General features: G+C 37.7%; 7 protein-coding genes and 1 long non-coding RNA gene across 20 annotated transcripts in view; 4 read left to right on the plus strand and 4 right to left on the minus strand.

The window, feature by feature from the left end:
• Positions 1-35695: 35695 nt before the first annotated feature.
• Positions 35696-37798, plus strand: LOC148978335 (uncharacterized). The gene is made up of 2 exons (XR_016169287.1): positions 35696-37503; positions 37645-37798. It is a non-coding gene; the product is annotated as an uncharacterized LOC148978335 (long non-coding RNA).
• Positions 37799-39942: 2144 nt separating this feature from the next.
• Positions 39943-59708, minus strand: mcf2lb (mcf.2 cell line derived transforming sequence-like b). Of its 9 annotated transcripts, none has more exons than XM_089133212.1 (30): positions 59466-59708; positions 55020-55103; positions 52163-52277; positions 51996-52086; positions 51717-51830; positions 51489-51605; positions 50694-50843; positions 50467-50591; positions 49656-49770; positions 49426-49545; positions 49094-49285; positions 48640-48831; positions 48289-48433; positions 48148-48212; positions 46644-46723; positions 46467-46533; positions 46074-46189; positions 45838-45907; positions 45607-45699; positions 44217-44309; positions 43832-43957; positions 43501-43722; positions 42743-42835; positions 42571-42649; positions 42412-42469; positions 42217-42338; positions 42035-42100; positions 41671-41766; positions 40993-41114; positions 39943-40921 (listed from the first exon to the last, which is right to left on the minus strand). In XM_089133212.1, the coding sequence occupies exons 1-30, from the start codon at positions 59545-59547 to the stop codon at positions 40844-40846; spliced, it is 3288 nt and encodes a 1095-aa protein (XP_088989338.1). In that variant the 5' UTR covers positions 59548-59708; the 3' UTR covers positions 39943-40843. The 9 variants fall into 9 exon arrangements, with proteins under 9 accessions (XP_088989338.1, XP_088989339.1, XP_088989336.1 ...); XM_089133213.1 differs by lacking the exon at positions 59466-59708 and adding an exon at positions 56066-56196 and having other exon boundaries at positions 42217-42317; XM_089133210.1 differs by lacking the exon at positions 59466-59708 and adding an exon at positions 56066-56195 and having other exon boundaries at positions 41671-41760.
• Positions 59709-61310: 1602 nt separating this feature from the next.
• cpap (centrosome assembly and centriole elongation protein) lies at positions 61311-69460 on the plus strand. Of its 2 annotated transcripts, none has more exons than XM_089133214.1 (15): positions 61311-61435; positions 62605-62994; positions 63311-63425; positions 63651-63798; positions 63873-63954; positions 64264-65584; positions 65957-66080; positions 66245-66410; positions 66524-66778; positions 66971-67046; positions 68006-68187; positions 68385-68525; positions 68754-68838; positions 68928-69048; positions 69142-69460. In XM_089133214.1, exons 2-15 carry the CDS (start codon positions 62629-62631, stop codon positions 69332-69334), a joined length of 3375 nt encoding a protein of 1124 aa, XP_088989340.1. In that variant the 5' UTR covers positions 61311-61435; positions 62605-62628; the 3' UTR covers positions 69335-69460. The 2 variants fall into 2 exon arrangements, with proteins under 2 accessions (XP_088989340.1, XP_039537992.2); XM_039682058.2 differs by having other exon boundaries at positions 64264-65578.
• A 990-nt stretch (positions 69461-70450) lies between these two features.
• Positions 70451-94903, minus strand: rnf17 (ring finger protein 17). Of its 2 annotated transcripts, none has more exons than XM_039682951.2 (37): positions 94686-94903; positions 94350-94465; positions 92703-92800; positions 92496-92580; positions 92302-92382; positions 91907-92010; positions 91624-91792; positions 91025-91101; positions 90799-90873; positions 88750-88925; positions 88559-88663; positions 88291-88446; positions 87354-87525; positions 81187-81313; positions 80763-80929; positions 79032-79164; positions 78789-78942; positions 78531-78646; positions 77878-77992; positions 77298-77409; positions 76938-77162; positions 76712-76856; positions 76521-76633; positions 76014-76104; positions 75808-75920; positions 75474-75721; positions 74425-74588; positions 74163-74282; positions 73919-73999; positions 73659-73781; positions 73530-73586; positions 73296-73403; positions 72755-72878; positions 72403-72541; positions 71243-71429; positions 70833-70930; positions 70451-70746 (listed from the first exon to the last, which is right to left on the minus strand). In XM_039682951.2, exons 1-36 carry the CDS (start codon positions 94738-94740, stop codon positions 70835-70837), a joined length of 4527 nt encoding a protein of 1508 aa, XP_039538885.2. In that variant the 5' UTR covers positions 94741-94903; the 3' UTR covers positions 70451-70746; positions 70833-70834. The 2 variants fall into 2 exon arrangements, with proteins under 2 accessions (XP_039538885.2, XP_039538884.2); XM_039682950.2 differs by having other exon boundaries at positions 92496-92583; positions 94686-94834.
• Positions 94904-97261: 2358 nt separating this feature from the next.
• Positions 97262-106041, plus strand: arhgap20 (Rho GTPase activating protein 20). The gene is made up of 15 exons (XM_039682952.2): positions 97262-97468; positions 98452-98528; positions 99091-99258; positions 100712-100861; positions 100958-100999; positions 101140-101224; positions 101311-101388; positions 101482-101548; positions 101670-101828; positions 102461-102642; positions 102881-103045; positions 103273-103403; positions 103604-103784; positions 103913-104024; positions 104804-106041. The coding sequence occupies exons 1-15, from the start codon at positions 97394-97396 to the stop codon at positions 105907-105909; spliced, it is 2778 nt and encodes a 925-aa protein (XP_039538886.2). The 5' UTR covers positions 97262-97393; the 3' UTR covers positions 105910-106041.
• Positions 106042-107335: 1294 nt separating this feature from the next.
• On the minus strand, positions 107336-111707 carry fdx1 (ferredoxin 1). Its single transcript, XM_039682994.2, has 4 exons — positions 111432-111707; positions 108799-108923; positions 108383-108512; positions 107336-107493 (listed from the first exon to the last, which is right to left on the minus strand). The coding sequence occupies exons 1-4, from the start codon at positions 111584-111586 to the stop codon at positions 107364-107366; spliced, it is 540 nt and encodes a 179-aa protein (XP_039538928.1). The 5' UTR covers positions 111587-111707; the 3' UTR covers positions 107336-107363.
• Positions 111708-124798: 13091 nt separating this feature from the next.
• On the plus strand, positions 124799-130664 carry dnajc3a (DnaJ heat shock protein family (Hsp40) member C3a). Its single transcript, XM_039682323.2, has 12 exons — positions 124799-125013; positions 125635-125745; positions 125888-126012; positions 126121-126195; positions 127013-127165; positions 127667-127848; positions 128080-128199; positions 128458-128563; positions 128669-128789; positions 129211-129343; positions 129454-129602; positions 129688-130664. Exons 1-12 carry the CDS (start codon positions 124932-124934, stop codon positions 129846-129848), a joined length of 1518 nt encoding a protein of 505 aa, XP_039538257.2. The 5' UTR covers positions 124799-124931; the 3' UTR covers positions 129849-130664.
• uggt2 (UDP-glucose glycoprotein glucosyltransferase 2) overlaps positions 130642-141756 on the minus strand; it is a 31367-nt gene continuing 20252 nt past the window's right edge. For 2 of the 3 annotated variants that reach the window (XM_039682319.2, XM_039682320.2), the window contains exons 28-41: positions 141461-141650; positions 141014-141172; positions 140710-140795; positions 138045-138129; positions 137841-137923; positions 136748-136771; positions 135457-135555; positions 135284-135368; positions 134403-134585; positions 133318-133478; positions 133049-133163; positions 132836-132952; positions 131111-131264; positions 130642-131028 (exon numbers count right to left, since the gene is read on the minus strand). In XM_039682319.2, coding sequence (XP_039538253.2) covers positions 131006-131028; positions 131111-131264; positions 132836-132952; positions 133049-133163; positions 133318-133478; positions 134403-134585; positions 135284-135368; positions 135457-135555; positions 136748-136771; positions 137841-137923; positions 138045-138129; positions 140710-140795; positions 141014-141172; positions 141461-141650 — 1564 coding nt within the window. In that variant the 3' untranslated portion in view covers positions 130642-131005. The remainder of the gene's footprint in view (positions 131029-131110; positions 131265-132835; positions 132953-133048; positions 133164-133317; positions 133479-134402; positions 134586-135283; positions 135369-135456; positions 135556-136747; positions 136772-137840; positions 137924-138044; positions 138130-140709; positions 140796-141013; positions 141173-141460; positions 141651-141756) is intronic. The other variant, XM_039682321.2, reaches the window with a different exon arrangement.

Raw genomic sequence — 141756 nt, forward strand, 5'->3', positions numbered from 1 at the left:
GATGCGTTACCACTTCCTTTTAACAGGGGTCGCCCACAGATATAACTGCTATTTAAAGTGATAGTGCCACAACCCTACACAGATAAATCCCCGTCACAGGCCATACACCGTCCTATCGTTCGGCCTATCCTTAGCACCCCGTAACGTTCACCAAGTGCATGGATGTGGCGCTCGCCTCTGAAGACTTTTAAGAAGGCACTGGGTTACATGGCCTCAGCCTCCGTCCGCAGTGCTCCAGCTGGGTCTACATGCGCCCGCTTCAGCTCTGGTTGAAGAGCCGTGTGTCTCACCGTGTGTGGACCACAGGCCGCCAGCTAATCAAAGTAACACAGACCTGTATCTCAGCTCTGCATCCATGGACAGAGGCAGAATGGTTTCAGCGGGGCATTACCTTAGGGATTTTTTTCTCGCCGAAAAGTCATCTCGCCAGACGCATCCAACACGGGTTAGGCGCGGTCTGCGAGGGCTCACCGGCCTTTGGCCCCTGGTCAGCTCAAGAGAGCTCCCTCCACATAAACTGTCTGGAAATGTCGAGAACGTGCTCGCGCCTTTTCCTTCCGCGCATTCAGGGCCACCACGTATTGATCCGCTCAGCCAATATATCCGTGGTCTCCTACCTTAACCGTCAGGGCGGAGTCAGATCTCTTCCTGCTGACACAACGCATTTTAGTTTGGTCCCCATAGTCACCTGCTCTCGCGAGCGACGCGTGCGAGAAGCCTCTCGCTGCATCCTGCGGTGGAGATCCAACCCGGCCCCATCCAAGTGTGACGTCAGAAGCTACCACGCCCATGCCCAAATTGGACACATTCTCGTTAACATTTCAAAACAGGAAGAACTACCGAGAAGAGACTAGAAGACGAAGGTAACTGCGAAACAAAATGCACAAAACACACTTGCGGTTTTAGTATAAACACTGTTTAACATAGCCTAATACGAATGAGCTGTATGAGAATGAGATGTTACCTGTTGTAAGCTGCTCTTATCACTTTATTAGTAGTTTGTAATGTGTGCAGCTGATCACTTGACTAGCATGCCTGCTCCGCAATTAGCGCGAAAGCCCGCGATATGTAATAATTTATTACAGGTAGCTAAACTTAACATTTCATATTTGACATAATTTTTTAGGTCATAAATGTTAAACGAATGACAAAAAATAATCAGGCAAACTAATAGCCATTTTGAACTGAAAATTAGTTTAAAAAATAGTAACGTGTAATGTAATAATTAGTTTACTGTCATTGTTGTGAGGGGACAAGAAACATTAACAAAGCCGTTTTCATCATTTTAGGCACATGAGTAATAATGAATGTATACATATTGAGAATATAATACAAATTGTAGCCTTTAGTACAAAGCTAAGTCTTCAGAGGGGAAGAGAAAGTGATGAAGAGACTGAGGAAAAAAGAAAGAGTGAGATGAGAGGTGAGGCTCTCCTCTCCTTTGACAAATAATCTACTGCCCACTGACATGGTTTTAAAGCAATTTCATATCCTTTTTTTAGGTCTTCAAACGTCTTGAAAATGCAAATATCAGATAACTAAAAAATGTGAAGCCCCTACCAACCTCAAATTTAGGACCTCTTTGATTATAAAGCCCTGTATTAGGCATACAAACAATAATAAATGTGTAGCCTATACATATTGTGAATGCATTTGATAAACTTAATTACCAAGCTTTAGCTTTCAGTAAATAAACGCGTCTGAAAAAAAAAATTATTCATAGGCAAAATCAACCTATATCAGTTGACCCTATGTTTACTTTCTTCACTGACAGAAAAATGAAAAGCCTATATCAGTCAAAGCTCAGTTAGGAGTTAAATTTAAACTTAAATTTAGCTTATCCTTACATTTTTTGTTTGTTTTTGGGGGCGTGTTAGAGTGGGATTTTGTTAGGTGGTCCTTGGGCTGAAAAAGTTTGAGAAACACTGGTCTAGAGCCTCCATTTTTGCACTCAGGTTTAAGTCTCATGGCCCTCTATCAGAATCCAGAGTTTTGAGAGGATTGGAGAAACTTCACTTTTCGCCTGAAAAAAAAAAACGAAAGGGGTACCACTGTCGTTTTTTTTTTCGGGTCGAAATTTTGAGTTTCGATATCTCAGCTCTGGAAGGGTCTAGAGCCTCCATTTTTGCACTCAGGTTTAAGTCTCATGGCCCTCTATTAGAATCCAGAGTTTTGAGAAGATTGGAGAAACTTTATTTTTCGCCCCCCCAAAAAAACGAAAGGGGTACCACTGTCGTTTTTTTTTTTTGGGTCGAAATTTTGAGTTTCGATATCTCAGCTCTGGAAGGGTCTAGAGCCCCCATTTTTGCACTCAGGTTTAAGTCTCATGGCCCTCTATTAGAATCCAGAGTTTTGAGAAGATTGGAGAAACTTTATTTTTCACCCGAAAAAAAAAAACAAAAGGGGTACCACTGTCGTTTTTTTTTTTTTCGGGTCGAAATTTTGAGTTTCAATATCTTAGCTCTGGAAGGGTCTAGAGCCTCCAGTTTCGCACTCAGGTTTAAGTCTCATGGCCCTCTATCAGAATCCAGAGTTTTGAGAGGATGGGAGAAACTTCATTTTTCGCCTGAAAAAAAAACCGAAAGGGGTACCACTGTCGTTTTTTTTTTCGGGTCGAAATTTTGAGTTTCGATATCTCAGCTCTGGAAGGGTCTAGAGCCTCCATTTTTGCACTCAGGTTTAAGTCTCATGGCCCTCTATTAGAATCTAGAGTTTTGAGAAGATTGGAGAAACTTTATTTTTCGCCCGAAAAAAAAAAAAACGAAAGGGGTACCACTGTCGTTTTTTTTTCGGGTCGAAATTTTGAGTTTCGATATCTTAGCTCTGGAAGGGTCTAGAGCCTCCATTTTTGCACTCAGGTTTAAGTCTCATGGCCCTCTATCAGAATCCAGAGTTTTGAGAGGATTGGAGAAACTTCATTTTTCGCCTGAAAAAACAAACAAAAGGGGTACCACTGTCGTTTTTTTTTCGGGTCGAAATTTTGAGTTTCGATATCTTAGCTCTGGAAGGGTCTAGAGCCTCCATTTTTGCACTCAGGTTTAAGTCTCATGGCCCTCTATCAGAATCCAGAGTTTTGAGAGGATTGGAGAAACTTCATTTTTCGCCTGAAAAAACAAACAAAAGGGGTACCACTGTCGTTTTTTTTTCGGGTCGAAATTTTGAGTTTCGATATCTCAACTCTGGAAGGGTCTAGAGCCTCCATTTTTGCACTCAGGTTTAAGTCTCATGGCCCTCTATTAGAATCCAGAGTTTTGAGAAGATTGGAGAAACTTCATTTTTCGCCTGAAAAAAAAAAAACGAAAGGGGTACCACTGTCGTTTTTTTTTTTTCGGGTCGAAATTTTGAGTTTCGATATCTCAGCTCTGGAAGGGTCTAGAGCCTCAATTTTTGCAGTCAGGTTTAAGTCTCATGGCCCTCTATCAGAATCCAGAGTTTTGAGAGGATTGGAGAAACTTCATTTTTCGCCTGAAAAAAAAAACGAAAGGGGTACCACTGTCGTTTTTTTTTTTTCGGGTCGAAATTTTGAGTTTCGATATCTCAGCTCTGGAAGGGTCTAGAGCCTCAATTTTTGCAGTCAGGTTTAAGTCTCATGGCCCTCTATTAGAATCCAGAGTTTTGAGAAGATTGGAGAAACATCATTTTTCGCCCGAAAAAAAAAAACGAAAGGGGTACCACTGTCGTTTTTTTTGGGGGGCGAAATTTTGAGTTTCAATATCTCAGGTCTGGAAGGGTCTAGAGCCTCCATTTTTGCACTCAGGTTTAAGTCTCATGGCCCTCTATCAGAATCCAGAGTTTTGAGAGGATTGGAGAAACTTCATTTTTCGCCTGAAAAAAAAACGAAAGGGGTACCACTGTCGTTTTTTTTTTTCGGGTCGAAATTTTGAGTTTCGATATCTCAGCTCTGGAAGGGTCTAGAGCCTCAATTTTTGCAGTCAGGTTTAAGTCTCATGGCCCTCTATTAGAATCCAGAGTTTTGAGAAGATTGGAGAAACATCATTTTTCGCCTGAAAAAAAAAATGAAAGGGGTACCACTGTCGGTTTTTTTTTCGGGTCGAAATTTTGAGTTTCAATATCTTAGCTCTGGAAGGGTCTAGAGCCTCCAGTTTCGCACTCAGGTTTAAGTCTCATGGCCCTCTATCAGAATCCAGAGTTTTGAGAGGATGGGAGAAACTTCATTTTTCGCCTGAAAAAAAAACCGAAAGGGGTACCACTGTCGTTTTTTTTTTTTCGGGTCGAAATTTTGAGTTTCGATATATCAGCTCTGGAAGGGTCTAGCGCCTCCATTTTTGCACTCAGGTTTAAGTCTCATGGCCCTCTATTAGAATCTAGAGTTTTGAGAAGATTGGAGAAACTTTATTTTTCGCCCGAAAAAAAAAAAACGAAAGGGGTACCACTGTCGTTTTTTTTTCGGGTCGAAATTTTGAGTTTCGAAATCTTAGCTCTGGAAGGGTCTAGAGCCTCCATTTTTGCAGTCAGGTTTAAGTCTCATGGCCCTCTATCAGAATCCAGAGTTTTGAGAGGATTGGAGAAACTTCATTTTTCGCCTGAAAAAAAAAACGAAAGGGGTACCACTGTCAATTTTTTTTTTTTCGGGTCGAAATTTTGAGTTTCGATATCTCAGCTCTGGAAGGGTCTAGAGCCTCAATTTTTGCAGTCAGGTTTAAGTCTCATGGCCCTCTATTAGAATCCAGAGTTTTGAGAAGATTGGAGAAACATCATTTTTCGCCCGAAAAAAAAAAACCAAAGGGGTACCACTGTCGTTTTTTTTGGGGGGCGAAATTTTGAGTTTCAATATCTCAGCTCTGGAAGGGTCTAGAGCCTCCATTTTTGCACTCAGGTTTAAGTCTCATGGCCCTCTATCAGAATCCAGAGTTTTGAGAGGATTGGAGAAACTTCATTTTTCGCCTGAAAAAAAAAACGAAAGGGGTACCACTGTCGTTTTTTTTTTTCGGGTCGAAATTTTGAGTTTCGATATCTCAGCTCTGGAAGGGTCTAGAGCCTCAATTTTTGCAGTCAGGTTTAAGTCTCATGGCCCTCTATTAGAATCCAGAGTTTTGAGAAGATTGGAGAAACATCATTTTTCGCCCGAAAAAAAAAAATGAAAGGGGTACCACTGTGGTTTTTTTTTTTCGGGTCGAAATTTTGAGTTTCAATATCTTATCTCTGGAAGGGTCTAGAGCCTCCATTTTTGCACTCAGGTTTAAGTCTCATAACCCTCTATTAGAATCCAGAGTTTTGAGAAGATTGGAGAAACTTTATTTTTCGCCCGAAAAAAAAAAAACGAAAGGCCTACCACTGTCGTTTTTTTTTTCGGGTTGAAATTTTGAGTTTCGATATCTCAGCTCTGGAAGGGTCTAGAGCCTCCATTTTTGCACTCAGGTTTAAGTCTCATGGCCCTCTATTAGAATCCAGAGTTTTGAGAAGATTGGAGAAACTTTATTTTTCGCCCGAAAACTTAAAAAAACGAAAGGGGTACCACTGTCGTTTTTTTTTTGGGTCAAAATTTTGAGTTTCGATATCTCAGCTCTGGAAGGGTCTAGAGCCCCCATTTTTGCACTCAGGTTTAAGTCTCATGGCCCTCTATTAGAATCCAGAGTTTTGAGAAGATTGGAGAAACTTTATTTTTCGCCCCCCAAAAAAAAACGAAAGGGGTACCACTGTCGTTTTTTTTTTTTGGGTCGAAATTTTGAGTTTCGATATCTTAGCTCTGGAAGGGTCTAGAGCCTCCATTTTTGCACTCAGGTTTAAGTCTCATGGCCCTCTATCAGAATCCAGAGTTTCGAGAGGATTGGAGAAACTTCATTTTTCGCCTGAAAAAAAAAACGAAAGGGGTACCACTGTCGTTTTTTTTTTCGGGTCGAAATTTTGAGTTTCGATATCTCAGCTCTGGAAGGGTCTAGAGCCTCAATTTTTGCAGTCAGGTTTAAGTCTCATGGCCCTCTATCAGAATCCAGAGTTTTGAGAAGATTGGAGAAACATCATTTTTCGCCCGAAAAAAAAAAAATGAAAGGGGTACCACTGTCGGTTTTTTTTGGGGGTCTAAATTTTGAGTTTCGATATCTCAGCTCTGGAAGGGTCTAGAGCCTCCATTTTTGCACTCAGGTTTAAGTCTCATGGCCCTCTATTAGAATCCAGAGCTTTGAGAAGATTGGAGAAACTTTATTTTTCGCCCCCAAAAAAAAACGAAAGGGGTACCACTGTCGTTTTTTTTTTTTGGGTCGAAATTTTGAGTTTCGATATCTCAGCTCTGGAAGGGTCTAGAGCCCCCATTTTTGCACTCAGGTTTAAGTCTCATGGCCCTCTATTAGAATCCAGAGTTTTGAGAAGATTGGAGAAACTTTTTTTTTTCGCCCCAAAAAAAAAACGAAAGGGGTACCACTGTCGTTTTTTTTTAGGGGTCGAAATTTTGAGTTTCGATATCTCAGCTCTGGAAGGGTCTAGAGCCTCCATTTTTGCACTCAGGTTTAAGTCTCATGGCCCTCTATTAGAATCCAGAGTTTTGAGAAGATTGGAGAAACTTTATTTTTCGCCCGAAAAAAAAAACGAAAGGGGTACCACTGTGGTTTTTTTTTTTCGGGTCGAAATTTTGAGTTTCAATATCTTATCTCTGGAAGGGTCTAGAGCCTCCATTTTTGCACTCAGGTTTAAGTCTCATGGCCCTCTATTAGAATCCAGAGTTTTGAGAAGATTGGAGAAACTTTATTTTTCGCCCGAAAAAAAAAAATGAAAGGCGTACCACTGTCGGTTTTTTTTTCGGGTTGAAATTTTGAGTTTCGATATCTCAGCTCTGGAAGGGTCTAGAGCCTCCATTTTTGCACTCAGGTTTAAGTCTCATGGCCCTCTATTAGAATCCAGAGTTTTGAGAAGATTGGAGAAACTTAATTTTTCGCCCGAAAAAAAAAAATGAAAGGGGTACCACTGTCGTTTTTTTTTTTGGGTCGAAATTTTGAGTTTCGATATCTCAGCTCTGGAAGGGTCTAGAGCCTACATTTTTGCACTCAGGTTTAAGTCTCATGGCCCTCTATCATAATATAGAGTTTTGAGAAGATTGGAAAAAAGTGATTTTTCGCCCGAAAACTGAAAAAAACGTAAGGGGTAACACTGTCGTTTTTTTTTCGGGTCGAAATTTTGAGTTTCGATATCTCAGCTCTGGAAGGGTCTAGAGCCTCCATTTTTGCGCTCAGGTCAAAGTTTTGCAGCCCTCTATCATAATCCAGAGTTTTGAGAAGATTGGAGAAACTTGATTTTTCGCTCGAAAACTGAAAAAAAAAAAACGTAAGTGGTAACACTGTCGTTTTTTTTTCGGGTTGAAATTTTGAGTTTCGATATCTCAGCTCTGGAAGGGTCTAGAGCCTCCATTTTTGCGCTCAGGTCAAAGTCTCGCGGCCCTCTATCATAATCCAGAGTTTTGAGAAGATTGGAGAAACTTGATTTTTCGCCCGAAAACTGAAAAAAACGTAAGGGGTAACACTGTCGGTTTTTTTTCGGGTCGAAATTTTGAGTTTCGATATCTCAGCTCTGGAAGGGTCTAGAGCCTCCATTTTTGCGCTCAGGTCAAAGTCTCGCGGCCCTCTATCATAATCCAGAGTTTTGAGAAGATTGGAGAAACTTGATTTTTCGCCCGAAAAACTGAAAAAAACGTAAGGGGTAACACTGTCGTTTTTTTTTCGGGTCGAAATTTTGAGTTTCGATATCTCAGCTCTGGAAGGGTCTAGAGCCTCAATTTTTGCGCTCAGGTCAAAGTCTCGCGGCCCTCTATCATAATCCAAAATTCTGAGAAGATTGGAGAAACTTGATTTTTCGCCCGAAAACTGAAAAAAACGTAAGGGGTAACACTGTCGTTTTTTTTTTCGGGTCGAAATTTTGAGTTTCGATATCTCAGCTCTGGAAGGGTCTAGAGCCTCAATTTTTGCGCTCAGGTCAAAGTCTCGCGGCCCTCTATCAGAATCCAGAGTTTTGAGAAGATTGGAGAAACTTGATTTTTCGCCCGAAAACTGAAAAAAACGTAAGGGGTAACACTGTCGTTTTTTTTCGGGTCGAAATTTTGAGTTTCGATATCTCAGCTCTGGAAGGGTCTAGAGCCTCCATTTTTGCTCTCAGGTCAAAGTCTCGCGGCCCTCTATCATAATCCAGAGTTTTGAGAAGATTGGAGAAACTTGATTTTTCGCCCGAAAACTGAAAAAAACGTAAGGGGTAACACTGTCGTTTTTTTTTTTTCGGGTCGAAATTTTGAGTTTCGATATCTCAGCTCTGGAAGGGTCTAGAGCCTCCATTTTTGCGCTCAGGTCAAAGTCTCGCGGCCCTCTATCATAATCCAGAGTTTTGAGAAGATTGGAGAAACTTGATTTTTCGCCCGAAAACTGAAAAAAACGTAAGGGGTAACACTGTCGTTTTTTTTTCGGGTTGAAATTTTGAGTTTCGATATCTCAGCTCTGGAAGGGTCTAGAGCCCCCATTTTTGCACTCAGGTTTAAGTCTCATGGCCCTCTATTAGAATCCAGAGTTTTGAGAAGATTGGAGAAACTTTATTTTTCGCCCCAAAAAAAAAACGAAAGGGGTACCACTGTCGTTTTTTTTTGGGGGTCGAAATTTTGAGTTTCGATATCTCAGCTCTGGAAGGGTCTAGAGCCTCCATTTTTGCACTCAGGTTTAAGTCTCATGGCCCTCTATTAGAATCCAGAGTTTTGAGAAGATTGGAGAAACTTTATTTTTCGCCCGAAAAAAAAAACGAAAGGGGTTCCACTGTCGTTTTTTTTTCGGGTCGAAATTTTGAGTTTCAATATCTCAGCTCTGGAAAGGTCTAGAGCCTCCATTTTTGCACTCAGGTTTAAGTCTCATGGCCCTCTATCAGAATCCAGAGTTTTGAGAGGATTGGAGAAACTTCATTTTTCGCCTGAAAAAAAAACGAAAGGGGTACCACTGTCGTTTTTTTTTCGGGTCGAAATTTTGAGTTTCGATATCTCAGCTCTGGAAGGGTCTAGAGCCTCAATTTTTTGCAGTCAGGTTTAAGTCTCATGGCCCTCTATCAGAATCCAGAGTTTTGAGAAGATTGGAGAAACATCATTTTTCGCCCGAAAAAAAAAAACGAAAGGGGTACCACTGTCGTTTTTTTTTGGGGGTCGAAATTTTGAGTTTCGATATCTCAGCTCTGGAAGGGTCTAGAGCCTCCATTTTTGCACTCAGGTTTAAGTCTCATGGCCCTCTATTAGAATCCAGAGTTTTGAGAAGATTGGAGAAACTTTATTTTTCGCCCCCCAAAAAAAACGAAAGGGGTACCACTGTCGTTTTTTTTTTTTTGGGTCGAAATTTTGAGTTTCGATATCTCAGCTCTGGAAGGGTCTAGAGCCTCCATTTTTGCACTCAGGTTTAAGTCTCATGGCCCTCTATTAGAATCCAGAGTTTTGAGAAGATTGGAGAAACTTTATTTTTCGCCCGAAAAAAAAAAAACGAAAGGGGTTCCACTGTCGTTTTTTTTTTTTCGGGTCGAAATTTTGAGTTTCGATATCTCAACTCTGGAAGGGTCTAGAGCCTCCATTTTTGCACTCAGGTTTAAGTCTCATGGCCCTCTATTAGAATCCAGAGTTTTGAGAAGATTGGAGAAACTTCATTTTTCGCCCGAAAAAAAAAATGAAAGGGGTACCACTGTCGTTTTTTTTTCGGGTCGAAATTTTGAGTTTCAATATCTCAGCTCTGGAAGGGTCTAGAGCCTCCATTTTTGCACTCAGGTTTAAGTCTCATGGCCGTCTATCAGAATCCAGAGTTTTGAGAAGATTGGAGAAACATCATTTTTCGCCCGAAAAAAAAAATGAAAGGGGTACCACTGTCGGGTTTTTTTTGGGGTCTAAATTTTGAGTTTCGATATCTCAGCTCTGGAAGGGTCTAGAGCCTCCATTTTTGCACTCAGGTTTAAGTCTCATGGCCCTCTATTAGAATCCAGAGCTTTGAGAAGATTGGAGAAACTTTATTTTTCGCCCCCAAAAAAAAAACGAAAGGGGTACCACTGTCGTTTTTTTTTTTTGGGTCGAAATTTTGAGTTTCGATATCTCAGCTCTGGAAGGGTCTAGAGCCCCCATTTTTGCACTCAGGTTTAAGTCTCATGGCCCTCTATTAGAATCCAGAGTTTTGAGAAGATTGGAGAAACTTTTTTTTTTTCGCCCCCAAAAAAAAACGAAAGGGGTACCACTGTCGTTTTTTTTTAGGGGTCGAAATTTTGAGTTTCGATATCTCAGCTCTGGAAGGGTCTAGAGCCTCCATTTTTGCACTCAGGTTTAAGTCTCATGGCCCTCTATTAGAATCCAGAGTTTTGAGAAGATTGGAGAAACTTTATTTTTCGCCCGAAAAAAAAAACGAAAGGGGTACCACTGTGGTTTTTTTTTTCGGGTCGAAATTTTGAGTTTCAATATCTTATCTCTGGAAGGGTCTAGAGCCTCCATTTTTGCACTCAGGTTTAAGTCTCATGGCCCTCTATTAGAATCCAGAGTTTTGAGAAGATTGGAGAAACTTTATTTTTCGCCCGAAAAAAAAAAATGAAAGGCGTACCACTGTCGGTTTTTTTTTCGGGTTGAAATTTTGAGTTTCGATATCTCAGCTCTGGAAGGGTCTAGAGCCTCCATTTTTGCACTCAGGTTTAAGTCTCATGGCCCTCTATTAGAATCCAGAGTTTTGAGAAGATTGGAGAAACTTAATTTTTCGCCCGAAAAAAAAAAATGAAAGGGGTACCACTGTCGTTTTTTTTTTTGGGTCGAAATTTTGAGTTTCGATATCTCAGCTCTGGAAGGGTCTAGAGCCTACATTTTTGCACTCAGGTTTAAGTCTCGCGGCCCTCTATCATAATCCAGAGTTTTGAGAAGATTGGAGAAACTTGATTTTTCGCCCGAAAACTGAAAAAAACGTAAGGGGTAACACTGTCGTTTTTTTTTTTTCGGGTCGAAATTTTGAGTTTCGATATCTCAGCTCTGGAAGGGTCTAGAGCCTCCATTTTTGCGCTCAGGTCAAAGTCTCGCGGCCCTCTATCATAATCCAGAGTTTTGAGAAGATTGGAGAAACTTGATTTTTCGCCCGAAAACTGAAAAAAACGTAAGGGGTAACACTGTCGTTTTTTTTTCGGGTTGAAATTTTGAGTTTCGATATCTCAGCTCTGGAAGGGTCTAGAGCCCCCATTTTTGCACTCAGGTTTAAGTCTCATGGCCCTCTATTAGAATCCAGAGTTTTGAGAAGATTGGAGAAACTTTATTTTTCGCCCCAAAAAAAAAACGAAAGGGGTACCACTGTCGTTTTTTTTTTGGGGTCGAAATTTTGAGTTTCGATATCTCAGCTCTGGAAGGGTCTAGAGCCTCCATTTTTGCACTCAGGTTTAAGTCTCATGGCCCTCTATTAGAATCCAGAGTTTTGAGAAGATTGGAGAAACTTTATTTTTCACCCGAAAAAAAAAACGAAAGGGGTTCCACTGTCGTTTTTTTTTCGGGTCGAAATTTTGAGTTTCAATATCTCAGCTCTGGAAAGGTCTAGAGCCTCCATTTTTGCACTCAGGTTTAAGTCTCATGGCCCTCTATCAGAATCCAGAGTTTTGAGAGGATTGGAGAAACTTCATTTTTCGCCTGAAAAAAAAACGAAAGGGGTACCACTGTCGTTTTTTTTTCGGGTCGAAATTTTGAGTTTCGATATCTCAGCTCTGGAAGGGTCTAGAGCCTCAATTTTTGCAGTCAGGTTTAAGTCTCATGGCCCTCTATCAGAATCCAGAGTTTTGAGAAGATTGGAGAAACATCATTTTTCGCCCGAAAAAAAAAAACGAAAGGGGTACCACTGTCGTTTTTTTTGGGGGGTCGAAATTTTGAGTTTCGATATCTCAGCTCTGGAAGGGTCTAGAGCCTCCATTTTTGCACTCAGGTTTAAGTCTCATGGCCCTCTATTAGAATCCAGAGTTTTGAGAAGATTGGAGAAACTTAATTTTTCGCCCGAAAAAAAAAATGAAAGGGGTACCACTGTCGGGTTTTTTTTTCGGGTCGGAATTTTGAGTTTCGATATCTCAGCTCTGGAAGGGTCTAGAGCCTACATTTTTGCACTCAGGTTTAAGTCTCATGGCCCTCTATCATAATATAGAGTTTTGAGAAGATTGGAGAAACTTGATTTTTCGCCCGAAAACTGAAAAAAACGTGAGGGGTAACACTGTCGTTTTTTTTCGGGTCGAAATTTTGAGTTTCGATATCTCAGCTCTGGAAGGGTCTAGAGCCTCCATTTTTGCGCTCAGGTCAAAGTTTTGCAGCCCTCTATCATAATCCAGAGTTTTTAAAAGATTGGAGAAACTTGATTTTTCGCCCGAAAACTGAAAAAAAAAAACGTACGTGGTAACACTGTCGTTTTTTTTTCGGGTCGAAATTTTGAGTTTCGATATCTCAGCTCTGGAAGGGTCTAGAGCCTCCATTTTTGCGCTCAGGTCAAAGTCTCGTGGCCCTCTATCATAATCCAGAGTTCTGAGAAGATGGGAGAAACTTGATTTTTCGCCCGAAAACTGAAAAAAACGTAAGGGGTAACACTGTCGTTTTTTTTTTTTCGGGTCGAAATTTTGAGTTTCGATATCTCACCTCTGGAAGGGTCTAGAGCCTCCATTTTTGCGCTCAGGTCAAAGTCTCGCGGCCCTCTATCATAATCCAGAGTTTTGAGAAGATTGGAGAAACTTGATTTTTCGCCCGAAAACTGAAAAAAACGTAAGGGGTAACACTGTCGTTTTTTTTTCGGGTTGAAATTTTGAGTTTCAATATCTCAGCTCTGGAAGGGTCTAGAGCCTCCATTTTTGCACTCAGGTTTAAGTCTCATGGCCCTCTATTAGAATCCAGAGTTTTGAGAAGATTGGAGAAACTTAATTTTTCGCCCGAAAAAAAAAATGAAAGGGGTACCACTGTCGGGTTTTTTTTGGGTCAAAATTTTGAGTTTCGATATCTCAGCTCTGGAAGGGTCTAGAGCCTCCATTTTTGCTCTCAGGTTTAAGTCTCATGGCCCTCTATTAGAATCCAGAGTTTTGAGAAGATTGGAGAAACTTTATTTTTCGCCCCCCAAAAAAAACGAAAGGTGTACCACTGTCGTTTTTTTTTTTGGGTCGAAATTTTTTGTTTCGATATCTCAGCTCTGGAAGGGTCTAGAGCCCCCATTTTTGCACTCAGGTTTAAGTCTCATGGCCCTCTATTAGAATCCAGAGTTTTGAGAAGATTGGAGAAACTTTATTTTTCACCCGAAAAAAAAAAACAAAAGGGGTACCACTGTCGTTTTTTTTTTTTTTTTCGGGTCGAAATTTTGAGTTTCAATATCTTAGCTCTGGAAGGGTCTAGAGCCTCCATTTTCGCACTCAGGTTTAAGTCTCATGGCCCTCTATCAGAATCCAGAGTTTTGAGAGGATTGGAGAAACTTCATTTTTCGCCTGAAAAAAAAAACGAAAGGGGTACCACTGTCGTTTTTTTTTCGGGTCGAAATTTTGAGTTTCGATATCTTAGCTCTGGAAGGGTCTAGAGCCTCCATTTTTGCACTCAGGTTTAAGTCTCATGGCCCTCTATCAGAATCCAGAGTTTTGAGAGGATTGGAGAAACTTCATTTTTCGCCTGAAAAAAAAAAACGAAAGGGGTACCACTGTCGTTTTTTTTTTTCGGGTCGAAATTTTGAGTTTCGATATCTCAGCTCAGGAAGGGTCTAGAGCCTCAATTTTTGCAGTCAGGTTTAAGTCTCATGGCCCTCTATCAGAATCCAGAGTTTTGAGAGGATTGGAGAAACTTCATTTTTCGCCTGAAAAAAAAAAACGAAAGGGGTACCACTGTCGTTTTTTTTTTTCGGGTCGAAATTTTGAGTTTCGATATCTCAGCTCTGGAAGGGTCTAGAGCCTCCATTTTTGCACTCAGGTTTAAGTCTCATGGCCCTCTATTAGAATCCATAGTTTTGAGAAGATTGGAGAAACTTCATTTTTCGCCCGAAAAAAAAAAAAATGAAAGGGGTACCACTGTCGTTTTTTTTTCGGGTCGAAATTTTGAGTTTCAATATCTCAACTCTGGAAGGGTCTAGAGCCTCCATTTTTGCACTCAGGTTTAAGTCTCATGGCCCTCTATCAGAATCCAGAGTTTTAAAAGGATTGGAGAAACTTCATTTTTCGCCTGAAAAAAAAAACTAAAGGGGTACCACTGTCGTTTTTTTTTTTTTCGGGTCGAAATTTTGAGTTTCGATATCTCAGCTCTGGAAGGGTCTAGAGCCTCCATTTTTGCACTCAGGTTTAAGTCTCATGGCCCTCTATTAGAATCCAGAGTTTTGAGAAGATTGGAGAAACTTTATTTTTCGCCCGAAAAAAAAAAAACGAAAGGGGTTCCACTGTCGTTTTTTTTTTTTCGGGTCGAAATTTTGAGTTTCGATATCTCAACTCTGGAAGGGTCTAGAGCCTCCATTTTTGCACTCAGGTTTAAGTCTCATGGCCCTCTATTAGAATCCAGAGTTTTGAGAAGATTGGAGAAACTTCATTTTTCGCCCGAAAAAAAAAAAATGAAAGGGGTACCACTGTCGTTTTTTTTTCGGGTCGAAATTTTGAGTTTCAATATCTCAACTCTGGAAGGGTCTAGAGCCTCCATTTTTGCACTCAGGTTTAAGTCTCATGGCCCTCTATCAGAATCCAGAGTTTTAAAAGGATTGGAGAAACTTCATTTTTCGCCTGAAAAAAAAAACTAAAGGGGTACCACTGTCGTTTTTTTTTTTTCGGGTCGAAATTTTGAGTTTCGATATCTCAGCTCTGGAAGGGTCTAGAGCCTCCATTTTTGCACTCAGGTTTAAGTCTCATGGCCCTCTATCAGAATCCAGAGTTTTGAGAAGATTGGAGAAACATCATTTTTCGCCCGAAAAAAAAAAAATGAAAGGGGTACCACTGTCGGTTTTTTTTGGGGGTCTAAATTTTGAGTTTCGATATCTCAGCTCTGGAAGGGTCTAGAGCCTCCATTTTTGCACTCAGGTTTAAGTCTCATGGCCCTCTATTAGAATCCAGAGCTTTGAGAAGATTGGAGAAACTTTATTTTTCGCCCCAAAAAAAAAACGAAAGGGGTACCACTGTCGTTTTTTTTTTTGGGTCGAAATTTTGAGTTTCGATATCTCAGCTCTGGAAGGGTCTAGAGCCCCCATTTTTGCACTCAGGTTTAAGTCTCATGGCCCTCTATTAGAATCCAGAGTTTTGAGAAGATTGGAGAAACTTTATTTTTCGCCCCAAAAAAAAAACGAAAGGGGTTCCACTGTCGTTTTTTTTTTGGGTCGAAATTTTGAGTTTCGATATCTCAGCTCTGGAAGGGTCTAGAGCCTCCATTTTTGCACTCAGGTTTAAGTCTCATGGCCCTCTATTAGAATCCAGAGTTTTGAGAAGATTGGAGAAACTTTATTTTTCGCCCGAAAAAAAAAAACGAAAGGGGTTCCACTGTCGTTTTTTTTTTCGGGTCGAAATTTTGAGTTTCGATATCTCAACTCTGGAAGGGTCTAGAGCCTCCATTTTTGCACTCAGGTTTAAGTCTCATGGCCCTCTATTAGAATCCAGAGTTTTGAGAAGATTGGAGAAACTTTATTTTTCGCCCCAAAAAAAAAAACGAAAGGGGTACCACTGTCGTTTTTTTTTTTGGGTCGAAATTTTGAGTTTCGATATCTCAGCTCTGGAAGGGTCTAGAGCCTCCATTTTTGCACTCAGGTTTAAGTCTCATGGCCCTCTATTAGAATCCAGAGTTTTGAGAAGATTGGAGAAACTTTATTTTTCGCCCGAAAAAAAAAAAACGAAAGGGGTTCCACTGTCGTTTTTTTTTTCGGGTCGAAATTTTGAGTTTCGATATCTCAACTCTGGAAGGGTCTAGAGCCTCCATTTTTGCACTCAGGTTTAAGTCTCATGGCCCTCTATTAGAATCCAGAGTTTTGAAAAGATTGGAGAAACTTCATTTTTCGCCCGAAAAAAAAAAAAATGAAAGGGGTACCACTGTCGTTTTTTTTTTCGGGTCGAAATTTTGAGTTTCAATATCTCAACTCTGGAAGGGTCTAGAGCCTCCATTTTTGCACTCAGGTTTAAGTCTCATGGCCCTCTATCAGAATCCAGAGTTTTAAAAGGATTGGAGAAACTTCATTTTTCGCCTGAAAAAAAAAAACGAAAGGGGTACCACTGTCGTTTTTTTTTTTTCGGGTCGAAATTTTGAGTTTCGATATCTCAGCTCTGGAAGGGTCTAGAGCCTCAATTTTTGCAGTCAGGTTTAAGTCTCATGGCCCTCTATCAGAATCCAGAGTTTTGAGAGGATTGGAGAAACTTCATTTTTCGCCTGAAAAAAAAAAACGAAAGGGGTACCACTGTCGTTTTTTTTTTCGGGTCGAAATTTTGAGTTTCGATATCTCAGCTCAGGAAGGGTCTAGAGCCTCAATTTTTGCAGTCAGGTTTAAGTCTCATGGCCCTCTATCAGAATCCAGAGTTTTGAGAGGATTGGAGAAACTTCATTTTTCGCCTGAAAAAAAAAAACGAAAGGGGTACCACTGTCGTTTTTTTTTTTCGGGTCGAAATTTTGAGTTTCGATATCTCAGCTCTGGAAGGGTCTAGAGCCTCCATTTTTGCACTCAGGTTTAAGTCTCATGGCCCTCTATTAGAATCCAGAGTTTTGAGAAGATTGGAGAAACTTCATTTTTCGCCCGAAAAAAAAAAAAATGAAAGGGGTACCACTGTCGTTTTTTTTTCGGGTCGAAATTTTGAGTTTCAATATCTCAACTCTGGAAGGGTCTAGAGCCTCCATTTTTGCACTCAGGTTTAAGTCTCATGGCCCTCTATCAGAATCCAGAGTTTTAAAAGGATTGGAGAAACTTCATTTTTCGCCTGAAAAAAAAAACTAAAGGGGTACCACTGTCGTTTTTTTTTTTTCGGGTCGAAATTTTGAGTTTCGATATCTCAGCTCTGGAAGGGTCTAGAGCCTCCATTTTTGCACTCAGGTTTAAGTCTCATGGCCCTCTATTAGAATCCAGAGTTTTGAGAAGATTGGAGAAACTTCATTTTTCGCCCGAAAAAAAAAATGAAAGGGGTACCACTGTCGTTTTTTTTTCGGGTCGAAATTTTGAGTTTCAATATCTCAGCTCTGGAAGGGTCTAGAGCCTCCATTTTTGCACTCAGGTTTAAGTCTCATGGCCGTCTATCAGAATCCAGAGTTTTGAGAAGATTGGAGAAACATCATTTTTCGCCCGAAAAAAAAAATGAAAGGGGTACCACTGTCGGGTTTTTTTTGGGGTCTAAATTTTGAGTTTCGATATCTCAGCTCTGGAAGGGTCTAGAGCCTCCATTTTTGCACTCAGGTTTAAGTCTCATGGCCCTCTATTAGAATCCAGAGCTTTGAGAAGATTGGAGAAACTTTATTTTTCGCCCCCAAAAAAAAACGAAAGGGGTACCACTGTCGTTTTTTTTTTTTTGGGTCGAAATTTTGAGTTTCGATATCTCAGCTCTGGAAGGGTCTAGAGCCCCCATTTTTGCACTCAGGTTTAAGTCTCATGGCCCTCTATTAGAATCCAGAGTTTTGAGAAGATTGGAGAAACTTTTTTTTTTCGCCCCCAAAAAAAAACGAAAGGGGTACCACTGTCGTTTTTTTTTAGGGGTCGAAATTTTGAGTTTCGATATCTCAGCTCTGGAAGGGTCTAGAGCCTCCATTTTTGCACTCAGGTTTAAGTCTCATGGCCCTCTATTAGAATCCAGAGTTTTGAGAAGATTGGAGAAACTTTATTTTTCGCCCGAAAAAAAAAACGAAAGGGGTACCACTGTGGTTTTTTTTTTCGGGTCGAAATTTTGAGTTTCAATATCTTATCTCTGGAAGGGTCTAGAGCCTCCATTTTTGCACTCAGGTTTAAGTCTCATGGCCCTCTATTAGAATCCAGAGTTTTGAGAAGATTGGAGAAACTTTATTTTTCGCCCGAAAAAAAAAAATGAAAGGCGTACCACTGTCGGTTTTTTTTTTCGGGTTGAAATTTTGAGTTTCGATATCTCAGCTCTGGAAGGGTCTAGAGCCTCCATTTTTGCACTCAGGTTTAAGTCTCATGGCCCTCTATTAGAATCCAGAGTTTTGAGAAGATTGGAGAAACTTAATTTTTCGCCCGAAAAAAAAAAATGAAAGGGGTACCACTGTCGTTTTTTTTTTTGGGTCGAAATTTTGAGTTTCGATATCTCAGCTCTGGAAGGGTCTAGAGCCTACATTTTTGCACTCAGGTTTAAGTCTCGCGGCCCTCTATCATAATCCAGAGTTTTGAGAAGATTGGAGAAACTTGATTTTTCGCCCGAAAACTGAAAAAAACGTAAGGGGTAACACTGTCGTTTTTTTTTTTCGGGTCGAAATTTTGAGTTTCGATATCTCAGCTCTGGAAGGGTCTAGAGCCTCCATTTTTGCGCTCAGGTCAAAGTCTCGCGGCCCTCTATCATAATCCAGAGTTTTGAGAAGATTGGAGAAACTTGATTTTTCGCCCGAAAACTGAAAAAAACGTAAGGGGTAACACTGTCGTTTTTTTTTCGGGTTGAAATTTTGAGTTTCGATATCTCAGCTCTGGAAGGGTCTAGAGCCCCCATTTTTGCACTCAGGTTTAAGTCTCATGGCCCTCTATTAGAATCCAGAGTTTTGAGAAGATTGGAGAAACTTTATTTTTCGCCCCAAAAAAAAAACGAAAGGGGTACCACTGTCGTTTTTTTTTTGGGGTCGAAATTTTGAGTTTCGATATCTCAGCTCTGGAAGGGTCTAGAGCCTCCATTTTTGCACTCAGGTTTAAGTCTCATGGCCCTCTATTAGAATCCAGAGTTTTGAGAAGATTGGAGAAACTTTATTTTTCACCCGAAAAAAAAAACGAAAGGGGTTCCACTGTCGTTTTTTTTTCGGGTCGAAATTTTGAGTTTCAATATCTCAGCTCTGGAAAGGTCTAGAGCCTCCATTTTTGCACTCAGGTTTAAGTCTCATGGCCCTCTATCAGAATCCAGAGTTTTGAGAGGATTGGAGAAACTTCATTTTTCGCCTGAAAAAAAAAACGAAAGGGGTACCACTGTCGTTTTTTTTTCGGGTCGAAATTTTGAGTTTCGATATCTCAGCTCTGGAAGGGTCTAGAGCCTCAATTTTTGCAGTCAGGTTTAAGTCTCATGGCCCTCTATCAGAATCCAGAGTTTTGAGAAGATTGGAGAAACATCATTTTTCGCCCGAAAAAAAAAAACGAAAGGGGTACCACTGTCGTTTTTTTTGGGGGGTCGAAATTTTGAGTTTCGATATCTCAGCTCTGGAAGGGTCTAGAGCCTCCATTTTTGCACTCAGGTTTAAGTCTCATGGCCCTCTATTAGAATCCAGAGTTTTGAGAAGATTGGAGAAACTTAATTTTTCGCCCGAAAAAAAAAATGAAAGGGGTACCACTGTCGGGTTTTTTTTTCGGGTCGGAATTTTGAGTTTCGATATCTCAGCTCTGGAAGGGTCTAGAGCCTACATTTTTGCACTCAGGTTTAAGTCTCATGGCCCTCTATCATAATATAGAGTTTTGAGAAGATTGGAGAAACTTGATTTTTCGCCCGAAAACTGAAAAAAACGTAAGGGGTAACACTGTCGTTTTTTTTTCGGGTCGAAATTTTGAGTTTCGATATCTCAGCTCTGGAAGGGTCTAGAGCCTACATTTTTGCACTCAGGTTTAAGTCTCATGGCCCTCTATCATAATATAGAGTTTTCTGAAGATTGGAGAAACTTGATTTTTCGCCCGAAAACTGAAAAAAACGTGAGGGGTAACACTGTCGTTTTTTTTTCGGGTCGAAATTTTGAGTTTCGATATCTCAGCTCTGGAAGGGTCTAGAGCCTCCATTTTTGCGCTCAGGTCAAAGTTTTGCAGCCCTCTATCATAATCCAGAGTTTTTAAAAGATTGGAGAAACTTGATTTTTCGCCCGAAAACTGAAAAAAAAAAACGTACGTGGTAACACTGTCGTTTTTTTTTCGGGTCGAAATTTTGAGTTTCGATATCTCAGCTCTGGAAGGGTCTAGAGCCTCCATTTTTGCGCTCAGGTCAAAGTCTCGTGGCCCTCTATCATAATCCAGAGTTCTGAGAAGATGGGAGAAACTTGATTTTTCGCCCGAAAACTGAAAAAAACGTAAGGGGTAACACTGTCGTTTTTTTTTTTTCGGGTCGAAATTTTGAGTTTCGATATCTCACCTCTGGAAGGGTCTAGAGCCTCCATTTTTGCGCTCAGGTCAAAGTCTCGCGGCCCTCTATCATAATCCAGAGTTTTGAGAAGATTGGAGAAACTTGATTTTTCGCCCGAAAACTGAAAAAAACGTAAGGGGTAACACTGTCGTTTTTTTTTCGGGTTGAAATTTTGAGTTTCAATATCTCAGCTCTGGAAGGGTCTAGAGCCTCCATTTTTGCACTCAGGTTTAAGTCTCATGGCCCTCTATTAGAATCCAGAGTTTTGAGAAGATTGGAGAAACTTAATTTTTCGCCCGAAAAAAAAAATGAAAGGGGTACCACTGTCGGGTTTTTTTTGGGTCAAAATTTTGAGTTTCGATATCTCAGCTCTGGAAGGGTCTAGAGCCTCCATTTTTGCTCTCAGGTTTAAGTCTCATGGCCCTCTATTAGAATCCAGAGTTTTGAGAAGATTGGAGAAACTTTATTTTTCGCCCCCCAAAAAAAACGAAAGGTGTACCACTGTCGTTTTTTTTTTTGGGTCGAAATTTTTTGTTTCGATATCTCAGCTCTGGAAGGGTCTAGAGCCCCCATTTTTGCACTCAGGTTTAAGTCTCATGGCCCTCTATTAGAATCCAGAGTTTTGAGAAGATTGGAGAAACTTTATTTTTCACCCGAAAAAAAAAAACAAAAGGGGTACCACTGTCGTTTTTTTTTTTTTTTTCGGGTCGAAATTTTGAGTTTCAATATCTTAGCTCTGGAAGGGTCTAGAGCCTCCATTTTCGCACTCAGGTTTAAGTCTCATGGCCCTCTATCAGAATCCAGAGTTTTGAGAGGATTGGAGAAACTTCATTTTTCGCCTGAAAAAAAAAACGAAAGGGGTACCACTGTCGTTTTTTTTTCGGGTCGAAATTTTGAGTTTCGATATCTTAGCTCTGGAAGGGTCTAGAGCCTCCATTTTTGCACTCAGGTTTAAGTCTCATGGCCCTCTATCAGAATCCAGAGTTTTGAGAGGATTGGAGAAACTTCATTTTTCGCCTGAAAAAAAAAAACGAAAGGGGTACCACTGTCGTTTTTTTTTTTCGGGTCGAAATTTTGAGTTTCGATATCTCAGCTCAGGAAGGGTCTAGAGCCTCAATTTTTGCAGTCAGGTTTAAGTCTCATGGCCCTCTATCAGAATCCAGAGTTTTGAGAGGATTGGAGAAACTTCATTTTTCGCCTGAAAAAAAAAAACGAAAGGGGTACCACTGTCGTTTTTTTTTTTCGGGTCGAAATTTTGAGTTTCGATATCTCAGCTCTGGAAGGGTCTAGAGCCTCCATTTTTGCACTCAGGTTTAAGTCTCATGGCCCTCTATTAGAATCCAGAGTTTTGAGAAGATTGGAGAAACTTCATTTTTCGCCCGAAAAAAAAAAAATGAAAGGGGTACCACTGTCGTTTTTTTTTCGGGTCGAAATTTTGAGTTTCAATATCTCAACTCTGGAAGGGTCTAGAGCCTCCATTTTTGCACTCGGGTTTAAGTCTCATGGCCCTCTATCAGAATCCAGAGTTTTAAAAGGATTGGAGAAACTTCATTTTTCGCCTGAAAAAAAAAACTAAAGGGGTACCACTGTCGTTTTTTTTTTTTCGGGTCGAAATTTTGAGTTTCGATATCTCAGCTCTGGAAGGGTCTAGAGCCTCCATTTTTGCACTCAGGTTTAAGTCTCATGGCCCTCTATTAGAATCCAGAGTTTTGAGAAGATTGGAGAAACTTTATTTTTCGCCCGAAAAAAAAAAAACGAAAGGGGTTCCACTGTCGTTTTTTTTTTTTCGGGTCGAAATTTTGAGTTTCGATATCTCAACTCTGGAAGGGTCTAGAGCCTCCATTTTTGCACTCAGGTTTAAGTCTCATGGCCCTCTATTAGAATCCAGAGTTTTGAGAAGATTGGAGAAACTTCATTTTTCGCCCGAAAAAAAAAAAATGAAAGGGGTACCACTGTCGTTTTTTTTTCGGGTCGAAATTTTGAGTTTCAATATCTCAACTCTGGAAGGGTCTAGAGCCTCCATTTTTGCACTCAGGTTTAAGTCTCATGGCCCTCTATCAGAATCCAGAGTTTTAAAAGGATTGGAGAAACTTCATTTTTCGCCTGAAAAAAAAAAACTAAAGGGGTACCACTGTCGTTTTTTTTTTTCGGGTCGAAATTTTGAGTTTCGATATCTCAGCTCTGGAAGGGTCTAGAGCCTCCATTTTTGCACTCAGGTTTAAGTCTCATGGCCCTCTATCAGAATCCAGAGTTTTGAGAAGATTGGAGAAACATCATTTTTCGCCCGAAAAAAAAAAATGAAAGGGGTACCACTGTCGGTTTTTTTTGGGGGTCTAAATTTTGAGTTTCGATATCTCAGCTCTGGAAGGGTCTAGAGCCTCCATTTTTGCACTCAGGTTTAAGTCTCATGGCCCTCTATTAGAATCCAGAGCTTTGAGAAGATTGGAGAAACTTTATTTTTCGCCCCAAAAAAAAAACGAAAGGGGTACCACTGTCGTTTTTTTTTTTGGGTCGAAATTTTGAGTTTCGATATCTCAGCTCTGGAAGGGTCTAGAGCCCCCATTTTTGCACTCAGGTTTAAGTCTCATGGCCCTCTATTAGAATCCAGAGTTTTGAGAAGATTGGAGAAACTTTATTTTTCGCCCCAAAAAAAAAACGAAAGGGGTTCCACTGTCGTTTTTTTTTTGGGTCGAAATTTTGAGTTTCGATATCTCAGCTCTGGAAGGGTCTAGAGCCTCCATTTTTGCACTCAGGTTTAAGTCTCATGGCCCTCTATTAGAATCCAGAGTTTTGAGAAGATTGGAGAAACTTTATTTTTCGCCCGAAAAAAAAAAAACGAAAGGGGTTCCACTGTCGTTTTTTTTTTCGGGTCGAAATTTTGAGTTTCGATATCTCAACTCTGGAAGGGTCTAGAGCCTCCATTTTTGCACTCAGGTTTAAGTCTCATGGCCCTCTATTAGAATCCAGAGTTTTGAGAAGATTGGAGAAACTTTATTTTTCGCCCCAAAAAAAAAAACGAAAGGGGTACCACTGTCGTTTTTTTTTTTGGGTCGAAATTTTGAGTTTCGATATCTCAGCTCTGGAAGGGTCTAGAGCCTCCATTTTTGCACTCAGGTTTAAGTCTCATGGCCCTCTATTAGAATCCAGAGTTTTGAGAAGATTGGAGAAACTTTATTTTTCGCCCGAAAAAAAAAAAACGAAAGGGGTTCCACTGTCGTTTTTTTTTTCGGGTCGAAATTTTGAGTTTCGATATCTCAACTCTGGAAGGGTCTAGAGCCTCCATTTTTGCACTCAGGTTTAAGTCTCATGGCCCTCTATTAGAATCCAGAGTTTTGAAAAGATTGGAGAAACTTCATTTTTCGCCCGAAAAAAAAAAAAATGAAAGGGGTACCACTGTCGTTTTTTTTTCGGGTCGAAATTTTGAGTTTCAATATCTCAACTCTGGAAGGGTCTAGAGCCTCCATTTTTGCACTCAGGTTTAAGTCTCATGGCCCTCTATCAGAATCCAGAGTTTTAAAAGGATTGGAGAAACTTCATTTTTCGCCTGAAAAAAAAAACGAAAGGGGTACCACTGTCGTTTTTTTTTTTTCGGGTCGAAATTTTGAGTTTCGATATCTCAGCTCTGGAAGGGTCTAGAGCTTCAATTTTTGCAGTCAGGTTTAAGTCTCATGGCCCTCTATCAGAATCCAGAGTTTTGAGAGGATTGGAGAAACTTCATTTTTCGCCTGAAAAAAAAAAACGAAAGGGGTACCACTGTCGTTTTTTTTTTCGGGTCGAAATTTTGAGTTTCGATATCTCAGCTCAGGAAGGGTCTAGAGCCTCAATTTTTGCAGTCAGGTTTAAGTCTCATGGCCCTCTATCAGAATCCAGAGTTTTGAGAGGATTGGAGAAACTTCATTTTTCGCCTGAAAAAAAAAAACGAAAGGGGTACCACTGTCGTTTTTTTTTTCGGGTCGAAATTTTGAGTTTCGATATCTCAGCTCTGGAAGGGTCTAGAGCCTCCATTTTTGCACTCAGGTTTAAGTCTCATGGCCCTCTATTAGAATCCAGAGTTTTGAGAAGATTGGAGAAACTTCATTTTTCGCCCGAAAAAAAAAAAATGAAAGGGGTACCACTGTCGTTTTTTTTTCGGGTCGAAATTTTGAGTTTCAATATCTCAACTCTGGAAGGGTCTAGAGCCTCCATTTTTGCACTCAGGTTTAAGTCTCATGGCCCTCTATCAGAATCCAGAGTTTTAAAAGGATTGGAGAAACTTCATTTTTCGCCTGAAAAAAAAAACTAAAGGGGTACCACTGTCGTTTTTTTTTTTTCGGGTCGAAATTTTGAGTTTCGATATCTCAGCTCTGGAAGGGTCTAGAGCCTCCATTTTTGCACTCAGGTTTAAGTCTCATGGCCCTCTATTAGAATCCAGAGTTTTGAGAAGATTGGAGAAACTTTATTTTTCGCCCGAAAAAAAAAAAACGAAAGGGGTTCCACTGTCGTTTTTTTTTTTCGGGTCGAAATTTTGAGTTTCGATATCTCAACTCTGGAAGGGTCTAGAGCCTCCATTTTTGCACTCAGGTTTAAGTCTCATGGCCCTCTATTAGAATCCAGAGTTTTGAGAAGATTGGAGAAACTTCATTTTTCGCCCGAAAAAAAAAAAATGAAAGGGGTACCACTGTCGTTTTTTTTTTCGGGTCGAAATTTTGAGTTTCAATATCTCAACTCTGGAAGGGTCTAGAGCCTCCATTTTTGCACTCAGGTTTAAGTCTCATGGCCCTCTATCAGAATCCAGAGTTTTAAAAGGATTGGAGAAACTTCATTTTTCGCCTGAAAAAAAAAACGAAAGGGGTACCACTGTCGTTTTTTTTTTTTTTTCGGGTCGAAATTTTGAGTTTCGATATCTCAGCTCTGGAAGGGTCTAGAGCCTCAATTTTTGCAGTCAGGTTTAAGTCTCATGGCCCTCTATCAGAATCCAGAGTTTTGAGAGGATTGGAGAAACTTCATTTTTCGCCTGAAAAAAAAAAAAAACGAAAGGGGTACCACTGTCGTTTTTTTTTTTCGGGTCGAAATTTTGAGTTTCGATATCTCAGCTCTGGAAGGGTCTAGAGCCTCCATTTTTGCAGTCAGGTTTAAGTCTCATGGCCCTCTATCAGAATCCAGAGTTTTGAGAAGATTGGAGAAACATCATTTTTCGCCCGAAAAAAAAAAAACGAAAGGGGTACCACTGTCGTTTTTTTTTTCGGGTCGAAATTTTGAGTTTCGATATCTCAGCTCTGGAAGGGTCTAGAGCCTCCATTTTTGCACTCAGGTTTAAGTCTCATGGCCCTCTATTAGAATCCAGAGTTTTGAGAAGATTGGAGAAACTTTATTTTTCGCCCGAAAAAAAAAAACGAAAGGGGTACCACTGTGGTTTTTTTTTTTCGGGTCGAAATTTTGAGTTTCAATATCTTATCTCTGGAAGGGTCTAGAGCCTCCATTTTTGCACTCAGGTTTAAGTCTCATGGCCCTCTATTAGAATCCAGAGTTTTGAGAAGATTGGAGAAACTTTATTTTTCGCCCGAAAAAAAAAAACGAAAGGCGTACCACTGTCGGTTTTTTTTTCGGGTTGAAATTTTGAGTTTCGATATCTCAGCTCTGGAAGGGTCTAGAGCCTCCATTTTTGCAATCAGGTTTAAGTCTCATGGCCCTCTATTAGAATCCAGAGTTTTGAGAAGATTGGAGAAACTTAATTTTTCGCCCGAAAAAAAAAAATGAAAGGGGTACCACTGTCGTTTTTTTTTTCGGGTCGAAATTTTGAGTTTCGATATCTCAGCTCTGGAAGGGTCTAGAGCCTACATTTTTGCACTCAGGTTTAAGTCTCATGGCCCTCTATCATAATATAGAGTTTTGAGAAGATTGGAGAAACTTGATTTTTCGCCCGAAAACTGAAAAAAACGTAAGGGGTAACACTGTCGTTTTTTTTTCGGGTCGAAATTTTGAGTTTCGATATCTCAGCTCTGGAAGGGTCTAGAGCCTCCATTTTTGCGCTCAGGTCAAAGTTTTGCAGCCCTCTATCATAATCCAGAGTTTTGAGAAGATTGGAGAAACTTGATTTTTCGCCCGAAAACTGAAAAAAAAAAAACGTAAGTGGTAACACTGTCGTTTTTTTTTCGGGTCGAAATTTTGAGTTTCGATATCTCAGCTCTGGAAGGGTCTAGAGCCTCCATTTTTGCGCTCAGGTCAAAGTCTCGCGGCCCTCTATCATAATCCAGAGTTTTGAGAAGATTGGAGAAACTTGATTTTTCGCCCGAAAACTGAAAAAAACGTAAGGGGTAACACTGTCGTTTTTTTTTCGGGTCGAAATTTTGAGTTTCGATATCTCAGCTCTGGAAGGGTCTAGAGCCTCCATTTTTGCGCTCAGGTCAAAGTCTCGCGGCCCTCTATCATAATCCAGAGTTTTGAGAAGATTGGAGAAACTTGATTTTTCGCCCGAAAAACTGAAAAAAACGTAAGGGGTAACACTGTCGTTTTTTTTTCGGGTCGAAATTTAGAGTTTCGATATCTCAGCTCTGGAAGGGTCTAGAGCCTCCATTTTTTGCGCTCAGGTCAAAGTCTCGCGGCCCTCTATCATAATCCAGAGTTCTGAGAAGATTGGAGAAACTTGATTTTTCGCCCGAAAACTGAAAAAAACGTAAGGGGTAACACTGTCGTTTTTTTTTCGGGTCGAAATTTTGAGTTTCGATATCTCAGCTCTGGAAGGGTCTAGAGCCTCAATTTTTGCGCTCAGGTCAAAGTCTCGCGGCCCTCTATCAGAATCCAGAGTTTTGAGAAGATTGGAGAAACTTGATTTTTCGCCCGAAAACTGAAAAAAAACGTAAGGGGTAACACTGTCGTTTTTTTTTCGGGTCGAAATTTTGAGTTTCGATATCTCAGCTCTGGAAGGGTCTAGAGCCTCCATTTTTGCTCTCAGGTCAAAGTCTCGCGGCCCTCTATCATAATCCAGAGTTTTGAGAAGATTGGAGAAACTTGATTTTTCGCCCGAAAACTGAAAAAAACGTAAGGGGTAACACTGTCGTTTTTTTTTTTTCGGGTCGAAATTTTGAGTTTCGATATCTCAGCTCTGGAAGGGTCTAGAGCCTCCATTTTTGCGCTCAGGTCAAAGTCTCGCGGCCCTCTATCATAATCCAGAGTTTTGAGAAGATTGGAGAAACTTGATTTTTCGCCCGAAAACTGAAAAAAACGTAAGGGGTAACACTGTCGTTTTTTTTTCGGGTTGAAATTTTGAGTTTCGATATCTCAGCTCTGGAAGGGTCTAGAGCCTCCATTTTTGCACTCAGGTTTAAGTCTCATGGCCCTCTATTAGAATCCAGAGTTTTGAGAAGATTGGAGAAACTTAATTTTTCGCCCGAAAAAAAAAATGAAAGGGGTACCACTGTCGGGTTTTTTTTGGGTCAAAATTTTGAGTTTCGATATCTCAGCTCTGGAAGGGTCTAGAGCCTCCATTTTTGCACTCAGGTTTAAGTCTCATGGCCCTCTATTAGAATCCAGAGTTTTGAGAAGATTGGAGAAACTTGATTTTTCGCCCGAAAACTGAAAAAAACGTAAGGGGTAACACTGTCGTTTTTTTTTTCGGGTCGAAATTTTGAGTTTCGATATCTCAGCTCTGGAAGGGTCTAGAGCCTACATTTTTGCACTCAGGTTTAAGTCTCATGGCCCTCTATCATAATATAGAGTTTTGAGAAGATTCGAGAAACTTGATTTTTCGCCCGAAAACTGAAAAAAACGTAAGGGGTAACACTGTCGTTTTTTTTTCAGGTCGAAATTTTGAGTTTCGATATCTCAGCTCTGGAAGGGTCTAGAGCCTCCATTTTTGCACTCGGGTTTAAGTCTCATGGCCCTCTATTAGAATCCAGAGTTTTGAGAAGATTGGAGAAACTTTATTTTTCGCCTGAAAAAACAAAACAAAAGGGGTACCACTGTCGGTTTTTTTTCGGGTCGAAATTTTGAGTTTCGATATCTCAGCTCTGGAAGGGTCTAGAGCCTCAATTTTTGCAGTCAGGTTTAAGTCTCATGGCCCTCTATCAGAATCCAGAGTTTTGAGAGGATTGGAGAAACTTCATTTTTCGCCTGAAAAAAAAAACGAAAGGGGTACCACTGTCGGTTTTTTTGGGGGGTCTAAATTTTGCGTTTCGATATCTCAGCTCTGGAAGGGTCTAGAGCCTCCATTTTTGCACTCAGGTTTAAGTCTCATGGCCCTCTATTAGAATCCAGAGCTTTGAGAAGATTGGAGAAACTTTATTTTTCGCCCCAAAAAAAAAACGAAAGGGGTACCACTGTCGTTTTTTTTTTTGGGTCGAAATTTTGAGTTTCGATATCTCAGCTCTGGAAGGGTCTAGAGCCCCCATTTTTGCACTCAGGTTTAAGTCTCATGGCCCTCTATTAGAATCCAGAGTTTTGAGAAGATTGGAGAAACTTTATTTTTCGCCCCAAAAAAAAAAAACGAAAGGGGTTCCACTGTCGTTTTTTTTTGGGGTCGAAATTTTGAGTTTCGATGTCTCAGCTCTGGAAGGGTCTAGAGCCTCCATTTTTGCACTCAGGTTTAAGTCTCATGGCCCTCTATTAGAATCCAGAGTTTTGAGAAGATTGGAGAAACTTTATTTTTCGCCCGAAAAAAAAAAACGAAAGGGGTTCCACTGTCGTCTTTTTTTTCGGGTCGAAATTTTGAGTTTCGATATCTCAACTCTGGAAGGGTCTAGAGCCTCCATTTTTGCACTCAGGTTTAAGTCTCATGGCCCTCTATTAGAATCCAGAGTTTTGAGAAGATTGGAGAAACTTTATTTTTCGCCCCAAAAAAAAAAACGAAAGGGGTACCACTGTCGTTTTTTTTTTTTGGGTCGAAATTTTGAGTTTCGATATCTCAGCTCTGGAAGGGTCTAGAGCCTCCATTTTTGCACTCAGGTTTAAGTCTCATGGCTCTCTATTAGAATCCAGAGTTTTGAGAAGATTGGAGAAACTTTATTTTTCGCCCGAAAAAAAAAAACGAAAGGGGTTCCACTGTCGTTTTTTTTTCGGGTCGAAATTTTGAGTTTCAATATCTCAACTCTGGAAGGGTCTAGAGCCTCCATTTTTGCACTCAGGTTTAAGTCTCATGGCCCTCTATCAGAATCCAGAGTTTTAAAAGGATTGGAGAAACTTCATTTTTCGCCTGAAAAAAAAAACGAAAGGGGTACCACTGTCGTTTTTTTTTTTTCGGGTCGAAATTTTGAGTTTCAATATCTCAACTCTGGAAGGGTCTAGAGCCTCCATTTTTGCACTCAGGTTTAAGTCTCATGGCCCTCTATCAGAATCCAGAGTTTTGAGAGGATTGGAGAAACTTCATTTTTCGCCTGAAAAAAAAAAACGAAAGGGGTACCACTGTCGTTTTTTTTTTTCGGGTCGAAATTTTGAGTTTCGATATCTCAGCTCTGGAAGGGTCTAGAGCCTCAATTTTTGCAGTCAGGTTTAAGTCTCATGGCCCTCTATCAGAATCCAGAGTTTTGAGAGGATTGGAGAAACTTCATTTTTCGCCTGAAAAAAAAAAACGAAAGGGGTACCACTGTCGTTTTTTTTTTCGGGTCGAAATTTTGAGTTTCGATATCTTAGCTCTGGAAGGGTCTAGAGCCTCCATTTTTGCACTCAGGTTTAAGTCTCATGGCCCTCTATTAGAATCCAGAGTTTTGAGAAGATTGGAGAAACTTTATTTTTCGCCCGAAAAAAAAAAACGAAAGGGGTTCCACTGTCGTTTTTTTTTTCGGGTCGAAATTTTGAGTTTCGATATCTCAACTCTGGAAGGGTCTAGAGCCTCCATTTTTGCACTCAGGTTTAAGTCTCATGGCCCTCTATTAGAATCCAGAGTTTTGAGAAGATTGGAGAAACTTTATTTTTCGCCCCAAAAAAAAAAACGAAAGGGGTACCACTGTCGTTTTTTTTTTTTGGGTCGAAATTTTGAGTTTCGATATCTCAGCTCTGGAAGGGTCTAGAGCCTCCATTTTTGCACTCAGGTTTAAGTCTCATGGCCCTCTATTAGAATCCAGAGTTTTGAGAAGATTGGAGAAACTTTATTTTTCGCCCGAAAAAAAAAAAACGAAAGGGGTTCCACTGTCGTTTTTTTTTTCGGGTCGAAATTTTGAGTTTCGATATCTCAATTCTGGAAGGGTCTAGAGCCTCCATTTTTGCACTCAGGTTTAAGTCTCATGGCCCTCTATTAGAATCCAGAGTTTTGAGAAGATTGGAGAAACTTTATTTTTCGCCCGAAAAAAAAAAACGAAAGGGGTTCCACTGTCGTTTTTTTTTTCGGGTCGAAATTTTGAGTTTCGATATCTCAACTCTGGAAGGGTCTAGAGCCTCCATTTTTGCACTCAGGTTTAAGTCTCATGGCCCTCTATTAGAATCCAGAGTTTTGAGAAGATTGGAGAAACTTTATTTTTCGCCCCAAAAAAAAAAACGAAAGGGGTACCACTGTCGTTTTTTTTTTTTGGGTCGAAATTTTGAGTTTCGATATCTCAGCTCTGGAAGGGTCTAGAGCCTCCATTTTTGCACTCAGGTTTAAGTCTCATGGCCCTCTATTAGAATCCAGAGTTTTGAGAAGATTGGAGAAACTTTATTTTTCGCCCGAAAAAAAAAAACGAAAGGGGTTCCACTGTCGTTTTTTTTTTTCGGGTCGAAATTTTGAGTTTCGATATCTCAATTCTGGAAGGGTCTAGAGCCTCCATTTTTGCACTCAGGTTTAAGTCTCATGGCCCTCTATTAGAATCCAGAGTTTTGAGAAGATTGGAGAAACTTCATTTTTCGCCCGAAAAAAAAAAAAATGAAAGGGGTACCACTGTCGTTTTTTTTTCGGGTCGAAATTTTGAGTTTCAATATCTCAACTCTGGAAGGGTCTAGAGCCTCCATTTTTGCACTCAGGTTTAAGTCTCATGGCCCTCTATCAGAATCCAGAGTTTTAAAAGGATTGGAGAAACTTCATTTTTCGCCTGAAAAAAAAAACGAAAGGGGTACCACTGTCGTTTTTTTTTTTCGGGTCGAAATTTTGAGTTTCGATATCTCAGCTCTGGAAGGGTCTAGAGCCTCAATTTTTGCAGTCAGGTTTAAGTCTCATGGCCCTCTATCAGAATCCAGAGTTTTGAGAGGATTGGAGAAACTTCATTTTTCGCCTGAAAAAAAAAAACGAAAGGGGTACCACTGTCGTTTTTTTTTCGGGTCGAAATTTTGAGTTTCGATATCTCAGCTCTGGAAGGGTCTAGAGCCTCAATTTTTGCAGTCAGGTTTAAGTCTCATGGCCCTCTATCAGAATCCAGAGTTTTGAGAAGATTGGAGAAACTTCATTTTTCGCCCGAAAAAAAAAAACGAAAGGGGTACCACTGTCGTTTTTTTTTCGGGTCGAAATTTTGAGTTTCGATATCTCAGCTCTGGAAGGGTCTAGAGCCTCCATTTTTGCACTCAGGTTTAAGTCTCATGGCCCTCTATTAGAATCCAGAGTTTTAAAAGGATTGGAGAAACTTCATTTTTCGCCTGAAAAAAAAAACGAAAGGGGTACCACTGTCGTTTTTTTTTTTTCGGGTCGAAATTTTGAGTTTCGATATCTCAGCTCTGGAAGGGTCTAGAGCCTCAATTTTTGCAGTCAGGTTTAAGTCTCATGGCCCTCTATCAGAATCCAGAGTTTTGAGAGGATTGGAGAAACTTCATTTTTCGCCTGAAAAAAAAAAAAAACGAAAGGGGTACCACTGTCGTTTTTTTTTTTTCGGGTCGAAATTTTGAGTTTCGATATCTCAGCTCTGGAAGGGTCTAGAGCCTCCATTTTTGCAGTCAGGTTTAAGTCTCATGGCCCTCTATCAGAATCCAGAGTTTTGAGAAGATTGGAGAAACATCATTTTTCGCCCGAAAAAAAAAAAACGAAAGGGGTACCACTGTCGTTTTTTTTTCGGGTCGAAATTTTGAGTTTCGATATCTCAGCTCTGGAAGGGTCTAGAGCCTCCATTTTTGCACTCAGGTTTAAGTCTCATGGCCCTCTATTAGAATCCAGAGTTTTGAGAAGATTGGAGAAACTTTATTTTTCGCCCGAAAAAAAAAAACGAAAGGGGTACCACTGTGGTTTTTTTTTTTCGGGTCGAAATTTTGAGTTTCAATATCTTATCTCTGGAAGGGTCTAGAGCCTCCATTTTTGCACTCAGGTTTAAGTCTCATGGCCCTCTATTAGAATCCAGAGTTTTGAGAAGATTGGAGAAACTTTATTTTTCGCCCGAAAAAAAAAAACGAAAGGCGTACCACTGTCGGTTTTTTTTTCGGGTTGAAATTTTGAGTTTCGATATCTCAGCTCTGGAAGGGTCTAGAGCCTCCATTTTTGCAATCAGGTTTAAGTCTCATGGCCCTCTATTAGAATCCAGAGTTTTGAGAAGATTGGAGAAACTTAATTTTTCGCCCGAAAAAAAAAAATGAAAGGGGTACCACTGTCGTTTTTTTTTTCGGGTCGAAATTTTGAGTTTCGATATCTCAGCTCTGGAAGGGTCTAGAGCCTACATTTTTGCACTCAGGTTTAAGTCTCATGGCCCTCTATCATAATATAGAGTTTTGAGAAGATTGGAGAAACTTGATTTTTCGCCCGAAAACTGAAAAAAACGTAAGGGGTAACACTGTCGTTTTTTTTTCGGGTCGAAATTTTGAGTTTCGATATCTCAGCTCTGGAAGGGTCTAGAGCCTCCATTTTTGCGCTCAGGTCAAAGTTTTGCAGCCCTCTATCATAATCCAGAGTTTTGAGAAGATTGGAGAAACTTGATTTTTCGCCCGAAAACTGAAAAAAAAAAAACGTAAGTGGTAACACTGTCGTTTTTTTTTCGGGTCGAAATTTTGAGTTTCGATATCTCAGCTCTGGAAGGGTCTAGAGCCTCCATTTTTGCGCTCAGGTCAAAGTCTTGCGGCCCTCTATCATAATCCAGAGTTTTGAGAAGATTGGAGAAACTTGATTTTTCGCCCGAAAAAAAAAACGAAAGGGGTACCACTGTGGTTTTTTTTTTTCGGGTCGAAATTTTGAGTTTCAATATCTTATCTCTGGAAGGGTCTAGAGCCTCCATTTTTGCACTCAGGTTTAAGTCTCATGGCCCTCTATTAGAATCCAGAGTTTTGAGAAGATTGGAGAAACTTTATTTTTCGCCCGAAAAAAAAAACGAAAGGGGTACCACTGTGGTTTTTTTTTTTCGGGTCGAAATTTTGAGTTTCAATATCTTATCTCTGGAAGGGTCTAGAGCCTCCATTTTTGCACTCAGGTTTAAGTCTCATGGCCCTCTATTAGAATCCAGAGTTTTGAGAAGATTGGAGAAACTTTATTTTTCGCCCGAAAAAAAAAAAACGAAAGGCGTACCACTGTCGGTTTTTTTTTCGGGTTGAAATTTTGAGTTTCGATATCTCAGCTCTGGAAGGGTCTAGAGCCTCCATTTTTGCAATCAGGTTTAAGTCTCATGGCCCTCTATTAGAATCCAGAGTTTTGAGAAGATTGGAGAAACTTAATTTTTCGCCCGAAAAAAAAAAATGAAAGGGGTACCACTGTCGTTTTTTTTTTCGGGTCGAAATTTTGAGTTTCGATATCTCAGCTCTGGAAGGGTCTAGAGCCTACATTTTTGCACTCAGGTTTAAGTCTCATGGCCCTCTATCATAATATAGAGTTTTGAGAAGATTGGAGAAACTTGATTTTTCGCCCGAAAACTGAAAAAAACGTAAGGGGTAACACTGTCGTTTTTTTTTCGGGTCGAAATTTTGAGTTTCGATATCTCAGCTCTGGAAGGGTCTAGAGCCTCCATTTTTGCGCTCAGGTCAAAGTTTTGCAGCCCTCTATCATAATCCAGAGTTTTGAGAAGATTGGAGAAACTTGATTTTTCGCCCGAAAACTGAAAAAAAAAAAACGTAAGTGGTAACACTGTCGTTTTTTTTTCGGGTCGAAATTTTGAGTTTCGATATCTCAGCTCTGGAAGGGTCTAGAGCCTCCATTTTTGCGCTCAGGTCAAAGTCTTGCGGCCCTCTATCATAATCCAGAGTTTTGAGAAGATTGGAGAAACTTGATTTTTCGCCCGAAAACTGAAAAAAACGTAAGGGGTAACACTGTCGTTTTTTTTTCGGGTCGAAATTTTGAGTTTCGATATCTCAGCTCTGGAAGGGTCTAGAGCCTCCATTTTTGCGCTCAGGTCAAAGTCTCGCGGCCCTCTATCATAATCCAGAGTTTTGAGAAGATTGGAGAAACTTGATTTTTCGCCCGAAAAACTGAAAAAAACGTAAGGGGTAACACTGTCGTTTTTTTTTCGGGTCGAAATTTAGAGTTTCGATATCTCAGCTCTGGAAGGGTCTAGAGCCTCAATTTTTGCGCTCAGGTCAAAGTCTCGCGGCCCTCTATCAGAATCCAGAGTTTTGAGAAGATTGGAGAAACTTGATTTTTCGCCCGAAAACTGAAAAAAACGTAAGGGGTAACACTGTCGTTTTTTTTTCGGGTCGAAATTTTGAGTTTCGATATCTCAGCTCTGGAAGGGTCTAGAGCCTCCATTTTTGCTCTCAGGTCAAAGTCTCGCGGCCCTCTATCATAATCCAGAGTTTTGAGAAGATTGGAGAAACTTGATTTTTCGCCCGAAAACTGAAAAAAACGTAAGGGGTAACACTGTCGTTTTTTTTTTTTCGGGTCGAAATTTTGAGTTTCGATATCTCAGCTCTGGAAGGGTCTAGAGCCTCCATTTTTGCGCTCAGGTCAAAGTCTCGCGGCCCTCTATCATAATCCAGAGTTTTGAGAAGATTGGAGAAACTTGATTTTTCGCCCGAAAACTGAAAAAAACGTAAGGGGTAACACTGTCGTTTTTTTTTCGGGTCGAAATTTTGAGTTTCGATATTTCAGCTTTGGAAGGGTCTAGAGCCTCAATTTTTGCGCTCAGGTCAAAGTCTCGCGGCCCTCTATCATAATCCAGAGTTTTGAGAAGATTGGAGAAACTTGATTTTTCGCCCGAAAACTGAAAAAAACGTAAGGGGTAACACTGTCTTTTTTTTTTCGGGTCGAAATTTTGAGTTTCGATATCTCAGCTCTGGAAGGGTCTAGAGCCTCCATTTTTGCGCTCAGGTGAAAGTCTCGCGGCCCTCTATCATAATCCAGAGTTTTGAGAAGATTGGAGAAACTTGATTTTTCGCCCGAAAACTGAAAAAAACGTAAGGGGTAACACTGTCGTTTTTTTTTCGGGTCGAAATTTTGAGTTTCGATATCTCAGCTCTGGAAGGGTCTAGAGCCTCCATTTTTGCGCTCAGGTCAAAGTCTCGCGGCCCTCTATCATAATCCAGAGTTTTGAGAAGATTGGAGAAACTTGATTTTTCGCCCAAAAACTTAAAAAAACGTAAGGGGTAACACTGTCGTTTTTTTTTTCGGGTCGAAATTTTGAGTTTCAATATCTCAGCTCTGGAAGGGTCTAGAGCCTCCATTTTTGCACTCAGGTTTAAGTCTCATGGCCCTCTATCAGAATCCAGAGTTTTAAGAAGATTGGAGAAAGTTTATTTTTCGCCCAAAAATAAAACGAAAGGGGTACCCAGAGTGCTCCCTCCCACAGGTGGAGAAATTTTTGAATTAACAAATAAGAAAAAAATTGACTTTTCCTCTATTATTATAGAACACATACAAACTACTTAGGCAAGGCGCTATTGCCTTACACATCTCTCTCCATGACGGTGAGAGACACATTTATACATTAGGCAGTAAATGAACCAAGAACATCTGATCTAACATTAACACACATAACTATCACAAAAACTTAAAGATCTTACTGCAATAACACAACTCTCAATAAAAAAATACCCATAAAATTACACATAACCTGCAGCAGTCTTGTCTGTCTTCTCATTAGCAACAGTATTTTTGTCTACTTATATTCTATACTTGAGTTTACATTTTTTTAAATGAATTTGACTAATAAAAAGTGTGGATTGGTGCTTTATCCTGCCTTTTTAAAATAGTTGAATGAATGATCGCGAGATGCGATCGTAGATCAGAACGCCCGCAGCATAGAGGAGAATGAGTCAACTCTGAAAATTAATTAAGCATTTTGGTCATGTTAAAGGGTGTATTGGATGGGCTTTTATTCCGGGTTTGGTTTTATTTGTTGGAAAAATAAATATAGAAATATAATTTGACACAAGAGGGCAGTAAAGCCCTATTTATGGTTGTGAGTTTAAACTAACCGTGACATCTACACGTTTTCCAAAGTGGACCAACGTGATTATTTCACGTCTTGTCGTGATACGGGTTGGGCACTGAAGTTACAGGAGTTTCTTCTCATTGCTAAGCAATGGAGCTAGGTCGAGTATTTAAAAGGTTATGGTTAACACGGTTAACGTGGTTTAACATCGATGTAATACGTTGTTTTTAGCGTACCTTTTGCTTAAACGAGGAGCTGGGGGGACGCCGGAAAAATAGACATTTTACTCATTAGCCTGCTTCATTAAAAACGTGACATTTAGACATTTTCTTCGGCGTGGATCCATGCAAATGAATCATTTTCACCTTGAAAATAATAAAAGTTTTGTTGTTTTTTTTTGTGTTTTTTTTTTTGTTTTTTGCATTTTAAATAATAGAACATTTCTCAGTGATCGTAAATAAAACAAAATTCCATTTTCTCGGTTTAATGAAAACCAATAGGTCGTTATGGCAGAGGCGAATAACGCAAACGACTAAATAAATAGTCTAGAAATAAATTGTCAAAATATCGACGTCATTCGAATCAATAAGGTTTGATGTTGTTTTAGAGCTATGAATTATCTTCAACTTGCATATTGGTCATTTAACTCCCCTGTGATGTCTCTTGGTGTATTTAGTATCAGTACTCTCAACTGAAACTTTTGTTATGTCTACTATACTATTATTATTATTTCACCAATTTCATGTTTTTATTTGGATTAAGGGTAAATATAAAAATATATTATTTTAGTGTTTATGTGTGACGTTACATCCTGTAAATCTTATTCTACTTGAAAAAGAATATGAGATATATTATTGTACATTTATATTTACTTTTTCCATAGGCAATCATAAATGCCCTGTCTGTCTCCTGGCTGGGATATCTCCTCACAGGAGGCTGAGCAGGTCTTCCTTTCTGGATTATCATTGCAGGTCAGAGTAGATTATTCATTATTTTTGCACAATGCCCCGTGCACCCTTTTGTTACTGATAATTCTGTTACAGTAACACAACTGTGACTGTTCTCTGATAACTATTTCAGTGAAGTGGAAGATTTTAACTGACAAATTGACAAACAATTGAGGAAAGAAAGGAGACCATTCAATTGTTGGCTGTTACTTTTACATTTACACATTTGGACTCTGGAATTAGATGTCAGTAACATGAATATTCAATTTGACTTTCTCTCTCTCTACAACTCCAACATTTCATAACTGTTTAGTGTTAAATCTGAAATATATATTTGAACATGTTAAACTCATTTGTATCTCTCTCTCTGTCTCTCTCTCTCTCAGAGTTGAAGCCATTCCTGCAGCAACTGGTGGAAAACGGGGGATCTTTTTGGTGCTTTTATAATTTATCTATTTATCTAACATAAATAATTTTGTTCTTTCGTATAATATAAATAAATACATATGTATATATAAATAAATTCATGCTTGAATCATTCTCGAGTTTTGCCTTCTGATATTCTGGCCATATCATTTAGTGACTGCATGTGCTGATTCCATCGTTATTTTATCTGATAATGAGCAAATTAGTTAAACTTGAGTAGGTTAATCAATATACAGCATAATTCAAGAAACTAGGGCTCACACCACTTTTCAGTTGAATAAGATTGATATACATTTTTAATTTGTTTTGTATAAATTTACATTTTTGTAAATGTCTCTGATGCATTTTGAATAAAAAAACACATTTTATAAAAATACTCCTGAGATTAAATGTCTTTCGAAATGTACGTACAAACTAGAACAATTGGGTCCTGTAACCGGGGTCCTAAAGCTGCAGCCTCCGATTTTGCAGGGATTTGCTCTGAACAACTGACATTGGTTATTTTAACAAAAAGTTATCACACTTGCATAAATGGGTCATTTTTTAACCATATGTGTAAACTTGATGTATTAACACAAAATATTACATTAAAAAAATCATTTGTGACCAAGATATTTTGAACTATGATGATATTTTGATATGTTAAACTCATAAAACCTGTACAGAAGAGGAAGCGAGAGATTAACTGTTTTTTTATGTATTATAATATTGTGCAAAAGTTCATTTATTTCGGTAATTCAACATAGCTATATGCCGTAATCATCAAATTTATAACACATAAAGGCATGAAATATCTCACTTTGCTTATAATGACTAATGAGTAGATTATATATTAGTATATGATTTAAGGTTTACATAAATTCCATTCTGCCATTTCAAAGTAATTTGCTATAACAGGCATTAACAGGTGAATTCTTAATTTGTAAAAATGCAATATTTCTATAACCACATAGAAAGAAATGTTTAAAAAAGTTTTTTTTAATTATTTTTTAGAAGGGATAACTATAAGTGCAGTTTGGATCCCATATAATTAAGAAAGAGATAAAAACTCATTTTAGTTTAAGTATAGATGCTCCCTTATATGTTTATTATAGCAAAACCATGATTATTGATTACCATTTGTAACAGAAATACAAGAGAAATACAAAAATATCGTTTTAAGGTACATTGTTTACTTGTCATTAACTTACAAAACCAGTGAGCAATGCAAACGTATTGTCTAATACAGCTGTTAAGGGAGTGCTTGTGATTTAGACGATTCCAAGCCTGCCAAAGCGTCACAATTTAACTGCACCAATAATCTGTAGTGCCACATCTCTACACAAATAACCTCATCTTTATTATAAATCTACTATGATAACAACCATAAACATATTCCGACAGGAAGCAGCGGCATTTTGAGCATGTGTACACGTCACGAATCACATCAAATTGAGTCACGTGCCGTCTTTGGACATGGGCGAGGCTTCCGACGTCACACATGGATGGGCGTGGCTTCTGACGTCACACGTGGATGGGCGTGGCTTCTGACGTCACACTTGGATGTGGGCCGGGTTGGATATCCACCGCAGGAAAAAAATAAAAATAAAAATAAAAATACCCACCGCAGGATGCAGCGAGCTAGTTGACGCGTGCCGGGCCATCTGAACACGGCTCAGACAGACTTTCCAGGAACCTCATCCTCCCGGGGGGGAATGGTCCATGCACGCTCAAACAGTCCAGAAGCTGTGGCGAATATTCGGCAGAGCAGAGGTAGATCTCTTCGCGTCGGAAGAGAACGCTCACTGCCCAATATTGTTCTCAAAGAGCGAGGACGCGCTAGTTTATATAGTTTATATTATATATTTGAGCAGCAGTCCGTATATTTTTTTGTGTGTGTGTTCAAAAATTATATAATACGTGAGAATATCATGAATTTATTTCAAACTGTGTTTTTGCATTATCCCAAATCACTACGGTACACCCATAATAAGTTTATTCGGACTATTCAGACTGGTTTGAGTCGGCACTGCTAAGGAGTAGTCCAGTAGGCTACCTGATTCGTCATTTACATAAACAGAGAGTAGTAGCTCAGAGTCTACCATTTTCTTCCTCAAAACGCATGCAGTTCTGTTAATTAACCGCTAGAGTGCCAAAAGTTACAAATATTACAAGTTACAGTAGAAACATATATTACAAATATTAATGATTGTTACATATTATTATAGAATGTTAGCTAAATTCATAATCGTGATAATTTCGATCAAAATAGGCAAAAGTCATTAGTCAACTATGATTTTATTTTTAAATGTATATACAAAACAATTTTGATTTTTAAACATTTTACATACAAATGGCACAGGGTGATCACAGTCACTTTGAGAAACAACATCTGCATATATGATATGCTTGTTTTACATGTACAGAAGGTCCTAGTTTCCTAGACACAATGATATAACAGCTGTCACATGGATTCACATTAGAGATTACAGGACTTGACAACAGACATGTCATATCCCATTATAGACACAATTACTGTGGCACAAATTACTACTAAGTTTTAAGGGATATGAAACATGTATCACAACATACTATAAGACTATAAGGTGTCTGCGAAATGCATTATTTTGGTGAATTCAAAGACTACACTCTTAAAAATAAAGCTTCTTCAATGGGTCTTTGCAAATAACTCTGAGTAAAGAGAACAAGAGTTAATTTTCAATGTATACATTTCTTTGCAATGTTACATTATAGGTATTTATATTATGGTTTAAAGATGGTTTCTTATAATTAAATAATAAAAAAAGGTCCATGTGGAGGCTGATAACCTATTTTTGGGACTAACCTTTTGGTTTTTGGCTGGTTACTATCACCCCTGCTGGTAGATGTATGGTTCTAAAAAGCATTTTCCTCCATTGACAACTATTTAAAATTAGCTGTGTATTCTCATAAAAAGCACTTGTCATCACAATGACATTTAAATGACTGGGAATGCTAATAGACAGCTTCCTCTGGATAATCTAAACCACGTGGTTCACCCATGAACCTTTATTTTTAAGAGTATTTAAAACATCCAAGTTAATGTTTTATATGTCTCATTTACCTCTTTTCCAGAGTTATGCATGACACAGTGTATATGCTGTACATTGATGGCATAACGGACATATTCCCATTCAACTCTCATTCCTCAGGGTCCTTAGTCTCTTCAGAAAACGGAATCTCTTCCTCTATCCTCATAGACTGCAGCTCATCTTCACACTGAAATAAAGATGAGGAAATGCATAAAACATGACACCCTTTTGCTTTAAGTCTAACAATAAAAAACAGACATGGTCATGCACCGGTTTTTCTTCCTTCTCCTCCTCGGGGTCAGAGGTCATGTGCTCCTCTGCACTAAAGTATCCATCATGCTCCACAGAGGCATCCAGCGAAAGAGATCCTTTAGACCAACCTGAGACAATCAGAAGAAAGTGGGAGGAAATAAATAAATTTTAAAAGGATGGGGAACAGAGTTTGTGTTGCAAGTGAGCACATAAATGAGGGCCATGTAGAGATGACAGCAAAGTCCCATTATAGTCTCATCGTGACGTGATAGACGGGAGAGACCAGTGAACATTTTCAAAACCACTCAGAGCATGCGTGAGTGTGAGTCAGTGGTATGTTCTGGGTTCAATACATGTTAATGTCTATCAACAGCATAAAAAAAGGACAATTTGTCCACAAATAACACATTTGTAATACAGAACAATTCACAAAAGCGCTTTGACAAAACCATGTGCTGCACATTTCTGCTTTGAAATCCTATGCAATGTGAATCCTATGTAACCGAGGGACTAATTTGTTTGTGTAACCGATGCTGTCGATAGAGCTTAACCCCGAAATAATCTTGTATAGACGAAGACGTGGTCAGAACCACTCAGAAAGCATCAGATGAGACACACATACAACCTACAAGAACATGCTACCCTAGTAAGACCTCAGTGGAGTATGCATGAGTGTGCACATACATGTGTACTCAGTATGTGTACCTCTCCTACGATTCTGAAACAGGCTTGATGTACTGAACCACCTGACTCCGCCCAAGTTAGGGTGTGGCCCTGTTTCTGGGAGGAAAATAACCGATCAGATGGCATCCCTGTATCTTCGTAGATACAGTACAGATGGCACATTGCCTGAACTGAAGTACACTCGATAGAGTTATGAGCTGGAATGAACTGCTCATTTTCTGTCTTTAATCTTTAGAGAGCTTGGTGGCAATGAATTAGCTGGTTTTAGCATCAGCCATTTCTATTTTTATTTTTAAAATCCCCTGAAGAGAAGATTTCGAGAACATGTGGACTTTCATGTTTTCAGTCTGCTAAAATAGGTCACCTAGAGGTGTAGGGTCACTTCGGATATCCTGTCGTTTTGGTTTTGTCTCAAAGCTGAATGACGACCCTGTAAACCAGCAAAAGAAACAGAAAGAAGTTTAAAAAGTAGTTCAAACAAGAATGAAAAGTCTCTAATGACATGATGTATGTATGCATGTGATAGAGTTAAATTTTTTCACTCACCTTTGACTCTCTGTGTTGTTCCAGGTTCTAAAATGTTCTCAAATTCTTTGCCTCTTTCCTCTTCTGTCTTCTGTTTCTCCACTCCTCCACTCCTGAGGTTACTGCATTCATTTTTCACCAGTCTTAAAATGTAATTTCATGTTTTAAAATTAGCTCCAATAAAAAATGTGTAAATGTGATCGTGTGTAGTTGTACCTGTTAGTTGAGCTGGTATCTGAGGTGAACTGATCAGGTCCCCTCTGTTGACTTGCCTCTACATAACAAGAGCATGCATTTAATGCATCTTTGTGTTAAATCGGTCATCTGAACGCATCACATATTTCTTTCCAAACAAACATAAAACCAGACCAATACCTTTGCAGGCCTCCAACTGTCCTGTTAGAAGTTTCCGGATTTCTGTCACCCAGATAGTCTTAACCTCCTCAGACACGGCCTAAGGATAACATATACCAGACAATAACAACACGCCTGATGACTAATCTTTTTAATAGGAATATGAACTAAGACACAACACTCTTGTGCTCACCTGTACTGTGTAGACCTCATCCCTTGAACTGGACCAGATCTCAAACTTCTTGCTGTCCCCTTTAGCATGTTCTGTTATTCCAATAGCAGCCATCTAATGAAAACAGAGACCATCAGGTTAAATAGGCTATTGAAGTATGAAAAAAAAATGTGACAAAACTAATTTAAACATGCATATTAGGTATATTCATATTAACAAATTGAATTATATAAAAAGCACTAGGCTCCAAAAAAATTAACAAAAAATTAACAAAAATGTTTAAATATTTGAGTTTGTGCATGTTATAAAAAATGCTTCTTGCATTTATAAAAAAATAAATAAATAAAAGCAATTTAGTATGGCCAATACAATTCTAATGATCAATAAAATATATCTGAAGAGTTCAGATGCAAAAGCCTCTAAGTGCCATTTGAAATTTTCTTCTAAAATGATCATTTTTATCAAGCTTATATATTTAAGTTCAGTAATTTCACTTAAATGACAATGAAGATTACCTATGAATTGCCATTTAAGTGAAATTACTGAACTTAAATATACAAGTTTGATAAAAATGATCATTCTAGAAGAAAATTTCAAATGGCATTTAGAGGCTTTTGCATCTGAACTCTTCATCTGCTATTTTAGAAAAAAAGTCAGATCTTTCAAATGCTATGGTTAATTGAACATAACAGAAGATATCTGACTAACCAATATGAGCTCATCATCATTTTATAACGCCCGTAGCTAAGCATTATTACACTCTATGTTATTATACTCACACTAAGCTCCTGTTTGAAGCTATATGAGGGGGCTTTCTCGTATCCCTCTCCGCTCTCCTCTCGTTTCTTGCAGAAGAGCAGGGCTTTCTCGTGCAGGAACAGGTGTCTCTGCATGGGCTTAAACCTAGCCAACTCTATCACCTTCACATGACCTTTCTTATGCTCCGCCCACACACTGAACGACCCCTGCATCAGCAGGCGACCCAGGTCTCCAAGGTTACCCTGCATGGAATCAATAAATATTGCTTGCAGATGTGAAATAAATAGGAGTGACAGAAAACATTAAAGAATATTAACGGAGAGTAAGAGAATGCACGTGCATGGCTTTTACCTCATATCCTGTGATGGCAATGAGATGCATTGAGTCATTTACAGCCTTCAGGATCCCTAGTATGGAGGAAAGAGCTGTCTGCAGCTCCACTGAGCCCTCGCAGCCTTTGCTGTACTTAATCATCTCCTAAAACACATTTCAAAGAGAAATTCTGGTTTCTATGACTCCTGAAATGGAATTATTGACAGTTCTTTTCTTTTTTCTTTTTTTTAAAAATTAAATCAAGGAGGAATCGTTCAGAATAAGATCAACAACATGCATTTAGGATATAGAGTGAATTTTTAATTCACGCTGACTTTAAGATGCAGTTCTTACTATTTAACAAACCCTTCAGTTATTACATCTACACACACACACACACACACACACACACATGTATACATACCTTCAGCAGGAGCTGGTATTTAGTGATCCTCTGCACAGGCTTTAGTAAGTATGAGTCCAGCCCCAGCTTGTGTTCTAGTTTCTTCTGACACTCCTGATGCACAAACACAATGTGGTAAACGGCTTTCTTTCTCAGAGAGGGCCTGATATCATCAATATAATGTGTTAAGTGAGTATGTGTGTCTGAGAGTGTGTGTTAATTTGGGAAAGAATACTAGAGTACTGCATACTGGGTTATGTTACCTACTAATAAAAAATAATATAAAATGGAAAACAATCTTCAGTATTCACAGATACATTTTTAAACTGTGTCAATTTTGTGTTTTAATAAATTTTTGTAAAAATCTATTTTGGTAAAGCAATCAAATAACGAATAAGATGATATTAAAAATCATTGTTACTCCCAGGTTATTTGTCACCCTGAATATGGAAGGTCAAGTGTAGAACATTGGTTTGTGGTATATAGTAAACCTTTAGGCAAATGTAGTAGTAGGTCATCCAAATATTACATGCAAACAGAACATTTTATATGTATATAAACACTACATACCAAATATAGTATGTAGTAGAAGAAGTAGTATGCAGTTTTAAATATGTATGTGTACTGTTACATCCTGAGGATGTATTATGTAAAAAGTGTTTTTTTTTTTTTAAATGTATTTTAGTTAATTAAATACTGTTGTTATTGTTATATGATCTGTCAGTCTCTCACTCTGATTGCCTTGCAGTTAATTAGCCACACCTGAGGCTCGTAAGGAAAGTCACAGAGTTAGGAGAGCAGAGCAAACAGTGCTTGGGGAAGTTCACTTCTCCCCTGCACCAGACTTGTGTGTTGCTGTAACAGAGTGTGAAACTGGTGCATTGCCCTGGTGTAGTGCAGTTGATCTTGTTTTTGGTGTGCTTGTGTGTTAAAGCAATCTCTCTTTTTTTCCACACATTTTTTTTTGTTGTTTTTTCCCATCTTTTTAAATCTTTTTTATGGTAATTAAATTAAATTAGGTATGTATCTGTATTATATATCAACTTCTTTGTTGGAAAACAAAAAGGAGATTGAGTCTTTTTTTTAAAAAATGAAACATTAACTCCTGTTTTTGGTTATTCGGGGAGTGGGAAGACCATTTTGTTTATTTACTTTTACCTGGTTAGGTTATATAGTTCTCCTGCTAGTAAGTTTCCTTTTTTGTGTGTTGTTTTGCTCTGACCTTCTCCTGAAGATTGAAAACTTCCATTTTCTTTGTTTAAATACATTAAATCATTTTACTTTTTGCAACTGTTGACTCAAGTTTGAGAGGGCTGAAGGGAACCCTCCACGTTTACGTTTTTTTTTTTTTTTAATTGAAGTTTGTTACCCTTTCCCAACCCTAGACCGGGAGAAGATCGTAACAACATACCTGGAAGAAGGCACAGTCTGAGCACTGCCTCCAGAGGCTCTCAGAACGAGGCTTGTTGTGACAGTATTTCTCATAAATCTGCAGCTCCCTCATCTAAACAACCACATTGACCAAACATCTGAGCATCACTGAGAAAAATAAACTCCTAAAAGTTCTTCATTTTTAAGTTCCTCCTTTTACTTCATACTTCAAAAAATGCTTTTTTTTCTTGCTAGTTATAAAAAAACTCACCCAGTCTAAAAAGCAGCTGCCCACAAGCTCAGGACAGTCAGTGTAAGTCTCCAGCTCTTTGAGGAATATTCTGAAAGGAATTTAAAATTAATTGTGAAACCTTTATTTGAGCTGTGATTTATTCATTTAATCAGTGATATCCACAAACAAATAATTCGCTAAAATTAATAAGACTATTCTCCAAATAATCCTTTACATTTGAACGCTGTTTATCCACTCCACTAGATGGTGCTCACCTTTTGTGGAAATTATAAATCTCCTGCATGTTCCCAAATAACACATCCTTCTTGTTCTGCAGGGCTGCAGGGATGAGAGGAGCCATGGAGGGGTTGTCCATCTCAGAAGCATATCCCTACAGCACACACACACGACACATTTAATGGGGACATATCACAGAAAACAGGATTTTCATGGCACTATAATAAAGCATTTGCTGTAGACCTGCTTCAACTTTCACAACGATAATCTACCTCCCAGATCCAAGAGGACTTCATGGGGCTAAAACGGCTAAAACAGGATAAGGCCACTTTACCAACATTTCAGGAATATATCCTCCCACATAATATACGTCATAGTTCCTTGATGAGAAGATTAATTTTATTTATGAAAGCACTGACAGATTCACTCACCTGCAAAACACACAAAAGCTCTTCCACATATGCTCTCTCTGTTTCCAGTAACTCATTCATAACATGCCTGTGAACAAACACAGAACACACAGACAATGAGGATTAGACTGTAGAGGGGTGCTGATGGTCTAGTAAGGGATATGTGTTTCCCTCTTTCCCCTTTGACCCTGGACTGACCTGCGCAGCACAGCCAGCGTTTCCTCCTCCTCAGATACAGAAGCATTGCGACTGCTCCTGTCAACCTGATCAAAGCTTACCTACATAGAGAGGATTATCACTGAGTAAAAGTCAAAGCACTTAACTTACATAGAAAGAGAGGTTTATAGCATTTGCTAAGAGAGTTATTTACAGTTTTTCTCAATCGCTTTGGCTCAATTCTAGAATGAGAACTTTTGTTCTCTCAAAACAATAAATTCAGATCTTTGAACAATTCGTTTCTTGTTCACATTAGATTTGAATTTCTTATTGATTTAAATTTGGCAAATTAATGCAAGTAAAAATGTACAATAGTCTACAATTTGCGCAATGATTAAATGCACATGGCTTGTTTACCAAAACTGTTGAGTTGTGGTAAAATTCTCAGTGAAATTGTCAAACTCTTCACAACTTCTAAACATTATTTCATCATGTGAGCCATCACATGCAAAATTATGCATTTGGTTATCGAAATCAATAAATGAAGAGTTCAGATGCAAAAGCCTCTAAATGCCATTTGAAATTTTCTTCTAAAATGACCATTTTTATCAAGCTTGTATATTTAAGTTCAGTAATTTCACTTAAATGACAATTAATAGGTAATCTTCATTGCCATTTAAGTGAAATTACTGAACTTAAATATACAAGCTTGATAAAAAATAATCATTTTAGAAGAAATTTTCAAATGACACTTAGAGGCTTTTGTATCTGAACTCTTCATATCTATATATCATACATCTACAGTATATGTATATTCCATAAATATCTGACATGGAATGTTTGTATTGTCTGTTAAACTAGAAAATAGCCTGACATATTGTAATGACAATCTTACTAAACAACCAATCAAATTTGGAAGCATATATATGAAGTTTGCCAAGCAAAATCACTTCTATTTTTGAACATATAAGAACATCACAAGTCACAATCCTAAACAGCAGCAGCTAAAACAGTACTGCATAAATACATTTGTATTCACACAGTACATTTATTTTTCTATTTATACACGTGTATATAAATGTGTTCCACATAAACTGAAAATTCACAGTTGCTTGCCATGGAAGAGCAATATGAAGCTATAAACTCAACTGACAATCTTGTATGGTAGTCTGTAGAAAATCAACAAATTATCAACAAATTGTCAACACAAAAGTAGAAAAAACAAACACAATTTGTATATAACAAATATTTCCATGGCGAATAAGCATCTAAACATTTTGACCCATGTGATGACAAAAACATATTTTTATTTTGGTGGGATTGGCCAATTTACTGACACAATACCTACATTTTGAAGCATGTATTAAACGCATTGGGCGAGTTACTATGTTCTGATGTTCCAGCAAACAGTTGTGAAAATTGAACTAACAGTTTAGAGAATGTTAAGACTGTTTCGAAAAATATGCCAAAGCGATTGAGAAAAACTGTAAAATGATTGAAAAGGGAGGAAAATACACTATGGGCATTGTAGATTAATTATACATACTTGCTTATAGGACACACTGCTGTCTGAGTCCTCGCTAATACAGATGTTCTCGTGATCTCTGTGAGCTGAAAGAGAGAAAATACATCAATTGCCTCCATTTTGCACTTAAAAAAAGTTACAGACAGACAGACAGATAGATACCAGGAGATGAGAGTGACTCTGGTCGAGGGGCCACAGGCTGGACAGGGCGTGTTTGTTTGGCTGCTAGTTTTTTCAAGCTAACCCTCCTCCTCTCAAACATCTCCAGTAGAGAGGCTCTCTTCTCAAATGCACGCTTCACCTGCTCCTGTATCATTGCACATTATGTAATACAGTATCACAATATAAAAAAGATGTCTTTATTTTCTTTACTTCTTATATTTTTATTTCTAAACAAAAACTAACAATGATTTTTTTTCCATTTCATTTTGTGCTATTGACTGCAAATTAAACTGAATCGAATTTTAATTATAAGTGAGTTGCATGTATAGTTATGAATTCATATTGCCTCACCCTGAGCTCATTGTTCAATATGCTCTCATATTCCAGCCAAACTGTGCTGATCTCCCACTGCTGTTTCTCATTGGCTGTCTCCAGGTAATACTCCAGCTCTGACAGTGCTGACTCCGCCCCCTCCTGTGACTGGCACTTGTCAAGTGGCTGTGATGCTAGCATGTAAATCCCATCATCACACCATTTACACACCTGCAAGAGAAAAAGTACAGAAGAGAACGTGGTGGAAACAGATTTGCATATACAGTTTGAAAGTGTGGTTACATGTATGTGCGTGTGTGTAGAGAATCTGCATGTAGCTGAGTGAAGGTAAAGACTTTATGCACCATCACTCCAGGTCTCTAAACTAGTTCTGTCTTAAAAGCTTTATGGCTGGTGTAAGGTAATGGTTAAACCAAGCTGGTGACTGAAAAATGTATATTATATATATATTAAAATTATCCGTCAAAATCACCGTGTCAAGTCTTTTGTGTAGCTCTATAGCCTGTGTCAGCATGGTCTTCTTCTCTTTTAGCTCTTGGATGAGATTCTCTGTCGCTTTCTGTAGCTCACTGCATTTTACTGCAACACTGTCATCAACATTCTGAGAGCTGTCAATCAACCCTTGGCCCTCGGCAACCAGAGATCTTACGCTGTCCAGCACTTCCTGCAGAAATTGGTTAAAGAGGAGTTATTCATCACAAGGGTTATTGAAAGCTTTCATATCAATTAGACTGACACATTCATGCATATATGTCTGTGGATGCATGATAACACAATAAGATTATTCAGATGGCGGAGACTCACACAGACTTTCCTTTCGTGATTGGTCAATTCTTGAAGGAGGTGTTCTGTTTGGGCCAGGCTTATTCCAATATCTGAGAAGGCATTCATCATTTCTGTTGCCTTCTCCAGCTCTGTTTGCAACTACAAGACCATAGCAAATAAAACAGAGTACAAATATTATTAGTAAATGCTAATGTTATTCAGTGATAATAATACACTGTAAAATATGAGTGTATTTTAAAAAGCAAGACCTGTTGAAAGCTGTGCTCAAACTGGCAAAGTTTAAAACATAGCTCCAGTTTATTTTGATGCTGAATCCAGAACTCATCAAATGCAGTAGAACTCTCATTCAACTGGGATAATAGCCTGCAAGTTAGCAGGGAACAAGAGAGAGAGAGAGAGAAAGATAGGGGGATATATGAATGATGAAATTTGAATGAGTAAGTAATTGAAAGTGCATCCTGTACATTAAACAAAACAAATATCACATGTACTATTGTAAATGCTAACTAAAACAATTAAAAATTGTCGTCGGTATTTGAACTAAAACTGAAATTAAATTAAATATAAATATTTAATGAAAAATGTTGCTGAAAATGCCTAAATATGTTTAAGTTAAAATAGTGATATAACTCAAACTAAAATAATAATTTATTAAATCTATATAATTTATTTTTAAACTAATAAAAAAATACTGAAAATATTTAAGAAAACATTAAAGTCAGTTCAAAATAAATTCGTTTTGTTTAATGTTTTGACCCATTCATAAAATTAATGGATGGATATCACATTGGCAGAGTGATTCACATGACTTCGCGCTTGTATCTCATTGTTATCTCATGCTTTAGGACCTCAATAGATAGTTGGACAGCATAAATGACATTACAGTGTTATTTTAGAATTGTCATATAGTATGTATAATAAATTAAATTAAATGCATGTAGTATATATATATATATATATATATATATATATATATATATATATATATATATATATATTTCTTAGGATTTTATATTTCTTAGGATCTTAGGATCTACCAAGAAAGAGTCTGAGATTAACCTGTGCACGGTAGCAAGATTCTCAAGCTGATCAGGGTTTAGACTGCTGTCCGGATCTCTGCGGACCGGTTCCCTGATGTTCTCCAAGAGTTTACGTCCTTGGCTGAGAGCTTCTGCCATCTCTTCCTAAAGAGAAAAAAGTGAAGCAAAGAATAATTTTGTAAAAACCAAATGAATGTGTGAGGTGGCACATACTGAACATACTGAATGCTTTTTTTGTATATATACTTTCAAACTGTCTTTTCTGCTGGTGTGTGCATTGAGCAGATTGCCGGCTGTTAGGTGGTTGTTAGGCAGCTCTGTTTCTGCCAGCTCTCTGCCGAACATTTGCAGTCTCTGAGCCATCCTCTTCAGTAATGCAGCGAAGCCTTCAAGATCCTACCGGCACAAAGAATTCATAATTTCACGTATGATGTATATCACTAGTGTAGCCTGATTTCGTTTATGCACGCATAGGTTTTTAATGTGCATTTAATGATTTTCTCCAATTGCAAACATTACACATAATGACTTTTATATATGTTTCAATCATATTAAAGTTTTATCAATAGCCCAATGAAAGATGTTTTAAGATTGTTCAGCATAAAAATCCAGTCATTTCAAAAGGAATCCACTTTTTCCCAACACAGACTTCACAACAGCTTTAAATCCATGTCCATGTGAATTCACCATGTTGACCAACTTTCTGTTTGGTTTGAAAGTGTCTTGTGTGTGAGTTATTTTTTTCTACAATATTTTTGCTGTAATTACATTAAAGCTAGCGCATCTTTACACTAGATAAAGCAGGTCGTCTCGTTAAGGCCGCAATGTTGCCATCACGTGAAAAGCCGTGAATTATTAATATTATGAATAAAAAAAGATTATTGGGCAATGTCACTTATGAAATAAATTAATCATGGCTGACCGCAAATTATGCACTTCTACAAGTGAATTGATAAACAATTTGAATTCACATGATGCTGTATCCACACTGTCAGTATAAAAAATATAAAGTACAACTTCAAGAAGTGCATTTGTTCTTACAGTACGATGAGAAATCCAGGTCTTGTGGCAGTAGTATTGAGAGCCACCCAGGTCTTGTGTCAATTGATTCCGCTCAATATAAGAGTGCAGATCAGCCACTGAGCTTAGCATGATGACCTTCAATACACACAGGCTTCATTATTTACAAAGACATGACACACACAAACACACAAACAGATGTGGCCTGTATAAAACATAACAACAACAACACACATTCAGGTTGCATACCGGTACTTTAAAGTCATCTCTGTGGAGTTTGAAGAACATATCAGATAACGTTCGCTGCAGGATAGCACTGGGTCTCAGCACCAGAACAAGCCGAAGATTAGCGGGAAACCAGCCCTACACACAAACACACAAGAAAGCACTCAAATTCATATTATACATAATAAATTATACATAAAACAAAGATATTTTAAAATATATTATAATAAATATTATTAAAGACAATATTTATGTGTGTTTATATAGGAGCGATTCAGAAGCCACAAGTACTGTTAGACTTACTGAGATCCGCAGTAATGTTGCCCTTAAACACGCCCATCGATCTCGACGCCTATCGATCACTACGATAAAGCCCACACCTGCTGCACTCAGACTGATGGAGACACATGCACATGTGTTACTGCGTCAGTATGTATCATGTTCAAATGTGTGTTAATGTGTCAATTTACCTGGGAATACTTGTCAAGTAGGTAAGAACATTACGAAACTCTTGGTCTCCAATTTCACTAAACGAAGGGAATTCTGGGAAGATAATGATAGGGCTTCCATCCTGTCCTCTCCCCCCTAAAATAGACAGATAGACAGAAGTATGAAGAATCAAAGAGAAAAGTCTTGCTCCTATAATCTTTTACACAGGCAAACAGCAGGGGGAAATAAAATCCTTAACCGTGCTGTCCATTTGTCTGTGTTGGCATGCAGCAAAGATCTTAAATTAGCACACAGACAAACCAATGAAAAACCTGCTCAACACCACCTGTATGCTCTGTCACAGTTTTCATATTGTGTGCTGCTGCTTTTGAGCAACAGCCAAACTGTGACATAATACCAGATCGGCCTGTTAGTGTTCTTATAATCTGTTTGGCAGTTAGCGTCAAGCATTTTGGTTTTAAAAACACATTTTAACCCGACCGCACTGACTGACAAGACTGTGCCACAAAACCAATCAAAATTGTACAAGAAAAAGAAAGAATAGAATAGTGTACCATCCCTGAACCTTAACTATACAAACCAAACCACTTGCATGTGCAAAACCATAATGATGCTAGCTTGTTATCGGAGGTAACTAGGCTGTTGCTATGTAGTTACTAAGGTGTTATGAGTGGTATTTTGCATGTACACTTCTGTTCAAAAGTTTGGGGTCGGAAATATATATTTTTCTATGTTACTGAATGCTCACCAAGGATTTGGTTGATTATATTATATTATATTTTATTATTCAGTGTCACATGATCCTTTAGAAATTATTAGAATTATGCTGATTTGCTGCTCAAGAAACATTTCTTATTATTACCAATGCTATTTTTCTGGAAACCATGATACATTTTTTTAGGATTTTTTTTTTTTTAAATAAAAGAATGAATACAGTATATTATTACTAAATTGTCATATTGTTTGTCATAATCTATTTGTTAATATATTGTCAAAAGAGGCCGAGTCTCATTAAAATCATAGTTCCCGTTCCCACAAGGGATTGTTTTGCCCATTTTACAGTGATTCAAAAGATTGAAAAATGATTGAAAAGTAATTGGTCTAATATATTGACTCATCCTCTACTCACCAAATATCATTAATAAATATAATCATAAAAAAAAATATATATATGAAGAGATACAAGACACAGAAGTGTTGTCAGTATTCCCTCAGGATATAAACTATGCATAAAGCGAAATTCAAAAATGTCAACATCGGTGGTAAGACAGAGAGAAGACATTGGTGATGGAATGGAAAAAGTGAGAGAGAGAAAGAGAGAGACTGGGTAAAGTTCCCAATGTGACAAAAATATAAATTTGGCAAGTCATGCCTTCTTCTCCCTGTCTCCATGACAACAGGACAGAGATTGTGCAAGCATCACTTACTCAGTTCAGTTTAACGGTAACAACCTGTCAGCAAAAGCAACACATATTCAGATTACATCAGTGTATGTACATGCCTGCAGTTCACAGAAGTGTTTCTAAAGACCAAAGTATATATTTTCCTCTACATTGTTTTTTTACATGCTTTATAGAGAAACACATTCAGTTTAAAGAGATACTCCACCGTTTTTTCCATATTAAATTGTGTTATTCCCTATGTTATTCCCTTAACTAAGATCAATCGCTCTGGCGCGAGAGACACTTTGATAGCACTTAACTAGCCCAGTTCATTCAATATGGGCCAAGCAGAGAAGCGACCAAACACCTCCACGTTTTCCCTGTTTAAATACAGTTACACAAGTAGTGTAACTCGACCTAGGATGGTGACACAAAATAAAACGTTGCGCTTTTCTAAGCGTGTAAAATGGATAACTATATTATATGGCGGAATACCACAACAAGTGCTTGGGAGCACTTCGACTCGGCGCAGTATTGTCATTACTCGTGAGAAGTCCTCTCCCCCCTCTCACTCTCAATCCAGAGTGATGATATTATTGCGCCGAGTCCATAGATAAAAATGCGCCAAGTCGAAGTGCTCCCGAGCACTTGCTGTGGTATTCCGCACTACATTATAGTTATCCATTTTACACGCTTAAAAAAGCGCAACGTTTTATTTTGTGTCACCATCCTAGGTCAAGTTACATTACTCATGTAACTGTATTTAAATAGGGAAAATGTGGAGGTGTTTGGTCACTTCTCTGCTTGGCCCATATTGAATGAACTGGGCTAGTTAAGTGCTATCAAAGTGTCTCGCGCGCCACAGCGATTGAGTGCACACACTGAGACAATAGGAGGTATGTACAGTATCAGCTCGTCTTAGTTAAGGGAATAACATAGTTTAATATGAAAAGACGGTGGAGTATCCCTTTAAAGAAATTATCCAACCACCCATTACAGAGAGAAGCAGGAAATTATGGGAAGTGAATTTTGACTAACAAATCTATGCATACGCACATGTGCCCTAACGTAATGTTACGCATTCAAATACAGTTTTGTGTGCTCTAATTAAAGAATTCTTTAATACTGCAATACATTTTATGTAATAAAAAAAAATGATTACCCTCATTGAGATAAAGGAAAGTGTTTCTATTGCAATATACTAGAAATGTGTTATATGAGTAAAATTCCTCCTAAAATAAAAACGTGGATGGCGTAACTTCTTGGAGTAATTTGATAAGAAATGTTTTATTGAAATCTCAGACTCCAGATTTTAGTATGTTGGCAATCGTTGAGACCTTGTTGAGATCTGATTTGAAACTCTTAAAATATGACTTTTTTTTAGTGAGAGATCCAAATAGATTTCATTTGTTTTTCTATTTCCCTAACAGTTGGTCCCGGATAATGTTTCAGTTCCATGGATAAAGAAAGAAATGCAAATATAAAGAGTATTTACCTGGCAGGAATGAAAACTGTCTCTTGAGCTCAGTTACGATGTCAGCAGCGAAGAGAGGGCTGGACTCCTTCTGCATGATCTCATCTGTAACAAACACACAGAGACACACTAACATTCACTTCTACAGTCGACGCTGACAGCACTGTTCATTATAACAGGAGCGTTCCAGTTCTCCCTGTAACCAGGGCAAGACAATCCTGCAGTATTACCCTTTAAATCAAATTTGCAGTGTCTTATTTGCACAATAGCACATAACAGAATAAAAAAAACAAAACACTTATCTTGTTGTTTTTGATGATAAGATGAACTTAACCACAGGTGTCTTGAATGTATTGTGTCTGGTGTATATTACCATCTGAGGGATGTGAATCTTGCCCAAAGCAATTCCCATGCTCTGGTCAATGGCAGCTCAGAGACATGTTTAGAAATAAAAGAGTAGGTGATTTCCTATCTATCTCAACCAAAACCACCTCTGGATATAGTCCCTCAAAGTATGTACAACTAATAAGCTGAATGTCCACACCATCTCATGAATGTCACACCATCTTATATCATGGCTTCAATGTTTTTCTTTTTCTTTTTTTTTTCTTTTTTTTTTTTTTTGACTGCAGGATTAAGAAATACATTTTTTAAACCTACATGGCAATCAAATATTATAAGCGGTACTAAAAAAGAAAAGGACAGAAGAGGACTGAAAAGAGGGAGAATATATCCGTTGCATTCTTTTGTTCTTCTAAAATAAGAGTGTGTTGTCCCATTGGAGTCAGATTTACCCCCTTAGGATATTCACACACATTCACATTTCAAATGAGCTTTTATGGTAGTACTCGCCTGTTCTCCCTCTTCTCTCAGTTCTAATCAACTATATTTAGTGAGCTTTATTTGTATGACAAAAACTGCATTGCCAAATTTGTAATTTATAATAAAGTAAAATAACAATAGTGCAAATAGAGTAAATAACAAATTAACAAATCAAATAATTGTATGAAATATGTTTAAATAACTTTACATTTTAAATAAGATCAAATAAAATGATAAGGCCTTACTTTGTAGCCAGTGGCAACATCTGGAAAAATGGTAATATTTCTCAACCTCGGCTAGAGGAATGCACACAGATTTCCCTCTGTTCTGTAGATCCATCCCTGTTTCTCTATGTCTCACCAAATCCTCGGCCGTCTTGTAACCATAAGCAGCTCTCTCAGAATGAGCTACCTGAGACAGGTGCACCAGCTAATGACTTCCTGTCTCTCTCTCTCTCTCTCTCTCTCTCTCTCTCTCTCTCTCTCTCTCTCTCTCTCTCTCTCTCTCTCTCTCTCTCTCTCTCTCTCTCTCTCTCTCTCTCTCTCTCTCTCTCTCTCATTTCCAGACTTCCTGGAATTAACTGGTCTCCTGACACACATACACAAGTTCCTTTCACCTGCAACATTTTTAAAACTGATAACAGTGATGGATCACTGAGTGTAAAGCACTGTACGTCCATTGTTTACACTCTCTCTATGTCAGTTTATGTCGGCACAATCACCCCCCAAAAAATCTCCTGCCCCACCCCAGGAGCCCCTTCCCCCATCAGATTGGTGGATGAATGAGACCCTGTGTGTGTCTGTGTTTGGTTGGTTTCTCAACAGAATAAGAGGAATCTCAGAGTGCCATCTGATCTTGCTGAGGAGGGAAAGATAAAAAACTGAATTCAAACCAAGTTATTCAGTACAAACCAACAGATAACATTTAAAAGTAGAAAACAGTCTTTTAAGTTTGGTAAATCAATCTAGCACTGGTAAACCTCTCTCTTTCAGACACATACAACTGTAAATACACACTTTCCTTAGGAGTCTCTTAGGGCAAAAATGTTGCTCCAATACAGACCTCACTCGTATGAATAAGTATGTTTTTGCTAAATCGTACATATTTTACGAATTGGCCAATTCGTATGAATTCGTACGAATGACCTACCCCTGACCCCGCCCCTAAATCTACCCATCACGTGGGTTTGGTCAAATCGTACGAATTCATACGAGTGAGGTCGTATGAATTAGAACGAATTAGCCACTTTTTAATCACTCGTACGAATTCGTACGAATTGGTCGTGAGATAGTGTAGTGGAACCAGGGAACCAGGGAACCCAATGAGCAGCACCAAACATACATCTGTGTAAGTCAAGTCTCGACAAGGAACACAAGAAACACAGGGGTTTAAATACTAGAGGGTTAATAGGCAAACAGGGCACACCTGGATATGATCACAGAACTAATCAACAAGAAAAAAAGGACTACAAAAATGGAACACAGGAAACAGGAACAGAAACAGGGTAAAATGCAAACTAAAAGTCCAATTAACAAAACACGAAACATAGCCAGGGAGTACATACCAAATGGGGTCCAAAAATCAGAGGCTGTTTTGAAATATTTTAAATCTTAATTGAAACCTGTACATAAACAAAGTTGTAGAATTATGAAAAATGTAAAAGAAAAAAAAAAGGCTAAAGTCTAAGATTTGGCACTATTTCTATAGATTACTTTCAAATTGGCAAATTTTTGACACTGATTAAGTGAACTCTTTGTCCAGATAGTTAGATAATCTTGAAGCTCAAGATGCTCTTCTCAAATCATACTGGAGAACATGATCATAAGGTTTTACACAAACTCATTTTTTAATATCATTTGTAATAAATAAAACTACAATAATTCAATAAATTTGACTTTTTTGACCCCAAAAAGTTTCAAGTGAAAAATGTTCAAAAGTTTAGGTTCAGTTAGATTTTCTTTTTAAAGAAAGGATTACTTTTATGATAAATATTATTAAAAATATATTAAAATAGAAAACAGATATTGTTGATCAATTAAATACAGCATTGGCAAGCAATATTTTTAAACATTTAATATTCTGAAAGGTAATGTTCTGTACAATCATCTAAAGACATTTTGAACATATAAAAAGTGATGAATTTTTGCCAATGTTAGCATGCTTTCACTCACTCTGCCCTTGTGCCAGCGGGACCATAGGAAGCTCTTCACAACCACTGCCTTGTTTGGGATCCCTTTTCCTGGATTTCCTCAGCATAACTTTCCCTTATTGCTGTCTGATACCAGACCTCACAGTGTTCTTTTAGCTATGTTGTATGATACTACAGTACATAGTAAACTCAAACAGTTGACTGCAATTGTTAAAGCCTCAGCTGAACTCATATTCAGAACACCAAAATTAAACAACATACATACCTAAAGCCTGTGTAGTGTACTAACTACTGCAGCAAGCCGTGCTGTTACTGTGGAAAACTGTTTTTATGGTATCTGTTTTTGTACTCAGCAGTAACTCTGCCAAACACACACACACACACACACACACACACGCACACACACACACACACACACACACACACACACACACACACACACACACACACACACACACACACACACACACACACACACTTTGGTCAAGTCACCCCCAGCAAGAATCTCACAGAACAGTTTTTGGAATTCTCTTCCAGCATTGGGCTTCTGAATATGTTCTGAATCACTACTCTTTCATATTTGATACATTGATTTCTATGGCCTCTAAAATGATCAAAACTTTGCTGAAAAACCTGTTGAATACAATTTTTCTATGTGCCCTCTGCCCTCAGATTAATAGTACATACTTTTTTGGCAAGTAAAAGGCCTTCTAGTATCATCTTAAAAATTAAATCTTACATTCTTATAATGTAAGCATAATAATTTTTTTTTTTAATGCCAACATTTCAAGATGAACATTAATGGACTGAAGTAACTTATATTTAGGCCTACTTGATTATTTATATATTTTTATATTTAATCAAAAACATTTTTTGTTAAAAATATACAAAGATATATACAAAAATCTCATTGATTTACATAACAAGCGATCAGAATTTCATACTTTTAGGCCATTAAAATAACAACGAATGCACAGTTGGATATTTTTGCTCAGTTTTGCGCTTTTGAAAAAAATTTAATAAATAGGTGTTTTTTTTCTCCTCGACTGTATAGGCTCCATATTCTCACTGTGTGGGCCATAAAAGCTTGATGTATATCAAATACAAAACAAAACACAACATGTAAGTAAAGGTTTTCATTAATATAGTCTAAAGTTTCAATAAACTGTTCCATTAAAATATATATATATATATATATATATATATTTAATAAACTATTGTTTCACAGGTCAGGATAAATATTTTAATTATCACACAAGAAAGAGTGTTGTTGTTTCAAATATGAACTCAGCTATGATTTGGCCAATACTTCGACCATGAAGTGATACAAAATTTGTCGCCCCAGATAAAATTATGATGTAAACAGTTCTGCTGTAATATTCCAAAAGTGAGCAGGCCTAATTCTTACCACTTAAAAACATTACCAAAGGAATTAATTAGCCACTCAGTGTGTAGAGGCATTTCATATGCATACTCATTTAGGCTACAGTTCTTACCAATGCTGTGAGAGACATTGCTCAATCTGCGCTGTAGCTCATGCACGACTGCCTTCTCTGTCTCCATCCAGATCATCGCCATCCTTCACTCCAGATGGAAGGAGGACGGATAGAGTGGACGTTATGAGAAGAATATCACCCTCTGTCCTTCAGTGATGGGCAATTCAGCATCAGCATCACAGAGAGAGACGGGGGAAGGGGCTCTCTGATGACACATACACAGTCAGACAGGCTATGAATATAACCAGTGGAAACCTCACACGCATGCTCACCCACAGAATGGCATTACATGCTGCTGTTTGGACTTTGGCGCCATCTCTTGTACCATTTCTGCTATTACAGCACACCACAACCCAGATAGCACAAGTCTATTTGATTACATCTGGAAGACGTATTTAAACCACTTTGTAAAAGAGGTTTTAACCTCAATGTGACTTTCCTAGTTAAATAAAGGTTAAGAAGAAAAAGAGTATTTGCTCATCTGCAATATGTCTATAGGACGTCTCCTGTCAGATGTCAAATAGACGTTTAGAAGATATCTTTAAGATGTAATGATTTAGAATGCATGTTAAACTGACATCTTCTAAACGTCTATTTGACATCTGACAGGAGACGTCCTATAGACAGATGAGCAAACACTCTTTAAAATACGTCTTCCAGATGTAAAAAATCACATCAAGGCTGGTGCTATCTGCACCTGCATGGTGGAAGCAAGATTAAGAATTTAAGAACTTTGCAGGAAATAAACTTTTCATAGCAGTATTTCAGCAGAAATATAGAGATAAGAGATAGAGATTATTGAGTAAAACTTTATGTTCTAAATTGATATATTTACATTTGTCTGTTACACAATCTGCTGTAGACTGTGAGCAAGTTTCATGATCGTAATCATAGCACAACTATTCTGCATACAAAATTCCTTTTAACATTTTCTGAGAGAAATGTGTGTGTGATGCTGCTTACCATGTTGCCGGTTATTTGCCAAGGTGTTGCTGTGGGGTTAATTTTTTAAGGTTGTACAGGCTAGGCTACTCGTTGCTACGTTGTTAATATTTGAATGCATCTTCGTGGATGTTTTTGTCCACCAGTCGAAGCCTGATCATGAAGTCATGGATGTTAATGCGAGATAAACTTGCAATTCAGAGGGGGGAGGTGTGGGAATTGTGAGAGCAAGAATGGACCTATCACTAGAATATGAAACTAAACATAACTTGCCCACCATTGTTTGAGTGGGATCAAGAATCAAGGATCAAGAAATAACACCTGTGGGAATAGAATGAAAAACAATGGCAAAAAATTCGCTAGGCGTGACATGAAAGGAATTCACCATATTTATAAAACCCCATCTTTATTAACTAGATATAGATCACATACTAAAGTAGGCTAATATTGTTGTCATACCAGTTTTGAAAAAATAAGGACTTGTTTTTGTAAAGAATATTAGTCTATGATTGTTCCATGTAAAATATGAGTGTGGGGAAAAGTTGTGTAACTTATAAATAAGAGACCAGGCCAGAAGCATTTGTTTATGGAATGAAGAGAGCTTTGCAGGTAATTTCTCATTGAGAAACTGTAGGCCACCCAGCTGGGAGAATGTTGATTACAGTCTGGGAGAATATAGGCTATGATTTGGGATAAAATTCCAAATTGAGGAGCGGCGTTTTAAGAAGTGTTTCATCCAATTAATTTTAAAAGTGTAATACTAATTTAATGTTTTAAAATCTAGAAAAGCTAGACCTCCATTTTTAATTTTATTATTCTTAATATTCGGTGGCGGAAATACCAGGGAAATACACGACGGAGGGGAGGAGCATAGGAAAACTGCAGCTCCCATCATGCACCGTGCTTTCGTTTTCAGTCGTCTGTCTCGCGGGCTTTGCTTTGTTATGGCGGTATCGTTCGAAACTCACCAAAGTTCAGACGTCAACTGCTGAAATCTTTAAATACCCGCCTTGGCAACCCACACCAAGGTATGACATATTCATTCACAGCTCTTTAACGATTTTTAAAATGATATTGTATCGAAAATTGGATTTATATTACAAAATGTTTACAATCTTTCTGTGCCTCAACATACTGTTTAATTATTGCTGAACAGAACCAGTGTTACAACTTAAATATGTTGCCTAGACAAGATTTTTGGTCGTCATTGGCAGTTTATTTCAGTACGCTAGTTTCTATTTACGTCAATTGCAGCTTCAGAGGCACTGAGAGACAGATTGTTTGATTGAGTGTGTTATCGGTGTGTGAAATAGAGACCTATAGAGAGATTTTAATGCAGTAAGTAACAACACAACTCTAACAATGGGCTATATGCACGCATAAGTTCCGCATTTGACGTAAGGATGCTCGTCCATTTCCGGTTGTGTAGATTAAAGCGGAGGAAAACCGGAGAAAACGGGATTATGGCAGAGTCTTCAATATTTACTGTCCTCCCGTCTTTGAAACGAAACGTACATAGATGTAATTTTATATATAGTTATGTTTATTTAATATAATTTTAAAAAGAAGCATAAACACAACGAGGGGTGTCTGTTTTATCTGTTTTTGTGACTAACGTTTCATTAGTATAACCATGGAGTATAAAATTCAATATAAATTCTCGGTATTGCATTGGACTCTATGATCGGCGGAAGTTATCGAGCATCCCTAATGCTTCACCGGAAATAACGCCGTGCATAGAGCCCATTGGTCATGCCCAGTTGTTGTTATAGTAAGAGTATTTCTCCTATGAAATGGGACTAGGCCTATGCATTATTAAATTGTATTTTGACCACAATTTAACCAAAGGTTGCCACAGCTTGTCTTGACAGACAATGTTTAAGCCTAGTCCCAGACTAAAATGCACATTTTGAGCTGTTTTAACTGAAAGCAACTTGCACTGACACCTTAAAATTCGCCATTTTCATGGTTTTGTCACAAGATGCACACCAGTAATTTTCTTATCTAAGGCAATTGTAAAAATAAATAAATAAATCTACTTAAATTTCCTAATTGAACTAAAGGCTTAATCCTAACTCAATCTAAGGCCTATGAAACCACGCCATAAAAATAAAATACTCCTCTCTCTGTGTCAATTTTTGCACTCAGTGGAATTAACATGAGTTTAAATATGAATTTGTGAAACCCGCCTTTTTAGGGTTTGAATCAGGCCAACATCATCATGATGCCATCTCCAGCTGGACTCCAGCAAGGGCAGTTTCACTTCCTCTCTCAGTGGATCCCGGATAGCTCCCGCTCTGGGGTGATATTAAACTGTTCCCCAGTAGAAGCCGGTTCTGGGTCTGTCCGGAGTAGCGGCAGTCTGGTGGTTCAGGATCCTGATGACTCCTTTAGCTGCCAGTTTGCCCCGCTGCCTATCTCCCGAAGCAGCAGCTGTGCCAGCGTGGATGTGTGCAGTCCAGGTGGAAGCAGCAAGACACTCGGGGAAACAGAGTTGTCTGATACATCTTTAAACAGTCAGCTGCAAAGTATGCAAGATGTTTTAAGAAACACACGGGATCTCCCATTAATAGCTAAGCTTGAACAGGTGAGTTAAGGTCCACAATCTATGTGAGATTTTGCTTTAATAAATTTGTCTCCTGCTTTTCTTCTTGGGTATTTTAATTAGTTAATTTCTCCTATGTCAAGATAAAGGGATGATCTGTTTGAATTGCTTGATGGTATTTTACTTTTTTCACATTTATGAAATAAATCTAAATTATTAGACTTATAAATTATTATATTATTATTTAGAATTATTAATTCAAATGTTTTGCTTAGTCAAAGCATTTAAAGGAACAGTGTTTCAAAATGTTTCAGGTTTAGTTTTGTAAATTATTTAATGCCTTGTTTTATTTATTCAGCTGAAGCAAATGCAACATCGCATGCAGGAGCAGCTAAAAACCCATCAGCAGGAACAGCTGTTTAGATTACAGCAAGAACCACAAAGGCATCTGGGGAAAGCACAGAATACTGCAGGTATTCATGATTTATGGTGCATGTGTCATTCGCCTGTATGCTAAGAGCTCTTATTTAGTACATTTAACCTTGGTTGAACAACAAAACTGAGCCCTCTAAGCTGTTAAGGCTTTCCATCACACTTTAAATATACATAATACTGTTTGGTCTAAACTTCACTTTATATGGTCGATAACCATCAAGACAGGATGAGCTTTGACTAACTTTCTCTATATGCTGCTCTAGAGACCAGTATGTTGAACCAGGAACAAAGTGTGGTGGAGTTGAACACTGGACATAATGACAGTGATCCTGATTCTGAAGAATCCTTTCAGTCAACGATAGAAGATCAAATTGTATATAGAAAAGAGTGTAACTCAGACCCACGGGACAGGTACATTTCAATACTGCAAGATGGAATGCATTGCTTTGAGTCTGGTTATCATGGTATTTGTGTTTTTGTTTTAGACCTATCAAATCAGGTTTGAAACCATTTGAGGAAATACTGGAAGAGCAGCTCAAGATGGAAGACCAGAGACTGAAGGGCAAGGTCAGTAGAAGAACACGAGGTTGCTTAGTGTACAAACCTTAGACAACATACAAATTAACGTTCATGATGAGAATGATGTGTGCAGCTGAAGACTGAAGAGATAATGTCAATGATGTTTGGAATCAGTAATAAATACAATGCTTTTCTCATTATCTTTATAAGCAGTTTTTCAGTAGATGTGACCAGAGTTTGATAAGCTACAACTATTAAGTGTATATAATTATCATCTGTGCTGTAATGTGGATTGGCCTTATCTCATCTTTATATCCATGTTTCATCTTCTCATGTTTTTCAAATTTACTCATGTAGAATGCTCCAGCTGAAAGTATGAAGGTAAAGAGACCCTTTCTTAAACGTGGAGAAGGTCTGGCCAGGTTTACTCGGGGAAAAGCCACTGTACAATCACACAGTAACAGTCCACCTAACCCCAATCCCTCCTTGTGCCCAAATCCAAAAGTTTCCCAAGGCCTAGACATGAAGTCCAAGAAGAAGTCCATAGTAAACAAAAACGAAGGCTCAAAATCGGCACACCATGTGATCCAACGCAAGACTGCTGTGCTCAACAAAGAAAATGTTCCTCAGAATAAAACAACAGCACCAGTCACCAAGATGCCAGTTCAACCTCATGTTCTTGTTGCACACCAGGGTCAGAACATGGGCTCCAACTCAGCTCTGTTCCAGCGAAAACCTTATCCCTTATCCAAGCAGAAGATCAACAGTGTCACTACAACAAACGACAATAAAGGAAGAGCATGCAGTCATGTGGAGGACACTGCCTGTGTTGCAGAAAACTCATTTGAGGTGTGGTTTACGGAGCGGAGGGAGCGCTGGGAACAAGATCACCAGCTTGAATGTGCCGAACTCGGAGAGTTTGAGTTGCTAGAAAAAGCAGCAGATGAAATATCCTTTTCCAGCAACTCATCCTTCATCAGCACCCTCCTTCACAAAGATCGTAGACGTCTCTCCTCCACACCCATCAAATCAACCTATCAATCTGCACAAGGGCCCACAGTAGCTCCTGGCTCCAAGTTGGGTCATAGTGTTCCAGTGCCTCCAGTACCAGCGATACAGAGAGATGTCATTGGCACAAGGCCGAACGAACTAATGAGAGAGTTTTCTGAAAAGGAAAACGATGAAAAGTTGGATGACAACAAATTGTGCAGTAAATCAGATTTGCAACCCCTTCCCAACATGTCCAATCCACCCATAAGCCACTGCTTTCAAGTGCCCACCACTCTGCCTTATGATAAAAGCACCTATCAAGACAGGGACGGAGCCAGCAGTCCAGAGGAGGATGAAGGGAATTTAAGTGACAATAGAGATTGTACTCTTGTAGAATCAAGGGCCCAGTTAGAGTTTGATGACGATGATACCTGGAATGAACCTGAGGATGAGTCCTGCTGTCCTGCAGAGGAATCCTTATCGGAGAAGGCGCTGAAAAGGAAGGTTGCCTTCTCCAAGGGGGTAAAACCAGTAAGTGGCAGTCCACATACAGTTGGAAATCACAAAGAAGCTCCATCAACATGCCAGTTGGTATCAAAGCTGTTTCCAGTGCTAAAGGATAAACCTTCTCCTCCAGTAACTCCACAGGTACCACAGAACATGCCCAGTGAAGAAGGAACAGGTAACGGTAAAGTTTTGACTGTCTGCATACAGCTTCTGATGTCTTCAGTGTCACATGATACTCCAGAAATTATTCTAACATGCTCAAGAAACATTTCTTATTATCAATAGTTTGATCAATTACTTAATAGTTTGATTAAATTTGGACAAGTTTGATCAATATAATGCATCCTTTATAAATAAAAGTATTAATTTATTTACTAAACATCTTACTAACCCCAGAGTTGTAAACTAGGATACATGCATGATTACATTTCAGGAAAAAAAAAAACATCTCAACTTCTTTTCTGAATGTGCACATTGTAATGCAATGCAGTGGTTACATACAGTACTTGCATGATCCTACTAAATCCTGAAACTTTTTTTTTTTTTTTTTTAGCTCAATCAAGACTTCTTCGTGAGCGTTTGGTGGAGCTGGAAACAGAGATTGAAAGGTTCAAATCTGAGAATGCGTCACTGGTCAAACTAAAGCAGGAGAACCAGGAAACAAGAGAAAATCTCAAGTAGGGCCCTTTACCTTTCTTTAAATACGCAAAATACTAAATGTGTAAATATATTTCAATATTGTTCACAGCTAAATTGCAAATGCCTTGGCAATATGAATATGCAGTTATTTATCATGCCTAAAACAAATATAACTGAAAACTTGAATAACTTTCCAATACAGGAAAGATAGGGCTGAATTTGAAAAGAAGAGGATGGAGGAAATTGCAAAGTGGGAGGAGTTTAAAAGGGAGGAAAATAAGAAACTGCAGCGTGAAAAGAAGCTTTTTGAAAAGCATGCTGCAACCGTAAGAGCAAGACCTGACAAACAAGAACGAGATGAGATCCAGGTCCGGTTTGTTTATTGCCTTTTAAAAAAAAGTATAATTTGGATAATATACTAATTGTTACTATAATGAATTGTTTGATGCGTTTTAAATTTGATGGTTTATGTCTGTATCAGGCTCTAAAGCAGCAATTAAACGTGCTGCAAGAGGATCTGCGCAAACGAGAGACTCGTTGGAGCAACACACAGAGCCGTCTTCGGCAGCAGGTAGACGCTTTGAGTGCAGAGAACGCATCCCTCAGAGACCAAGTGCGGACACTGGAGAAACTGCGTCTCAGTGTGTGGAAGAGTGCTAAGAAAGAGAAGGAAAAAGGAACGTTCTCTGCGTCTAGCGATGGAGCTAGTACTGGATCCAAAAGTACAGATTCTAGGGTAAGTGTGGATTGGCAGGTCTGAAGGTCCTTCCCTTCATTGACCGGTAGATTCAACGCTTTTCTCTTACATGCATAACACTAAACAATAATTCCCAGAGGATTGCTTATTGAAATAACTTAAATATAGCAATAAACATGTTCATTTGTGTAAGTTTTCACACTACTAGTCTGTCTGTTTGTGTGTGTCTAGAGTCCCTCCCTGAGTGCAAAAAGCAACAGCAGCAGAAAGGAAAGTCCAGAGACACAGATTCCTCTCACAGACTCGGGTAACTATTATCTATCAACATCACTAGTGCATATTAGTGCTTTTTAGTGTGCTTTAGGGTTGGGGTCTTTTTAATACTAATGAATCCGATTCTGCTTATCGATTCCTAATTTTGATTTTTTTTTTTTTAAAGAGTAGATATCATTCAACTCTTATTACAAAACATTTCATTGCAGCTAAATACTATGTCAACAGGAACACTTACAGAAGGAACTTTTGACTATGGTTTTAAAGTACCATAGCAAAAACAACTAGCCAAACTAATATAAATTTCAAGCATTATTAAAGACAAGTAAACAATAAAAAAAAAAGACACATAAAAAATAAGTAATCGCACAAATAACAACAACAGATCAAATATACGATTGAAATAGTGTTTTAAGATTCAGGTATTTAGGTACAGAAACTAATCAAATGCAAAAGAACACTGGACTTTATAAATAAAATGTACATTAAAAATGGCATTACAAAAGTTATCCAGTCAAGAACAGCGAGTAAATTTTCTTTGTCTTTTGTTGTTTGATCAACGCTATTATAGAGATGGCAGCAGACATTTTAGGCTGCTGTCATTTTAAGAGCTACACAGATCCAATATAGTTACACATGCATTTTCTTTGTCAACTGTTTACATTCACTTCAGACATAACCGACTGTTTATGAATTTCAACATATTGTTGTCTGTATTTATTTGTCCATTCAAATAGACGCAGAAATGGACACAGTTCAGTATCGTGCACTATTAAACAGCTTTCTATGCATGTTTTGGATGTATGGGTTGTACAGAAAACCCCATCGAATGGTTTAAAGTCATATTAAAATGCACACAAATTAATCGATAAGAGGAATCTAAATTTAAATTTTATAAGTATCCAATTGTAGAATTGGAATTGATTTTTGATTCCCAACCCTAGTGCTGATTACCATGTAACATTGCAAATAATCAATCACATTTTGCCACAGCTTTTTTCCCTGAACAAATGAAAGAGGGTATCAGCTTCAAAAGGGAGCACAGTCCAGTGGGAACTCAGTGTACAGGTGGACTGGTTATGACTCAGAGGAACCATGATGCACCACTGATTAACACAGCTGTCATCGGACAGTCAGAGGAGGAACAGGAAGAGATCACGCAGTCTGACAACAAGGTAATATGTCTTGTAGCTCCACTTCAAACCTCAGATAGTACTGACATTGAGGTAATGCTATTTCAAACAAAACTGAACCACACCCTTCCAAAAGGGAAGTGTAGAAATTATGGTCACATTTCTAAAGTTACCAAAATACCCAATTTCTAATGAAAGTTGGGGTCTAAATATCATATATATATTCATGTATGTTTCAGATTGAGAAGGTTCTTCCCGATGGAGGTCGACTTGTTGTTTTTCCAAATGGCACAAGAAAAGAGCTCTCTGCCGACGGAAAGACTGTCAAAGTTATGTTTTTCAACGGGGATGTAAAACATACAATGCCTGATCAAAAAGTGGTGAGGCATGGACTCTGAAGAGTGTTGTTTCCATCTCTTATTAGGAAGTTTACACCATGTAATGATCAATTATTTATGTGTGAAAACATGTTCTTCCATCAATTCATCAATTTTAAATGCTCTATTTGTGCTGTTTTTTTGGTGTAATGTGTTTGACATTTAACAATTAAAACTAAGTGAATTTAAAATCAGCAAAGCATTTCAATTAGTAATGCCATTCTCTTTCAGATTTATTACTACGCTGAAGCTCAGACCACTCACATCACCTACCCTGATGGGATGGAAGTGCTTCAGTTTCCTAACAATCAAACAGGTGGGCCTTACTTTCTTTCAAAATTAATATTTAGAGGTATTATTTCCAGACTACAGTTTATGTCTTATTCTTCCCCATGCCTATTTTAGAGAAACACTTTCCAGATGGTCGCAAGGAAATCACTTTCCCTGATCAGACAGTCAAGACTCTTTACCCTGATGGAAGAGAGGAAAGTGTACTGACAGATGGAACAATAATACAGCTGAATCCGTGAGTACAACTCATGGCCCTCCACCTCAGTGTTATAACTAAGAGACACCTAACGTATTGAAGTCGGAGCATTTTTATTCTGCTTTCTTTCAGGGATGGTAGTAAGGTGATCCAGTTTAACACTGGCCAGCGGGAGATCCACACCTTAGATTTTAAAAGACGGGAATATCCAGATGGAACGGTTAAAACCGTTTACTCAGATGGACGGCAGGAGACACAATATCCAACCGGACGTGTGCGGTTAAAAGACGCACAGGGTCATGTCATTATGGACACTAAGACATGAATGATCCACAATACTCTGTTTTAAGGAAGGAAAACATGGCCTTGAATGAATTTAAGTTAAAGAATATGTGTGCATTTTGTAAATGTGTCGAGTATTTATTTCTGTAAGAAATAAATCTTTTTATGTTGAGTTCAGTTTTTTGTGCAAAGGTATATTTTTAAATTATTTGTAATATTAGCATTATCTGTAGTAATTTATAATAAATTGATAAATTTCAGTGTAACTGATCATTTAACACATTTTTAAAGGCTTTTATTAGCAAACGCAATTACAGTGTTGATCATTTTTCTTTTTCACAACCTCCCTCTGTAATTCACGCTTGCATGCTGTATAACTTTTGGCCCTCTGGCGATTAAAAAAAAATGCATTTTGCGAAAGAACATTGTTTTGGTTGTGCTTTGGCTCTGCTTGAATATGGTTGTCCTACTGCTTATAAAACATTCATTAATAGGTTTAAGAGATATAACCAGTTTAGATCTCAAGGAAACGATTTCAAGCTGACTAGATGAACACATTACAGTAACTATACCCATTAATATAGACAGTATGGTGTTAGAAAGCTACATATTGCAATTTATCCGTTTAATAAAATACCTTGCTCCCTTGTTGAGTGATACAAACAGCACTTCCCTTTCAAAAAACTTTAATCCCTCTGACTTTCTGCCATCTACGAATAGCTAAGCCTTTTTTTTAAATGGGTGACTCCCTGAAGGTTTGAGATTTAGCTACTCCACGTCAACCTTTCCTGCTCATTGTGACAACTAAACTAGACTAGTCCTACACCATTCAGTACATCCATCAACGTAGCCGGAACAGCTAATCGCCATTTACAGATGACGAGATGCCAAAGGGCAAGAGTTGTATGTAAACAATTTCTTACAAGCTTACTCTGATTCATAGTAAATCGGGGTAGATGATGATTTAAGATAATGTAAAGTGAAAATTTCTTCAGGATGCTTCTGGCAGTGGTCTGAAGATAAAAGTGCATCAATAGGCCACTGTAATCATTTGTTGACGATAAATGATGTAAAGGGATTTACAAAATTAGTAAAAATCGTCAGTTATGATTTAGTACAAACACTTGTGAGGCCAATAAGTGACAACAAGACTTGTGAGCCGGCTAAAGTCAACTAGAGTATTTATTCAGCTCTGCTGAACAGAGATCTAAAACTTCAAACAAAATCTTTCTGCTACTTTGAAGCAGCCTTACATTTGAATACAAATATTTAACATAAAATTCGGAATATAATACAAACATAAAACTGGCCAAATATATTAACAACTGCACAAAGTAGCATAAACCCCCGAATGCTGTAACATAAAATGAAACTACTACACCAACATAAAAAGTTTTGCCTTCAAAAGCTATTAACGCTGACAATCCTCAGAGTCACTGCCACAACCCATAGAAACTGAAAATAAAACATGACACATACACACATTTAGATAAATGTTTTTTTTTTTTTTTTTCCCCCATTTGATTTAATCTCACACTTACCTTTATTCATAATCTGCAAGGCCTTTCTCCACCAGACGTGTGTGGACAAGTGTTCCATCTGCATTATACAGCAACACGGTCAGCTGTGGTTCCGTTGCCTGAATTGCACATTTGGATAGATTAACACACATTCATGCCAACTGCTTTCCAAATTGACCAAAACGCAATGAAATGAAAATTCTGTCCCCTTTTACACCTTTGATTGACTCTGATTAGTATGAGAATACACAGTTGCATTAAAATGTCTCAAGTTAAATTCAACTTTAGCTTTTCATTTACACCTTCATTGAATGTGAAATCCAACATTTAAACATGATTAAGAGCGATCAGATCATGATCCAGTCACCAAAAATGCATGTTATGCCAGGTGTAAAAGGGGACACTTTTCTGCAACTATGAACGAGGCGTACAGTGACCACCGCAGTGAGCTCTCCGTTCAACAGGTCGATCATCTCCAGCATTGCTTTCATAGTCCACTCAGGCCGATAAGGTATCCGCTCCATCTCCAAGCTCACGTTTGCTGGTTTGAAGCCTGCTAACTTGACGTGAACAGCTGCACAGGGATAATGATGGAGGGATGCAGGGAGCTGCCGCAATCTGCAGTGACGACACGTGTTTTTTGATGTGTTACTTGATTCTCAATAGGGTTGTGATAAATTAGTTCTTTTAATGCAGTGGTTCTCAACCGGGGGCTAAATGATTGAACAAGACAAAACAAAGATAGCTAAATTGACAAAAATGTAGTTAAATACCTATAAAAGAATTTAAAGTGTAATTTCTAGAACTGGAAAAAGCCAAGGGCATTTGTAATTGCAATTGTATAGAGTAGAAATTGCTATTTGTAAGCAAGAAATCATTCAAAAAAATATATGTTATAATGAACACCTAGAAAAGTAATGCAATTTCATTGGCAATAAAAAGTACATCCTGAAGAGCATCAGTTGTTTAAACTTCTGTGATTATGAAATGTAACTGTAGTAATTAATTTTATTTCAATATAAATCCACTCCAAGTTTCACTTTGAAGATGAGATTTTTCTATTACAGCAAAAGTGATAGTAATATTTGGGGGGTCCTTTCGAATATGGTTTTGGATAAAAAGGTTGATAACTACTGATTTGATGCAAAGTGAATTCAAATATTTCATTTCTACAAGAATGAAGCCTTAATGCATTTACAAAAATGGCCTGCAAAAAGTATTGCAATGCCAATAGTTGTATAATCTGTAACATTTTACAATAAGGTTCATTAGTTAACTACCTTAGTAAACATGAACTAAGAATAAACAATACTTCTTCATCATTATTTAATCTTAGTTCACATTAATATCAACATTTACTAATACATTATTAAAATCAAAGGTTGTATTTTTTTTTTACTTTAGTTAAAGCACTGTGAACTAACATGAAGAAACAATGAATAGCTGTATTTGTATTAACTTACATTAACAAAGATAAATAAATACTGCAACAAATATATTTCTCGTGGTTAGCTCTTGTTAGTTAATGCATTATCTAATGTTAACTAATGGACCTTATTGTAAAGTGTTACTGTAAAATATACAGTCTTACTTGTTTACTGGTAAAATGTCATCCGAGCCAAAATCCACATGTCTCACAAGGAGCTTGACAGAGGGAGTGACTTCAGAAAAGCCCAGTAGCTTTGCACGATAATATTTACCATCACTGTATTCGGCCAGACAGGGACACTCTGCACAAAAACACACAATGAAAGACATCCACTCAACAAATAGCTTTTCTGCTGGAGCCTATTCCAATGGGCCACAGGCGAGGCATAAAAAAACATGATTTTCTCAAATTAACTTATACAGAAGGCAATGTAAGGCATGTGTAACACACACAGTACCACTGAAGTCTTTGTCAATTGGTTATGATTAATTTCAATGTGATCAAACACAAGTACCAATGGGGAAGTCTGTCAGCATGCTCAGGTTTTCAACACTGTTATTCACACGCTCGAGAGCTTCCTCCAAACTAACTTCCTGCTCCAGTTTTCTCAGAGTCTTTTCCAACACACACAGGAACACCTGCAAGCACACATCAGATTCAATGAAAGCAATGTAAAGTAAGTGACTATAATTTAGCAGTCATATTTACAGCTGTACTGCAGCTCAATAGGAATCTATTTGATCTGGAATTTCATGTGAGGCTGAAAGATTTTCCCATGCTAATTTCACAACAGGTTCAAGTTGGTCACATATTTGCCACATTGACCAACAGAAAGCCCCCTCTATGTAAGCTGTGCAGGACAATTTATGCCAGCAAATTTTCTCTAATGTTACTGATTCTTCTAATACAGGTGCTGCACTTCAAATTTAAGACCAACTCTATGAGATGATAAACTCATAAGGTGTTTTTTTTCTACAAAAAGGAATGTCTGATGAATAAGGCCAGATATAAACATGTGACGGAAGGTTTGAAAACAGACCCATAAGCTCACATACCTCATTAGGGGTGCGGATATGCTTGACCCTGGCAGGGAAATGTTTTATTCCTTTAGGAATCTGGAGTTCTTTAAAGACTCCTAAAACAAGCTGGGGCTCCTCCAATCCCTAAAAACACAACACCCTGCTACTAAACCAGCTCTGAAATTTTAGTAAGCAAAGAAAGTAAGCTATGACATTTATTTCAGCAGAAAATGAGGAATTGTACAACGTCACCAGAAATGAAACTTATACCTCTGTGTTTAGGTCCCAGTCATCCAAATCAAGGGTAGGAGGCTTAACCACATAATCCTGGAAAGAAAAACTGTCAATATCTATACCTCACACAAGCAAAACAATCCCGCTAATCTCCACTGATCAGACCTCTTGGCTGCTGATGGCAGAGTCAAAAGTGGCATATTGGTGGTGCACCATTATCTTGCTAAGTGCCATGCCATCCACCATTATCTCTACCGTAACACAGTCACGTGGATCCTCTGGTTGTTCCTGCAAAACAACAGGTTTACTGGGAGATGGCTGACTGCTTGTCAACACATGATGATTTGACCTACAATTGATTAATACAGTTCTGTTGATACATGAAGTGGTGTAGATGTAAATAAGTGCATGTAAATTTACTTTACCATTATGTAGACATTGACTGAACGCCCAAGTAGCAACTCCTTCATAAGCACCACAGCATCCCACTGCCATCCCTTCCCGATCTAAAACAGTTAAAGCCTGCTGATTTGCTGAAAACCAGACTACTTAAAATCACATTCAAAGAATGCAGGGAATCCCTGGTTTAAAGGACGCACTGCTGCGAAATCGATCACATTGCCCAGTTTACATTCTAAGTGATCAAATTCAAAATTACCACACACGTACCGGTATGACTCCATTTATCTGACAAGGCACACATAGCTGTGGCACATCCTCACAGAGAACCACTGGGTACACGTGACAAACCGGGATGCTCTCCACAAGTCCCTGATCCACATATCGGACCTGTAACAATTACATCACAAACTGGTAACAAAAGAATACAACCTAAAGTGTTAAGCCAATTATATTTGAGCAGAGAATTTGGGATTTTTAAATTAATTCACTATCACACAGAAGTAATGCAATGCAACGAAAGCACACTGACCTTCACGTGTCCTCCAATGACCTCCTGCACCTGACCTCTGTACCAGAACATGTCGGTTCCCATGACAGCACAGCCCAAAACTCCTTTCCAGTTGTAGTTCTTCTGTCTCGGCAGAGTTTTAATGTACTGTTGCAGCCGTTCCCGCAAGCGATCAAACTCGCACACTAAACACAGCAAAAAAGAAAAGAACAGAGTAGAAAAGAGCACAAACGTGCCTTGCCCATGTTTAACACCATATGTCCATGGGTCATCTTTTTCAACTTGAGAATTGAGAACCCTAGTGTGATTGTGAAGGGGTTGATAGTGTGAACCCCCTGCTAAAGAAAATTCATAACTTTGATGGTTTAATGCTTCCTGTACACAACTAATTGACTGTACAAAAACACTTTATAATTTTGCCAAAACATCTCAGTGTAACAGCTTACTTTTCTTTCATACTGTATTCTATTATTGAAAAGAATTGAACTGTCCTGAAGAAGATTTTGAAAATTATTTTTCATAGGATTTCTTGGTAAAGACTATACGGTTAACAGCACTGTAAAAACAAAATCAGGTAACCTAAAATGTGATTCATTTAGTGACTTAATTAACTGCTTGTTTTTCAAAAATATTATTTACATCACGGGGCAAATAACGAATTTAGAAACAAATAGAAAAAAGTTTTGCTCAGCTCTTTTTTTTTTTGCCAAGAGCAAAAAGTTTGAAAAAGTCTGATATATTTTTTTTTTTTTGACATTTTTCTGTTGCATGAAGGCAACCTTTGCTTTCCCCATACATATTTTACACCCCAAACTCAGTGAGTGAAATCAGTGCACAGTCTAATTTACATTATGGCAACACAAAAAATAAGCTTCTCATCACAGAACACAGGTAAAAAGGCATTACATGCACATTTCATCATGTAAATGCATGTTGTAGCCAGTAGTAATCTCATTAAAAATATCAGGTTAGCCAATCATAACAGAAGTCATTTACATACATTTTTTTAAGGCTGAGAGAGATACTGAAAAGTTTTATATGTTTAGGCTACCAATAAAAACTTCACACACCTGCTTGGTGTGTCATTGCATAAATGACACCTTGTTCAGAGATGGCCGAGATGCTCATGAGCGTGTTTCCGCAGGGAGGCAGCTCTGGAGGGGGGTAGGAGCGTGTCTGCACTCTCTCTGGTGACGGGTTAAAGCGAGGGGTGGGTGTGGGTGGAGTCTGAGATGGACTCACTATTCTCTGTGGTTCAGGAACCTGCTCGCTCAACACACACTCCTCTGAAAAAACCATCTCAGATGTGGAAGCTGCCCTAGGAACAGTTTATTTCAGTATATGTAGGGCTTGACATTAATGTTCATCTGAATTACTACTATCCTGCAGTAACATTTGTCTTACTTTCTCTCCTTTAGTGCAAGCCCTTCACTAATGAGAAAATCAGCAAAATTAACATTTTGACCGGCCCGGTTCGAACAGAACAGAGACACAAGCACTGGCCTGGTGGTTGGCTCCTTTGAAGGAAATTACACACAGAGAATCAGAGACAGGAACTGGCTGTAATAGAGTTAACTTTTATGGTTGAATTTCTTTACATTCATTCTAACCTTTATGTCCATTACAGCCATGGCACCGGTCAAGTAGAGAGAGATAAAGTCACACGCTGTGGCTGTCCATGTAGAGCGACCACCAGCTGGCCTGAGAGTTGGAGAGAGAGAAATATGTTTAGTCCTAAATAAGACATACATAGTTGAATTAAAAAAAAAAAATCTAAAAATCATATTTGAACCCTCCAACAGTGATTGTATGGTTTCGAGATGCACCTTTCTCACTAAGGACAATTGAGGGACTCAAACAGCTTTTACAATAGGTGCAAACATCCACTGATGCTCAAAAACTAAATGCTTTAAAAAAAATCCTGGTTCTTATTTTGTTTAAATATCTTATTTTCCATTTAATACTGCTCTTCAGAAGCTAAATATGATACTTCAATGACTCCTTGAAGAGAAAATAGGTACAATTTAATATATCAGCAATTATTATGTTTCTGCAAAGTGCAAGTAAACTTACGACTGAAATTGTAAATGCACAACTGTGGGAAAAAGATAATTTACCTTAAACCACTGAGGTTACATTCCAGTAAGAAAGATCCAATCAGATCCGCACATAGGGGTCTGAGATTGTTCACATGGAGATTCACTTTATTACCAAAGTCACAACGCAAAACCTATAAAAACACACCAGCCCAATTAAACCGCACATTCACACTCTCTCCATTTTATTCAATAAGTGATTGCACGAATACCTCTGCAACACCACTAGTGGACACGCTGCACACTTTCCCTCTTTCCCAAACCCCAGTGTTATTAGCAGCACAGAACATCTCTGCTTCCCAGTGCATCTCCTGCGGCTCAGACTTGGAGAAGTGTCTCTTTAATGTGTCGTGGATTCTGCAAACATTGCAAGCAAAATGGCAGCGTTACAACTTCAAATGCTTCTGATGACTATAGAAACTATAGAAAATCGTCCACCTCTTCAGCTGGCTGTCAAACTGCAGCAGCTGTACAAAGATGTTTCCAGGGGAAGTGACGTGCGTCACACGAACTCTGATGTCTTTGAGACAGGTAGGCAGTCTCAGGTTGGGCTTCAGCTCTTCAGAAGCAGGAGGGGCAGTCGGCACAACAGGCCGAACTTCCTCTTCAAACGGAGGGTCCCAGACGGTTGTCTCCAAGGGCTGGGTGTCTTTAACCTGGATCCTGGTAAAGCAGGAGAAAATTAACATGGAAATGAATGAATTTTATATTTTACATTCAATTGAGGGGCCAAGAAGGGAAGAAAAGGGACGGAAAGAAAGATGGTCCAGATGTTTCTTTGGTCTTTTTACAACTTACTGTTTACTGGAAACAGCAAAGCCATTTCTGACCAGTGTGTCCACAACACTGGTTCCTTGAAAATCGTCCCCAATCTCATACAGACACACAGGCAAAGGTCTAGTGTTGGAATCTGAATAAACATAAGTGACAAGCAAAAATGTACAGTATACCATATTACGAAAAATGTATATAAAAACTATAGAAATGTAAATATTAAACTTGCTTAAAAGCATTGATCTATCCCAGCTATCTGTTATCCCAGTGTGTGTGTATATATATATATATATATATATATATATATATACTGTATATATATTTGGGGGGTATTTTCGTAAATATTTAAATTTTCCACTAGATATATTCCTCTACATCTTATGAACATTTTCGTTTTCGGCACACTCTGCAGCAGAGTGTAAATTTTGTATTTATTTTGTACTATTGCTTTTAGTTCGATTATTTGTTCATATTTACTTTATTTTTATTTGAAAAGTTGTCCTTTTACCCTAAACGCATACCAAACCGTACCGAAACCATGAACCCAAGAAATAAAAACCAAAACTTTACACCCCTAGTGTTTGTGTTGTAGGTGTAAAGTTACCTTTTACCACAACAGTGATAAGCTTATGCTCCACGAGATCCTTAAACATATGACAGGCTTCATCACTCCATGTTTTCTGCAAACTGACCACATCATTCAGACTGCACCACAAGGCCTGAAAATAGATGGACAGATAGGCTTCCTTAAGTTGGTAATTTATCAGAGGTCTCATGATGATGATTGAGGTGTGCTTACGAGGTTGGCACAGCATGGGGGTGTAATTAATGACTTAATTTCAGTTTTGGGTGAACTAACCCTGTTCTTTAGAGTAGATTTATTTGGGAAACTTTTATTTCACTACATTCCAAAGCATAATATCATACTTTTTACTCCCCTATATTTCATAAAAACACAGTAAAAGGCAACAGTGTCTAGTGTGAGATACAGGATATTTGCACTCAGGTATGTTTGTTACCATGGCATTAAAATAAAAAGTATGTGAATATGAAAAGTACTTGTAGAGGCAACACGATCACAAAGATATCTTGCCAAGCACCAGCAAGTAATTATTATTTAAAAGTAGTCTATTCATTTGGATATTGATGTAGAAACCGTAGTTGTTGATTAAAGGGGTTTTAAATAGAAACCTACTTAAGTATAACATTCCGTTACATTTTTATCCCTCATAACCAGTATTACAGCCTAAATCTTACCATTTCTGGCAAAGCAAAGAACTCGTCCTTTATCTGTCTCAGATCTTTCACAGAGAGAGTCTTTTTGCAACCAAAGTCCACATACCGAACCTCGACCATCCGACCACCAGGGAAACCTGAGAGATAAACAGAGGCCTTAACAGTCATACATTTTATCAGAGTGAAAGTCTAACTTTACTTAATGTTTTTTATGTTTGTTATAGTGCACACACACACACACACACACACACACACACACACACACACACACACACACACCTGTGACCTGAACCCTGCACCACTCTTGGTCATATCTAGCGACGCAGGCCTGTGATATAGAAGGGCAGTGGATCTGGAACTCCCGGTGTGCCTTGGGATGACTGTAACAGTCCTGAAGCTTCGAATGCAACAGCATGTACTCCATATTTTCAACCTGCATTCACCAAGGGTGAGTAAATCACATTTTCAATCATTCATATAATTTCATTTGGAATTTATAATAATGTGTGTTTTTACACCCACTTGTTGTACATAGAAGTCTGATGGTGAGTTTACATGAGCAACCATAGCGTTGAACTCAACATTGATTTTAGGGGGAACTGGAGGGTAGAAGAGCAGGGGCGCACTGCCAGGAGCTACTATAGGAGAGTAGAATCTGTACACACAAGTTTAGATCAGCATTGTTCATAATAACAATAATAGTAAAATGATAACAAAAAAAAGAGGTGGCAAATCTAATTGTGTTTACTAGGGTTGGCAAAGATAATGTTGTGTCATCATTCACCAATAAGCTTTTTTCCAGTTTGGAAGTTTTTTCTCATTTTCACTTGCATTTATATTTGGTTTGGCAAAAATATTTAGTACATTCAAGGTATACATTTATCAGTGTTCCCTTTGATTCAAATCTTCGCACTTTCTAAACTACATTATTTTATATTTATTAACAAAACAATTTACACAGAACTTACAACAGCATCAGATTTATAATTTGCTATTCATATTTAAATTACATACAACATACATTATAACCACATTGGCAAAGTAGTGTAGGTCCCGCAGAGGAAATAAAAATCACAGCCAAGCTCATAGTCAGTCGCATGGAAACATGCCGCTGGACAAATCCAAACCCAAAATACCGCATTCATTCAAATACTCAAAAATGTCAAAATGTCGATCTTGGCGACTATTCAGTTAAACAGTCAGTTTTGAAACGTAAATAGTTGAGAAAGATAACGGATGTTCTGACGTGTCGAAATATTTTGGCTTCTATGAAGTTGAAAGGGGAAGAGCTGGACAAGAGCCACACAATTTGTAAGCTTTGTAGAATAAAACTAAAATATTTCGGAAACACGACAAATATGAGAAGCTATATGAACGTTTCCATCCAGAGGAGGAAAAAGACTTGGCTGTACCGGTCGCTGTTGCATCATTAATTTACTACAATTATGCTGCTAGTTCAGGCACACATTTATTTTCCTGTTGGTTCTTTGCAATGTTGATAAAATATATTGCACGTTAATTCTTTATGGGTCATTGCATTACTTTGTACTTTTAAAGCAAAGGATTTATAGTCTCTCTCACACACACACACACACACACACAAAGATTCAGATAATCGATAATCATTTTAGCATCGAATCGCATTCCCCTGAATCGTAATCGAATCAAATCGTGAGGTACCAAGAGATTCCCACCAATCTTCCTAACTCCGATCTTCTTTAAAGTTCGAAAAGGTTGAAAGAAGGGGCAATCGTGGGCTTCAATGTATAGCAGGGGTATTCAATTAAAGTTACAAGATGTCCGGTCTCTATATTTCTTTTCCAGCGAAGGTCAGGAGTCAGGACAATACTTTGACATTGTTTATTATGAAATGCTCATCATATGCTGGCTCTAGATAAAAATATTATAGATATAGCTCTGAAAGATCATTACAATAAACAAACAACCCTGAGTGATTGTGGTGTGAAGCGCTCTGTTGTTTATTAATCTGTAGAAGCATAAGTTTAGTGCTTGTCAATTGTCCTGTCATGATAATTAAAAAAATAATTAATTATTGCGCTCTTTTAAACAGTACAAGGGGGAGTCATAGACCAAAAGACACAGACAAGCACCAATTAAGTTTTCGTGCAACATCATACACAATAGAAGATTGTGACTCCCAGAATCGGATCGGATCGTGAGGTGCCTAAAGATTCCCACCATTAGTGTGCTGTAGGGGTGAAGTTAAAAGCCACAGATGTGACTGTTACACACCTGGCCAGTTCCATGAACACCAGATGCTCCCGCAGAGACACCATCGCCGTTTTCCTCATATCCACCAACAGCGTGTCTCCATCCTCACCGAACACCTGCATCTCCACAGCCTCATTGCCCAGAAGTCTTCTCATCTCGTCACTTGCCTCTGCAGTCCACCCATTCACCTGATACACATAAAAACACAAACAACTCATCACTTTTCCAAGTCTTCTCAGTTATCAATTGTGCCTGGACACCAGCCACGTTCAAACACTTTCAATATTCTCCACTAGATGGCACCCATATGGCAGAATATTTCCTTTGTATAACTTCCTGTGGTTGAAATGTGAGAAAACTTGTTTTACCATGTATTATGTGCACTCAATAACAACACTGATTACTGCCTGTGTTGTTAAAGTAAATACATCTCCACAGCTATTACCAGGTCTGCAGGAATAATATCTTGAAGGGAACATTTGACGGCCAGAGGAGCCCAGCCATTTATTTCCATTAGAGCGGCTGCATCAGGTCTCCGCAGACACTCATTCAACGAGCTCAAACCTCCATCACTAAGATAGACAAAAAGAAAACATGATTAGCAAACAGATCAATCTTAGGCAAATCTAATGCCATGAGCAGATTCACTTTTTGAAGATACAACAACGTTCAGGTCCAGAACCAGAAATGCACACAACTATCAAATAAAGAGGATTTTGAGCCTTTAAAAATGACAAGGGCTATTGCGGTGAAGGAATTTACCCTGTGGTAATTTTGAGTGGCTCAACAGTGCAATTTATTAGGGATGTAACGATACAAGTATTCGCATTGAACCTGACGACCAAAATTTCGTTATTTCAAATGTGAGTAATATAATGTACAGGGGTTTAAGTAAAAAAAAAAAAAAAAAAAACTCAGAAATTGTATAAAGTTATAAAACAGTCCGCACTGCTTAAATTATAAGTTAAATATAGATGAATCTTTATTAAAGCTACAAGCATTCTTTAGTCAGGAGCAGTTAGTCATTTTCTCTGTTCCCTTTGTTGTTTGGTTAACTTTACTGACAGGGAGAATTAGTGGCTACTGTCACTTTAAGATCTGTCGCTGCTGACAGGATCTCACCCATTTCATTCTCTCTTTACTTATATTTAAGCTTTTATTTAACTAATTTAAGTCTGTTCTTGTGAGGATACTTGACAAAACTGACATTTTGCCATAAATGTGTGTTATTGTTCGTTCAAGCACGGATATTCACTGACAGCGCGTTCTCTCTTCGGTCTTGTCGCGCTAAAATGTTTTAAAGCATAGAAAGAAGAAATGCTGTATTAATTTGCTTAAATATTTTAACACGCTAAATTAATAGCATTCATTAACGTCTGCTGACAAAAAATGCTGCAGTTTAAAGTGAACTAGTTTTCATGGTAGGCATACAAATAATGTTTTTTTTTTTTAGAAAGCTACACAGAATGTTCTACATTAAATATTTAGCTAACAGTCTGATGTTACCTAGCACCAGTGTATGTTCACGTTAGCTCAGTCAACTTAAGGCTGACATAAAAAGGTGTAGACAGAAAAGATGATTATCCAAACCTGAGCTAATTTCCTGAATCAACCAGCTCACATCTCCTTTCTTTCTTCCTAGTGACCAAGTGTTGTTCTGGCGTTTCATCACTGACTGTCCCGCTATAGACCATTTCACAAGATATAAACACTGGTCCAGAAACACTTCCTGTTTCAGTTTGTAACCGTTTTCTTTATTTCACATGTAAAGAAAACATCTTAAAGATGTTGTTTAACTTTTTGATTCAGTTTTACATGTTCTGTTGGTTGTATTTTATCCCAGCTTTTATGTAGTGTTAAAAAACTGAAACAGGAAGTGCTTCTGGACCAGTGTTGTTTACATCTTGTGAAATGGTCTATACCTGCTCATTATAGCGTTCAGTGAACCATTTTACACAGGCTCGGTTCCTGCTCCTCCGTGGAAATGACAGCGGGCGTGAGGTTAAAATCATAACAAACGAATTTGATAGTTGGGGGGACACAAATGGGATTTTGAAAAGTGGGGGAGACATGTCCCACCTGTCCGCATATGAAATCACTGAAGACGCTAAAGTGAAGTATGGAGAGTATGGAGAAGTATTTCTCCATTATTAACATATCAAACAGTGCTGACGTGGAAACCAGGAAGCAGGGGTGATAGTAGAAAAAAATCCTGAGCCTGAACTTTTTTCCCTGGGAGGTAAGCGGCCGCTAAGCCAAGAGATATATGCCCTGATCAACATTTGTCAAGCGGGATCCAGAAGTGTGCTCCCCTGGGAGAACATTTTGATAAATACAGGTAGTCCCTTAAATGATTCTGGTGACTTTTGTAGATATAAATGGACATCATTCAGACATGAAATGAACAAACCCAATACAAAGCCTATATTATAGTAGCATATTTGTGTAGAGCACCAGAGCTCCTGGGACCCTGGGTCTGTTTATTAATCCATCCCTGCTTTTAACTAGTCATTTACCTGCGTACTTATTGCTTGTATAGTGTACTAAGACTATACAACATCCATAACAAGAAAGGTCAGAGGGTGGCAATTATAATTCTCCAAAGTAAACTAGGAATTCATATAGCCTAACCATAGAAAATAAGGACGCATGAACAAGGAGATATTCATTTTAATGCAAAATATGCACCATTTATTTTAAATATATTTTTTAAACAGTTACAGTGCAACAAAACCCTATGTAATGTAACACTCAATTTGAAGAGCTCTTTTCCAAAACGCGATAAACGCCATTTTAAAAAAAAAAACCGAGTTTGTCGTGTCATTCTGCTGTGGACAGAACCCTTTCGCTGCTCCATCAACGTTTCATGCCAAATCGCTATATTTCCTTGTTTAAAATGTACTGCAAGATACAGTTTCTTTCCAAACCATAAGCGCCAGCCCTGTTTTTAGCCTAAACACGATAAATCCTCAAATTCAATGAGCGCTCTACATAATCCAGCACGGCGGCACTCTGAACAGAGGTTTATTATGTTCATTTATTCCTCAAAATGAGTCCTAGTTTTCTAGTCGACTAGTAGTAGATCATTTAAGCCAATCACATATATTGATTTAAATAAATGGGAGAGAAACCATATGAGCGTTTTAATTGCCTATTCCGCATTTCAACGTATGCATAAAGCTTGCCACAAAGAACCGGCAAAAGTAGCTAATGATTATGCATGAAACATTTGAATTGTTTATTAATAAACTAGTGTTTTCTGTCAGTGTCAGGAACAAAGATAAAGTTGATGATGCTTACTCGCCATCTTCGCAGCGCGCATAGGCCTATAGAAACGCATACTTCGAATTAGCCTACGCAGAGAGTTGCCAATTTATTTTAGTTTTTAATTGTTTTGTTTAAAAGTAGATATTTAAAGCTTTCTGTAGCTTAGTTCTCAGGCCTGTGTGAGGCAAGCGTCGCGGTGTTTCGGTTCATATTATGAGACGCGCTCCGGTTCACCTGCGCGCCTCTGTGTCCTGATTATATTGTCTGATATTTACTAGAGTTGAGCCGGATACTCGGCTGAAACGAGTATCCGGTACGGATAAAGCACTTTTGTCGATTACGAATATTATACGAGTAATACGAGTCAATATCTGTGCTCGGATAAAAAAAAAAAAGTTATGTTGAGATTAAGGCTGAGCGATATATCAATATAAAGAATATATATATTTTTAAATGTGATATGTAATTAAACCATATTGCATATCGATATAGGCTATTCAGGTTTGCGCTGTGATCCGTGCTCCAAGCAAGCTGCTGAGTGCTGAACCCGAGCTCTCTGCACTGCTCCCCGCGCCCCAGCCACTCCTTTTCCACTTTGCGTGCTTGATTAAAGCATGTTATGTTATGAAATAAAGTCTTTCACCTCAGCAAAACGGACTTTCTGTCCCGTCACCCGTTATACTGTAACGTTAGTCGTAACGCACACTCAATTGCACGCGCAAATGCGTTGGCGCGCGCTGGATCGCCTCTGTATATAAAGTGCAAAAGAAACTAGGCTATACGAGCATGCAACACCGTTACGTTGTAAATTACACGAAATAAAAGCAATGCAGTTATGATTTTCATTCTATTCACCAGGAGCAGTTTCAATGTTTCATAAACAGTTCTTGTTGGTATTGTGTATTCACTATTCACCATGGTAACTGTCGTTTCTATATTAACCCCTTAATGCCCCAATTTTTTTTGTGTTATTTTTTATATATTTTTTAATGACTGTAATGGCTCATACCAACGTTGTATTAACAAAATAAATAAACCAATTAATAAATCACAATTACAATTCCAAGGGAATAATCTGCAATGAAGATTTTTGTCATAGCTAATCATGCAGCCCTAAGGTGAAGAAACCTGTTTATTATTTATTCATTTGATTTAGCAAATGTTCAAGTTTCAATAAAACTACTTGTGACATGTCATATTTGGCTTTGACTGAACATTTGCTCTCACTTTGCAGAAAAAATATCGGGATGTATTTTGTATATCGAAATTCAGCCTAAATATATATCGGGATATGACTTTTGGTCCATATCACCCAGCCGTAGTTGAGATGAAAACTCTTGTTCATTACATTTTACTTTATAATTGCAGCCACTTGTGTGTATTCATTGTTGCAAAACTTGTTTTGTAGTTCGTTTGTTATCGTGATCAAAACCATTGATCTGAAGCTCAATGCTGATGCTGTCATGTAAATAGTTTTATTTCTTATCAGCAAAAAATATAGCAATTTCAGATCAACCCATATCAATTGCATGCTTAAAATAACATACCGGTTAAAGCCCCGCCCATTTCAAGACTACCCGACCCACTTCCGGGTTTAGGCCCCGCCCAGTCCGAGTACAGATACAGATAATTCATATGGTTAACAGAAACAGATACAGATACAGATAATGCTGTACTCGCTCATCCCTAATATTTACTTCTAATGCATTAATCCAGTCAATTTGTCGATGAAACATTTATTAAAATGAAGATACAATTTATATGAAACGAAATTTACAAGCTTTCTACAAAACAAAACTTAATAAGTGGTCAAAATCATGTCTGACGCACTCCAAATATTTTCCGATATTGGGCAGCTTTTGAATTTTGATCCTATCTTACTAATCTCATGCGGTTCCCTTTTCATAGCCTACTCAACATAGATGAAATAATAAAAATAAGTAATGTAATATTATTAAAAACAAATGTGAAACGTATATTTTATGTTTATTTTTTTATTTTTATTTTACTTATATTTAAGCGTCATGCTGCTCCGCTTTGCTCACATGTTATGTAGCCTGTGTGTTTGTGTGTGCATGTGGGGTGCCCATCCCTTTTTTGAATATCGTTATCATATATTGATCATTTTTAATAATTCGTTTTTTGAATGCATATGTTGAAATTGTTACTATTTGTTTGAGGTTGCTGCCTCGAAACAGACAGATGCGTTAGGGCGAGTTTATCCTCCGCTAATTTCTGACACAGAGTGACGAGTGGATGAGCGATTGTAAATGACAGATCGAACTCGGCAATGAAGGAGCACAAGCGAATTTTTAAATCAGCCACACGATCGGTCATTGAGGGTCGGATATCTGCTGTGGCTGTTGCCCCCGGCAAACGTGAGGTGTGTTGAATCGCTCGGACAGCTGCTTGATGACTAGGGTCTAACTCGTGCCGTGGCAGCACTTTTTTCCCGCTAGTTCCATATAATAGCCTATTTTCCTTGCACACAAAGTGCAGAAACATGCTCCTGGTTGCCGGAGTTTTTGATACCAGCTTCCAAAGGGCTTTTCGTCTCTACCCACCTCTTCTATCCAAGACCAGCGCCATTTATTCTTTATGCCTTTATCGACAAGTTTGGTGTCTTCCCCTGGCTTCATAAAGTTGCGCTCCATGACTTCGGCTAGATTTCGCGCTGCCAGTGTGGAAAACGCACAAAAAACTGATCGCACGTGAAGTGACTACTGATTCAATTTGATTGGCCAAAACCCAAGACCAGCCCCTACCCTATTGCCGATTGGCTGAAGTAAGGTTACATATGTGGTTTAGTGCATAGACATAATATATACATGTCTATGGTTTAGTGCGCGAACCTGTTTTTTTTTTTTTCCCCAGACACGTATGAACGCCGGAAATCCGGCGTGGCGCCGGAGCGCTATCAGGCATGAGGAAGAAACATTCAGTGTCCACAGATCAGCAACATTCACCATGGATTTACAGTAGGTAGGTATAGTAGGCTATAATGTTTTCAAGTAACATTACGTCGGTTTTATTTTGACATTATGAATACAATTGCTGCCCTCAAATGTTAATCTGAAATAAAATAAACCTTTGTTTATAACTACTACAATTTTTCATTTCATTTTGTCCAAGGAGCTGTTTTGTTTGATATGCTCCGAAGAAAAGTCAAGTATAGCGCCATCATTGCTCAAAGTAAAAAATATATATATATATATATATACTTTATGATGTTAGTTTTATTAAAAATATATAGCGGTACTACATTATTGGGGTTATCGCAACAGCCCTAATGACAACCTAATTTTTTTGAACAGTGCTTACACATCCACACCATTTAATTCTCACCTTGGGATTGATAAGCCCTTGGAGAAGCCATAGTCCTCAAAGTAAACACATAGACGGGAGACTTCTGAAGCAAGGCATTTGGTCACACTCTGGAAACGCTCTTTCTGAAAGAGCTCAGTCACTGTTACTCTACACCACACATCCTCCTTCCAATAGACAAAGATCAGAGAGCCTGTGAACACACAAGTCATAAGCAAGTTTACTTGCACTCATTTCTTTTCATTTTTTTATGAAGCTGTGTGTTGTTGACATTTGTTATCCATTCATATATTGAAAAAAAAAAAAAAAAAAATTCCATTTGCAAACATACACTAAGACCATCTCCGTATCATAATAGGACTTAATTTTTAAAAGGCTACCTGCTGACAAAAACCATGTATAAACATTCTCTCAAAAATACAAATGTACATGCATGTTGCTCACATATAGACCTTATTCAGAGCAGCGCCATGACAGGTATGAAAGTGAGGCTGTGAGGGATAGACTTACCGTGTTTCCAATGGCATCCGCTGTAAAAAGCTGAGTAAAGCGGCTAGATTACTTACAATTTTCCTCAGCTTACATTGTCGGGAGTTTTTTGTCAACTGACATTTCTTGGAAAAATATTTTTCCAGTGTTTCATGAGCAGAACAATCCGAAAACACATTAAATAACAGTACAGCCCAGTCTATTCCTCACAGCCTCGCTTTCATTCTCATTAAAAATCAAAGATGGCGCTGCCGTGGTGAAATTTTGCTAGCACTTCTGTAACCAGAGCTGAATATCTTTTCCCATGCAACACTTTTCCCCCATATATTTTAACATAAAACCTTCTGAAAATAATTTTAAAACCGTGAAAAATGATCACTATTTATGCAGTAAGCACTGTGTAATCAATACTAACAAAAAGCTATAAATACACAACCATCATTAACATTAAGGGATTATATGCACATACCCGTCTTGATTTCATCACTGCACGTGAAGTGGCTATTCTCTCCTGAGCAGAATTCGTTGATCTTTTTGGCCAACTTTTGGCCTGCCTTGTGTTCGAGCAAATAGCGTACATAGAAATGTCCAGGGTTCACAATGTGTGTTGCCAGTGCATACACCACTACAGAAGAAAAAACAAACACATGTTTGGCATAAAATGCACTTCAATAACACAAAGAAAAAGAGAGTTGTCTTGTTTTTTCATTCTTCTGATTAACCAACGTGGCACATACTTTTAGGCTGTAAAGTTGAGGAATTTTCAAGATGCTGCCTGCGATGTTTTTTGAGTGTTCTGTTCCGTTCATTGCACCTTGGTTCAGCCACCGGGTAACTGTGTGCTAAAAACATAAGAAAATGCTCAGTCAGACACAAAAAAAAATAACAATCACTATAAATATTTTTACCCAGCCCTGAAAACACACACCTATTTCCACTTTCTCTGTTCCTGTATGTTTTTCGCCCATAAAACTTGGGCTGCGTGTTCTTTGGTTTTTGGGAATGGGTTCTGCAATTCTCGGAACAGACTGACTGGAGCTGTCCCAGACTTCCTCAGTGCTTTTCACAACATGCTGGACAGGCTCCACAGCAACTTCTCTGATACTGGTATGTAGAGATGAAACGGTATGAACATTTTATATCAAGATTGTCAATATTATCATGGTTTTCAACAAACATTTCAACAAATTTTTATAAAGCTCGTAAGCATCAGGGTGTTTAATATAACTTCGACTGTATTTGTCTGAAAGAAGAAAGTCATATACACCTAGGATGGTTTGAGGGTGAGTAAATCATGGGCTAATTTTAACTTTAAAGTGAACTAAACCGTTAATAGTCTTGTTTGAACATGTTCGTTCACTTGGTTCAAAACCACTTGCTACAAACTTATCTTTGCTTTAAGGCGGGCATACACTGTGCGATTTTCGTCCGATTTTGAGCCGAATTCTGACTCGTGCGACTCTTTTTCCTGTCGGACCGATTTTCAGCTTTGTCGTGCGTCGTTTGTCGTGCAATGTTCGTGCAGTGTACAGGGAGAAACGAGAGGCGATTAGCCTCTCACGATCGACAATCGGATGGTCGGATGAATTTCTGGCATGTCAGAAATTTTGGTCGCTCCTCCTGACTATATCGCACAGTTGAAGCAAAGCTACGAACCGATTGCCCTAAACTCAGTGTTTTTTCCCTCACTGCAACCTGCGCGAAAACAGAAGTTTAACCATTTCATCTGCAGCTAAAATAAAAGTAAAATAAAAACGAAAAGAGGGAGATCTTTAAGTTATGTGGTTCAAACTAGCTACAAATTACTGTTGCTTACCTTTAGTTCGTGTTGCAAAATGGATAATATTACCCACCGTCTTCCAAGCCACCTGCGATGTAACACCTCTTTTATTAATTTGTCAAACAATGTTTTTGAAATAAACCTGTTTTTAATTTTCATTGATGATTAATTATGTCAATGTTCGGACATATTATAGACTGTTAATAGTTATTTTATATGCCTATAATTCATAGTAATCGACCTAAAAGTTTTAGACAATTTTTAATGAGGAGTAAGATTATGTAATATTTTATTATCCTCACAGCACGTTGGTTATGTGCTGTGAAAATATTGCGTGGCAAATTAATTATAATAGCGGATCAATTTAATAATAAAATTAGCCTATAGGCCTCCCCTAATGATGATAATACAATAATACCAATAATAATTAAATGTATAAATTGAAAATGCTAAATCATCTTGATACTGATAGCAGATGCTTGTTTTGACAATATCCCTGGATACATTCAAGTAAATAGGCGCAATCCAGGGGGTTATCGCAGATATTACACGTATAGTGTGAGCAGTGAAGTCGCAGCTCGACGATCGGACCGTACAGTGTGAGCACATAAATCCTGAACTTTGGCTTTGCATCGCATGCGATTTACTCGTTCAGTGTGAGTAGGTACTTTGCTGAAATCGCACAGACATCGCACAGTGTATGCCCGCCTTTAATTACAAGCGAGTAGGGTGGAATGGTACACAGAAGTCAATGAAGGGAAAAGCAAAACAAAAATGGAGAAGGCAGTTTTGTTTTTATTGTGCATGTCTCAGGCTGTACCACCTAGTGTATTACTACATTGAGTAATTCATGTAATTAACGTAGTACTATTGGGGCATTTTAAAAGGCAAAATATGACCACACCTCAGATTTGGCTTAGAAGCCTGAAATTCTCTGGAGCGCTGTCACTGTCTTCCACCATGTCTTATCATACAAAAAACAATGTTTCATTTGCGCGCCTGCTTCAGACTAATGCTGCCAGGACAGGATTCATCAAAATCAGGATGATCAATTAAATTTTAACCGATACAAACCGTCAGGACATTCTATCGTGAAACCCGTCATCGTTTCATCCCTACTGACATGATAATACAACGACAAAAATCATATCAATAGGTTTTACACACATTTGATGAAGCACATTATATTTCACTTACCAACTATCATCGACATCTGTGATTTTAAGACAGTTTTTCAAACTTTCAGTCAGACTGTCTATCTGAAGACTGCAGCTACAAATAAAAAAACAAAATTAAAGAGTAAATTATTCACTTTCTTTTTGTATGCATGTAAAAACAGTAGAGATGTCTGCATTCATTTTGTGACAATATTAATTGCATTCTAGAGCTCCTCTGAAACTATTTGTGTATGATGGGCATCTACCTGAGTCCTGAACGCAATGACAGCCAGCTCATGTCATATGATTCAACATCCACTGGAATTTGTAGAGTCTCCAAAATCTAAAAACAATTAAAAATAAATATAGCAAAAAATTTGAGAGAAAGTAAAATATGCAGTGTTGCCTCAGAAACAGAAAATGTCTTATTTTAAGATGTATAGCAAATACAAAAATTATAATATGATATATATATACAGTCTCTGAAATAAATCTGATAAAATGTTTGCTTGAGGAGGAATGTGGAATAAACGAAAAAAAAGAAAAAAAAAAGCAAGCACATTTTGAAAATCATTTCAAAATGTGTCTGCTGTTAATATTGTAAAATACCTACATCACTACATTTAACATTTAGCCTATTTGCTCTTGCAAAACATTTAAGAAAAAGAAAAGCACACCAGGGAACAAGGATTATAATAAAATTACACTTCACACACACAAGAGAAGTTTGAGCTTTCACAAAATTCAGAATTTCTAACTAGTAGCTACTATCTTACTTGCCTTAGTTCCTAGAATATAAAACTAAACTTAATAAATTAAGCCATTGAGATCATTTAACATTAAGCAGAACTCTGTATGGCATCACCGTGTCTAGGTTGCAATAGGTCTCCAGAGAAGGAACCTGACGAACGTGTCGAGCTTTCTGGATGGCTGTTTGCAGATCCTTTACCCGCTCTTCTATCCTCGTACACTCTTTCCAACCATCCGAGAAGAGATGATCAACAGCGTTCAATTTTGACACCAACATATTCTGTCTACAAATTCCACAAAGTCCATGATGAGAAGCATTATTTGCCAAGTCTGTGACCTATAAAACCCTGTAGAATGTTTCATCTCAGTTCGTGCCTATAAAAATTCTGTCCACATACCTTTTCATCAGAATGCTCCTTGCTTTGCTAACGGCCTCATCAATTTCTCTGACAATTCGAGTTCTTTCTTTTTTCAGCTGAGCATGAATACCATCAGCAAGAGTCTTAAAACATAAGTTAAATACACAAATCAGCAATATTACATATCTCATTCAAAAGTTTTAAAATGACTGTGAAATCATGAATGACAAAAGATAATATTTATTATAAATGTATCTCTACACATTTATTATTATTATTAAAAAAAAAACATGTCTGTGTAATCTTTAATCAAAAACAATGTCTCTCGTAACATCTCTTAACAAAAATAAGTTGCCCAACTGATTTCTATACAGGAAAACATTCCTACAAAATTAGGTTACAGAACTTTGTTTTGAAACAGTTTCTCATTTTACCTGGTGAAGTTTATCAAGTTGATTCAGGTTTTCCTCTGCTTTAGTGAGAGCTTCATCCAAAACTTTAACGACATCTGGCCTCTACACACACACACACACACACACACTACTGAGCTCTAACCTTGAGCTGAGAATATTAAGTGAACCTGATCTTAATGAGAAGATGAGATTATACACATGGAAAGTGTGTGTACCCCTTCAGCATTCTCCTGTGTGTGAACAGCTGCATATGACGGTGGGCTCTTTAACCTTTGAGATTTCCACCGGTCTCCAGAGTGCCTGCTGACAATAATGTTTATTTTGCGATTGCAATTTATTGAACCAATGTTTCACTAAAATATAAAATATACATAAAATACAAATATTTGACATTGGATCACTAAAACTAAGTTGCTAAATACTCTTTCTTTGTGTTCATCCGTGCTGTATAGATGAGGCCAATGATTCTGCTGTCCAGCTCTAACCCATCAACTCCTTCCTCACCAATTAAGGTTTCCATCTATATTAAAACAAAAGAAAATACTTCTATAATTAACAAAAACAATTTCATATAATCCCATTGCATTCCGAGTATTTAATAAACAAATATTGCTGTTTCAGGAGCACTGCAAATCAGTGGGTTGAATCCCAATTTGTCAGGATATGATCAATTTTGTGAATTTATTATTTACAATAGTTAATGAGCTGGATGTATCATTTTAAGCTATTTCTCATGGCTCTTTAAAAATGAAATCCCCAACACCTAAAGACTACTAAGCACATGACATCACTACAGGCTCCAGAGAGGCACATTTCTTTAACATGTGAAAATTTATGAAAAAAACTTAATGCCATTTACTTTGAATATTATGGAGACTATTACTAGCCTGACTATGTCAGACTTCCTACTTCTGCTAATTTCATTTTGCTCCTGTTGTCAGTCTGAGATAGCAGCCTATCTTTCAGTTTTCCACTGGCCTTCAGACAGCCGGCCAATCAACGAACAAAGGGCGGGCTGAGAATCATGCAGTAGACGCTAAGTGTATATATAAATTCATGGGAATAATTCTGAAGCACACCATAAAATAATTCTATCAATTCATACAGAGCTAGTATGAATTGCAGCTTATAGATACTGTACACAACCAGGTATCAGATCAGTACTCGGTATCGGAACATCTCCAATTATTATTATTAGTAGTAGTATTTTTAATTATTGGAGACGTAGTTAAATCTATTGTGTAGTAGCCTAATATAATTATTTCTGTCAATTTCTTTAAGTTACACCAAACTTTTATTTTGACGTGTTGCCATGAAGACTTTTGAGTTTCTGTGCATGTATGATATGACGATAGTTTTTCTCAAATGTTGAATATTTGGGGGAGCATCAAGCATTTTGATGAAAAAATTACATATCTGACAATTCCATTGGTTCATTTGTCCAGTCACAGAGACTGTCCTCCAGACAATATGGCTCAGGTTTTTCTATGTATCTTACTCTGTTTAGTGGCAGAAATGATTCTACGTAGGCCATACTGGGTTAACGCCATTCTTTCAGTGAGGGGAAAATGATTGTTTCCCCCAATGCCACGCACCCAGCTATGACATGATATATAACAACCTAAGTCTATACGGTCACATTGAAATACTAAGCTTTACGTTAATCTTCTGACTTCAGAAAATAGAAACTTTAAGAAAATCTGCAGCTCATCCAGTCAAACTGACAGATAAGTATTATTTGCAGAAAGTGCAACTTTATGATTTGAAATTATTTGTTTCAGTCTTTTTGAGTGGAACTTCCCCAAACCGGAAGTACCTTCCATTAGTAGGCTGGTTAGGAAGAATACACTACTCTTTACAAACGATAAAAGCATAGTCAGTGACGAGGGACTGTCAAGCCAACGTTAACGTTAGACAAGAACATTATAAAATGAAAGGGGGCCGTGTAATGCTAAAATGCTTCTGCAGGGATACCATTTTGGGCGAGGAAGAAACTGAAATTTAAGTCGTTATTCACTGACAATCTAGTTTTCCCCTAGCCTTTTTTCTCACTCATGTAGCTACATTACCCGACATTCCGGACACGTGATGCCTTTCTGAGGTGACTCGAGAGCGCGCACACATGTGCTGCAAATGATATGACTGCACAACAGCACGTGCGGGAGATTCCCCACAGCTTCATCTTCTGAAAAATAAAAAGCATAGTCCACCAGACTAATAAACCCACAACATTTACATTAGATTTCGTAAACCATGACAAATACATAAATGCTTATCATAAGGCTTTTCTTCAATCTTCAGTTCAGTCACGTTGGTTTCAAACATGCACGTAGGATCAGATAGTCGTAAAAGAAACATAAAATACACCTTCGAATTATCATAACATTAAACATTTTGTTTGTTACCGGGTAATGTATAGGATGCGCCACAGATTTGACAAGTCACCGCCGTCTCCGACATTTTCCAAAGAACTAAGGTGACTGACTGTCAGAGAGTCTTCTCTGACTTGATGATGATCCTGATGAGCTCGCTCGCCAATCGTCCAATCAGAATTTCTCATCACTGGGTGTGTCCAATCAGAGCTTTCGTTACTTTTGCATCGCTTGTTTCGATTAGAGCCGTTAAATATGACGGCTGTACGTGATTACGATCACATTTCGATGTGCCACAATCCAAAGTTCCCTTTCTGAGATGTCACCTGTTCGATTAAAAAATGTATTGCAGAACTTACTGTAAAATATTTTTTTTTTTGTTGCTATTTTCCCTTCATAGATTCCCTTCATATTTAATTTATCAAAAAGTCAGTTTTAGTAACCATTGTTTTAAACGAATAAAGATAAAAAAAGAGGAAGAGTTAACCATGAAAAATATATATATATTTTAAATGAGACAAAGAGGGGTGCCAGAATATATTATGAGAATTCTGGTTTATATGCCCACCAGATGATGCAAGTAAAATGCACCTTTTGGGGTTAGCGATGGTGTGCGACCCGACAGGGATGAAGTCCCCTGTTCTTTTTAATCTTTACATGGAAATGCCTGAATGCCTGTAAAATGGTTGTATGTTTGGGAATATCTTAGTGAACCATTATGTATGCAGATGATCTTGTGGTTTTTAGCCCTACTAGTGCTGGACATCAACAGCTTCTAACCATAGGCTATGTTCTGTTGAGCAGCAGAACTTGAGCAGCATGATGTATTATAATGCTAGTAAGAGTGTTGTGATGATTTGCAGAACAAAGAATGACAAGAGTCTTTGTGAAAGTAAAATATATCTAACATTTTCATAACTGAGCAAATGACAGATGATGAGGACACTGAACGGCAACGTCGCATGTTGAGGCAGGCTAATACTTTTTGCGTAAGTTTAGCTCTTGTTCAGACATCACTGTTTAAAACTTTAAAGCATATTGTACACCACTTTATACTCCCCAGTTGTGGACAAATTTTAGAAGATCTAGCTTAGCCTACATGCATCAAGCAGACAATGACGTAATGAGAATTGTATTAAGGAAACCTACATGGAATAGTGCAAGTGAGATGTTTGTAAGTGTGGGAGTTAACACATTTAAAGCTGGAATCTTATGTACAAATTGATCTGCCGACTTGAGATTATGGGTCTGTCAAATATAAGGTTTAGCACTACACAATCAGTCTAAATTGTGGAAACACTATACTCTTGTATTTTTGCAACGCATTGATGTTTTATATTTATTAGTGTGTTCATGTGTATCTCTGTGAATTGAGGGGTTTTGATGATAACATTGTGTTGCATTCTCTATACATTTCAAACTGATATAAATGGTATAGTGTTAAAATGCAATTGTCACAGTAAACTGTCACGTACAAGTGGGAACACCTTATATTCTAGACTTACCCTTTCAGACACGTGAAATTCTCTACACATTCTTTCTCCATCTCTTCTTTATCTTTGTACACAATTCCTGACAACGCCCTCTTTTCTTTGTTCTCTCTGTCTGATTACATATTTGCTTTAATACATTCAATGATTGAAATATCTGACATGTTTATACTGTATATCTGCTGATTTTAGAAGAATTTTTTGATGATAAATGTTAATAATTTTCACCAACAGGAAGGGAATTCTTCAAAACAATGATTATAGGTCACTATCTCATATTGTTCTTTGATCTGACAGAGAAAGCACTCTAATAGCTATTTCTGATACAGTCAAAGCAAATACAATTTTGTCACAGACGTGTGTAGCTTAAATATTGTCAGCTTATTAATAAACTTTTTTATTATTTATATCAATACAATTGTTTGGTCAGTTTTGATGTTGGCATAGTTACTGCATTTTTGACTTCAGAGGACTGTGTTTTACTTTAGAATCAGTATAACAGGTCAGCAGAAACGAAGGCCTCATTTCTCATTTATTAATTTTGTAAAAAAAAAAATTTTTTCTTTGCAAAAGTCAGACTTATACAATGCAGCAGTACAAACCGTAGCTGGACAAAATCAGAATACATAATGTAGAGTCTGATGGAGTACAGTGAGGACAGGACGATTACAGTTTGATCAACTGTCAATCAAACTGGCGAGATCTGGTGAGAAAAGAGGATTAAGTTTGTCTGACCATTTACTCATCCAAATAAGGAGGGGGCAGGGTATGAGGATAAACTGGCTTAGGATTTACTATACAGACATTTTCAATAGATTCTTCTGAAAAATATTTATCAGAATATCTTTTTTTTCCTAAAGGCAAACAGCTATAATTGCAGAGAGTTGTTCCAAAAAGTATAAACATGCTCTCCTCTATCAAAACAGCCATGTTGTATAGACAGACCAAAATCTCATTATGTTCCAAGATCCCGCCTCCTAAATCCTCCCCCTGCTGCTCAGAGACACAGTCACAGACATAATCTTCCATCTTTCAGAGAGGAAAGACAAATACATTGCTCTGATAAATCAACGTGTGGAGCTTGTGAAGAGAACAGGACAGCTGAACACACCACTGGATTTTGTATTTCTTCCTCTCTAAAAGGACAGCATTAAGTGAGGATTACCCCAATAGGGCAGGTGATGATATGGAAGCATTGATCTGATCAGTCCTCTAACTCACCTCCTCAATCTTTTTACTTGGATTTTGACTATGGGACCACTGCATGAACCAGGATGGCAGAAGAGAAGCCGAACCAAAAGTTGTGGGGAATACCAGCACTCCGCCGTAAGTAAAGCAATAAACTGTACACCGGTGTTTGGCTGTATCATCAACGATCATAATACCAATACTGCAATGAGAAAAGTTATAAATAAAGGCAAACTAATAATGCAGCGTGCATAATGACATGTGTTTTATGACCATCACATTGTTTTGCTAGATCCATTCACAAGCTCTGATGCACAACTGAATCTTCAGATTTGATTGTAAAGTTGAACAAAAGTGTATATTGAGTGTATATTGAGTGTATAAGTGTATATTGTCACCTCCTTCAAAAACATATTTTAAAGAATTAAGTTGGCCATTGACTTAATAAAGCTGTGTATTGGTCTATTTAGTCAGGGGTAACACACATTAATAAAACATAGAATTTTACAAAGTGCAAGTTTTAGCTACATTGTCTAATTTTCATTAACTACATTAAAGTAATAATATCAGACCAAAAGCCCTGTAGTGCTTCGACATTCACGACGGTGCCTTGGGTCGGCTGCTGATTAAAAAATAAAACTTAAAAAAAAAATCAATAACAATAACCATAACTTATCCTGTGTATACAGTATATATAAACATAAACTTAATAATAATTAAAACAATAAAGTATATTGCCTAATTTAGAAATTATCTGAAAAATGCAATCTGGTTTTCTGGTTCTGGTTTTACAAAAATGCAATATCATCCACACATACAATATAATCAACCCATTGTGCTACACAAATGATCAAGCTTCACAATCTTCTTCCACTAAAAAACTAAGCAAATAAACAAATGGCCATGTTTCATTTTAGTTACTCACTATTAGCTTCTTGTTTATTAAAATATTATATAAATATAATCAACACTTGCAAATCAACACTTTTTTGCATTAAAAAAAAATTTCTGGGGTCATAAAACTGAATATCAGCATGCATGATTAACTGTGTGTTATGCAATGCTGGTTATTACTCTTTTTCTTTTATTGTATTAATTGCTCTCTCTTATTCTTTCTTTAGAAGTCCTCTCAGCGCAGACAGTCGGCTCCCTCTATTATTCTCAGCAAAGCCCTTACAAAGTCAAAACCTGTCTCCAGGTATGATACAACGCTTTATCTCCTGAACTTATTTCCACAATATCACATCACAGTCTTTGAAAACTAAAAATGCGTGTATAACGCATATGATTAAGTAAACATATCAGACTGCATGGCCATATTATTTTCTCAGTAGGCAGTTTGTTTATCACTTCTAGCACAATGTCACAGTCAGCGCTTATGTGCATGCAAGAGGTTTCTGAATATATTTGCATTTTTAACACAATGAAGAGATGCTACCAAAACCAGACTGTGTGTGGTCTCACAACCAGCATCTGCACGTGTGTGAGTGTGTGAAAGAGAGACGCAGAGAAACTGAGTTGTCTACCGTCAGACAGGTTGTCTACTTTTGTCTGATGTTCAGCTGCAACACTAGAGTAAATTTATCAATCAAGCATGTGAAAGAGCATTCAAGCCATGTTTAATTACAGACGGATCGATAAAGTGAGCGTGTTTTCTTTAGAAAACATTGACGGGATGATGTCTGGCCATGGGCAATTGTCTGTATTTTGTGTGTGTTTTCAGTAGCCTAATGTCAGTTTTTCTCTCATGTGTGTGTCAGGGATTGTGTATCTCAGGTTAGCCATGACACTTACGCCCTGATCCAGTCTCTGCTCACCCCAACAAGAAAGCTCATTTCCCAAAGCAATGTTCTACTACAGACAGGCCTTCAGACCCAGGACAGATGCCTCATCCTTTTCACAGATATCCTCATCATCACCAAGCCCAAGTATGGATGAGGAAAATAATACACTGAGGAGAAATCTTTTGTTGTTGTTGTTGAAATGCATATAGTTTCCAAACTTTTGGGTCAGTAAGTTAAAGGGACACGCCATTTATTCTTTTTTTTTTGTTTTTCCCTTAACTAAGACGAGTTGATACATACCTCCCCCGTCAATCATTCTGTCTCGCAGCGAAACTTTGATAGCACTTAACTTTGCCCAGTTCATTGCACTTGCTGTGGTATTCTGCCATACATTCTTGTTATCGACTTTATACGCTTAGAAAAGCGCAATGTTTTATTTTGTGTCACCATTCTTGGTCGAGTTACACTATTAGTCTAACTGTATTTAAATAGGGAAAACGTGGAGGTGTTTGGTCGCTTCTCTGCTTGGATCCTAATGAATGAACTGGGCTAAGCGCTATCAAAGTTTCGCTGCAAGAGCGATTTAGTGCACAGACTAAGATGAGAGAAGTATGTATCAACTCATCTTAGTTAAGAGAATATGCTACACTGTGTAACTCTTAGCTAAAAACACATAGTTCTTTCAAAAATATATGTGCTCATTAAATATTATTTACTTCGTTCAAGTAATAAAGTATTCTCGTAAGTGTATAATATGCCATTGAAAATACATACAGGTAAGGGGTTCTAATGTCGGTCGCCATGTTGCCCCTCCATCTTAAAAGTACATTAGCCAAAGAGGGACATACCCGTTAATTCAAGCTTCGCCTTTCCTGTTTACGTTACTTAACACTCATGGACGAGGTCCAACTGGAATCCATGTTAATCTTGGACTACATTGGCCACCGTAGGAGTTAAAACGAAATCGGAATTGACAGGAACAGAAACAAATATTCACTGGATGGTCATATATCTTTTCACCACTAGATAGAGGTAAAAATCACACAGTGTAGCTTTAATATGAAAAACGGCGAAGTACCCCTTTAAGAAATCATATACTTACAAGGATGCAAGGATTGGACTACAGTAAACAGGTTTTCTATTTGAATAGTATATTTTACATTATATTTTGAATAGTGTAATTTATACAGGTGATGCAAAGCTGAACTCTCAGCATCATTACTCCAGTTTCTCAGAAATCTTTGTAGTCTGCTGATTTGACAATTAAGAAACATTTCTTATTATTATAATGCTGAAAACACTGCTTAATATTTTTATATATATATATATATATATATATATATTTGTGGAAACCGTGATACTTTTTTTTTCCAGAATTCACAAGTTCAAAATAACAGCATTATTTTAAAATAAAAAGAATACATTATACGATAACTTAATCTATTTTACTTTTTAGTCTATTTCTGTCAGTTTAATGCATTTTTGCTTGATACTGACCCCAAACCTTTGAGTGTACAGAGCTAAAAAATGAATGTGGATGGAATAGTTCTGATAATTTGGTCTTATATTTTAATTTGACATGCTTTTTTTTTTTCAGGTCGGTAATGCAGGTGAAGCAGAAGGCGTGTGTGCGCGTGAGTGAGATGTGGACTGCCAGCTGTGTGGATGAGGTGTGTGAGACTATTACTGATTCAGAGAGGAGCTTCGTCATGGGCTGGCCAACTTACAACTGTGTGGCTACTTTCAGGTACACACACACACACACACACACACACACACACACACACACACACACACACACACGATTTTGCTGGTTAAAAATTGTTTGTGTGTCTGTGTGTAGCACTTCAGAAGAGAAAGACAGGTGGCTATCTCTCATTGAAAGGTCAGTTATTGTTATTTTAGGCCTACTTATTTTACTTTACTTTAGAAAATATATAATATAAATATATAATTCATTATAATAATACAAAAAATAAATAAACAGTCTTGCATCCACATTTCTCTCCACCCTTTTTTAATAAGTTGTATAAAAGAAGAGAAAATGTGTGACGATCCAAAGATGATTCCACTCAAAATATTTGCAAAGGATGTTGGGAACTGTGCATATGTAAGTAGTAATTGTCTTGTGCTCTTAAAAAGATGTGTTGTTGCTTTAATGTGTAAATGAACGAGAATTCGATTTTGTCTCTCTAGGCGAAGACTCTTTTGATCAGCAACACAGACTGTACCTTTGATGTCATCAGCACAGCACTGAAACAGTTTGGTCTTTCGGTAATTTAACACAATTATAATGAGAAATAAATGTCTAATTATTATTGGTGATTTATTATTTAACTTATTGATTGATTTTGTCTTTGTACACAGGGTGGAATAAAAGATTATAAGTTGTGGGTATGTTCAAAACAAGATGAAACCCCATACCCCTTAATTGGTAAGATTTTTGTGTTTGTAATTCTTATTTATCAAAGCAATCAAACATTTTAACCAGATTAAATGTGATACTTTCCTGCACAGTGGCCTACCTGTTTGTAATGGGCTGTTTGTTCCACCAGGTCATGAGTTTCCTTACAGCATAAAGATGAGCCACATTCGCCTGTTGCAGCAAGATGCAGTGACATCCTCCTACAGCCAGATGGCGCTTGTGCCTATTGATGCTCACTGCCAGTTCTTCCTGAGGCCTAGTCACAGTCAAATAAAAAACACCCTCACAGGTGAGATATGGCCACCATACTACTTGTTCAGTAAGTTTCTTTTAGTATGCTATAGTATATTTGAAGAGTTCAGATGCAAAAGCCTCTAAATGCCATTTGAAATTTTCTTCTAAAATTACCATTTTAATCAAGCTTGTATATTTAAGTTCAGTAATTTCACTTAAATGACAATTAATAGGTAATCTTCATTGCCATTAAAGTGAAATTACTGAACTTAAATATACAAGCTTGATAAAAATGATCATTTTAGAAGAAAATTTCAAATGGCACTTAGAGGCTTTTGCATCTGAACTCTTAATTTTTTGTATGAATGAAATAACCAACTCTGTTTTACTTACTGAAAACAGTATTTTTAACTACCGTGAGGATTTCCCTCTGCAGCAATGGCAGTCTATCAGCCCACACATCTATGCCAAAATAAATAAAGTCTGACCATTAACATTAAGCCATATATTCTACAAATACCTACATTATGGAATAGATTTGGCTTCAAATCAACAGCTTGTTTCCCATCAGATGTGTTCTGATACTCACCAATCCCTCACCCCCAAATCTAACGCATATACACAATGTTTTGAAACATAACTGCTTCTTTACTTGCTGGCCAATCTTGCCTACATTTCTCCAAGCAGAGCAGAAAAGTAGCAGGAGGAGGATGTCTCTTATTAGCTGGGCATTTAAACGAGGCCCCAGCGTTGAACAGGGTGTCCAGTCAGAATCGCCCGCCCACACCATTACTCCGGCTCCTGGTCATCTGTTTGGTCGGCCACTCAGTGAAGTGATAATTGACAATACCCTGCCATCACCCATTATGGTAGGTACTGTATGTACTGAAAACCCTCAAATTTTTGGCAGTTAGAAAGGAAATGGGTATACCATACTGTATACCATTATTATTAAGGTTGGAAAGGACTAGAATAAGAAAAGTTCTTATTACTGTAGCTTATGAAAAATCTTTAAAACAATATTCATATAATTACAATAATTTACAATAACAGACAGTATTAAAACAATAGTATTAATAGTAATAAAACCACCTGCTCTTTTTAAAGGATATGCTGAAGTGTTTGTGCAACGAGGGGGCTGTGACTCGTGGTATATTCCGGCGCTCTGCCGGAGCGAAGGTCTGCCGAGAACTGAGGAAAAAACTGGATTCTGGTTACTATAGAGAGCCACTGAGTGGCGAATCTGTACTGGTTATCGCTGCAGTGTTTAAGGTAAATAAGGGGATGGTGTAAATGTATGTATGTAGAATACTGTTCAAATGTTTGGGGTGTGTCAGTTTTTATTCATAATTGATTCAATTGCTATTGTATTACTTTCTTAAAATAAAATAAAAAAACCTGCTGACCTCAAACTTTTGGACATTATTGTAACTCAAGAATAAACATTGATTTTATTTTATGGCAACTTTGTGTTTCACATCTGTGCATCTGATTGGCAGGATTTCTTACGCAATATACCTGGCAGCCTGCTGTGTGAGGATCTCTATGAGCAATGGCTTCAAGCAGTGGAGCAAAATGGAGAAAGAGATGGTCTCATGACAGAGAGGAACATGGTTCAGGAAGTTCAGAGGTAATGTTCTAGTATTACTAGATTAGTTTTTGTAATGCTAGTGTACTCAGTTAATAAGGATAAAACCTTGATAATGATGGATCAAGGCCATGATTATTACTGCACACTTTAAGCAGATTAAGTAGCCAAATTTTTTAGTAGCCAATTTCCTGTAGGTGTATGTTTTATTTTAGATGTCTTGATTCTGCCCACATTCACAGGCTTGTTCAGGTCTTGCCTAAAGAGAATGTCCTGCTGCTGAGAAACATCATTGCGATGCTGTACCATATACAGCTCAGTGCTGAACACAACCAGATGAACTCTTTTAATCTGGCTGTGTGTATAGCACATAGCTGTCTGTGGAATAGCAATCAACAATCTCAGGAAAAAGACGTCAAAAAGGTGAGCGTGCTTTATCCAATTTATTATAATATTTGGGGAGTACGGGAGTATCCGCTTAAATCGTCATCATTACATTTCAAAGAATATAGGAAAATGTAAATGTAATAGCAAACTGAATCTGTACACAGGTGTGTGACCTTGTGCGTGTCTTGATTGACAACTGCTGTGTGCTGTTTGGGGATGAAATTATAAACCTCTTAAAAGATTTGACTGAAGATAATAGAAGCATCCATGGATCAGGTTACTATAAATACAATCATACTTCACAATCACATACACACCAATACAAAACTACACTATAATGTTTTGTCAGTCTAAAAAAGTGCTTTAGCTAAAGTAAAGTAAATAATATTAGATAATATGACTAAATCACCCTGAAAAAAAAAAAAAAGATTTAACACTTGTTTAAAAAATAAAATAAAACTAAAAACTTAATTAAATTCTTCATTAAAAAATATGTTGCATTTATTTAGATGTGCATCATCAATGTTACAAATAAAAACAATGTGGTGTTTAAAGCATATTCTTTACCCAGTGTTATTTTATAATTGTAGAGTTCAGATGCAAAAGCCTCTAAATGCCATTTGAAATTTTCTTCTTTAATGATGATTTTTATCAAAACTTTATCAAACTTGTATAGTTCAGTAATTTCACTTAAATAACAATTATTAGGTAATTATCATTGCCATTTATGTGAAATCACTGAACTTAGATATACAAGTTTGATAAAAATGATCATTCTAGAAGAAAATTTCAAATGGCATTTAGAGGCTTTTGCATCTGAACTCTTCAATTATTCAATAATTTGAATGAGCTTTTTTATATTTTAATTTAGGGTTTAATTTTTTTATTAGTTTTACTTTTTTCTAGTTTGCTTTTATTTATTTTAGTTTTAGTACACATTTTTAACACTGCCATTACCTACAATGACCTGAAGACCTGATCAAGGGTCAAATCAGTTCAAAATAACTTCTTAAAAGTAAGACGTATTTACATTTCTTTTCTCTTTCCTTCTCTAGTTGGGTCCCTGCAGCAGATGTCAGACTCAGGTTATGAGAGTCTCAAGAATGAGGTAAATACTGACACGGAGGATATTTCTAAGACCCGTCCTCTTAAAGACAGTCGTAGTATGGACTCACTCATGTCACTGAGTGATTGTGACCTTGAATGTCCAGAAAACAACCTGCCGTCTCTCAACCCACTGGCAAAAATCAGGAACTTTACACCAGCTGCGCGTCAACCCCAATCCCTTCTATTACACAGGCACTCCATGCCTGCAATTGATTTGATTTCTCATGAGCAGAAAGAAACCTCAGAAAGTGGAAAATATCAAGAGTTTGAGAGACCTGATGAGGTCAATGAGAACACAATTTTTTTGGAACACAACTTCAAGCAACTGAATTTCAGTAGAGAAAAACAAAGTTCACCGAGCTCCAGTGTATCATCCCCAGTAACGTCACCAACAGTCTCATCTGTGAGTTCAATGGACAATCCCTTTTCTCCTCAGAGCTCTCCAGCCAGAGGACAGTCTGATTGGCTTGCTCTAAACAACACAGATTACCAACACACAATCACCTCGCCGAATGAGAAACAGTGTCAAGCACATCATCAGAAGAACGTTGCTGAAATTGAAGGGGGTTTACAGCCAAAAGTGACCAAAAATCCTCCTTCTTATCAGCAGGCCTTACAACAGCTGAATAGAAAACTATTCTCACAGACTCCCACTCGAATGCCTGAGAAAACCACAGGGCAGCTACATAAAGGAAAAGGGCCCACACACGGCCCTTTAGGAGACCACCAGGTGTCCCCTGCTCCTCAGACCTTCAGGTTTGTGGATCAAACCAAACCAGAAGAGGAGGTCAAGCCACCACAGAGTGTGTTTTATGGACAGAGCTGCAAGTTGACACTGCACAGTGTCAAGAGACAGAACGCAGGTTGGAAGTCTAGCAAAATCAATGGGCAGCAGTTGAGGTTAAAAGCGCTTGATTTGCACCCCTCCTCCAGGAAAATAGCTGGGGACTGCCTTATGGATACTTCCCCTCTCGGAGACGGGCTGACAGACAACCAGGATATTGGGAGAGGCCGCAGGCTCAGCTGTTGCAGTAGCAGTCAGTGGGTTGTGTGAAGCCAATTGGAACACTTGCGTTTAGAAACAGCACAAACACTGGGACACCAACTAATTATAATAACCTGTATTTTCTTATAATCAACAGGAACATGCTCCATATTACAGAATTATTGCATTAGAGATATTTGAGATGTTTTGCTAATTTTTTTTATTTAATTTTTGTTATCCTAAGTAAAGCTTTTTTGAGCCTTTTTTGTAAATATTCATGAGCATATTTTAGTAATATTCATGATCATAAGAACAATATGCATGAGATTGCATTTACTTAAAATAACCTGATGAAAGTGAAACTTAAAGGTGCTTTAAGCGATGTCGGGTGACGTGATTTCTTGTTGACGTTTAAAGTATTTTCAAACAAAACGGAGGCTAGACCCTCCCTCCTCCTCATCCGCACTGACCCCCAAACCCCACCCCCAGGGCCTTCTTGTCAGCTATTGGCTGGAACAGTTTGTTATGTTTCGTGGAGCGGGTTGCCGCAGTTTGTTTTTGTTGCCATTTGTGGAGCCTGAGTTGTCTGCATAGATCGCATTTTTTTACAGTGTGTTCAGGGGACCGGCAGCTAGCGGATAGTGAGGAGATGTTTTCTGTATGTGACAAAAAATGTTTTGGCCTAAAAAACCTGTGACATCGCTTAGAGAACCTTCAAGGATTTAGACACAGAGCCCTCACAGAATTACATAGGGATATATAAGCCATTTTGCTTGCTGATCCTAAAAAGACGAATCCCACGTTTCTGAGGTCCAAGATGATTTCATATCAGCTGATATTCGTGCGCATTACAATGCCTTGTAAAAATAACCATAAGTTTTTACTGTAATAAAAATAAATTGTAAATACAATATTTTATTGTTCTTCAAAGAATACCATTTCAAATAGGGCTAAAGTACCTTTCATTTTTGTACTTTCTTTTATAAGTACGACTGTAAATCTTATTAAAACTAGTAATCCCATCTCAATGTGACCTCGTTTATTTTTCAGCGTGAGCGTTCCGACATATTTCGGCTTTCTCGATGTGCTCATGTCAATGTTCTTTAACACACAAATATAACTCTGAAATTATTTGGCTGTTTTGTCAATTCTAAGATATAATAAGTACTTGAGGATGATGTTACAGCTTTCAAAGACAAAAACAAATAAGACAACTTAAAAAGTTAAACATCTAATTTATTGCAACAAATCGATTACAATTATATCTGCATTCAAAACGTATTCCAACAAGATGCTCCCAGCTCTCATTGTCACACAAAGAATTGCAGAATCTGCACAATTAAAAAATGACTATCACTAAATTATAAAAACTACGTACGGCAGCAAAGTAAATAACATTAAACGATAAATGTTATCATTTAAATTGTAGGTTTCTATTAAAATTGTACATATTAAAATATCTGCTATTAAAGATATTTCCATATTGCAGTGTTATTGAGATATGCTGGGCTTTATTTAATAGATTATACTTTGGGTGGGGCTGTGGAGGACTCTTTTTCACTGTCAACTCGAGCATCAGATATCACGTCTGGCACCCGCAGAATCATCCCATCTAGTTCCTTCCTCAAACACACCTGGCAGCCCAGACGAGATCTAAAAGACATGCATGCAAAAAAGAAACTCTTCAACAAAGACCATGTTGTTATGTTGGGCAGGAAATCCAAACGCTTACCCATCATTCAGGCCACATGGCTTATCATTTAAAACAAGTACTAGCCAACATTAGCTGCTTCCATGCATTTCTCTCGATAGGCGCATACACTACACCAAAGTTCTAAAAACTACGTACGTAAATGGAGCAAAGCTGGATGAAAACTAAACTAGAGGTAATCCGGATTTCATGGAAGGAGAGCTAGATTGCTTACAGAGAGGCCTTAAAAACTGCTAGATCTGCATATTTTTCAACCCTATTAGAAGAAAATAAACATAATCCTAGGTATGAATTTGAAACTCTCTATATTTGTTACGGCGAAATCACAAAACCTAATGCACAAAAAAAAAAAAAAAAAAAGTGTCCCTGCTTGATATACATCCAATAAAAAAAAAAAAATTGGTTTTGATGAGGAAAATAAAGTATAGTACTTGTGCGGATTAGAACCCAGAACCTCTGACACACTTGGCAGAAGTTCTGCCTCTGGACCATTAAAGTACATGGGGATAATAATCGGATCTATGCATTTAATTCTCACCACTAACAACATGCATTAGATCTCATTAAATGACAAATTAAACACAAAGTACTATTGTATACTATGTAACGCATCACGCCAAGTCACGCTCAGTGTGAGTGGTATTCAAATACAAGTTCGTTAAATACAAGTACTCCACATCGACTCTAGGGGTCGCTGTTTGACAAATGGAATTCCTGCATAGTGTCCCTTTAATAAACAAACTACAGCTAGTTCAAAATGCAGCAGTACAAAACTATCATTTTTAAATCATATCTCCTTTTATTCAACAGAAATGCCTGGGGTTCACTCACGTGTCTGTAAGCCCATAAGCCAAGTCCAGCATATCCATTTCCTCATCAGAAACAGGTCCAAGCTTCTTATAAACCGCTTCCTCAAAAATAAGGTGGCATGTAGAGCAGGCCAAAGTTCCCTCACATGCACCTAGTTCAAAAACCCAAAACAGACGCACAAACATATTAACCAACAAGCTAGTAACACTCACAGTCTACTTAAATTTATCAGGTGACAAGCATTAAAATTCTTTTCCAGGCTAAAGGAGTAGCTGTTGACCTCGTTTACCATTAGATCTGGACATTCACAAAGTCAACACAGCCCTGTTTACACTGAGCAAATCATTTTTACGTTTTTATGCAGTCACATATGTTTACCTTTACTATTTTTTTAACAAATATTTTTACACTATGTCCAATATTCTTTAATATCTTACCAAACCCATCAATATCTAGATCATGGTTGACCACGACATCAAGTAGTGAATCTCCAGTTGATGCTTTCACCGAAATCCTTTTTCCATCACGATTTAGGAAGTGGATTGTCACCTTCTCTTCAGCCCTGCACAGAGACATTTTTATGCCTTAAAATGAAAAGATGAAGACATCAGCACCAATTTATCATCATAAGAAGTGCTATATGAAAAACCTACAAAAATGATTTGTTGCATCACTAAGCTCCTTTCGCTGAAAAATTGGGCCAAACCGTTTGTTGTAGTTAAACAGACCATTGTTAAAGAAGCCAAGGGATTTCCCTTGAAATGTAGATCCCTGAAAAATGCACTTTTGAATAAAAATTGGCTTTGAACAACCTACATTAGGATTGATTGTTATTCTGTTAAATTAACAAATATTAAAAACAAAAACCATAGTTATAGTTCTGTTTCATTCATACTTTCCTGTTGTGCCACTGTTCTTCATATTCAGTAAATTTCAGTAATAGTTTCTAAACTGAATGGAATAAATAATACCGGTAGTCATCTATGGTTCAAAGCACAACTATACAACAACACCCTAAGCATGAATTCAACTAAGCCCTGAGAAAAGACAATTATGCATGGAGGCTTAAACAAAATGAGGGGATAGGGTTTGATTTAGTCTTCAGCAGGCAAAAGAAGATATTTTAAAAAAAAGGCCATATACAGTACAATTCTGCACTGTTTTGTAGTAATACAGTAGCCTTTATACAATGGAAGTTACCATACAAATATATAAAGCGCACACACGTACGTACGTTAACACTCACCGTACTTTATTTCTTCATTAAGAATGTCACACAAACAATTAAAAAATATTTGTACACACATTTTTCGCAGTTAAAATGTTCTGTAATATTTAGAGGTTTCTTAATCGCATTCAGACATGGAGGTTACAATTTTCATTTGTTATGAAAAACTCATGATTTTATTAAATGAGACTATGAGAAAGAAACCAGTGTTAAACAATAGACAAGTATCTAGGCCACATAATGTTTAGGCCACATAATGATAAACTGGTTAAAGGTTTGGATGCTTTTTCTTTCTTTTTAAAATTGTTTTATTTATTTATATATTTATCTATCTTGTTTATCAAAACCAATGAGTTAAAATAATTATCTTAACTATGAATAATTAATATTATGTTAATTATGATCAATATTATTATAATTTAAATAACTGTTTTCAATTTTAAAATGGAATTTATTCCTGTGAATTTTCAGCATCATTACTCCAGGATTTAAAGCCACATGATCCTTTGAAAATGATTATAATATCCTGATTTAGTACTCAAGAAACATTTCTTCTTATTTTTTATCAATGTTGAAAACAGTTGAGCTGCTTAACATTTTTGTCGAAACGTTCTGCGGGATCATTAGTGTTTCAGGATTCTCTGAATAGAAACTTGTGCACAGTAGTGTAGATGTATGAATGACTGTTTTATAGCGTTTCCCTGAACTATGGTCAAGATTGTAAAATATTTCGCAATCTTCAGTTATCAATGCATCAGCCACAACAATAGTCTACATTCTTAAAACACCAGACCTAAAGATGAAAATTAGAGAAGGATAGATTACATAAAAAGTCAAGGTAAGTATACAATAAAATAACACTATTATTTCTACTGTGGCACACATACTCAATAAACTAATGACCCAATAGCCTTGGCCCAAAAAAACAGCTTAACAACTTGATGTTCAACCTATTACATAAACTGGAAAATACAGTGAACCCAAAAAAATCTCTGAATACTACAGACGCACTTAAATACATGTATATGGATATATATATATAGTCTTGTATTAAGTTATTTGAGGTCACATGTGGACCATGTCCAAACTTGCAATAAATAAATAATCTTCCAAAAAAAAAAAAAGAATGTCGCTGTATACAATAAAAATCATATAAAGATATAAAATATCAAACCAAGTATTAATGCAAACAGACCACTCAAAGCATATTTGACCCATGTTTTCAATGACTTTTATCCAACTGATCTCAAGGTCATTTTATAGATAGTATAGCCTAATCAGTCCTTCTCACGTTCAAACAGCTGTCCTGATAGCACACATCACGAATAAGTTTATTCATTTTTTTAGAGTGTTTGCTCATCTGCAATACGTCTATAGGACGTTACCTTTCAGATGTAAAAAGACTTTTAGAAAATATCTTTAAGATGTTTCTGATTTAAATATGATTAAAAAATTATTTAAAACTAACATATTAAAGACTTCTATCAGATGTTAGTAAACAGTATGCTTTCCAGATAAAGTGATCTACGTTCGCTATCCGGTAAACATAAACTTAGTTCATCACATTATGAACATGTCCTATTACATTTTTTTTTTAACACTGTACGTTTGCATTTTCAACACAATATTTATTGTTTTATGATCTGAACCATAAGAAGCTGATTGGGGACATATTTTGCTTGACAGACGTGCAACTCGTTTTGATATTATCTAAGGACGTCCAAACGTTATGCAAGCGAGCCACACACTTTTGTGGACACTGTAACGTTAGGCTACACTAAACATCATTGCTGACAGAGAAAGATTGGAGTCGATATCTGTGTCAAATTACCATTTTCTTACCTTAGTGAACTGGTGAATGTATTTATTCCTCTACTGTGTGCGTTGCTCTCGGTCACGCATTGAGGAAATACTCTCGTTTGACTGAATGTTTGTTGTGCCGCTTTACGCATAATAGCCGCTCGCTGGAGAAACACTCTCAAAATACATGCCGACATTGTAATATATTTTGTTGACAGAACGCAGAATAACTAACTATCACCGTTGCAAATGTGATAGACTGAAACTTTCGACTAGTCTTTATATGCGGCGGAAATATATCTGTTCAGCTGTGACGTCAATTTGTATGCCAACCCGGAAATAATTCGTCAGTGTGTTATAGATATCCATAATAAAGGCTTTATTTATTTTAAATGCTTGTAAAAAATAAAATAAAAATAAATCAACAACAATTATTGTCATTGTCATAACATGAAGCAGAGTCCTTCAGTCCAGATTAAGTTCCTTTAGTCATTTTAATCCAAAATCCTTAAACAGCCACAGTTCTGATAGCTTTTAAGTTTTCTGAGAACTCAATAGATTTATAAATTTTCATTTCATGTTTAAATCTTAAAAAAGGGATTGCATTTAGAAAATTTACAATTGTGAATGTGAAATTTATCTAACAGAAAAATACGGTTTATAAAATTTGTTTTACTGATATCACTTTTTTACTAGTATCACTTTTCTTTTCACATTCATGAAAACGAATCGGTTACCTAACGTAATCTCGGTTCTCTTTAGATGAGGGAACGAGTATTGCGTAAGGTAGTTTAGGCTACGGGAAAGATTAATCTTTTCTGAGAAGTTGAAGCCAAAAAAAATATCCTATAATTTGTATCCATTGCAAACGCAGTTCAGCCATAGACAGTAAAAGGAGTTCAACAACTGCAGCAGACCATGAGCGGGCTAACTAGCAGCTCATTGGTTCGCTCAGGGAGAACTGCTACAGCCTATGGGAGAACTCGGCTGAACTCGCGGCCGATGAGAAGCTGACACGCTCTCATCATAACTTCAAAGCCCGTCAAAAAGAGCGTGGCTTGAGTCTCCCGAGTCCCGCTGTTTAACTGGTTATCATGAAAGAAGCGAGAACGTTAGTAGCGCGTTCCCTTCCCTCATCTAGAAAGAACCGAGGTTACGTTAGTTAACCGATTCGTTCTCTTACGAGAGGTTCTCTCGTATTGCGTAAGCTAGCTTACGCTACGGGAACACCTGGTCAACGCCGTGCGCGCTAAGCATCCAATGAATGAGTCCCGGGCGGAGGGGATCGCGGGGGACCCTTATGAATGGGAATATATGTATGTACGTGTGATAATGAAGGCCAGGAGAGCGGGCCAGTGATAGTGTAGTACATAAGCACGTAAAGGAAGAACAAGCGGCAAGGCAAGTTGTGTGAGTGTGTCTCCCAAAATAGCGCAGCTCAACCAGAAGAGCTGAGTGAGCTCCGGGAACCAAGTAGTGCGGGGCTATAAGAAGCAACGAGTATTGCGGGCGAGCTCCGTATCCATGTACTTCGTGAACGTACGGGGTGCGAAGGATAGGCCGAACGGAAGGACGGTGTATTGATAAACCTGGCCGTCGAAGGCAAAACGTAAGAAAGGCCTGTGACGGGGATTTATCTGGATCTGAAAATAGGCGTCTTTCAGATCTAGAGAGATGAACTAGTCCCCCTGGCGTACATGCGCGAGGAGTTTCTTGACTGTAAGCATTTTGAACGGTCTCCTCGTGAGCGCTTTGTTCAAAAATCTGAGATCTAGGATCGAGGCCGCCGTCTTTCTTGAGGCCAGGAAAATAACGGCCGTAAAACCCCGACTCGCTCATAGAAGGTGGAACTCTCTCTATAGCCCTTCTGGACAAAAGCGATGCTATTTCTGATCGAAGCGTGTTTGCTGCTTCTGAACTCACTGTAGTTTCGAGCCGCGCTCGGAAGCGTGGAGGGCGGCGACGGAACTGTAACAGATGTGCTTACATTAGCTATACATTATAGTGCTTAACACACACGGGGAGATTCCCGGAATAGCTTCCCAAGCTTTGAAGCGCGACGCTAGCGGGTGAATGGCTATATCGCCCTGATCGCTGCACACAGCGGGCTTAACACGCGCGTGTGGGCGCGCTTAGTGTTTGTGGCAACGGGTCTTGAGACTTGGGACTAGGAGAATTTATGGGCGGTGTAGCGGGCAGAGGGGAGACGCGCTTATGCTCTCTGGGTGCTTCTCATTTCTTATTTGTGCATCCTCGTTTCCTTCCCTTGCTTCCTTTCCTTGCGTCTCAGCTCCACCCCCTGTAGGACGCGAGGGAAGGAAAGGAGGACAGAGGAATCGAATAAAAGCTTTTTTATATACATTGGAGTACTTGATGACTCGAGCTTCACTCCACACTGTCATCAGCAGCGCTAAAAGTATCTGCCCTTATGTTGTTGATGTTTGGTTATTTAATAAATTCATAATAAATAATAATAAAGATAGGCTATACTGTTAAAATATCTGAGATGTGTGGTTTATATAAACTGCAAAGGTAAAGTATAGATTAAAATGATTGTGACCGATGTGAAGGGGGAGGAGAATTGACACGTGAGTTCCGCGTAGGATGCACCTGTGTATCATCGTTTATGACTCCAGTCCTCAGGAAGCCTCCTATCTCCTCGATCCTCGACTCCTCACGGTGCAAGATGGCTGAGCTCGATCGGTTTCCGGGTCATAGGAGGGAGGACGGAGGAGCGAGGAGGGATATTGAGAAGCACCCACTGTCTCTGACACTCGGGCGGGCTGTGTCCGCTCTATGGGGGTGGGCCCTGAGAGATACACGGGACATGTGGTGCTTTTATGTATGGGTGAACACAGGATTGTGGGCACATTATCCACACAAGAGGCTTTTAAGCTCTTTTTGAGATTTCTCTGAGTCGCCGTGAAAACGGCGTTTTGGTGCTCTCAAGAGGGAAGAGACCGGCTTGTTTGTGGCGGTGTACACTGCTGTAGTAGCTAGAAGAGCAGGAACTGACAGAGGGCGAAGCTTTGACGGCGGCCCAGTCGCGGCAGGAGAAAGCCGTCGTTTTCTCAGCTGTGCTAGGCAGACTTCGGTTGGTCGGGCTTCAGCGAGATCTTCGGTCAAGGCCCGCGGCGGCTGTCAGAGCGAGGGCGGCCGCCTTGCCTGCGCTAAGAAGACTGAGCTTGCTGAGCTGGGGCTCGTGCAGGAGGCTGGTCGCGTGAACGGCCTGCAGAAGAGCTAGCGCGAAGGGATAGACAAATTAATGGCCTGGGAGGCTCTCTGAACTGAAGGAAAACCGGTCGACCGGTTGGAGAAAGTGGCGCGTTGAGGAAAACAGCGCGTTCAGAATCATGTCTGCAATCGTGAGCCACAGATGTCTCTCAGACATACCCAGGGCGGCCATGCATCTCCCCCAGGGCTTAAACAGCAGATTAACCGGTAATGGCGAGATCCGTAGCGCTCCATAATTCCGTACCAGATGGGGTGTTTTTTCCGCTCTTGTTCCACTCATGAAGGATATCGCTCTGAAGAATCTGGTGGACAGACAATGCAGCGCCGAGGCAGCCTGACCGGCGGCGGAATGATCGTGGGCGTGGAAGTTAGGGGTCGCTGTACAGGGTTTCGAAGGAAGGCTTGCGACTAGGTGTGCCGCGGCCCGCGACCAGGTCCTCGACAGGGGGAATAGCCCTTCTCGGCGGTGCGCTCGGTGGAGACACATCAGAGTGGTTTCTGGCCGTGAGCGGGGCATTCCTGGACTTCGTGAACTCGACGTGTAGTACAAGCAGGAAAAGAGCGGCCCAGATAGCATCGGGTGCAGAGCGCCGGCGTAAACAGCTGCCGTCGAGAGGTTCGGGGCCTGCTAAGGAGCGATGACCACTCCATCCCAAGGAGCCTCGCTGTAATGATGATGAATAGTCAATAGTGGAAGATATCGCATATTTATACACTCGAGCCACGCTCTTTTTGGCGGGCTTTGACGCAATGAGAGCGTGTTAGCTTCTCATTGGCCGCGAGTTCAACCGAGTTCCCTCATAGGCTGTAGCAGTTTTCCCTGAGCGAACCAATGAGCTGCTAGCTAGCCCGCTCATGGTCTGCTGCAGTTGAACTGCGTGGATAATTTTTTGGCTTCAACTTCTCAGTAAAGATGAATCTTTCCCGTAGCGTAGCTTACGCAATACGAGAGAACCTCTCTTAAGAGAACCAAAAATTACATTTCTATATGTAAATTCAAAGTCAGGATTCACATAACATTTAATAAAATTATACATGTCACACCAAAACGTCACTGTGAGAGCAGTTCCAAAATAAGTGTAAAAAGTTTCAGGTTTCTCTAAACAGAAAGAACGGAGGGTTTCATCACTCTTGTTGCAGTAGCGCCGGACCTGGTCACCTATTTGGCTTTCTGCCTCTGGTATGCATGCCCTGTAATGTTTGTAAGGAAACCCATTTACAGAATTTAATCTAAAGTTAGCACTTGCCATTTCCTAGTTACTGGTGATTGTACATAATTGTTGAAGGTTTGAAAAAAACAAAACAAAAATAAATGACTAATTATACCTTTATTTCCCTATTTATGTATAATTATATATTTACCCACATTTAGGTATATTTATTGTTTCATTTATTTATTTATGCCTTTATTTATTTCCACTTTTATTTATGTTTATGTGCATTTGTGTATATTTATTTCTTTATACATGTATTGCTCTGTATGCTAATGAGGGGGCGTCTTTTACCTCAGACATAGCAGTCGAGCTCAGAGTGGCAGTGCTGAAGCTTTGAGGCCACAGTGACAACTTGTGGTGTGACCAAACACTAAGAGGTTTTTGGACGTGATTTTACAGAGATGGCAATATTGTCAAAATCTTATATCACGGTTTATGTCCATTAACGATAGGTTTAGGCCTACCAATACCATACATAGGTCTAGGCTACTCTTTATTCTGGACATGGCCGTAAAAAATCAGCTGATTTCTAAAATGTCTCGGCACACAGCAGAAAGAATATAATAATAACAGACACTTTTACACAGAAGCGCATCAAATCCACTATTAACAACATTTTAGGCCATGCACTGTAGATCCGTTTACAGAAGCTGCATTCTTAATATCTTCCAAAAACAATGTTGACAGCAAAAAAAAAAAAAGTGCTATAAATTGACTTGCTGAGGCATTTTTAAAAACCTTATTAAATAGTAAGCTATGTGCATCATAATGTAGCCTTTAAATTATTAAGTTTAATTGGTCAATTTAGTTAACCCTTTGATGCACAGCAATGGTCTAAGACAGAGACAGAGTTTTAATTTTCTATAGCTTTGCAAGGAATTCATTTCATCTGAATTCCTCAATTAACTTGTTTTAGATCATTACAAATCCTTTTTCATTTTTTCCTTTCTTACTTTACGAATAAAAATCGTTTTTATGTCACTTCCCTTCTAATGCGCAACATGTGTCTAAAACAGGGGTGCCCAATCCTGCTCCTGGCGATCGACTGTCCTGCACAGTTCATCTCCAACCCTAATCAAACACACCTGAATGTGATCCTAAAGACCTTAATTGGCTACTTCAGGTGTGTTTGATTAGGGTTTGAGATGAACTGTGCAGGACAGTCGATCGCCAGGAGCAGGATTGGGCACCCCTGGTCTAAAATCATGTTTCTTTGCTGAATATTTGAAAGAAATGTATTTTATCATTTATTTATTTCATTTTCATTTTTCTACTTCAATTTTACACACATGGGTCAAAAATGACCCATAGGAACCTTTGATATTTATAGCCTAAATATAAATATATTTACTGCAGAATTCACCTGCCACACATTTCACAATTCAACATGGCTGTTTTGTATATTTCATGCATGTTTTATTTAATACATTTTTTTTTTGTCACAGAAATACTTGATATTTTGAGAAAGACATCTATATATAGCCTAATATTTGAACATTTAGGCTAAGGTTACCTTGAGCTTGAAATCCATTAAGTGCAAAAGAGAAACATGTCCAATACTATTAGCTAGCTTGCGGTCGACATATTCTATTTTATCTAATGTTGGCTAGGTTAACTTAGTTGCACGACGTGGAGCTTATTGCTTTTATTAAACGGTTACTCCATAAAAGTGTTCATTTTAATATTTATTTTATTAATAAATTAAACATCAGCAACAAAAAAGACAATGTTATAACACATTTATTCCTCCGCCAAGCAACGTAGTTCCAAATAGGTTTCCAAGCAACACATGCAGCAACAAAGAATCACAAACAGCAGTTGCGCAGTAATAATGTCATGCGGTCACAGGTGTATGTTCGTGGAGCAATTTACAACGGATTGGAACACGGCTCAACCAATCAGAATCAAGGAACGGAACTATCCGTTTTACAATTAAAGCTTTCACTGTTACAACAATGAATCAGATAGCAATATATTAATTTCTCCTCAAATTGCAAGTGTATTCATTCACATTAATCACATTTTCATGACTCTTGAGACTCAACATAGCCACGCATCTCGATCAGATTTAGATCCGTCCAGCAATAAGCAATAGGCCTACATGCATCCATTAAGCAACTTCTCACAATGGCCACAAATTACAGAGAATATGACTGTTTTCTGGGTGGTACGGAGGCTCTGTGGGTGGGTAGCAGTACTGTCACTTCACAGCATGAAGGTTCCCAGTTTGAGTCCTGAAGTCCTCTCTGTGTTAAGCATGGCTTTCCTCTGGGTGCTCTGGTTACCATCACTTGGGAAAATTGACCAATACGGGCACTTTCAGTTTCACAGGGGCAAAGGGGCTCAAGGGTTTACACAGATTAAATGATGGAGCTAAACAAGCACAGGTGAATACAATGGGTTGCTATGGAAACAAATGGTGAGCTGGAGCATGGGGAACAAAGGAAACCTGAAAAACATGGTAAAACAGCATAACCATAACAATATCAAGTTACAAACTAACTCATTGCTTTCTAAAGTTCATAAACATTTCTACAGTCTTTGTGGTGTTAAGGTCCAAATTGCTGGCAGCACAAACACCACTGAGTGAGATTCATCTTTCTGTCCAGGCTTTCATCTCGGATTATTCCCTGGAATACATGGGTATAGAAGACACTTAAGAAGCTGTGGGTTGCATTTACAGTGCTTGGTTTACATATACTTTAATGTTTACATTTAATGAGAAATCTAAGAATCCACTTGTAAATGGACTTTAACAATCATGCATGAGAAGTTGATCTATATGTATGCCAAATGAAAATTTAAAGACTGACCCCCTTCAAAACTACTACAAAAATATGAAAACATTTGTTAGCGTACTGAATACAATGCTGCTATTGTCTGAATGTTGGAAGTGGCAGTGAAGGAGTCTGGTGAGCTGCAACAGTAAATAGACTTCATTATGTTTTCAGCATCACTCCTCATGAACAAGTACAACACACAGTCAGCAAGTGGGTTGAGATACAAGAGACAGTGACAAAACAGATAAACCTTAACAGCGAAAGGTGGATTGTGCTCCAAAAACACTAAACAAAAACTTGTAATTGAGAGGGGGAGAATAATAAATGTGTAGTTCAACAGCACAAGAGACAGACTACCCAAAATTAATTTCCGCTTATGAGCAGTAAGTGATATTGTGTGAGAAAGACCCCTCCAAGTACCAACAAAACATAGGAGGATTACTGAATAAGGGATAAAACATGCTATACATTGGGATAACAAGGTAAAAATGTCTTGCTGTTTAATGTTTGTAAAGGTCAAAGGCACTAACCAGATGATGAAAGAAATAAAACAGGACATTTTTAATGAATGGTGAGATCTGTACCAATGAGGATAAGAAACTAAAATGTATCTTTCAATAGCAATACATGCCATGAAAAACAAGCCTATAATCAAACAATACTTATATGCACTCCATAATGCGACATTTGCTAACTTGGTTGTTAATACAAATATAAAACACATCTGTAACAGATCTGAAAGAATCAGATTTATCACATAAACCGAAGAAGCACGATGAGACTTTATGTGAAAACACAATGCAAATAGGGTTAAGAGGAGGACTGGAATCTCAATGATGCATAATATCCAGATAAAGACTGCTTCTGCATGCTCTACTTTTTCGGGATTGTTCATTGACTTGTTTAATTCATCAAAGCTGGTGATGTTGACTTGTGTCATGGTCTTGTGTCATCTCACAAAATCTTGGCAGTCAGGACTGAAATAACAACAAACCTGAGATTAGTTTTAAAACAGAATGCTCATTATGGACTCATTACGTTTAAGTGAGTTATTAAATCATATTTTTAACACAATCAATTCATTCAAAAACAGATTTTTTTAGAAATTTTTTTTTTTGTTGGCTGAGTAAAAATACACAACAGTAACTGAAAATGCTGTGTCTAAAATGTGTAACTTGTTTAATGCACGGTTGTGTAAAAGCGCAATCATGTTCTTGGTATAAGCTGTGTGATTTTGCTTAAATATCATCCAAGAACTTCCACAACATCAGCTTTCACTTTACATGTCCACAAATCAAGCAAATTTAGATCATTTTGACTAAAAACTGTATTTTTGCACATCTGTATTTGAATACAGATGGTTTATAGCATGATTTATGCATTCACATTTAATCTTACTGTAAAAGCCAGTAATTAAAAGCTAATTAACAAAATAGTTGTAGTTGCATTTGGAATAAAAAAAAAAAACTCTTCATTTTATTTGCTAGAGGGGTTCTGTAGCGTCTACTCGATTTCATGGGCTCACTAAACACGACAGCTCAATGAAAATTCACATGGTCTACCTGATCAAGCAGTAGATCCATTATAAGCTGTTCGTGGTTATCATATTTTATAAACACATCCAAGTAAACAAAGAACCAAAACACGTTATATCAGAAAATAACCTGAAACCAAAATGTATAGATCACTCTTTACAAGGTCTCTTTGTTAACAGTTAATGTATGAGTTAACATGAACAATGATCACAGCATTTACAACCGTATGAAGTTAGTTAATACAAATGTTCATGCTCATATTAGTTCACAGTGCACATAACTAACATCAACAGATACAACTTTTGATATTAATAATGTATTACTATTGAATTTAACATTAACTAAGATAAATAAATGCTGTAGAAGTTCATTGTTAGTTCATGTTAACTAATTAACTAATGTTAACAAATTAAACCCTTTAAAGCGTTATCAATGTCTCTTTCAAAAGCAATGCATTTCATAAAATAGATACCCACATGCACACAGAACTGATATGCTTTAGCCAATGCAATTTCCTCCCTTTATATTGTTTGTAATATAATTAATACGTATAATAACTTTTATTTCAGCAGTTGCATTCCTATCCAATTAATACCCTTTATCTAATCAATAAACTTGTGGCAACAGATTACAAGCCATATTATTAATAAATATTAAAAATTAGAATCTATTAATAATTAAAAAAATATTCCTTAAGAGTTTACCATTTAAAATGAGTAAAATTTAACAAGCATATCTCATAACAGACAGACGTCAAAGATTAATTAAGAACTTTTTATTTTATATTTCCAACAGACACCTGATGTTAACAAGCAGAATCACTGAATCAGAAAACTGTAATTTTAAAACAAACCTTAAAACAAACACAGATAACCATAATGGTGACTTAAATTTATGTTTTTTAGTTGTTGTTGTAAGTTTTACTCGTTTTAAATGGTTAACTTTGAAGGAATTAATTTGATTCATTATTACCTCAATTCTAATTTGTTAAATCTAATTACTAATATTGCTTGCAATCTGTTGCCACATTTTTTTATTAGATAAAGCATATTCATTTTTACAGTGTTTAATATCAAATAAGAATAAATATTTATGTGTTAACTGGCAGTGTTTGTAGAAGCACAGAAACAAATTCAAAACAATTTCAGTCACATTAAAACTTTATCTTACCTGGAATGAGACTGTAAATCCACACAGCACTGAAGATGTTGCTCATCAGATGATGATAAAAAAGAAGAAGGTCCGAGAGATTTAGCATTAACATACTGTAAGACTTTCCATTCTAAACCACAGAGTGTTTGCTCAACATCCCTAGGCTATAGAATTGCACTTTCTCTGGCAAATTGCTTTGGTCTCTGCAATTATAATCCATTTCCCCCATTACATCCTAAAAGCCTGTTTAAACATTCTTAAAAGCATGTAATCAATTGATCGGTTGCACACTTCTGATCTCATCAGTCCATGTTCATGAAATATTAACTCTTTCCCTGCCAGCGTTTAACATTTTATTTTTGTTAAATGAATATTTGATATATCAAAATACCCTCTGATTTTAAACAAACAAACAAAAAACTTTTATTATAGCTTAATGCATTTTTTCAACACTTGACAACACAACAATGTGGGAAAGTTTCATAAAAAAGCAACATTTTGAGTTTTTTGATTACATTTGTCAGTACCCCTCCTACCATGCGAATCTCGGGACTCCTCCCCCAACAGACACAGGACGTCATGACGTCAGATTGACGTTGGACCCCAAATCGTGTTGAAAATCGTGTTGATGTTCTAACCCATAATTGTGACAGCAATGGGCTTCCATATTGCAACCCAACACAGGATGAATTGTGACAGTATTTTAAGGTTTTACTATTAATAAAATTGAATAATAAAAAAAGTAGGCCTATTCGCCATAGAAACAACCGGTTGGTGTATGAACAGTTTTTCATTCAACATCAAGATTGTCAAGATGTAATACATGACATATTATATTTAATATGCAGTCAAAATGAAGAAATAACATAATAAAACTGGGAATTTGTTTCTAACAGACATTTCATGGAGAGAATATGCAAACAGCTGAGGCTATAGTGACTGCCATAATTTCACAACCACAGCCAATAAAGTAGCCTCTATGGTAAGTGGCACTTCCTGAGTAGAGTGGTAAATTGGTCGGACTTGATTGCTTTTTCCTGTGCTTACTGGAAGGAGAAAATTTCAGATGGGAGAGACTTTAAAAAAAAACAGAGAGGTGGTGACTAATGGGTAAAGGGATCTCAGCTCTCAGACGGAATGGCCCCCCCGAGGATGAAAATTGAAAGATAGTTAGCCTGGGTGGCAAATGTGAGGTTGGCACTGCCCTTTAGTGTCACTGTAATCTCTATGAGGAGAGTACTACCACTCATTTCTCTGTTCAACCTGCGGCTCCATGGCTGATTACAAGACTGCTTGCTCCGATGACAACGCAGACTTGAAAGAACTTTTATGTGTTTGTCAACAATTGATACTGATTGTGAGGAATAATCTTCTCCCTCTTTTTGGAGGATGATGGGTCTTGTTGATCTGGGACAAGGGAAGTGTTTTTATTTATTTATATTTGAATGGGGTGTTTTGTATTCTTATATTCTTATTATGAGAATGTGCAGCCCACACTAAAAAAAAAGATGGTTCTTCAAAGGTTCTTTACACATAGTAACAGTTCTAGTTGGTCCCGTAATGTCCTGAAGACCCCCCCCCCCCCTCCCCCTTTTTTACTTTTTTTGTATACATCTGTAAATATAATTTGTATTTCATGTCGTTTATCATCTACTTTTTGTTTGTTTCTGTATTTTACGATTTATCCATGACACATTTACACTTTTGCTTTACTGTTTGTATCAATTTAATTTATTGCTTGGTTTCTGTTGCTTTTTAGTACAGTGGCTGAGAGGGCTCAACACGCTGCAACAGAAGAAAACAGAAAAAAAAAACCCAGCAAATGAAGAAAACATCTTTATCACATGTGCTACAAATTCGCAAAACACAACCAAATACAGAAACGCACTGCAATGGCCGACCAACAACGCAAATATCTACTCGACAGTGGTGTTTATTGTTTACTTGTGGATTTCCGCGGGAGATTCTGTACACTTGAAGAAGCTTGGAGTCGTGGCCAGTGTAGCCTAAGCTATATTGTGTGTGAGGATGCTGGAGGTGGAGATTCATAGCCTTTTCTCACAGCACTTGATATGATTAAATTGATCAATTTGATGTCGGATCCAGAACGGATCAAACAACAGTCACCAGTGACAGCAGATTCACCCGCTGTAAAATGCAAAAGACTTCGCTCAGACTTCGGAGTAGCTACAGAAAAACAGACAGACTGCAAACAAATCCATGTGAAAACAAGGATACAAATCGCCTGGAAGGAAATTACATAGTCACGCAATGCGAACGTTGCGCGACTACATGCAATAATTAAATATAAAAATAAGCGATTTTTAGATTTTATCAGTGCGATTTACTGCAATGTCAAAACCAGAACAAAAGTGGATGTTACTTGTTCAGATGACATTTTCCGGTGAAAATTATTATGTTAGTCCAAAACAACTTTCAAAACAAATAATTATTATGTTAAATTATTATGTCCAAAACAACTTCCAAAAAAAATAATTTGTGATTCTGAATGCCAGTATCCACACCGGTGTGACGACTGACAGCCTCACAGTCTCCTCAAACATTGTGTTCATCCGTGCTGTGCCATGTCGAACCACAACTCACGTAAAGTCGACAATTCCAACTTCGGGGAATGACTGCAACTGCAGATTTCGAACAGAGATGGCGACAAAGAGGGAAAAAATGCGGACTGCAGCTTTTTATTCATTGTAATCACACGACTTGCTTCCATACAACAATGGCCCTGTACCAATATCTGCACTTGCGCCCTTGTGTCCCTCAATGCGCGTTCTCGCTAAGGGGTGCAAGACCGTAGGGTGTCCCGATCCTAATAGTGTACTCCAGGGGTGCAGGGGTGGTCACAAGGGTACTTAATGCACCCCTTTCGCAAGTGCGCATCATACCTCACTTTGTTATGGGATATTATATTATATATTTCATGAATGGGATGGGAAGAATTTCGTATATCAATTTCCATAATAATATAATTAAAAATGCATTTCGAATCGCTATGATTCCTGCAAGGCAGCTCAGGTACCGCAATCACAATTTATCTTATCACAATTTATTTTATCCAAAAACTGTTTTAATACTACTCACATTAACAGAAATGTTGGTAGAGATAAAAGAAAAAAAAAGATATACATTTTTTCATTCAAAGGATTGTGTCATATTACAGCTATTATAAGCAGCACACACCAAATGTGCCAAATGAACGGTGTTTGCTCCCCTGCCTGATCACAGAGGTGAGATTGCAACGTGTGCAAATCCTGTCCCAATTCTGCTCTTACTCCGCTAAGTGCACTTTCAACAAGTGTCCACTTCGAGGAAGACCTTAATAGGGCTTAGTGAGTGGGTATTGGGACAGGGCCAATCTGCGCACCATGCGCACTCACTGTCGTGTGCGCATGCGCAAACAGAATCAAAATAATGATGCCGTGGCTAGTCTCCGTTGAACAGTACTTGATAGGTGGGGTTTATGTAAATATCAGCCAATCAGAGAGACCCACGATTAGTGGGGATGATGTCTGCTGGTCTGACAGCTATGCGATTGTCCAGCGTGTCTTTGGTCTTAGGAACTTTATACAATAGCCTAAATCAGTGATTTGACGCAGAAAATAAGAAAACATGGTTGCCGTAAGCCCAGTGGCGCACAAATTGCTAAGCTACGTTCCTTTTTTACTAGTTTTGATCGATCTTCGATACGAAGGTAAGTGATAAAATGGTAGTGCTGGTTAATGAATTGTTTTTTAACCGGGTTTGTTAGTGAACTATAGGCTACGTACGTCTTCATGACAGTTGTTCAGAGAAAATAGCTTTGTTCGTTTTTTTTAAAAATAAACCCCAAACAAAGACAGTGAGGTCTGTGACAGTGAGAACAATCCCAGCTGTTTAGATGTTATTCATAGAGAGAGTATGGAGAACTATAGTACAGAAACGCAGCTGAGGTTCCAGTTACCTGTCAAGCATTTTTTTAAGCTCAATGATGATTATTGTGGGTTATTCATTCTACAGTATATGTTTTTTTTTTATTATTATTATTTTTTTGTTTCTGTTGCTGAGCCTGAAACACTGTGGTTCCACTGCAATAATAGGTTGACACAGTGTCAACTTACTAATCTAGTCTACTTGTCTCTATTGTAATTTACTCAAGTGAAATCTACTCCATTCTAATGGACATACTATGCCATACCAACTTTAATGTGCACTAAGCTTCTCCTTTAGTATACTCTGTCTACTACTGAATATGTCATGCAGGTATTGCATGCATACCTTGTTATACTGTCTTACCAACATACACCAACATATTTTCTTTTTACATGTATTGCAGGAGTTAATGGTGGGAAGGATGGTGGTGTCGAGAATCATCTGGAGATGGGGAAGAAGCTTCTGGCTGCAGGACAGCTGGCTGATGCTTTATCTCACTTCCACGCTGCTGTTGGTGAGTACTGGATCTTTTTACATGACAACCGTTATTAAATCTTGTGTGTAATGATGCAATGTTACATTGTTTTCCACAGAATACCACTTTGATGTAAGCAGTGTGTCTAGATTTATTCATTTTTATTTTTATTAATTATCAGACGGTGATCCCCAAAATTACATGGCATACTATAGGAGAGCAACTGTGTACCTAGCAATGGGAAAGTCAAAATCTGCACTACCAGACCTCAGCAAAGTCATTGAACTTAAACCAGATTTCACATCGGTGGGTTTTCAGAATAATTTCATCCTGTAAAAATATGTACAGTATTTTTAATTGATTTAATGAAACCTGTTACCCAGAAATTAAGTAGTGTTTCTTCTTAATCCACAGGCTAGGCTTCAGAGAGGAAATCTACTGCTGAAACATGGCAAACTTGATGAAGCAGAAAATGATTTCAAAAGAGTGGTGAGTGACATTTGGTTAGCATTTAGAGATGCACCAATCAGACCAAAGCTGATCATTGGTTTAATATGTGTAAAAGTGGGTCTTTGAAAATAAGTATTGCAGATAAGGGTAGTATTTGTTAACATAATGGTAAAATACAGGTTATTGGTTTTGGCATAACATTTTCTGATCAGTGTACGTTTAGTCAGCAAGCATGGCCACCTAAGTTCTGAGCTTAAGTTCTTATACCATATAATATAATTGTATCACCTATGAGGAGAACTAATAAAGGGTTAGATCACCCAAAAATGAAAATTATGTCATTAATGACTCACCCTCATGTCATTCCAAGCCTGTAACACCATCTTCGAACACAGTTTAAGATCTTTCAGATTTAGTCCGAGAGTTTTCTGTCCCTCCATTGAAAATGTATACACAGTATACGGTCCTTGTCCAGAAAGGAAATAAAGACATCATATAAGTAGTCCATGTGACATCAGTGGGTTAGTTAGAATGTTTTGAAGCATCGAAAATACACAGTCCAAAAATAACAAAAATTATGACTTTATTAAACATTCTATTCTCCTCCGGTTCTGTGTTCACAAGTCTGCAGTGACGCTGCTGGCGTCTTCTCTGGTTACTTGGGTTTGAACACGTCAGCAGCGTCTTACATTAGCAGTGTCGCAGCGGACAGAACCGGAAGACAATACAATGTTTAATTAAGTCATAGTTTTTGTTAGTTTTGGACCAAAATGTATTTTCGACTGTTGTGCTGTTCTGATACTTACTACCTTTTCATGCCCTTAAGGATGACATATTTTTTCCTTTTTTCATCCAGCTCAAATCAAACCCAAGCAATGGAGAGGAGCAGCAGGCGCAGAGCCAGCTGAAAAAATCTGATGAAATTCAGAGACTGGTGGCCCTGGCACAGAGCGATTTTAACCGCAAAGACTACAGCTCTGCCACATCACACCTCGACATCATCATTGATGTGAGTTAACCTGGATCAAGCTATTATCCGTTACTAAAACTGAAACCATAAAAAAAAAAAAAAAAAAAAAAAAAACACTTGAAACAAAATAAACGTTAACTGCAATAAAAAAAACAAAACAAAATAAAGTGGCAATAAGTGGCAAAAACAGAGAACAAAATTACTAAAACTTTTAAAGTAAATTAACAAAAACATAAAATCCCATTCAATACATTAAAAATATTTTAATAGTATATCGGTGATGCTAAAATAGTAGTGACCTGGGTAATGTCCCTCCCTTTATAAACATGATAGTTTGTATTTACCCTAGAGGTTCCTGTAGGTGATCCATCCTGGTGCAGAAAAGGATTGTTTGTGCTCAATAAGAGCACTGTTTGTTCAGAAAATTTGCCTTGCATGAACTGAAAACAGAACAAATAGCATATTCAATGTCAACAGCAAAAGATTCATATTTAAAATACAAAGCTAACAATGGATTACATTTGCTTGACATCCTCTCAGACGTGTGTTTGGGATGCGGACTCCAGAGAGATGCGGGCCGAGTGTTTCATTCAGTTGGGTGAAATGGGCAAAGCCATCAGTGACCTCAAGGCCGCTTCAAAACTCAAAAGTGACAACACTCAGGCTTTCTACAAGCTCAGCACCATCTATTATAGTCTGGGAGACCATGAGATGTCCCTCAAGTAAGTCAACACGTGATAATAATGCATTAAGTCTGGGAGTTTGGAGTGTACAATATAGGCCTACACTGTAAACTACTTGCATTGTTTTGATAATAGTATGTGAAATTAACTGCAAAATGCAAAGAATGTACATAATGCCACACTATGTCAAAAGTGAGTATCATCCTGGTTATTTTGAATTTCTAATCAACGTTTGGATCCAGATTTAAGAGTTTATTTTTTTGTCTGCAGTGAGGTGAGGGAGTGTCTGAAACTGGACCCGGATCATAAGCAGTGCTTCAGTCACTACAAGCAAGTTAAGAAGCTCAACAAACAGATACAGGGCGCTGAAGAATTGATCCAGGAGCAGAAGTATGTCTCAAAATATTTATACGTGCACATACGTCTGGGATCTGTAATGTTTATGTTTATGTTTATGTGTAAGATGTCTCTTTTGCTCACCAAGGCTACATTTATTTGAATAAAAAAACAGTAAACCAGTAATATTGGGAAATATTATTACAATATGCACATTGAATGCACATTCATCGATTGACAACTAAATGTTTTTTTGTGTGAATGCACATTCATCGATTGACAACTAAATGTTTTTTTTTCCTAAATCCACAGGTACAGTGATGCAGTTAATAAATATGAGTCCATTATGAAGACTGAACCAAATGTTCCTCAGTTCATACTTAATGCCAAAGAGCGCATGTGCCACTGTTTGTCAAAGGTAGGACTGAGCTCAACCACAAGGTGTCGCTCTCTACCAAAGCATACACTGCATCTGTGTGGGAGTGATAGAATAAGGTGAATATGTTTTGGTTTTATTCCACAGGACCAACAAACTGCTAGAGCCATCTCAGTGTGTAGTGAAGTTCTGAATGCAGACCCTCATAATGTGAATGCTCTGAAAGACAGAGCCGAGGCCCTCCTCCAGGATGACCAATATGAAGAAGGTAGCATGTTTACTAATTATATATTATTAATAACGTAGTCCTATTAGTTAACATAGGGCATGCAGTTGAAATATTAATTGATAAATAATGGAATTAATAAATTTGCTAATTAAAATAAATGCATTACTCATTCATATCAGCAATTCCCAGTATATTGTGTGATTTATAATTTTACTAAGATATGAAGAATTCCCCTAACGTATGGCAATACAAATTTAAATGTTGTCTGACAGAGACATAATGGCACTGTAAAGCTTTTGAAAAGCTAATTTATTATTATGGTTTCTGTATGTTCATTCTCAGCAGTATTGTTGTATTTTATCTTTTAAACTCTACAGTTTAAATAATCAACAGATAGGCTTCTTTCTCAAGATTGCTCTTAAAATGATCAGGTGTGGTGACGTATTTGTTCTTTTGGCAGCCATTAAGGACTTTGAGAGTGCTAAAGAACATAATGAGAATGACCGGCAGATCAAGGAGGGTCTGGAGAGAGCACACCGGCTCCTCAAACAGTCCAAGAAGAGGGATTACTACAAGATCCTGGGTGTGAAGAGGTTAGATAAACAGATGATGGAGAACTTTAGTATGTATTATCAATGCAGAGGCCTAACATTTTTTCATTTCGAAACGAGTAAACATTCTTATTAAACTGCTGTGGTTGCAGAACTGCCCAAAAGAAAGAGATCCTGAAAGCATACAGAAAGTTGGCGCAGCAGTGGCATCCAGACAACTTCCAGGTTGAAGAAGAAAAGAAAAAGGCAGAGAAGAAGTTCATAGACATCGCTCAAGCCAAAGAAGTTCTCACCAACCCAGGTATGGTTTAGTGCCACATGTGGTGTACTTTACACTGTTGTTGCTCGGTTCTATGGTAATTACGTCCTGTTCTGTTTCTCTGCAGAGATGAGGAGTAAGTTTGACCAGGGCGAGGATCCCATGGATCCAGAGAGTCAGCAGGGTGGGGGACATCACCATCACCACTTCCACGGTGGCTGGGACAACTTTCAGGGATTTAATCCTTTTGGTTCTGGGCCATTTAATTTCAAATTTGGCTTCAACTAAGGCTTGACTAAAAGGACCTAGGGCCTGAATATGTGCTAAAATCAGCCAATAGGGACTGGCACCTTCTGACCCTTCCCGCAGGCATGAATCCGATATGACAAGCTCCTTGAAACAAGCTGTCAAGTGATCCTGCTTGCTCACTGTTGTTCCTTGAAGCACTTCCTCTACTTTCAGGGATCTTACAATCCAGAACACAAGGTTATTCTTCAAGCAACGTCTATACGTGTTGAACGTTTCATTCCTGAGTATAATATGTACATAGAAAATTACATTATTTTTCTATGAATCAAATAATGATGTAAATAATTAAATAAAGAGAGATGAATGCTTATTTAAAAGAATAGGTTATTTTTGCCTGGTTTTAGACACACCGTAAAAAGACAAGTTGACATAAAAATATTTTATTCCTGAGAAAATCCACATCCTTGAACATCAAGGCATAGAAGCAAACATGTACAGAGACAATGATTTGATAACAATATAAATAAAATGGGGAATGTAAAAGATCCGCCTCATTACCTAGAGATTGTTTTGTGGATTGGATCTGCAGTTGACAAACTTTGTCAGCAGTGAATACAGTAATTTGAATTCCCATTTCCAATAATGGTTTACAATTGTGTATATTTTATTTTGGAAATAAAACTCTGTGAACTCTACTTCGTAGTATTTCAAAATATCAAGGCAATTTATAAGTGAATTTAGGATGAGACCTTTATTATAAAGCAACCATTTGAAATCTCAGGTACCCTATTTGCACTGACTGACAAAATATGGTGATGGAATATTTACAGAATTGTTTTTATTTTTTTTATTTTTTTACAAAAAAAGGCATTTACAGTCTTCTCTGGAGTATTCAAAGTTGGCATGTTTTTCCTCCTAAAAATATTACAGATATACACCAGTGCCATTTTAAGTTCGTAGACTGGCCAAAAATATCAGATAACACTGCAATTTATTTACTACTTTTTGTCAACAATTTATAAAACGGTATGTCATGTATACAGTTTGAATGAAGTCAGAAAGAATTCAAAAAAATTATATAAATTAAAAAAATGCTTAAGTCCATTATTATATTTCCTCAGTGTTCCTGTTATGGTAAATATCTCTGTATGGTAGAGTTCAAGATTCACAGGAAGTTTATGTGCAACCATCGAGTACTAAAGTTCATCACGTCGAGTGCCTGTTAAAATAAAAAATGATGAACTTGTTTAATCCCAAGGCCTACTAAAAAATATATCATTTTAGTGATGATTAAGTCTTACCTGTGTGCTGTGATGATGGTCTACCCTGGGTAATTTTCTCCTGGTCCTTCACCTGTTTCAGAAACTGCTTTATCTCATTGTCATACTCAGTCCATTCTGGAACAATCCTCACGGCTGCACTCAGCTTGGGCTCTTTGGTCTTTGGGTTATTGCACTGAAATAAATCAACCCAAACAAAACAGTCAATTGTGGTGGTAAAACACTCCCTTCCACCTTTTTCAACAGTTCCTTGAGTGGCCTTATTTCACTTCTTGAGCACTTCAAGTGCTAACTGCCAATGCCGTTTATCTATAATATAGCTTGATATCAACACTTTCATGGCTTTAGAGTCATAAAGCACATTTTTATAACATAACGACACTTTCGTTGTGCCACTGGCACAGAAAGTAAAAAAAAAAACAAAGAAACATAACCTAAAAAATGACGCCAAAATTAAAAACACACCACATCTAAGCTGAAGCTACTTACTTAATTTAGTCTGAACCCACCAGTTTAGACTTTTTAGCATTTAAGCATAATCCCCAAATGGTTAAAGGTACAATATGTAAGAATTGCCACAAGACGATTCAAAAAGTGATGGAAAATATTGACCCTGGCAAAAAAAATAAAAAATCCCACTCCTCCCACCTGCAAATTAAGCCTATGGTAAAAATAAACACACATGCCACTGAAGCAAAAGACTTTCACAACTAAACTTGGTATAAATTGATGGGGTGAGAGCGCTAATGGAATGCAATGGTCAGCACTCTTCTGAGCTGAGCGAGTGAGACCAGCCTGTGCAGTGAGCTGCAGCACTCACACATATTCCCTCACCGCCGTCTCTAATGAGACATTTCCCTCTCCACCTCCCAGGAGCAGCCGGCAGGGAGAAAGAGGGTGTAAATGAGACTACTATTTTTGTAGTTCTGTCTGTGTGTGCATTAGCCATGGTGTGAATGAAGAAATCTGGGTATGATCAGACTGCAGGCATCACACAACCTGATATCATCTCGCATATCGTTTTCAATGCAATGCATTTCAAAGTAATTTGATAATTATTACTAAAATTATAGCAGCTGCCTGGAATATATAAAATATCTAAACTCTATAATGTATATTGGTAACACTTTACAATAAGGTCTGGAAATGTTTGGTAACATTAGTCATCTATATTATTTGTATTCATTATTGTGATTTAACAATGTACAATACTTCTATAGCATTTATTAATCTTAGTTAATTCCAACATTTACTATTACATTTTTTTACATGTAGAATTGTTACATGTATATAAAACCCATGCAAACTCATCATTAAATCTCAGTCAAGGTGCGTTCACACTTACTGGTGTTCGCAGGCGATACCCATTTAAATAGAAAAATGTGCAAATGTTTCGCAGTTTTACATGAGGGTAAAAAAGTTCCTCATGCAGTTTGAGCTTGTGTTCAGGTTGGTCAATTCACCACATTGACCATCTGCTTGAGTTCTTGATATGTTGCCCACAAAATGTCGGCAATATGACAGCGACTTCACATTTAAAATAGCTATATAAATTCTTCCTATTTTGGTTTCTTTATACATACCATGCTAAAGCTTCCTGGATTTACTTACATGCCCATGTCAGTAGTTGACGTAGTTTTTTATTTACTCTCCTCACCTACCAAATGTGTCTCCCATTCTTGTTTAGCTGTAGCATGTTGCCAGTGCTATAAGATTGCTATAAGTGTGGTGTGAAAGCATACTAACCAGATCTATGGTCTTGGCTGTAGCTTTGGAATTGTCATCACACCAGGTCTCGCACCACATCCACTCCTGAGGTAAGGATTTGATGGCTACTTGATGGATCATGTTGTTGGGAAGGTCCTGTTAGCATCAAACCCCAAAGAGAAACATTCAAATCACATGAAAGTCCTTCCCTATTTGTGAACATATGGCTGTTGAGCGATGTCAAGCTAATACCTGGTCCAGGTTGGACAGACTGTTGGGATCTTGGCTCAAGGCTTGGTACTGCCCTCTGAGCCGGTCTCCAGCTGCAATCTTTCTGAATTTCTTCAAGTCCACCACATATAATGCACTAAGGGCCACATTTATTGAATATAAGATCTCTAATAATATTAGATATTCTTTCAATACTAGATTTTAAAATGTTACATTCAATAATTTATCTAGAATTTTGAAGACGAAAGTAATATTCTCTATTTTCATTGTACAGTAATGTGATATCTAACCTGATATGGTATCTCCGGTGTCCAAGATGGGAGGCCCAGTAGCCAGTCTTCCAAAAACGGTAGCCTTCCATTTCTTTCCGGCTGTCGCAGAATGGCGTGTAGCCGTACGGGGCGCCCTCTAGATCCAGATCTCTCAGCTCCTTCAAATCTGCCCTGACAATCTAAATATAAAGCATTCACAGGGTCATGTTTTGCAATTAGAAGATATCACTATTTGCTAATGCGCTAACAATGAATTGTTGGCCTGTGAATTCTTTTGGCTGGTGTTACGTACAAAATGCCAAACTGTAAGACGCATCGTTTAATCAGATTGACAGGCTGGAAATTGATGCATATTACTATGCGTTAACATAGTACCACTATTTTACTACTCAATCTATCAAAATGTGTAGTATACAACAGAATATCGTATCTCACAACGCAATGCTCAATTTGCTATTCAAGTGCAATGGATGAACTGGAAGTAATGAGCCATGATTTTAAATATTTTTTATTATGCAAGTATATATTATAATAGACTGCCAAGAGTCAAGATGTTTTAAAGTGAAAATTCAACCAAAAATGAAGATTAATATTTTCTCATCCACGTCATTCTAAACCATAAGACTTTCGTTCATCTTTAAAACACTAATGAATCCTTTTTTTATGAAATCGAACATATTTCGGTTCTCCTACTGTATTGAAAGTTAATTTCTCCAAAACTTTTTGACGCATTCATAAATACATTGTAAATGTATAAACATATGAACGGTTTAATCGAAGTCTTTCGAGAGACATGATCCCTTTCATAAGATGAACAGTTTCAATTTAAGGTTTTATTTTCATATAATGCACATACTAAGTCACATCAAATACAGAAGTTCAACTTGATGATTTGAAGTGCAAGAAAAAAAGTCTTGAGGGTTTGGAACGACACAAGGATATGTTAATGATGAAAGAATTACATTTTTTGAGTGAACTAAACATTTAAAATAAAATAGGATAAAAAAAATGCAACAGTAATTTTCACATGCTATTTTTACAAATATGCAGGCGCCCAGTATTCCACTCAGAACCACTGTTATTTTTCACATGTGTAAAGTCACCTGATCAGCATCAACAAAGATGATCTTGTCCACGGCCAGGGGAAAAAGCACATCCAGGAAGAGGATCTTATAACCCCAGATGATTCGCTGCTTTTCTGTCTGCTGGTGAAGCCAGCGTGGCCACTTATACTGGACCAGCTCATACTGGAAACCATATGCCTTCGCCATGTGTGAGATTGTGTCCTGTACACATAAACATGAAAGATAAACCATAGAGGAGGATACACTATAGAGGTATGTATTTGTTGATAATTTGTTCTCATTTTCTTTGGTTAAGATTAGGACAAACCATTAATTTAATGAATCATGTCGGAGCATGTATTAAATAGACTTCTGCTCTGCTCATTATTTAACATTTGAAAAAAAAAAAATATTGTATTATACAGTTATACTATAAAGTAAACGTAAAATTATTATCATTATTATATAATAACAATTTTCTTTATTTTATTTATTTAAATTTTAGCCAAATTGGCCCTACAAACCAGCACAAAAATGTATAAATAAATCTGAAATCTGACCTCACTGTAAGATCAAAGCAGCACACACAACATTTTTATATCTTATAAAATGTAACAAAATAAAAAAAAAAATTGATCTGATGCCAAAACTATGCTATAACGTTTATAAAGTTGGTCAAACCAGCAACTAGATATTCCTCAGAAATGTTTGCAATGGAATTGACAGACAAAAAATATGAGGCTTATATATATATAAACCTGTGCACCCTGTCTTTAACAAATAACCTAGTATTCAGCCAATCAGACCATAAATAGTAATTTGAGCCTCTACTGAGCTCTTGCTATTTATGGTGCACAAAATGGATCAGTCAGTCAGTGAACGGCCAGGCGAAAGCAAGCTGAGAATGGTAGCAGTCTTACCTTAAATGAGGGGGAAAGGTAGTTTTTGAGGAACCAGAACTTAACAGGGGTTGATGTGTGTTGAATGACAGACAGCATCATTATTCTATAAAGGGAAAAAGGGGAAGCAGAAGAAACATGAGAAGCTAAATACAACACTGATGTGGTTGCGTTCATACAAGTGGTGATCCTACCTCAGGAAGCGCTCATACAAATGTCCAGAGGCCACTGAGAAAATGTTGAGAACGTCTTTCTTCTTATCGCCATCATCCACACTTGGTCCACCAGCAAAGCTGCAAGACATCCAAAATCCAAGTCATCAAAGTCTACATTAAGTGATTTGTTCAAAAATTACAAATTCACTAAAGTTTTACTATATAATTTACTCCTGTTATGGCAAAGCTGAATTTTCAGCAGACATTAATCCAGTCTTTGGTGTCACACAATCCTTCAGAAATCATTATAATAAGCTGATTTGGTGCTCAGGAAACATTATTATCAATGTTAAAAAAATGTGCTGCTTAATATTTTGTGTTAACTGATATTTTTTTTCAGGATTCTCTGGATAATAGTAATTTATTTAAAATTGATTTTTTTCCCCTAACATTATGTATTTATTGTCAAAGTGAAAACACTAACAACTGAAATTTATTGACAGTCCACTGGTAAACATGGACATGGCAGAGTTGTGGATATTGCAAAAAAAAAAGAAAAAAAAGAAAAAAAAAATGCTGTTATTATCTTGATCCATCAAATTGACAAATAGAACATGCTAAGTTAAAATAAATAAAAAAGGTAATCTTATTGATTGTAAAATCCCATTTACTGTATGAATGTCACTGAATTAGGCAACAAAATACCAAGCAAATGATGCTAGATCTTATCTCAGCAGCACTAAATTCTGTTGGTTCAGTTAAGTTATTCTGTAAAAGTTAATGATGAAAGAATACAGATTTAATAAACAGTTTGCTGATCTTTTAAGCAACTCGCATGTATGTTCTGATCATGAGGTTCAGATATTCCTGAAGATCTAGATTTCCATCATTGCCACAAAATAAAACAAGTGCCATCTGTAGCTTTCAACAACCTCCCTAGCCAAGATCTCACATACTGCTGCCTCTGCATAGATATTCACATTGGAGGATTTAAAAAAAAAAAAAAAAATCAAGCCATAGGAACCATTTGAACATTTCAGTCCCCGTTTCCAAGCCACATACTTCCAAAAAAAAAAAAAAAAAGTGAGGCAATGTTTGTTAAATCAAGAGGAGTGGAGGTGATGTAACACTGCTGAAGGTGGAATTTCAAAAAAGCCAGGAAAACTATTTCTAAATGTGGAGAACGATGTATGTGAAAATTAAGTTCAATGAAACTCACAGAAAAAGATAGATCACTGCTTACAAACTGAAATTCTGCTGTGTCGCTTAATACTGACGCAAGAAAAATTTAGATAAAGAGTAAAAAACAAGTAGAGATTAAGTACCCTACCTTTTCTCCAAAGAACTCCACACACTTCACAAAGACAGCAATGAGCAAAGGAGACAGATCATTTAAAAAAAATAAAATAAAATATCATCAACAGAGCAGTAAGTTCAAATACAAACGCCCTAAACAAATATTCATTCAAAAGTTTGGGGTAGGTACAATTTAAGAAATGAATATTTTTATTCAGCAATGGCACATTAAATTGGGCATCAGTGACAGCAAAGACATTTATAATGTTACAAAAGATTTCCATTTCAAATAAATGTTAGATCCCCACATTAAATCCATCAGTTTCCACAACAGTATTATGCAGCACAACCGTTTTCAAAATTGATATTAATAAGAACAACAAATCAGCATGTCAGAAGGAACATGTGACACTGAAAACAGAGGTAATGATACTGAGTTATTTGCATCACTTTCCCATCACAGGAATAAAGTACATTTTAAAATATGTTTAAATAGAAAACAGTTATTTTAACTTGTAATAATATTTCACAGTATTACTATTTTTTCGTGTATTTTTAATCAAATAAATGCAGCCAAGATAATATGAGAAAGTAACATTTAAAAATGTTACCAACCCCAAACTTTTGTAATTATGATGTGTGTATTAAATATTCACAGGCAGGCCAACACAGGATCTACCCTTTTTTCTTCACACTGATTGTGGAGAATTTTGCAAAGTGAATTTGACGAATGTGTCTGTTACCAACAATCTAAAATATTCGGTGTTGTTTCGACCTAAATTTGGGTCAAATTATGGACAAACCCAGCCATTGGGTTAAAAGTTTAAATTATTCTTTTCAACCCAAATGCTGGGTCTGTCCATATTTGACCTAAATTTGGGTTAAAAGCAACCCAACATTTTTTAGAGTGAAATTAGCCAAAAAAAATATTTATCAACAAAGAAACATACTTGTTTATGTTTATAGACAATGGATGATGGACGTTGGACAAATCTGCAGTCACACATTCTATAGCAGGTATAGCCATACACAAAGATCTTGCTGGGGACGTTATATTTGTGTGACTTCCAACTGGATTTTAAACATGTGATCCAAAAGGTGATTAGTGCTTCAAAAATCAGACTCACCTGGTTATTGAGTCCCAAATGCCTTTTGATTCGGTTTCTTCACTTAAAAGATCCTCATTGAGTTTGTCAGCCTTTTTCTGGACCTAATATTAGAACAGATATTACTTTTTCATTAGTCCCTTTAGCTGATATTTTATATGGAGGAACAGTCTGTGAATGCTTGTTAATACATTGCAAATACTACTGTAACATCTCAACACTTACTCTAACTTTTATGATCTTGCTGTGGAAGCTGTTGAGCACCACAATGACATCACCAGCATCGGCAGGAGAGTCCGTTCCATCGTGCCTGAAACATACACAACATTATATAAACACTATTTCTCCACTCTCTGAAAGAAATACAGTGCTCACAACACAGCAAATGAAGTTTGTTAAAAAGTTAAGGACCTTTAACAATATATCTATGAGCCTTACTTTATCAACAAAAAGTGTGAATAGAGTCCATAGGTTTTGCAGTTTGAGTTGAATTAAATCACAGAATATAATGATGAAGAACAACAACAACAACAACAAGATAAAGGGGAATGTTTGCAATGGGGAAAATTTGATAAGCAAGACAAGAAAAAGAGGATGAAATAAGAACCACAACAAAGACAAGATAAGCAAAAGAACAACAAGAACAAGATAAACTGAAGGACTAGAACAACAACCATACCAAGGACAAAACTATAGCAAGCAGCAACAAAAAAAAAAGGCATAAAGAGTTATGCAAGCATGGCTGAGAGCATCAGACCAACAATGAGTAGTTGCACTATTTTAGTCATAATTGGTATGGTGGCATGGTCCTGATGACACAAACCAAGTTTCGTAAAACAATACATTTTAGCCATTACATTTTTCGTAACAAAAAATTCAGCCAATTATGAGAAAATTCTAATTGACTGAAGCCTATAATGGCCAATTTGAGAAAATTGGGTATCATTAGGGACTTGGTATGCTGCGCTGAATTGAGTGTTTTATGATTTTTGGGTAATCCATTCAGAAGTTATAACCAAAAATAGCCTTTTTATCTTTTTATAGCCTTATATCTCCTGGCACTGTAATGAAATACTGCATGTAGCATCAGGTCATGCTTGTGATGACATTTTCCATGTTTAGTCTGAATACACTAATGCGTTTCGTAGATATAGCCATACATCCATTTTGATGTACACTTTGTTGAATTTGTTTGAGTGTTATTTGAGAATGGTTTGATTTATCACACATCTTATAACTTTTTTTGCCAGCATGGTCTGGAGATGATGCGAGAGGAAATCGGATCAAAGGGCTAGGATGAGAAACTCAAAATGGAGTAAAAATTTTAATATCGGAAATTGAAATGAAACATTGGACAGTTGGTGGCGCAAGAGGGATTGAGTTAGAGACACCAAAACACTATGGTTAATTTTCAGACTGTCCTTTATCTGTGTCGAATTTCACAACTTGTAACCATACGGTTCTATGGACTGCCATAGACAACAAGGAGGATGAAAGAGGAAGAAGAAGAAGAAATTAAAGAGAACTGAGAACACGATCATGAAGGAAGAGGACAAGAAGGAAGAGGGACAAGAAGAACAACAATAAGGATAAGAAAACAATAAAGAAGATGAAGAACAAGTAGAAATGTAGAACACTTGAGGAATACCAGCAGAGAACTGTCTTGCAATCAATGACTAATATTTCTCACCAATTTCTCAAAATTCAATAATGAAATTATTTTGAGTGTTCCTTTTATCAAATTCCTCCAGTAGGAAGCTGTAATGACATTAATAGCATGACAAATGTCCAGTGATACGGGACACAGAGTGCTGTTAGCTTCAGCATCCAAAATGAAAGCCTGGATCCACTAGGCTGCACTTTCTCAGAGCAGGATATCAATGAATTACACACTGAAGGAACACTGCTTTCCCATTCATTTAGCAGTCAGCAGTGTGAGTGTGTGTGTGTGTGTGTGTGTGTGTGTGTGTGTGTGTGATACTTCTTTTCTCTCACACACAAACTCTTTTTCTTTTCCTCGTTTCTTTGTGTGTCAGACCCCAGACTGTAAGAATAATTGCACTAGCAGTGTGAAAAATTACATTACAATCTAACTTTAACCTGCATGAATGGGGTATATATTTTACTGTCTCCCATAATTATATAATAAACCACAGCTGTTTCTAAACTAAAAATAAAACTAACTAAAATAGGCACAATATATGCATAAAACATGCATCTGGAAAAGAAAAATTAAAATTGAAATTGAGGACAAACATTTTTGGGAGTTTGATCTCTACCATTAATTTGAATGTGGCTGTTCCTTTTAGCCATTTTTTTTTTTTTTTTGGATAGCGTCTGTACTCCTGGTGCAGCATATTGCTAACAAATCCACAATGCGAGGTTTGACTCCCAGGAAATGCATGCACTGGTAAAATTCATAGCTTGAAATAATTTTACATCATCGTGGAAACATCGAAGTGTACACTACTACCATTCAAAGGTTTGGGGTCCATTTAAAAAAAAAAAAAAAAGAATGAAATTAATACCTCTATTCAGCAATGATGCATTAACTTGATGAAAAGTGAAAGTAAAGACATTTATAATATTTTTAAAAAGCTATTTCAAATAAATGCTGTTCTTTTAAACTATATAACAAAGAAACCTAAATATATATATGTAGGTTTCTTTGTTATTTGTAAACCTTAAATCCTTACTTGTCTGGTTTATACTACTCTGAGCAATGTTTAAACTTTGTATTTTGAGCACTTCTTGTGTTGCTATTGCCTCTTCACGATGATTTGTTTGATTTAGTCCTCAGATGTAAGTTGCTTTGGATAAAAACGTCTGCTAAATGACTAAATGTAAATGTAAATATGTAAATGTAAATCTGTGAAGTGAAAACACTCACGCCTGTATTTGATAGATGTCCTCTGAGCGGCCCTCGCGCAGCCTCAGGATCCATGCGCCGGGGTTGGCCTTCAACTGGAAATAGCCCTGTACAGCGCAGTGGGTTAATTTTTGCTTTAGCGTTCCACAAAAGAAAGGAAGTCATACAACAGGATTGGAATGACATGAGGGTGAGTAAATAATAAAAAGAATTCTCATTTGGGGTCCATGTAACACTTAGCATACCAGGACAATTCATTTAAGAGATTTAAAAATAATAAATACAATATATATTTGGACAAAGCAAAGAAGAGGGAGAAACTCACCAGGTTGGCCATGACGATGGTGTCATGCATGAGAGGTTTCTGTCTCATGCCCAGTGTAAACTGAAGTCCTCGGGGAGGCTGACCTGTGGACAGGTCAAAACAGTGGCCCTCCAACAGTAGATACTCAAGCTCATACTCAGCATTCACTACACCGCTGACCTGACAAACATACAGTAAGAGAAAACTCATTTATTCTGCTAAACATCTCTTTGCAGAGAGACCTGGCTGAGCCTGACAACTCAACCTGTTAAAAGTAACAAAGTTTGTTAGAGAAACATGAACGAACAAAATACTTGGTGTAGCAAATGCTATGTATCATAAAAATGTGAACATTTCAAAGCACTACTGTGGCTATTGTGCTGTATGAAATACTGAAAAAAACTGATCAAGTGCACAAATCAGCTTTGGTAAATATATAAATACTGAACTCAGAGTTAGCACTCATACCTCCTGTAAGTGGATGTTGTCTAGATCATATGGGCTCCTGACCGCCTCTACCATCCAGCTCTCAGGGGTGATCATATTAAGAGTGAGCAGAGGGGATTCTGGGATTTCCGTAAATCGAGCCATAGGGCCGGGGGAAATGGAGTTGTTACCAAAGAAGGAAACATCTGGCTCCAAAACATATTGATAAAAGCTGGCAGAAAATAAAATAAAAGTTAAATACACCACTTGTAAATTAAACTGGTGGTATGTTGTAATTTCCCATTTTAAGGTGGAAATAGCAAGGAATCCTATAACTA

Source organism: Pimephales promelas, chromosome 7 (assembly GCF_988280905.1).
Source record: "Pimephales promelas chromosome 7, fPimPro1.hap1.1, whole genome shotgun sequence".
Taxonomy (NCBI): domain Eukaryota; kingdom Metazoa; phylum Chordata; class Actinopteri; order Cypriniformes; family Leuciscidae; genus Pimephales; species Pimephales promelas.

What these genes read in the sequence shown, in the direction of transcription:
- fdx1 (XM_039682994.2), bottom strand. Translation starts at nt 111,586, where the DNA reads ATGTCGGCATGTATTTTGAGAGTGTTTCTCCAGCGAGCGGCTATTATG. An exon ending in ACATTCACCAGTTCACTAAG is followed by an intron (nt 108,924 to 111,431) that starts GTAAGAAAATGG and finishes GTCTCTGTGCAG; the next exon opens with GGCTGAAGAGAAGGTGACAA. An exon ending in GCTTATGGGCTTACAGACAC is followed by an intron (nt 107,494 to 108,382) that starts GTGAGTGAACCC and finishes CATGTCTTTTAG; the next exon opens with ATCTCGTCTGGGCTGCCAGG.
- dnajc3a (XM_039682323.2), top strand. Translation starts at nt 124,932, where the DNA reads ATGGTTGCCGTAAGCCCAGTGGCGCACAAATTGCTAAGCTACGTTCCT. An exon ending in TCACTTCCACGCTGCTGTTG is followed by an intron (nt 125,746 to 125,887) that starts GTGAGTACTGGA and finishes ATTAATTATCAG; the next exon opens with ACGGTGATCCCCAAAATTAC. An exon ending in TGTGCCACTGTTTGTCAAAG is followed by an intron (nt 128,564 to 128,668) that starts GTAGGACTGAGC and finishes TTTATTCCACAG; the next exon opens with GACCAACAAACTGCTAGAGC.
- mcf2lb (XM_089133209.1), bottom strand. Translation starts at nt 56,159, where the DNA reads ATGGATCTACAGAACAGAGGGAAATCTGTGTGCATTCCTCTAGCCGAG. An exon ending in ATGTTGCCACTGGCTACAAA is followed by an intron (nt 55,104 to 56,065) that starts GTAAGGCCTTAT and finishes TGTTTGTTACAG; the next exon opens with ATGAGATCATGCAGAAGGAG. An exon ending in AATCTTGCTACCGTGCACAG is followed by an intron (nt 49,771 to 50,466) that starts GTTAATCTCAGA and finishes GCTAACTTGCAG; the next exon opens with GCTATTATCCCAGTTGAATG.
- cpap (XM_089133214.1), top strand. Translation starts at nt 62,629, where the DNA reads ATGATGCCATCTCCAGCTGGACTCCAGCAAGGGCAGTTTCACTTCCTC. An exon ending in ACCAGAGACTGAAGGGCAAG is followed by an intron (nt 63,955 to 64,263) that starts GTCAGTAGAAGA and finishes TTACTCATGTAG; the next exon opens with AATGCTCCAGCTGAAAGTAT. An exon ending in AAGAACGAGATGAGATCCAG is followed by an intron (nt 66,411 to 66,523) that starts GTCCGGTTTGTT and finishes TGTCTGTATCAG; the next exon opens with GCTCTAAAGCAGCAATTAAA.
- arhgap20 (XM_039682952.2), top strand. Translation starts at nt 97,394, where the DNA reads ATGGGACCACTGCATGAACCAGGATGGCAGAAGAGAAGCCGAACCAAA. An exon ending in AACCCCATACCCCTTAATTG is followed by an intron (nt 101,549 to 101,669) that starts GTAAGATTTTTG and finishes TTGTTCCACCAG; the next exon opens with GTCATGAGTTTCCTTACAGC. An exon ending in AATAAAAAACACCCTCACAG is followed by an intron (nt 101,829 to 102,460) that starts GTGAGATATGGC and finishes TTCTCCAAGCAG; the next exon opens with AGCAGAAAAGTAGCAGGAGG.
- rnf17 (XM_039682950.2), bottom strand. Translation starts at nt 94,740, where the DNA reads ATGTCGGAGACGGCGGTGACTTGTCAAATCTGTGGCGCATCCTATACA. An exon ending in GTGTTCATGGAACTGGCCAG is followed by an intron (nt 79,165 to 80,762) that starts GTGTGTAACAGT and finishes TTGTGTGTACAG; the next exon opens with ATTCTACTCTCCTATAGTAG. An exon ending in ACTGGGACCTAAACACAGAG is followed by an intron (nt 73,404 to 73,529) that starts GTATAAGTTTCA and finishes TTGTGTTTTTAG; the next exon opens with GGATTGGAGGAGCCCCAGCT.